Source organism: Equus przewalskii, chromosome 24 (assembly GCF_037783145.1).
Source record: "Equus przewalskii isolate Varuska chromosome 24, EquPr2, whole genome shotgun sequence".
NCBI lineage: Eukaryota > Metazoa > Chordata > Mammalia > Perissodactyla > Equidae > Equus > Equus przewalskii.
Genome location: NC_091854.1, coordinates 1,955,914 through 2,077,809, shown reverse-complemented (window position 1 = coordinate 2,077,809; position 121,896 = coordinate 1,955,914). Strand labels below are relative to the sequence as shown.

The 121,896-nt window shown below is 38.9% G+C and overlaps 1 protein-coding gene across 2 annotated transcripts; it reads right to left on the bottom strand.

Moving 5' to 3' along the window:
* Window positions 1-1,577: 1,577 nt before the first annotated feature.
* On the bottom strand, window positions 1,578-110,552 carry PLPPR5 (phospholipid phosphatase related 5). 2 transcript variants are annotated; one of them, XM_008507213.2, is made up of 6 exons: window positions 109,663-110,552; window positions 71,626-71,758; window positions 68,210-68,460; window positions 33,001-33,177; window positions 24,651-24,770; window positions 1,578-4,454 (listed from the first exon to the last, which is right to left on the bottom strand). In XM_008507213.2, exons 1-6 carry the CDS (start codon window positions 109,897-109,899, stop codon window positions 4,422-4,424), a joined length of 951 nt encoding a protein of 316 aa, XP_008505435.1. In that variant the 5' UTR covers window positions 109,900-110,552; the 3' UTR covers window positions 1,578-4,421. The 2 variants fall into 2 exon arrangements, with proteins under 2 accessions (XP_008505435.1, XP_008505371.1); XM_008507149.2 differs by having other exon boundaries at window positions 24,636-24,770; window positions 109,663-110,551.
* Between the last annotated feature and the right edge of the window lie 11,344 nt (window positions 110,553-121,896).

Sequence of the window (121,896 nt, the reverse complement as noted above, 5' to 3'; positions counted from 1 at the left end):
GCATATGTGAGACTGTCCAGCCAAGATCAGCAAATCATCTCACCTGATCATGGATGCATGGATGAGCCTAGCTCAGAATAGAAAAATGGCTCAGCTGATCCACAGACTTGTAAGAGATAGTAAATGCTTATCATTATTGAATTTAGGGCATTTTAAGTTCAGTAATAGTCAAATTATATGATACTGTTTATGGAGGCAATGCTTTTTTATTAACCTTAGCTGTTGCTGTAATCTATAAAAATGTCCTTTGCTTAGTCCTGAGAGTAGGTAGCTGGTAAACTCCAAGCCAATTCTCCCACTTTAAACAGACCTCTTGGGGCACCGTCAGTGTCAGCGCTGCTGAACTATCCAATCTGGAAGGGTAGGGACCATGTCTGTCTCTCTCATCGCTGCTAATCAGCACATTGCAAAGTATCTGCTGTACAGAATCATGCAATAAATGTTTGCTGAATGAATGAAAGCTGAAAGGCCTTCTTGAGCAGGAGCAATACCTTTTGGGAAACCTGACTAATACTCAAAATGTCTTAATATTTTGGAAAAGTTTTCCTTTTTGTTTTTTAATATCAACCTAAAAATACACCCTTTTTCCCTCCTGAAAAGAAAAAAAAATTTCCTTTTCTACAAGTGATAGTGTTTCAGTGCAAAATGAAAATGGAAATGCTTTAATAAATGCAATAATATGAAGATAGGCTAGATGATGGTGTCCATCAGGATCACCCCTGTTAAGAATGGCATCTTTGAGACATGAACTTTGAGTTTCATCTGCTTGCTGGAGGTGGTTGTGTGTCCACTCATCTATATTTTCTCATCTGGAGGTCCTTTTGAGCAAGGCCACAGATTTGAGCATGGGAGTCTGAATTTAGAATTCAGATCTTATAACCCATCCATGGCTTACAAAGCCTGGGGTGGGTGAGGAAAACAGATTTATTTTTTTATTAAATCTTGACAATGTCCTGAGGTCTATCAGACTAAGAACCAGCTATCATCTGAAGTGAAGGGGACAAGAAAGAATAATTTGAATATTTTCTTCTTCTTAGAAGAGAATCATTCACTTGAAATCTGGAAAAATTTCCTTAATTGATATTTTTAAAGAATCATAGCTCACAAATTTCATTAGAAAGCCCATGCCTGGCAAATTGAGAGAACATCAACATTTGCAAGGAGTAAATCGAACCATTTGGTATATGTCCAGGACAGTTTTGTAAAGTATGCAATTAAAATTTGATAACCCGTGCCCTAGAGGTGGGAATGAGATCGTTTACATCTATTTTTCAGTACCTTGCTTGTACATCAGACATAGATTATGTAGTAGATTGTACACCCGCTCAGTATCCCAGATAGTTTCTAGGGGTTGTGATTTGCAAGTAAGGAGGTTGATAAAATCCCAGGATGGCCCATGTAATGCAGAGCATCACTTAACTGCCCAAAGAACTGGTCTAATCTGAGCCATCATGATTCATTTCTAAACAGTCTCCAGTCACTCTGACAATCTGACTTCCATCACCTTAACAGCATTCTTATTCCTTTACCCCCAAGAAAGGACTAATACTGGGAAAAAAATAAAAAATGAAACCTAATTTTTTAAATTAAAGTTTTAAAATTTTATTTGAAAAATACAATACACAGCAGAGAATTATCTCCTCCCCTACTGCTCTTTCACAAAGGAAACTGTATGGTCGATGTAACTGAGATATTTGGCTAGGATACATCCTGAGAAAAGAGAGGCCCAGCTAAAAGCGGAATCGACAAAGTCTGTCAAAGAAGGTTCACCTCTCTTTTAACATAAAAGAGCCTTTTAAATAATCTTAGGAATCAGATAAAACATGTGCAGAATTTCTGCCATGCAAACAGAGACGACTGAAATTTTCAGGCTGACCAATTTATACTGATCTGGACCCCAAGTAAGTAGAATAAAAAGATGTCTTTATCAGAAAGATGTGTTTGCTTGCTTTTACTAGACTATATATGTAAATATTTACAAATTAACATTTTCTTAAATGTATGTTTTGTTATTCTCAGTAACAGCATCATGGTTAAGGGCTTTTTGCTGGCTTTTTGCCTTATACATGTGTATCTTTTTATTCTTTTGAAATTCCTTCATGGCATGATCATTCATTGCACAATCTCAGGCCCATGATGTTTAAATATTAGAGATGACCTTACTCTGATCCTGGGTTAAATGTGGATTTTTGAGGAATTGATAACTCCTGCATTCAGACCAGGTTTAGCAAGGTACAAAGAAACATTTACATGACCATATATAGCTAAGGCTTCCAACAGGAAGAATATTCCAACTGGCTCCTTGGAAAATTGATACTAGAACCGATAGAACTGATCTAACTCTGGAAGTTTTACTGGTAATCTTTCCTCTTAAGACATTAGGATCATCCTTTTCACTTCCATTCCCAGTAAGTGATTGCCCATTACTCTTATTGCCTAAAAAGTCTTTAAGGAGGATCAAAGCATTCCAAGCTTTTTCATGTTCTAAATTTCCACCAGCATTGAATTTGCAATAGTAGTCTGACATTTGTAGAAATATGGATTTTCTGGTTTTGGCCCTCCTGGACGTGTTTTTACTAACCTGTTGGAAAAGAGCAAATGACATCTATTTGGGATTAATGGCCAATTCTTGGTTATATTTATTTGTTGATTTCCATTGAAACTACAGAGAAAATTAAAAGTTCATTTTTTAGTACTGTCAAGGTTAGGAAGATTCATTTCAGTCAAGTAACTTCTACTCATATAAGACAAAGCTACTCAGGGTAGCCTTAAAGATTGCAAAGTTACGGTTGAGGAGTACAAATAATGGTTTTCTTATGGTCCAGTTCATCTTCCTTATATTATTATGAATCTCATTCTTAATTCCACTCGCTCAGTGCAAGGTATGTCCCTTGCGGGCTCTCCTGAGGCGGGATGGTGTAGGGGGCTAGGGCATGGGGGTAAGAGTGGGAGGAGAGTCATCAGATTTAGGTTTTGATTTCACAAAAGACCACACATCTAGACTCTTGACACTATTTTAAAATATGATTATAAATAGGTTACTATACAGTCGTATATTTGAAAAGTGTTCATTCTTAAAAGATAAACATTTAAAATACAGCATAGCTTTTGTAATTCTATTTTGGCATCTCTTTATTTTTTTAAAAGATAGGTAGTTGCCCAGGACTCCACTGACCTCGGAAAGGCCTTGATGCATCCAACATGGTATGGCAGCTGTGGCATATTTCAAAGGAAGTTTGGGGTCAGAAAACCTGAATTTAAGTTTAACTGCCTCTTACTAGTTGTGTGGAATTGGGCACGTTACTGACCCTGACTTGGCTTCATTTTTCTCATCTATAAAACTAAAGTCATACTCTTCATGTTTACTCTGGGTTATTGTGAGGATTAAATGAAACAATAAATCAAAATATACTTTGTAAACTATAAAGTGCTACACAAATGCAAAGTGAAATATGTTAACCATATTTCTAGCATTTATATAATTTAAATTATCTGCCAGGTGTTCTTTCCTATTTAAATTATGTGGAATCCTGACTAGTAAAAAGCCTAAGAATGGAGCCTTTGACTACTCTTAAGACACTGTTATCAATGGAAAATTGCACAATAAATAGGTGTCACTGCTGGATTTAGTCACTTAAACTATCCTAAACACGGCCTGCACCCAAAAATTACAAGTCAACAATTAAACCACAATTGTCAGGAAGAAAAGTCCAAATAAATAATTTTTAATTATGATACATTACTTATTACAGTAAAAATTGGCATTTTCCCCTTCAAAAGCAGAAGCACCAGTCTTAGAATGTATAGTATGAATGATATTTTAAGTGAAATATAGCATAATATTATGTGCAAACATTATTTTAGTATAGAACATACTTTCTAAAAGTAAAGTAATTTCACACACTGAAATCTGTTAGAATGGAAATAATGTCATGCTGAATAATAAAATAAAAACCCCCATGACTTTCAAAGTCCACTTCAAATGAAATATGGTATACTGCTGATTAGATATATGAAAAGTTAAAAAGCTTAACTGGCCCCAAATGGAGGGATATCTTGTACAAATAGGACTCGTGTAGAGGTTTCTTTTCACACGGTCTCAGTGATTCTCTGAGAAACTAAAGCGAATGTTTTATTTAAGAATTAATTTGCTCATTCGGTCATCACATTTTTATTGAACACCTACTTTGTGCGAAGCTTTGTTGTAGGTGCTGGGGATACAGAGAAGAAAGACACAGTCCTGCCCTTGAGGAGCTCACAGTCTAGTGGGGGAAACAGAGAAGTTGACACTGATTTTAAAATTATAAAAATTATTAGACAACTTTATAAACTTCTTCTGTAATCAAACAAACTTTGGGTGTTATGAATGGATGGTGAAAAGGGATGATGTCCAATGCAGAGAAAAACCATCTGCTTCAATATCATGTGACTTCTGCGAAGGCGGTGATGTGGTTCTGCAAGAAGAAAAAGGAATTATAAAGTCAGAGTCTTGGGAAAATTGGCTTCGCAAAATATTTAGTGCTTTTACGAATAATCATCAGCCTAATATACAACTGTAGTCTGTATATGTTTAAGTTGCAAAAACATTGAGTGTTATTAAAATAAGTTCTATGTATTATTAATAAATTCAGCTGCTAATCATATATTTTATTCAATATTCTTAATTAACCAAATAGATGAAAATGTTATACGTACGTGCCTTATTCAAAATTAACACTGAGATTTGGAGAGATAAAAATCGCAATGTCCGACATGTTAATATTCTGTTCAGTGTTAATGGAATTTTAATGCTGCATGTTAGAGTTTCAGATTAATTGCTCCCCGTGAGACAGATGGCATAGAATGAGGTGGTGAAATACTCAGACTGAAATGGCATTTGCTAGTTGACAAAGATCTACTTAAACACTTCATTTTTGATGCATGAATCCAGACTACAGACTACAATCTTTGTATTTCCCTCGACCACAGAATTCTTTACAGAGCCTTTTTACTTTATTCTTTGTTAAGTGACAGAATCGTATATAAAGAAACCCTGTGGAATGGCCAATATTTAAATGGATTCAGACATGCAACAGGCATGGCCGTTGAAATATTGCAGTGGAAAATCGATGTGACATAATTAATCATGCCACATATAGGGTTACGTCAAGATCTAACATAAATGACAGCCTCCCAACAATAACAGCAGCATTACAAAGGGTTTTACCATCATATGACCTGTTTTGAATGTTTTTCATGGTAGTTTTTGTATGACTTTTTATAAGTTAAAGAGATAATAAATAGAATTTCATGTAATGAATGCATGCCGTGAGATTTCTTCTACGTACATATAGCTTTTTTCAAATTAAAGTGTTTTAACTAGTTAAAACATTTTTAAAAATGTGTGTGAAGAAATTAAAATTCACTTTCACTGAATTTAGGCATATTAACTACAACTAGTAGGATATCATTGACTACTGCTCAGGGCATTATTTTCTAGATTTGACCCACTTAAACCTACAGAAAAACAATATCCATAAGAATCAGTAGTGAGCAGAGCATACTGACTTTTTCACTAACTCCTGATAAGGCCTTAGAAACTTTAATTTTCCATTAAGAAAATGCTGGAGAGTTTAGCAGCCTGTCTCTGTCTTCTTGAGTTTTCCTTACAAAAGCACAAGCATGACTTTAGGACAAAAAAGACTTGTCAGAGTTATATAATGCACTAGGACTGAATAAAAGCCATAAGTGCTGTGGAAACAGTACATCATAGTTTTATTTCTAGTGGCCCCATGGGGACTTGAAATCTGTGAACTGAGAAAATACAATTTGATATACAGTGTTGCAGTACAAAATTGACAGGAGTGTCACACCTCTGGACAGGACCTAGCACATAGTAATTGCTGGAGAGATGTTGAGATATAAATTGAAGACTAATCGGTGGCAACTGGTGGGTAGGAAAAGTGTGAAGTGACAGTAGAAAGAAAGGAAAGGAAATAAAAAAGAAGAGAAAATGGATGGTGTTCTGAAGGCCATCGGCCTAGGTGTCAGTGTTCCCTTGACCTAGATAATGAAGTGTCCACAAGGCTCATTAAATTTGCTGAAGATGATCCTAGGAGACATCCATTGAAGGGGACAACTATCACCATGGAAGGTAGAATGGAAATATTAAAAGATCTTAATAAAGCAGAGAAAGTATCAGAAACAAATCACTGATAATCAATGCAAGGCAGAACAGAAACAAAGGAAAAACCATGTGACAAGTGCAAGCTGGAGAGAGTGACAAAGAATATGCAATGACCTTAGGGCGACCACATAAATTATCATCTAAACCTGGACATATTGAGGGGGAAAAAGGAAAGCTAGTAATACAGGGGCAACAGGCTGAAATTAGGCCTGTCACAAACAGAGATGTAAGGTCACCTTAGAAATAAGGCATTGAATGTGTAACTGTAAGTGTCCTGTTGAGGTCTGGGAAATCCTGGATTCAGTCTTGGCATTTAAAAATCACATTTTGGTGGCTCCTAGATCTTTCTTTCACTGCCCACAAATTCCAGATGATATTACCATTTTCCTTACGTGAAGTCATTACCAAGTTAAACTACAAGGGTAACAGTTTGTTTCCAGACTGATGACAGTTTTAGATCCCATGATTCTGGGGAAACTCCTGCTTTTTTTCTGATTAGCACCCTTTCAGTGTCACATCACACTTCAGTTTTAACCTCTGAGATGACTTTTCCTATTTGACTGGAATTAGAAGGATCCTGCTCGGGGCTTATCATTGAAAGGTGGTGGTTAGCAGAGAGATAAACTGATGAAAATAAAACATTGAAGTGACTGTGTATGGGGAAGAGAAAATTAAGGGGAAATTTAATAATGGGTTCTAAGTACATGAAAGGAGTATATAGACAGGGGAGACGTTCATTAATTTCACTGTCTAAGAGCAAATGAGCCCACACCAGAGAATGAAGGAGACAGATTATTTATCTCAGTAGGATTTAAAAAATAAGATTAGTTCTCTTCTAGCATAGGGACAGTTTTCCCTGAAGGAATCTAGAGAAAGGACAAGCTAATTACTTAAAGTCCTTACCATCTATAAGCCTCTATGATTCTATATTATAAAAATTACATTAGCATTGAAATATACAAATGACGTAATTCCTATGCAGGAAGTTACAATAGTGTTCACTTCCCCATCAGCATTTTTCTCAGTAATATAAAAAACCAGAATTACATTTAATATTTTCAGATCACCTGTCTGGAGGAACGGACTCCCTATGAAAAACTAGGTGACAAGGGGTTTCTCCTTTTAATCTGGCTGAATTCTTAAGCTGCAATACTAAATCATATTAATAGATGACAGTACAAACACACAGGAGGCAAACCAAAAACTCATGCACAAAAGTTTAATTCAGAGTCAGGAGAAGAGAGTGGTCATGTAATTTATCAGTGCAATTACTGGTGCCTTCCACAATTAGACATACAGAGGCTGATAGTGGAGATGACAGAGCTTAAGGCCAAATAGTTGAAGATGAGAATCTGCTCCATCTGTTGGAAAGTGTCCATCAAGTCCACAGCAAATCAGTGAGCAAAATACTGAATCTAGTCCTTGAGTGCAGAGGTCCCATGGAAAAAGAAACGCTTGTTTCTCAAAAATAGTTTTGGATTCTTAAATCGGGTAAATTCTAAAGTCTATCTAACATGTCAATTTTTGAAACTCTAAGTTCTACATGAAAATCTCTGTTTTATTATTTATTCTAGACATCCGTTTATAGAAATTATATTCTGTAATTTAGAAAAAGTTATTTACAACAAAACTGTCATTTATTTATGACATGAAAATTTGGTGATGACTTACCACCTGACAAGATATGCCACTCACCATTTCCCTTCGCAAAAATAGGGGAAAAGGCAGAAAGAGTACTTCAGATGGGAAAACCAAAAAAGCCATTATCATTAAGGGCTATTTGGCTAAGGAATGCTAAATTCCTATGAATGAACAAAAAATTAGTGAAAAAAGTAATATATTTTAAAGATTAAAAAATAACAATAACAACAATCTAGTACCCAGATTTTTGAATGCAATAGAAACCCGCACAGAAGGACACATTTTCTGTATTTGCCTTAGCTTTGCAGCCCAACTCCAAAACCAGTGCGCTCTAGCGCACATACGTTTATTGCCTTAATTGAAGGTGTTCACAGTGGCTTATTCCCACCATCCAGCTGAAGAGCCTTGCAAGACAGTCTTTAAAGGACCCACCCTGTGAATTTTCTTCTTGACCATTCTCAATAGGTTGGATTCGAGACACCTACAAAATATGTTTTATATATTATTTAAATGTTTATTTAAATAATTGACATTTCCTTGGACAAAGTACTAGTTTACTTAAAGTTCTATGTTGTTTTATTGTTAGAGTAAATTTAGAGGTTAAATATTGTTCCAGTTTCTATCTTTCAAGATGATTATAAACAGTTTTTGTGTTTTAAAAGGAGGTTGTCAGCTATCAGCTTAGGTTTTAAACCTAAACACAAAATGAAATCCATGCATACAATATTTTTAATTCAATGATTTATGTCTTTGATGTGACGTGATTGACGTGAACTCATTTGGTGGCAAAAACCAAGCCCGAATTGCTGTGAGACAATTTATAGTCTATGTTGTGCTGCAGAAATATCCATCTTTGATTACAAAGTGCTGCCCAAGGTCTTGCTTGTGTAACAGAAGGCACAGTATTTTTCCCTAAAATGTAAAATATTTTGAATCCTGAAAAATACCTAGCACTAAGGATTTAGGATAAGGAATCACGACCCTATAATAATCAACAATTCTCATGCTGTATAGAAGCATATTATATCATATGATATAATATTCCCCATATTATATCAGGGGAAGGTAGATGGATGTCATACTCCCAAATATTGGTCGCCTTTACTTTTCTATTTCCTTCCTTCCTTCCTTCACTGTCCTTTGAGGAGGGCAAAGTGGGCAGGAGAAGGGAGGAGGGGGCAAAGCCGTAACCCACGGAGTGTGTGCTCTCAGATGCTGCTTTGTCACGTTAAGTTCTCCTTCTGGTAGGTTGTGAAGTTAGTATTTTCATAACGAGAAATAGCGTTAGGTCTGTCTAAGAAGAAATTATTAGAGAACTTCAAACTCGAGGCTGTGAAACTGACTGTAAATTCATGTTGAGCAATTTCTTGTTTTAAGAAGTTGGGTATATGAAGACATAAAAGCTAAAAGGTAATAGAATCAGAGTTCTCTTGAGAATGAGACTGTTTTGGAACCATTTCTTTCTTTACAGTGGTTCTCTTTCAGTTCAGAGTTTTATATTAGCTCAGAGTTTTGTTTCTATTCAGGAATTTCTTTTTTGTACTATTTGGAGAAAGGGGCTAAAAGCTACTTTCTGAAAGAATGTCTCTCCGTAGAGAAAGGAGAAATCTCTAGGCAGCTTTCCCTGATAAGCTAATTAAGCCAGAGGCAGTCCCAGCTTTTACTGGAGCATTAGCTATAGATCTTATGAGGTATTTCCAAGTCCTCAGGAGCCAAAGAAGCTTAAGGCTTTCCACACTGAATCTTTAGGAGCATGGGTTCTCAGCCTTGGGTGCATGTTGGAATCACCTGAGAGCTTTAAAAAAATACTGACACAACCCTAGAGACTTAGATTTAATTGGTCTGAGGCTTGACCTGCTCAGTGGGATTTTTAAAGGCTCTCCAGATGAGTCTAATGTGCAGCCAATATTGAAAATGACTGTTTCAGAAGCTCTGCAGGCCCAGCTGGATCTAGGTCAACTGGCTCCTTATCCAAGCACCTGAGGGGCCTGAGACAATACAGATCCCCAGGCCGAAGCCCAGGGGTACTGGATCAGAATCTCTGGGCATGCATCCCCAAAATGTGCCCTTTTTGCAAGTGCTACAAGCAATAAATTCACTTTTACACCAGTCCGAGAACCACTGTCTAAAGGTGTAGAAAAGTAATTGGCTAGCAATGTAACCCTTGCCAGGTATATAAAATCAATTCCGTCTTTAAAATGCTATCATTTCTCTGACATTTCTTTCAAAAAGCCACTGCCTTAAAAAAAGCAGTAATCTTAATTCTCAAAATAAATCTTTGTGTTCGAAAACGTCTGGAAACAACTGCACATTGTATTTCTAGCTTAGAGCTTCAAAGTGCATAAAAGTGTTGAGAAGATCTGTAGCAAAGACTTGTGTCTCACTTTAACTCAGTGTTTCCAAGCATTTGACACGAAACTGCATGTAAGTCTATTAATACTAGTGTGTACATGGTGCTCGGTGGATGTGCATAACCACGTACTCTATCCGAAGTGTCTTCACCTCCCTAACTCTAATGACCTGTCCACCACACTTTTAGCTCATATTCACAACAATATTCTCAACCGTCAACCGTGGTAGAAGTATAAAATCCCAATTAACCTCCTCCCCTACCTCCTTCATGCAACAAAGTTTCTTTGGCCACTTTGGAAATTTCCCGACCGCTCATTTGTCCATCTGTTCCAGTCCATCTTGCTCCTTCCCACTTCTATTTCTTTTACACTTGTTCTGGACCCCACCTGAACACCCTTTAATGGCCTTTTCAAGTCTCTTGCCCCTGTGCTCCTACCTCAACCTCACCTGCCAATCAAAATCTTTGTGCAAACTGGTTCCTCTATCTGGAACATCCTTCTGTCTCCTCCTCACTTGGCTAACAGTCCTTCAGATCTCCCCTCAGAGGATGTTGAAAGCATTGCTAAGTTTGAATAGATCCCCCTTTACATGGGGAGACCTCATCATCGCCCTGCTCTGTATTTGCTTATAAAATTACCTCCCCACCAGACTGTACGCTCATGAGTCCCGGGAAACGTACCATAGTGTTTCTTATTTCATATTGCTACAGGTTTCATATATTACAAATCTACTTACAAACAAAATTTTACTATACATAACAAATGACGATAAAAAAGGTAACTCATCCATAAATTGTACCCATGCCTTGTTTTATACTACTATTTTAATCTATCTTGGCTTCTTACTTATTTCATTTCTCTTTAACTTTTTAAAATGTGTTAAATTTGCTAACTCAGCAACCCAATGCTACTTGACAGAGAAGAATCAGAGGATGTGGGTAATAGATCAAGTGCATGATAAATTCTTGTATAACCAGGAACGGACAAAGCTCCTCATTTAAAAACTTGCCTATTTTCACAAAGAGGTACCAGTCAGTAAAAATCTGGAAAAGCCACATCAAGATTAATTTCAGAGCTATTGAAAAGCATAAGGGCAGTTAGCCATGACCCAGATACTTTGGAAAATTTTTGTAAAGGTAAATATACATTTATCATAGAACCCAGAAATCCCATTCCTAGGTATTTATCCAAGAGATAAAAAATATCTATTCACACAAAAACCTGTACATGAATTTTTATATCAGCTCTAGTCATAATTGTGAAAAATTGGAAACAACCCAAATGTCCTTCAATTGGTGAATGGATTTAAAAAAATAGTATACCCATACAACAGAATACTACTCAGCAATAAAAAAACCCCTACTGATGTGTATAATAACATGATTGAAACTCAAATGCATTATTCTAAGTGAACGAAGTCAGACTCAAAGGCTACATGCTATATGAGTTCATTTATACAGCATCCTGGGAAAGATAAAACTATAGGAATGTAAAACAGATTAGTGATTGCCAGGGGTTGGGGGTTGAAGGAGGGGTTGACCACAAAGGAGAAGGAGGAAACTTTTTAGGGCCACAGAAATGTTTTATAATTAGATTATGTGATGATTACATGATGGTATGCACTTGTCAAAACTCATAGAACAGTTAAAAAAAGAATTTTAAAGAATGTAAATTGTGCCTTTAATAAACCCCAATTAAAAAGAAAATTAGGACCATTAACTGTGACATAAAACTGCTAAAAAAAATGGAATTTTAAAGGATGTAAATTACACCTTTAATAAACCCCAATTAAAAAACATTAGGACCATTAACCACAAGATAAATTAAGTCTAAAGGCCATATAGTGTATAGATACTGGTTTGTCAATTGTTGAATTATTGTTTCAATATTTGATTCTTTCAGTCACAAAAGAAGACTATAAATAAATGTATAGGAAGATATTCAAAAGATGCAAATTAAAATAAGGTACTTCATTTATTTTTGACCTACAGGATTGGTAAAGATTGTTAGGGACAATATTCTCCATTGTTGGAAAGGACATAAAGATACGAATGAAACCAAAAGCCTCAAGAGTACTCATCCTCTTTTTTCAGAATTTCCACTTCTATGAATATACCTTAAATCACTTATTCATGGAACTTACAAAGATATCTCTTTTAGAGATGTTTACCCTAGTATTGTTTATAATTGCGGGAAACTGAAAGTGGAAGCAATCCTCTATGCCTAACAAAAGTAATGGTTAATTTATATAGATTAGAACTTTCTCAATATCATTGTATAATTTGTATAGCACAGTGATTATGAGTTTGAGCTGTGAGGTGATAAGTACGGAACAGATCTGGAAAATGGAAAATATGGTTCTGTATTCTTGTTTCAGAACACAGGCCAGTTGTGGGACTTTGGGCAAGTCACTTAACCACTCTCTGTCTCTTTCTCTGTAAAGTAGAAATAGTCAGACACACTCAAATGATTTCCATAAGAACTAAAGTGATATTTTATGTTTGAAATTCTTGCATAATTCGAGACACACATTAAGCTCTCATTGAAGATTAGCTTTTACTGTTATGCTTGATTTATTGATCTGTAACTCTATCCATAATACACTGGTAAGTGAGCAAAAGCAGGCACAAAAATGACCATCCAGGAAGATCCTGTACTGTACACAAACCCCTACCTACACTCATGGGGCCTTCAACGCTATTTTAAGAAAAGATTTCCAGTGATTATTGTGGGGGAATATGGATCTTCTATTTGTTTTTGCTTTGCTTACTTGAATTTTCAAATTTTAAAAAATATACATGAATTACTTGTTACTTCTTTAATGAACAATAAACAAAAAAAATCTGTCATTGTTTCATAAGATTGTGAATGGGTTCATGTTTATTTTACTAGTTTTAATCAAATAAAATTTTACATTTTCTATACAAAAAACATTCATTGTGTGGTGGTACTCCTGATTGATTTTAAATAGATTTTTTTTTTTTATTTTTTCCTTTTTCTCCCCAAAGCCCCCTGGTACATAGTTGTGTATTCTTCGTTGTGGGTTCTTCTAGTTGTGGCATGTGGGACGCCGCCTCAGCGTGGTCTGACGAGCAGTGCCATGTCCACGCCCAGGATTCGAACTAACGAAACACTGGGCTGCCTGCAGCGGAGCGCACGAACTTAACCACTCGGCCACGGGGCCAGCCCCACTCCTGATTGATTTTGAAGGCCTCAATAGTGTCTCTAGGATGGTCTACCATGCGAGAACAAATCTGAGAGAAGAGGCGGATGAATGGGTGTGAGCACTTTCTCGTGTATAACTAATTATGTGTGCACTTGGAATGATTTTCTAATCCATCATTGTTTTAGTCTTTCCTAAACTAATGACTGTAGGAATCATATAATTTAAAGATGCAGTCATCAACTCTATATTTATTCACACAAATGAGATGAAAAAGCTTGTTTATATTCAAAAGTAATTTACTGAAAAGATGCTTTTATACAAGCCCTGTTAGATAACTGAAAAAAAAATCTGGCTTTTATTCTTTGTGTAGTATATTATGATTTACAAATAGTGTGGCAAATAAATACTGAATATATGGGAGCACAAATAGGAAAAATGACATATGGCAAAGTAATAACAGAATGTGCTGGTTTTTCTAACCTAAAATGCTGATGCCTGTTGGAATTTTTAAGCTTCCATTTTCAATTGACTTTTTTAAAGTGAAATTAAATTTAACAAATGAGAACAGAGTATAGCATGTAATCAATGACTTCCTTCAAATATTTTTCATAAGTGTTCAAAGCTTAGCTTGAGGACAAATGCCTAAGATATGAATATATTTAGTTCCACTAATTACTCCAATATCTGATCACTAATAAAGTTGTTTTGACAAGGCCCTATATAACATTTATATTACAGTTCAGCAGCTCTGTAAAACAAAGATTTGCATTATAGAAAAGCAACTGAATCTTAAATAGATTGCCATAATTATTCACACACATCATTCTGAAACCTCAAAGGAATTTATCACAGAGAGCACAGTAACGTATAATCAAATTTGTCTTGGCAAGAAACCACAGGATTGTTTTGCTGTTGCTATGACACTAATGTATGCAACATTTTAGACTATAATATTTTCTGCCACATGTGCTATGTATGACATAGACTATCTGAATAAACTTTCAAATCCGTGAAATACATCTGTAGGGATATGCTAGTTTGAGAAAAAAGGAAAATCCTATTAAGGGAATCATTGTTGCAGGAGAGAACTAACTTGTGTTAACCACCTACTGTGTGCCAAGAAGCTTATTTGTGATCTGTTAATTTCAACAATTAACCTACAAGGGAACCATATTGTATCAATTTTTCAGGTATTATATCAATTTTGCCTCAGTAAGGAGGAGTCATTTGTCTAATCCCACTTAGCTATTCTGTAGCCAAACCGGGCTTCAAATCCCGGATTTCCAGCTGCAAAAGCCTGGCTCTCCATCCATCTCCCACCCTAACGCTGCCTCAATTTCAGCTCAGGTTCCTCCTTGACCCCTGTGATTCTATAATCTTCAAAACAGTCCATGTAAGGGTCAATGCATATGCTTCTCTGGGTCATTGTGAGTTCCCTTATAATTTTCCTATCCATATAATTTTCCTTTGCAGTTGCCATGGGAATTAAACATAGTAATTCCACCTGTAATAGTACACACTCATTATGACATTTCTAGGTTTTTGGAACTGTCCTCATTGCTTACCACTTTCATTCAAGTGACATTTCTGTCAACCACGGTGTGCTGTTACACCTTGAGCTTCTTGGGTAGTACAGGTTGGTGAAAAGCCCCTTACTGCAAGTACAAAACTGTAATCCTGTAAATTATTCCTATCATCACCTTCCCTTTTTGTTGGCAAGGGAGAATTCCCTTTGCTTCAATTGATTAGATCACATAAAGTTAAGGAAAAATAATGCCTAGGTTTATAAGGAAAAAAATTTTCTCCAAAAGCATTTTTTATACCTGGCTGTATCACACTAAGTTTTAACACTCAAAGTTATCCCAAATTAGCCATAAGTGGCCATAGTGGCCTGTTCTAACTGCCTTAATAAAACTGTGTAGATATTAATTCCTTTTAGATCTACTGGAAACATCCCATTTTCTATTAAATCCCATCCATCTTTGTATTTATTTTTAAATATTTTTGTTTCCTTGCCAGATAAAGTGACCCTTTCCTTTGATTTTCTGTACGATGTCAGTTAAAATTGACAATGCATATGCATGAAATATTTGCATGTATTTACTTATGCAAATCTGAATGTCAGCTTTCTGCCTTAGAGTGAGAATAAGCAGGGGGCAAGAGAGAAGGAAAGGACAAAAGTACTCAGTGCTTTGCTGTTGTGATGAATGCAGCTTGACCCAAGAGGATCCTTGGAAGGAATGTCAACGTACTCCTTATCCATTATTATGCACAAGAGAAATCTCTAAAGAGAGGATAGGAAAATGCCAGACATGAAAGGTCAGCACGTTTCTTGGGCTGGGGGTGATAGTTTTCTTAGCGACACTCTGGCTAGCAGTTAGCCCTTTTCTACTGTAAATCATTGAGACAGTTAGATAACACAAGCTATAGACTGAATGCTTGTCCCCCTAAAATTAGCGTTGAAATCTAATCCCCAATGGGACGGTATTTGGAGGTGAGGCCTCTGGGAGATGATTAGGTCATTAGGATGAAACTCTTATGAATGGAATTAGTGCCCATATAAAAGAGACCACAGAGAGCTCCCTCACCACTTCCACCATCTGAAGACACAGAAAGTGGGCCCTCACCAGACACTCACTGAGCCAGTGCCTCGATCTTGGACTTCATAGCCTCCGGAATTGTGAAAAACAAATTTCTGTTATTTGTGAGACACCCAGTCTGTAGTACTTTGTTATAGCAGGCCGAACAGACTAAGACTCCTCTGATCAGAATCAGCACCTGACTAAACACGGACTTTGCCAAATGATGCCTAGTCAGTCAAAATGGCATGAAGTGGCTGTACTGAGATCTTGTCCACATCATCTTTATCATTTATCTGGATTTTTAGAATAGCCTCCCAGATTGGTTTTGTTTTGTTTTGTTCTGCTTCAGTGTTGCTCTCCTTCAATTTATTCTCCATTCTAAACATGCTATTTCCTTCATTAAACTCCTTAATGGCTCCCCATGGCTTATAGGGTAAGAACCAACTTCCTACGTATTTCATGAAAGACCCTTCATGAATTTTCATCAAAAGACTTTGAAAAGATAAACAAAATTGAAAAAACCAAGAAAAAAAGGGAAAGGGCTCAAATACATAAAATCAGAGGTGAAAGAGAAGTTACAACGAGTTATACAAAATACAATGGATCATAAGAGACTACTATGAGAAATTATATGCCAACAGCAACTTTATGTCGTAAAGAAATAGAAAATATGAACAGATCGATTACCAGCAAGGAGATTGAATCAGAAATCCAAAACCTCCCAACAAACAAAAGTCCAGAACTAGGCGGCTTCCACGGTGAATTCTACCAAACATTCAAAGAAGAATAAATACCAATTCTCCTCAAACTCCTCCAAAAAACAGAAGAGGAGGGAACATTTCCAAACTCATTTTACTAGGCCAGCATTACCCTGATACCAAAACAAGACAAGAACATCACAAGAAAAGAAAATTACAGGCCAATATCTCTCATGAACATAGATGCAAAATCCACAACAAAATATTAGCAAACCGAATTAAACAATACATTAAAAAAATCATACACCATGATCAAGTGGGATTTGATTTAAGGGATGCAAGCATGGTTCAACATATGCAAATTAATCAATGTGATACACCACATTAACACAATGAACACAAGTCATATTATTATCTCAATAGATGCAGAGAAAGCATTTGACAAAATACAACAAAAATTTATGACAAAAACTCTCCAGAAAGTAGAACATACCTCAACATAATAAAGGCCATATATGACAAGCCCACAGCTAACATTATACACAATGATGAAAGATGAAAGCTTTTCCTCTAAGATCAGGAGCAAAACAAGGATGCCCACTCTCCCCACTTTTATTCAACGTAGTATTAGAAGTCCTAGCCAGAGCCATTAAGCAAGAAAACGAAATGAAAGGCTTCCAAATTGGAAAGGAAGAAGTAAAACTGTCACCATTTGCAGATGACATGATATTATATATAAAAAAACCCAAAGACCTCACCAAAAACTGTTAGAACAAATAAGTTCAATAGAGTTGCAGGATACAAAATCAATATACAAAAATCTGTTGCATTTCTACACAGTAATAATGAACTATCAGAAAGAAAAATTAAGAAAACAATCCCATTTACACTTGTATCAAAAGAATAAAATATTTGGGATGAAATTCAATCAAGGAGGCGAAAGACCTGTACACTGAAAACTATGAGACATTGATGAAAGAAACTGAAAAAGACAGAAATAAATGGAATAATATTCTGTGCTCATGGATTGGAACAATTAATATTGCTAAAATGTCCACAATACTCAAAGCAGTCCAATGCAAATCTTACCAAAATTCCAATGGTATTTTTCACAGAAATAGAACAATCTTAAAATTTGTATGGAACCACAAAAGACCACTATATGTACTATATTATAACCTCAAAAGCTTAGTGTCTTCCAACAACAAATATGTTTGTCTCCCTCATACTACATGTTGGTGTTGGGTTCTATGGATCTGCTCCAGGGTTCAGGCTGGGTGCTTGACTGCTTCCCACGTCTTCCCATTCTGGGGCCCAGGCTGAGGGAGCAGCCCCTATCTGGAACATGGCCTTCTCCTGGAAAAAGGCCAGGAGCAATAAGATTGTCAACAACTCTAAGATTTTCTGATTTATGGGGTATAAATAGTGTTCATTCACACGTTATTGACCAAGTCCAAAATAACTGAATCAGGAAAGCTACTCTGCCTAAGAAAGGGGGTAGTTAATAATTGGGAACAGTAATACCATCTACTGCAGTATTTATAGGACTCTTTTTCAGTACTGAAGTTCAAAAATTTCATTGAGAATTATCTAGGTTCAGTATATATTTTAATTTTACTTTGTATCTGCTTAACCCTTCTAGCTTAAAGATACTTATGTGAAGGAGAAGCCTCCTTGAAGTATAACTCTCAGTATTCCTATAGTTCCATTTGTCCCCTCCTCACGATCTACAGTGCTTCGTACATTAGATTTCTGGCTATGTCCTCCGTATCTATTATCTTTTCTCAGATCAATTTTATTCTCTTGTTCTTTTGCTACATATGCTGAAACGTGTCCATAATATAACTGATTTGACTTTCTCCAGTGTAGGTTTTGTTCTTTACAGTTTCTAGCATTGGTTTTAATCCTACCATGACATTACTTGTTTTCTTACATTAGTTTCCAATTTGTGCCATTGTGCCAGCTATCTTTCATCGCTCATTTCACATATTTTCTTTAATTTCCCTGACAGTGTAAAGGAGATTCTATCTACACTAAATTAATTAAATTTCTTGAAGTTAATCTTTTTCTTTCAAAAACATATTCTAACTCTTGAAACATGCTTATCTCTCTCATCTGTGTCATAACATCAATTTAAAAGATTTACGTAATTGTCCTGATCATTTACACTTGAGTCAGAATATATTTAGCTCAGTTTACTCTCCTAAAATGAGTGGGAAAAGATCATCAAAGATTCCTTAATTGTTTCCATGAATCAGGGAATCCTCCACTTAGATCTTGAGATGAAAAGCTGGAGGATGTAGTTGTATAACATCACTCTGATGATTTACCAGCCTGAGTAGAGTAGGAGAAGAAGCTGAGGCCATGGGGACTTCTAGGCAGATCACTTTGCTTCTATACAGTTGCATTCTTCTGGTTGTTGAAAGGCCAGAAGGACTGCTATTCTGTTCAGCCTTATGTCTGCTCCAGGTATATGGTGCAGTCCTTGGAGGGAGCTTTTTCTTTTGAATGAAGGTAACTCTCCATCCCACTTTATGGTACCCATTTAGCTGAGGGAAGGGTTCTTTCATCTGGCATGAACTCATACTAATAAGAAACCTGATCAGAATAAAGCTTCTTGCCTAAAGGTTTTCTTTTGGTGTGTACTTGCCTATTTGCTAATCCTGTTTCAAAATGGTGTTGGTCCATGGTGCTGAACTTTATTCTAAATAGAATAGACTCCTCATTCTCTTAGAGCTTACTCCTATCTCTTATCCCCACTCTTTGAAATTTCGGAGTATTACTGGGATCCTATAGGATTTTAGTCACTTCTACAACACTGAACTTCTTTATTGGCAAAGAAAAAATTTAACTTTCCTTTGGTGACATCCTTCATACTGGATCTGTTTATACTATATGCAATAGAAATGCCTATAATTTTACCTATCTAGTTTTTACTCTTGGTGACACAGCTATTAAGATATTAATTCCTACTTTTGCTAATAGAGGAAACTAAAGGTAATTAACATGTAAACATTTCATCTCCACTTCCTAGGAGGAGAGTCAGACTTTTGTATCTTGGACTCCCAAGAGTAATAAATAATGTCTTCATGTTTTTGGAGACATCTGGAAGCACCACTGAAGCTTTTGTTTGGGATGCATGGGCCCTTGAAGCCAGGAGCCAGAAAAAGATTAGTTTGAAAGAAAAGGGTGGTATGACTTATGAAGATACTTGACTCCCTGGGGTTTTGGGGGGGTGGGAACTTTGTGGATCCTCTAAGTGAGAGGCATCTGCACACAGCTCTTGTGCAGGGTTCCAGGGCTGATAGGACCTGAAACAGGGATGGCTGCAGGTGTGCCAAGGGAAGTAGACCCTGGGCATGAAGGCATGAAGGCGTGGGAACTACAACCAAGGTCTCCATTGCCAGTTTGGCAGAGAAAAATAAACCACTTTCAAAAAGATCATGTGCATCACAGGGAAGGAGCACAGGGATTTAAATTACTCTGGAGGAATTTTTCTAAGGGACTTTGGTCAGTCTGAACATATTGATAGTTAACATGAGGAAGCATAACCAGGACCTACTTAGAAAGAAGTTGTAGAAAATTGAAAAAGTTTTAAAAATTATAATTATTTTAATTACACAATTATGCATGAATATAGCTTCATTATAGGAAGAGAAAGAGAAAGACAAACAGAAAGGAAGAAAAAAATGGGAGGAAGAGAGGGAAGAAAGAAAGAAAGAAAGGAAGGAAAGAAGGAAGGAAGGGAGGAAGAAAGAAAGAAAGAAAGAGAAAGAGAAAAAAAGAAAATCAGGTCCACGATCTTAGTTTAAGTATTACTCTCAGATTGGTGTCTGTAGTTTCTCTCTCTCTCTCTCTCTCTTTCTTTCATCTATGTACTCTTTTCTGTCCTACTAGAGAGAAATATCTTGTGTGGTATTTTGCATAACAGGCTTTATTATAAACAAACACATTTTATATATATCAACTTAAAAAAAACTTTATGTATTGGAAAACTTTCCACATCTTGATTTACCTTGCCCATTTTAACTGTTAAAAAGTAATAATAATTATAATTGGTAATGATTAAAGGCTTCATAGGTCCCAGACACTGTTCTAAGTGCTTTACCAGTAACTTATTGAATTCTCATAATGACCATTTTATGAATGAGAGAACTGAGTCACAGAACATTTAAGTAAGTTGCCCAAGGTCAAAATTGTGCAAAATTCCCAGCAGGTCTACCTCCAGAACCTGTGAGCAGAAACAACACACTATAATGTACTGGATTCCACTGGAGGGAAGTACCACAATTGATCTAATAATTCAGTACTGACATACATTTAGACTTTTCATGATCTGATATTACATACAGCTGTAATGAAGCTATTGGTAACTTAAATATTTAGTGGACATTGGGATATGATGGGCCAGTTTTCACACAGATGATTAATTCATTTCATAAAACCAAATGTAATGAATGTTCCGATTTACTTAGCTTTCAGAAAAATCATGGCTTTCCCTCATAAACTATGGTGATTAACTGTATGACAAACTCCCTATAATTAAGGGATAAATTGCTGACATAAAAATAAAGAATGCTTACATGCTATAATTACTCTGTAGCTGACAGTTTATCAAACATGTACTTTGAACATAAGAGGTTATATAAGTACATAACTTCTAAAAGAAACTTTGCTTTCTCCACACAAAACTGACAAACAGAAAATGATAGGTTGGCAAAATTATGCTAAAACTACTGGTCATGCCTGCAGACCAAGCTTTAACACTGGGCACCCTCTCTCTCCTCAGAGGACCGGCTTCAAGCATCCAATGTCACTTTCCAACTATCAATTAATTGAAATCAAACTACCACAAAGAATTTTTCATTCACTTATTTCCCATTGTGAACTATGATGGAAAGCGATATATTTACTCCAAATACTCCTTATCACAAAAGGAAGAGAAAGCTCTTGTGGGCTTCCCTTAACTGGTGGCCTTCCTCCCTTCCTGGCTGATGAGCACATGTACACGTCCTCTCAGCAGCATAGCTCCAAAAGGAAGCCTCAGATGGATTCCCAGCCCCTGGACTCGTGATCTTCCTGTGGTCTGTGTGAGTGCAGGGAACAGACCACGCACCGTGCAGACAGTGTTCTGCCTGGAAACAGGAATGAAAAGGTGGGAGAAGAAGGTCGGAGCTCAGGAGAGTGTGTGCCCATGCACTCCAGTTGGTAAAGGAGAGAGTCGAATCATATTCAAATCATCTTTATTCTCAAACTACCAGGGAGGAAACAAAGCCCATGAATTTGTCATAAACAAAAAAAATGAATGAAAGAAAGAAGTTTAATAAACACCAATCTTTTGCAATCTATGGATTCTAATAGAATATTTTTTGCTTTCATCTAATATTTTAAAACTCACTGTAAATAAAAATGAATTAGCATAAATCAAGAAGAATTTTTTAAATCACTTAATATAGAGAATGATGTAATGGTATATAAGAATATTTGTCAATGCTAGGAGGCTACTAAAGAACTCTTATGTAAATAAATATGTTAAAAAGCAGAAGACTGATTACTGTTCAAGTTAATTTCAGAGATATATAGAATAAAGACGCTGATTGTGACCCTGACCATTTTCTTCAAAATACATTTACTATCGCTTTCTAAATTCTATTGCTTTTTATCTTTATTTTTTGTTAATATCTAATTTTGTACAAACTATTCATTTAAAAAAATATATTTTATCACATAGACATGTATCTTGAAATATTACATTGTATATTTTTTCTTTGCTGTTTACCAATGATGTGGACTTTCAAAAATTGCTTAACCACTTGGAAGTTCAGTTTTCTTAACTACAATGAGGAAATTTTAATAGGGCATCAGCTAAGCCACTGTGAAAAACAGATTAAAATAATCCAATGGCTCAGAGAGGAAAGGAATTTATTTCTTTCTCAGAACCATCTGCAATGTGTATATCGACTGTTCCATGAGCTCATCCAGGAACCCAGGCTGTCAAGGTGTATCAGTCATCTTAAAAAATTAAAGATTACTCCAGTCATTACCTTTTCCATTTGGCGAGAAGGGGTAGAGAATGTCCAGGACAAAAGTGTTCAAAGAGATGAACCAGAGGTTGCACTTCCCTCTCCTGCTTACACTGCATTGGTCTAAACTTAGTCGTATGGTCACATCTAACTGCAATGGAAGCTGGGAAATATAGACTATCACTGGGCAGTCATGAATGTAGCTAAAATTGGACTGGGGAATTCAGTTACTAAAAGGAAAAAGGGGAGAAGGGACACTGGTGGACTATTAGTAGTCTGTGCCACTATCATGATACCTAGAATGAAATAACACTTGTGGAGCATAGAAGTGTTTTCTTGGAATTCACATAAGCAATCAGCATAGTACTTGACACATACTGAATGATCATTAAACCATAGTTGTTGCTGCTATTATTATTATTATTATCATCATCTTCCAGAACCTCTATCCTCACCTGAATGCTTGAATTCCCTCTACAGAATTAGGGATAAGTGATTATTTAGCTATTCTTGAATCTCGTTAGTAAAAGGAAATTTCATTGCTCTTAAGGCAGCCATTCCATTTTCAGAAAGTTTTTACCTCTTTCCAGATGTTATTTATCTTCTTACACTTTCTTTTCTTTCATCCTAATTGTGATCTCTGAGGCCCTACAGAAAAAACTGCATCCCTCTGCCATCCAATAGTCCTTCCAATATTTATGGAAAGCTATTGCTTCTCCCATGAGTTTTCTTTTTCTCTAGACTAATCATTTTTGTTCCTTCCACAGTCTCTCATAATCCTTGACTTTGAGTCCACTCACCATCTGAGACACATTCATTCGCTCATTTAACAAATATTTATTGAGTGCTGACTATTCTATTTTATCAACATCTACCTTAATATGTCGCCAAGGGCAGTACACAGTATTCAAGTTTGATAGATATACACTGTATATCAATCCCCTCATTCAGGATATCATTTTCCCTGAGTGGGATCAAATTAACTCTTGGCAGCCGTGTCATGCTGTTGATACATCCTGAATGGTAGCCTAATACACTCTGAGCGTTTTTCATTTGTGCGGTTATTCTAGATATACTCAACCCTACATGAACTTTTTTTATCCAAATACGAAACATTTCCTTTATTTATATGTTGTTAATTGTATTGTATTGTAATCTCTCAAGAACTTTGATCCTTTCATCTAATATATTAATTATCCCTCACAAATTCACACCATCTAAACCCCTGATTAGCATGTAACTGAACTCTTCATCTGAGATATTGACCAAAATGTGGATGTGGACAGGGCTGGGGAGGAACCATTAGTAACCCTCTGAGCAACCATTTAACCAGTTACAAATATCCATAACTGCATCATCATTTAAGAAATACTACTCTCCCTAGTTCAGAAAAGTCTCAAGAAAAGTTTTTGTTAAATATCTGGCTTCTGTGTTCACTGCCACGCCCAATGAGGCCTTTTCCTGCCACTCAAAAGTGCTACCTGGTCTGGCTCCATTCAGCCCAACCTGACCCTGAGTGCCTCCCTGACTGGGAGAGCATGACTGGTGTTTTCATGCCACACCTTTATATAGTTCAGATTCAGCAAATATTTATTGAGGCCTGAATAGGTGCCAGGCGTTTTACTGAGCAGTTTCTCAAATAAATGGAGCATGGAAGAAATGGAATATATTTTATGGAAAAAATGCACACATTCTCAAGTAAAACTATCTTATTATTTTGCCTACATCGGAGATCATTACACAATGTTCCTTATCTAGAAGGCATGACAAAGTACAGAATGTATTCCATGTACAGGTATGCATCTTTTAGCATGAAGGATTCAAGGAAATATTTTAAATGTGATATACATTTTTCTAAGATGACGTGTTCGGTGACTAAATTCTTGCTAAATATCACATTAGACTATAAGCTTGTTTCAGCAAATCAAAAATGACTGTGTGCTCTCAGGAATAATTATTCACTTGTTCCAGACAACAATCACATTTTAGAATTTAAATTATGAATCACCTGTACAGATGTTACCTTTTCCAAAGGACTTTCTACTCGAGGAATGCTGATCATTGGCATCTGTGCCAGATTATCCACGTGTATATGCTCATTTTCTGGTTGTCTTCCTTTGAAATTATTTACCACACACACAACCTAAAATATCAGAAAAAAATTACAGTTTAAAGCAAAGCCATTCTCCCCATGACTATGACCCTTTGAGTAGCTTAATAAATCTAATCATAGTAATAAAGTATTAAAATTACTTAAATATTACATGCATATAACTTTATATCTAGATTTATCTTACATAAATTTGAATAGTTACTCCAGGGCAAATGTGTTCAAGAAAATTCATCAATTAATATATAGCTCAGTTAATAATGACAATTTTATTATTCTAAAATTTTCATTAATTTAGGTTATAGTCAATGTTCAAATCAATCCAAAAATAGCATCATAACCTTATAAGAATTCAAAGCAAGTTAACCTTTCCTTAATGTCGTGAACCTACGACTTAATTTAAATGCTAATTATTTCCCATTGCTTCAAGATTGTTACATTCATAATAAACCTTCCACAATTGGCACTCCCTAATTTAGTAGCATACCTTTAATTAACCTAGTTTATTGTCTATTATTGTATCCCATATATACTGGCCATTTGTTCAACAATAGCTTACTGGGCTACTACTGAAAGAGAAGACCTTTTACAAAAAGGGAATTGACCCTTGTTTCAACTGATTATATCTCATAGGTGATAGAATTTGAACTAAAGCAGAGGTTCTCACACTCTAGTGTGAATAAAAATTAAGTTCTGGCACTGTTAAAAATGTACATTCCTAAGTCCTTCCCTAAAGATTCTGATTTTGTAGATGAAGGATGGGGCCTAGGAACTGACACTTTTAAAATGCATTCCAGAAACTTCTGATGCAGGTGGCTCATCTCTAAGAAACAGCGAATTAAATAACACAGGAAAATTACTTGCTATTATTTGCTTATACTAACTAGTGGGTAATATATCCTTGAGCCTTCCTTTTCTGGGTTTTATACTCTATTATCAAATCAAAAAACAGAACTCACTTGCAGTTAAAACCTAATATTCACTTTTTAAATAAATGCTTAATATATAATTACACATTTACATTGTATATTTTCACAAACGCTCCATTGGAAAGCCTTTTCTTTAGTAGGGCTCATTACTGAATATTTTCAAAGGACAATTAGATCTTGGTTACTCTCCAGTTTTTAAATAAAATTTACAAATCTACAAAATAATAACACGTACAATAAGACTATCTCAGAAAAGAATATTTCCTTGCTAACTGTTATATGCTTACTATTCTTCCACTTCCTTGAAGAATTACAGATCAGAAGCATAGATCAAAGCCTGATAATGTGATACCTCAACTTTATCACTGCCATCAAGATCTTTAAAGTAAGGGATTGTAATGGCTTGGAGACGGGTACTTGATAAACCAATTATCAAATGATGACCCTACAGAGGACTAATAGTGATTGCCCCAGGGCAAGGAACAGTAACTTTTGTCTGTAAAGGGCAGATAATAAATATTTTTGGCTTTGTAGGCATACAATCTCTGCAGCAACTACTCAACTCTGCCATCTTGGTGTGAAAGCAGCCACAGACAATTCATAAAGGAATGGCACGTCAGTGTCCCAATATAGCTTTTTTCACATGGGCCGTAGTTTTCCACCTGACCACTAACTAGGGTACTAAGGATAAAATCAAGAACTTTAGCTAACATCCACAAAACCAACAAGGAGTTTCACATCATTTCATGAAATAGACACACACATCCCTTTTTATTAATATTATAAATTAATGGAAAATTGGGCAGATGAAAAAAATTACCACCGATTCTTCTGAAGAAAGATTTGTTGAAATGAAATAACTATGCTATTTATATAGGTAAGTTATAGACATGTGTAACTCATGAGATTAAATTAAGTTCATTTAGAGTTAATATGTCCTTCTGAAATTAGTATAATTGTTTTTTATATTATTTAAGTGTGAAGAACTCTTTGAAAGGTTATATCAGTTATCTCTTTGCCCACATTGAGGGTCAGAACAATACCATCGAAACAGCTGAGAATTCATATGTGAAATATTTAAATGCCTGAGACATAGTAGATATTCATTAAATGGTATCTATTAGCATAATGATTATTCATCATTACTGTTATTATTTAAATTATAAGGAAGGAAATTACCAAATCTTCCTTAGAATCATATTCAAATATTTAATGTCTTGTCTGCTAACATTCACAAGTATGGAATTGATTTCCTATTAGTAAAAATGCTCATAGGAAAAAGCAAGAGACCTGGTTTTGGATCCTGAGTCTATAAGCTCTTGGAAAGTGTTCTGGGTCTCAGTTTTCTCAATTCAAAAGTGAGGAGATCACCAAATTAGCTCCATTTCTTTGGTAGGCAAACGTATGACAAATACAACAAATGTCCAAAATGAAGCCTAAGATCTGCCTATCTCCTAACCCCACTGCAAACCTGATCTTGTTCTGGGCCTCTCAAGGAAAGGAAACATCTCCACACCCCCATTCCCCTAACGTGTTACACAAGGCTGAAAACTTGTATTCTTCCTTCACACATCCTATACTCAAACTTCACTCAATTTGCTCAATTTTCCTTCCTAAATATTTTGATTTCTTATATCTTTGTTCTGTCTCCACCATGAGCTCAAAAGATTAAGCAATCGCCACCACTTGCTAGATTCTGCATAGCTTTCTAAAGTCTCCCCAAATCCAGTCTTGGCCCTCTCCAATCCGTATTCTGCAATGATGTGAGAATCATCTTTCCAAAATGCAAACTGGATCATGTCATCCTTCTCAAAACCATTCTGTGGCTTGGCTTCCCATTTCTCATAAAGGGTAAACTCTGGCCCACCTCCACAGCCTTCTTTCTCTCAGTTTTCCAAACAGCTTCTGCTCTCCTTCACATCCTTCTGTTTGGAATACTCATCTCCACTGTCTCTGGACACTGCATCTTACTCATCTATGGAATCTCAGCTCAGTCTCATCTCCTCATTAGCCTTCCCTGACCCCAGGCTGTTTTGTTTGTTTGCTTACATGGAACTGTGATTTTTTTCATCAAAGTGCCTATCTCTGTATGAAACTATACATTTGTTAAAGTAACACTTTGGTTAATGTAAGTCTCTTCCAAGGTTGTGAGCTCCAGGAAAACAAAGATGCCTCTTTTTGCTCACGATTGTATTGTCAGTGCCACAGTGAATGAATAGATTAGTGAATGAGCAGGCATCCAGCCCAAAACTTCTCAACTTTTCTGATGTTCCTGTATAATTCAAAGTGACTTTCCTTTGAAATATTCTATCTTTACATTAGTCGCTTTCATGTGTATAATTCCACCCTCTCCTACAAAAACGACATCAAGAAGTCATCACTACACATATGTTTTTGTTTTCTTTTTCCAGTAGTGACAATAAATTAATCTGATCCATTTGTGATCATTTTTCCCTTTTTCCTTGTGGAAAGTAAAACATCTTTGTTGCATAGGGTTAAGTGCGTGGGCTTTGGGGTCACACAGGCCTCGGCCTTAATCCTGGGCTGTCTTATTTAGTAACTTTGTGAGCCTGGGTAAGCTACTTAATGTAACTAGACCTGTTTATTTTATCTGCAAAATGAGGACAATAATAAATACATGTCAATGTGTTGTTGTGAGAATTACTTGAGTTAATGTAGTAAAGAGTACTCAAATAATTCATTATTATGAGATATGTTGTTATGTTGATATATGTTCTTACATATAATAATATGACAAGCTAACGTTGTGGCTCAGAGCTCAGGAAACTTGAATATTTTGCCTGACATGGTAAAATACATCTTTTTTGGAAGTGTTCTGAGGCATACATTTGTATAAAGGAAGATTAATCAATCTACAAGTCATGGTCAACCAGTATTCATGTTTTCCTAAGCATGGGGATTCTGTTCTCTAACTTCAAAGAAAATGCACATAGGTAAGAGCAATAAACTTAGTACAGAATGTGATTCCTTATTAGATTGTAATAGGGCAAACTGCAAGTGTAGTGGAAATTCAGGAAAAATGAGGGAACCAGGTGATCAGGGGACCCTTCCGAGGAAGCTGGGACACGTCTGAGAAAAATCTCAAGCGCCTAAAAAAGGAATTGAATATAGTCATTAAGATGAGGACCATGATATCCAGAGCCCACTCTGTACCACACACTTGACTGCCCTTATTACATATGGGATTTCACTTAACCCACAAAAGAGCTCTGGGAAGTAAAGAAAACAGTCCATTCATTCATTCATCAGCATTTCCTGAGACCTTCCTATGTACCAGACCCTGAACTGCATACTGGGAATATGCAGTGAAGAAAACAAACAAACTTTTTCTATCAGGAGTTTATATTCTAATGGTCTGATAGCAAAAAAAAAACACCAAAAATATTACATGTGGTGTATTAAAAGTTGAAATGTGCTACAAAGAAAAGTAAATAGGAAATGAGGAAGAAGTCCTTGGAGTGGGACAGCCATTTTAAATATGGTTCAGGGAAGGCCTCACTATTTTAGGAATAATGAGGGGCTGAGTGACTTGTTCTAGGTCACACATGGAGCAAGTGCCAAAAGCAGGATTCAACCTAGGTTTGTCTGACTCCCACACCCCTGTTTTGGTCTGTAAAATATACAGAGAAAAGGGCATCCCCACTGAGGCAAATGCATCGGCTGAGCAAAGCCTGTCCGTGAGAAAGGAAGAAAACTGACTGGATTCAAAGTACGAGATTTCTGCTGTAAAGACGGAAGCATAAACTTGGCTAGGAAGAGTGCAACCAGAGTACTGAGGACCCCGAAGTCCAATGGAAGTGTCTGGAGTTAATGCAGCAGGAAAGAGGTCTTTGCTTTTGTTTTTCGTGTTTTTATTAGCAATGAATTACGTCATCACGTGTACAGAAGCAGAATGGGAGGTATTTGGAGGAGAGTCTGAAGTGAGGAGCTAGCTAGGAACCTAAAGATATAATAGGAGTAAGAAACATTGATTTTTTAATTGAGAGGTTATCGTCAGAATGGCAAAGAAATAAGGCATGGAAGAAATACTGTCGTAGTGGAAATGAGCTGGGGCTAGCTGAATCACTGGATGAGGGGGATGAACGAGGCGAATGAGTCAGAGGCAAATGCCAGACACTGGGTGACTGGGGAATGTGGGTGCCTTTACTCGAGACACAGAGGCCTGGAGGAGGTTAGTATTCATTTTATTTCGGAATCATCTGAGAGCTTCGCACACACTGCAAGATAATTGGAAATACCCCAGGATATTGCCAGCTAGAGCTGCAGTGACTGCTCAAAATAAATGTTCTACTTAGTTGCCCAGATGAGAAACCCAGGAATCATCATAGATTGCTCCCTTTCCTTCGCCTCCATCATCTCCAGTGTCCCATCAAGCTCCAAACCACTCCACCTCCTAAATCCCTCCCTGATATGGATACCCTCCTTTCTCTCTGCCCACTGAGGCCCACTTTGCGCCATTTTCTTTCCCTGGTTCTGCATAACTTGTCCCCTCTGTCCTCACCTGGAGTTTTATTTTCAAAGCACAAATTGCGTCAGAGTAAAAGGGACTGAAAGGAAACAAACTATCATTTATTGAACTTATTTCAGTCATTTATGTGGCTACTCATTGAACACATACTATTTCGTTTAACCTTTATAAATCCTTACAATCTTTAAGGAGGCTGTTATTAGCCTCATTTAAAGAGGAAGAACCCGAGGCTCAGAAAGGTTAGGTAAATTGCCTAATCGCATGAACTGAGTACATAGAGAAGCTGAGATTCACCCAGCTTTAACTCACTTGAACCCTGACAGTGGCTCCCAAATCACCTAAATTTTTTAAAAAGCCCAGATGATTCTAACACAGAAGGCCATTTGGGATATTCCTCCTGTGTGCGTTTCCATCCTCCCCTCTTGTCACTCATGCTGGATGACTGGTACCATTCCAGGGTGCCATGCTCTCTCATGCACATGCTGGGCCCTGGGCCTAGCATACACTAAGGGCTCCATATGATTTGTTTCATGAAGCATTTCATAGCCTCTGTGTCCTATGCTCTTGGTCTCTTCTTCCTTACACCCAGCCTAGACCTACCTGCTTTCCAAATTTTTCAAGTTTATGTATCATCTCCCCTTTCTGATTGCCCCTAAATCCCAACATAGCTGTTCTCTTAAGTATATGAACCTCTATCATTACATTTAACCTCTATAAAACACTTTGCATCTATCTGGCCCCACCCAATTGTGATCTGTTTAAGAATATGGACTGTATCTTTTTCAGGTATTCATTCCCAGCACCAAGCACAGTGCCTGGATTATAATAGGAGCTAATGTTCATTTTATGAAGAGAAGGAGGGAATGTTCGAGGGAACAACCTATTACTGTCTGACCCTGAACCAGACTGTGACTCCATAGGAGCATGTTCATCTGAGCCCCCCTATATCCCCAGTTCTTGGTACAGAGCCTGGCTCCCATAGGCACTCACACTCAGAAATAGTTGTGCATGAATGTATAAATACTTGTTTAGTTATTACATAGTTAAAGCATTATTTCTATATTTATTTTTTTGAGGAAGATTAGCCCTGAGCTAACTGCTGACAGTCCTCCTCTTTTTGCTGAGGAAGCCTAGCCGTGAGCTAACATCCATGCCCATCTTCCTCTACTTTATATGTGGGATGCCTACCACAGCATGGTGTGCCAAGCGGTGCCACGTCTGCACCTGGGATCCAAACCGCGAACCCCGGGCCGCCGAGAAGGGGAACGTGAGCACTTAACCACTGCGCCACTGGGCCAGATCCTAAACATTATTTACATGACCTTTTCATAAGGTCATTTTCCTGGGTGTATGGAAACGTTTGAAGGGCCATTATGGAATGTTCTGAATATGTTCAATAGGAGGGTCTTGAGCCCAAGGGGGATCACGGTCCAAGTCATCATTAACCACATGGTTCTCAGGTGAGGGCGTGAATGGGAAGACACTAGGGTTCTAGATTTGGCCTTGAAAGGTGTCAAGATGTTCACTGGAGTAAAGAGAAGATGGCAACAGGCATAGGAAGAGAAGCAGGAAGCCTGATGAGATGCCAGTGAAGATATTTTGGACCTGTGGAAACTGAAATGCAGTTACATCTGACACTAGTGCTTTGAAGTTTTGACTTTTGGTATACTCTTTGACTTGCCTATGATTATTGTCTTCAGATTTGCGTAAGGTAGGTTTTTTTGTTTTGTTTTAAATGTTTTAACCTGTTTCACCTGTGGTGAGTGAAAGCAAGGAAAAGGTTCTGATTCAAGCCTGGGCCCCATTTTCCTGAGGCTATAGAACATCTTCGGGAGGGAGAGACAGAGTGATATCAGGAAGAAAAGCAGCATAGGGTGCAGAGCAGGGATGAGGGCATAGTCACTACTTCATCACACGAGGTTCTGGAGGAAATAACCAATTTAAAATGCCTGGTTCACAAATTGTGCTCCAATCTTTGGTAGCTGGAAATGTTCATATAAGTTTTTGCTTACTGGTTGTGAACTAGTGAAAGGAGGCTGAAGAAGCAAAGCTAAGTGTGAGAAGCAACTTAAATGTAATCAAAATGGAAATAAAGTGTTTCTTATATTAACGTGTCAATGCAAAGCTATGTTTTGAATTATAGTCTACACTTATTCCATCTGGGTAAAATGTTATATATCCACACTTATAATGGACTGATTAACTCCAAATCCAGACTAAAATGTATTTTCCAATAACCAAAACCCACAGAAATATTCCATAGAGATTTTATAATGGGAGTAGAGATGACACCTTACTTCTCAGAAGTCACTATATATGCTCTGCGCTACCTGGCAAGGTCTAATTTGAGATGGTCTTGTCTTGGAAACTACCCACGAATGGTAAGTGACGGAAATGAACTGGTTCACCGCACAGTGAGATTTACCCGTCAGCAAGTGCTGTGACACAGTGGCTCATGGAGAGCTCTGTGCTGAGTCACTAAGGCACTTTGGGGTGCTCCAGATACTTCAGGATGCAAAGCGCCCTGAGGAAATTTTAAAAATATCCAAGCAACCCCGTCTTAAAAAACTATCTGGGGAGGACTAAGTGTTTTTAGTCTTGCTCCATTTTATCTGAAAATATTTAGTTCACCTTGAAATGTAGAATTTACATTTTTTCCATCCCTAACCCTGACTTGAGGCAGAACAGATGAGGGATGAGGAAAAAAATGAATGACTTAAAGTATATATATTATCATTTGATATATCCCATTTAGATAGACTCAGTGATTCACACTTGTGTTTTCTTACAGCGGTTATACAAGCTAACTTAAAACCCAATGATAGCCAAATAAATTTGTACTTACCAGAAATACTGCTATAGATATTCCAACCAGAAAGCCTGCTATCACGTCTGACCAGTGATTTCGATACTCGGCTACTCTGTTGAGACCAGTAAGGAAGGCCAAACACATCAGGCCCAAGCATAGAACGGGCTTAGCAAGTCTTGTTCCTTTGGCTTTGATTGTGTTGGTAATGTACATCTGAAATAGAAAGTGAAAAACAGGACTTTTCAGGAAGGTATTTCCTTGATATATATCTCATATATGTATATGTACACATATATATTTATAGACATATATATATGCCTATATAGTTCCATAATTAACTGCAATTTATAAATTTTTTGAAGGAAGTTCCTTAAAAGTAGAATTTAAGTGTGGTGATTATTTAATTTTACTTAGCTGATATTTACTAATGGCTAATTCTTATGTAATATTAATCATTTAGGAACACTGAGCACAGATACTCCAAGTGACTGTTTTTAACTTTTAATGTACCTACTCTTATTTTATATGAATTTACATTTTAGATTAATACTGTTAGAAGGAGAAAACTGATAAAGGAGTGTTTTCATGTTTACATCTTTGTATGCCATATTGAGAGGATGCATACTAGATAGAATCAGAACTCGTGAATAGAGCTATAAAAAATAAAACGGAGTAGATTTTCACTAAAAAGATACTATTTTGAAGAAGGAATTTAAGGTTCAATGCGGTGCCAAGGTTTGCTTTTATGTTGTTGTCTGAAATTGTGAAATTAACTAAATTTTATCAGCCAAAATTAGGACAACAAAAAAAATCACTTAATTACAAACGGAGAACTGTCAGCTAAACACAAAATAAAACACTGACTAGATACCTACATTTCTGGTATCTTCACATGTGCTAATGAAGAACATACAGTCTTCAAATCTGATTTTTTCTATAGCTCAGCTGCTTATAACTTAAACCATGTGTTACTATATACGGAAATCTGTTGACTGGAAGGGGAACATGTCAGTTATTATTTCAAGTCATTACTAAAGTAACTATAGAAGAGATGGCTTTGACAGTACAATAAGTTTTTATAGTATTCATATTAGTAAATATCTGATACTAATAATATTACTCAGCAAAGTACTTAGAAATGCATGCAACCACTTGCCTATTGTCCTGAGCTGCATATAAAAGACATTTGCCTAAGAATTAAACCAGAGTCAGCACTTAAGTTTTTAATTCATAGCAGCCATTTTAGAATGCTATGAAATTGAAAGATTATCTTCTCTGGTTGGTTTGTTTGTTTCTGGGCTAAGTTTGCAGTCCTCTTAGCTGCCAGAAGAAGCTGTATGAATATTTAAACAGCCCATGTGATACAAGGCTTCTATCTAGCCATGTTCTAGCCCTTTGCAACCTATCCCAGATACCAAAACCCAAGGGCGGGGAAAAAAATAAAAGCTGGATTGTCTCCATTTTCAGCCTGTTACCTTCAGAGCTAGGTCTGTGTATTCTAAACCTGTGCTGGGAAGAGCTGAATAATTTCAGTTATGGAGGGTATGTGTACATGAGAGGGAAATAGGAAGAGATGAGAAAGAGAAAATGATGCTTTTGCCATTCTGAGAGAATATGTTAAAGAGCTCTGCCCATATGAGTAACAAAGAAAGGATATCACACCACTCCAGGTTTCCAGAGATGCATCTAATAGAGTAATTCCTTATTTGACTAGTGCATATGAATAGGGAGTGAAATTTGGGCTGTTTGTGAGATTTTCTTTGACACACTTAGAGGCTGATTAATGATTCCTTACCTTTGCATTTCTTCCCATCTGTCAGAACTCTAAAGATATCCTATCCTTATTAAGATAAAAAAATGTGGAACGATAACTGAGTAACATTAGTACTGTTAATATTCATTATAGCTGGGATTTAATGAGTGATTGCTGTTCAAAGCAACATTCTAAGCAAATTACCTTATCTTATTAAATCCTCATAATAACCACATAAGTCAGATATCATCATTACCTTCATTTTATACATTTTATAAGTTTTATTGGATCAAGATACAGTTCCTTATGAAGAATACACAACTTGAGTATTGGGGGTGGCTGTTGAGAAGGGAGAGATGTAAATGGGAAGTAGGGGGAAAGCACATAAGTACCTCAATCTTCTTTTCTTCTTTTTTCATTAATTTCTCGCATGGAGGAAATGGCCAATGGACCTGAGTTGAGTATCAGTGAATGCAAGAGAGTTGAAATTAAAGATGGAGAAAGATGGCAGTATCATAGAGGTGAGGCCACATCTATACTCTGCTATTAGGCAGGAGTAGGAAGCAGTGCAAGTGTGGTCTGTGCGGCAAATGTCATACCGAATCTACATGGCTTTGGAAAGCATTTGCCTTACCCCTTCATCCCCAGAGGCCATCTCAGATACAGCCCTGCCCCTACCTGTACAAGTTGTGTAGACCTGTAGTAACCAGTGAGCTTGGGCTACGACCCTCTGAAGTTTCTCTTGAATGTCGAGTTCATTCTTAAGTTGCTCTAATGACTAAAGCCTTGTTTATAAGGTCTCCAAAGACACAGTCTGGCCCCTATGTAAACTCATGAAAAAACTTCTATATTATCATGGGATTTCCCTTTTCCTCCACCAGATCCCCACTTAATGTCCAGACTCTGAATGGAAGAAGATTGAATTTTAAGGGTTATGGGAGAAGGGTGACATTTGTTCAAATACATGCAAGTTTAGGGTGGATCATAGCAGTGCTTTATAATGCACAGATTTTTCTGGAGCATAATCAGTTGGCATGAATGTCACAAAAGAAAAATTAGAGAGTTTTCATTTACACTCGGCAACTCTTTGGTATGTTATGAAAATAAGTGTGTATTACCCAGTCTAATTGTGTTATCCTTACAGAAAGTCTATTATTCCTAATTTGCAGAAGAGGAAATTACAGCATAAGAATCTATTAAGCAAGTTGGATACAGAACAGTAATTGATTATTTATGCTTTCTTGGTTTTTAATTCACTTATGAAACCATCTAGGTTAACCAGATGTCAAAATGTAACTAAAATAAAACAAACAGAAGGTGTATAATTTGAGCAGGATGGTATCCACTCATCCTCAAGGGTCAGTGGATGCTCATTACCTTACAATGCAGAAAGCCAAAGATGATTATTTCCTCTTTGTTAACAGCCTTGTATATATTCTTCTATAATTTTCTCCTTGCTTACACAAATATATACAGTAATTGACACACATATAAACAGGTTTTGCTTACTTGTTTACTTTTACTAAAATGTAATCACAATGCCCATATTATTGAGTAATGTGACTTGACTCAATTGTGAATATAAACATCCATCTGTTGGGTAAGTTGAGAAAGAACTGTACAATTTTAAAACAATAATAATAAGAAAAATCCACAAATATTTGTGGTTTTTAAGCATTTACTAAACACCAGAAACTGTTTCTTCAAAGAGCAGACATCTGACGTTAGCTCCAGAAGGATGAGTACGAGAGTTCCCAGCAAGGGGGAAGTGATGGGGAAACGGTGTCCTAGACCCAGGGGACGGCATCAGTAATCCTGCTGTGTGCTCTCCAAGCACCTGGCTCATTCTCTCTCAGAACACTTCCCACAATGTATGGTTTTTGTTAGTTGGTTTCTTCACTACAGTGAGGACAAAGAAGCCAAATCTAAGTTCCTTACTGTAAGCCCTGTGCTTAGTTAGCACTTTGCCTGACACCCACTAAGCACTTAATGAAGACTTACAAGACATACTAGATTAAAAAAATGGATAAGTGAAAAGTGAAAAGGTACAGGAGAGAGAGTATGGAGTATTTTCTTTGTAGCATTTGTCCCTATCTATGTATATATGTTTATCCGTTTCCTCCAATGGAATACTCCATTAGAATGGAAACTCTGTACACTCAATGTTCTACCTGAAACGGATAGAACACCTTTTACATAGTAGGCATTCAAAAATCATCGAATGGATGAATGCATGAATGGCATGCTTGGGAAAAAGTGAATTTTTGAATTCTTTTATTGTCTGAAAGTACGTATCGTCATCTAAAATTGTCTTGCATATGTATTTACTTTCCATTGTCCTCCTCCTTCTTGGTCATCTCATACTCATGGAGCAATACCAAGTACAGGGTAGGCACCTGTGACAAGAATATTAGCCCCCTAAAGATGCCCATGCACTAATCCCAGGAACTTGGGAATATGTCACCTAATCATAAGTCTTTAAAAGTGGAGAAGCTTTCCTGGCTGTAGTCATATAGAGATTTGAGAATGCTATGCTGCTGTTTTTGAAGATGGAGGAAGGCAGCCACAAGCCAAGGAATTCAGATAGCTTCTAGAATTCTCCCCTGGAGCCTCCTGAAGGCACGCAGCTGGGCTGAAACCTTGATTTTAGCCCAGTGAAACCCATGTTGGACTGCAGACCTGTGGACTCTATGGTAATAAATTTGAGTTGTTTTAGTTTACAAAGTTTGTGGTAATTTGTCATGGTGTCAAAAGAAAACTACTACATTCAAATAATATGTGCTTAATGTGTGAATGAATGAATGCACTGGGATCATAAAAATGATCCATCAGAGGAGATAACTGAGGCACCATGATAAGAGCATCTAATTTGGAACCAATAAGATCTGGGTTTGTGTCCTAGCTCTGCCACTTACTTAGACAAGTTATTCAACCTGTCGAAGCCTTGGTCTCCCTCTATGTAAAATGCAAATGATAATGAAAACATTACCACACAGTGTTGAAAAGATTAAATGACAAAATACAGGTAAAGTACTTAGCATGGAGTTTGGCCTCCAGTGAGCCGTCAGTAACTGCAGGGGTTAAATCAGAGCCAACCTGGTAAACACAACAGGACCAGACCCTGATGCTGAGGGCTGTGCTTGGTGAGTGGAGACCATGAGGATTATGGAGGCATCGTGGCCTCGCATATGGAGAACTTGGTTCCTTCTCTTGCTTTCAGGCTTCTTTTACTTTTTCCTTATGCTATTTTGCCAATTTTCCCTCCTTTTTAAGTCCTCTGCCTAAAGACGTCCACTCATTGTTTATTTGCAGGTGATTATCACGTACTCTTTTATCCTTTGCATCTTCTTTCCTACAGACTAAATGGCCTCCATTCCACCCATCAGTATGGAAATACTTCAGTGGCCAGATTCCTCAGCAATCGGGACACCAGGGCTTTTGACATTCCAGTCCTTCTCTCAAACATAGAGCCCACAATTCATCCTACCAGTGCTTGGATCCTCTGACCAGTCCAAAGTGCAGTTATAACTTTTCTGGATCGTACCCTATAGTCTTACTCATTGATCCATATTTCCTTAGGTTAGGATTGGATAATCTCTGAACTGATTTTCAAGTTTTGACTATTTTGATTACCATAAACTTAAAAAGCAATAGGTATTTTTTTTAAATAACTACATAGCACTATTGGTCACATTGTTTGTGATCTACTAAATCCTGCATGACTTCCTCACAGGGCCTGATGCCCTAATAAGTTCCCCTTATCCTAAATTTCTGGAATGGTTTAAAAAATCAAATTTCTTAATTGTTTTCAAAATAACATTCCACCTGTCAAGACCATTTTGAACTCTGATGTTGACATCTATCATATTAGTCCTCTTTCTCCCAGTTTCTAGTTAGCTCCATACAGATCACCAATAACAATAAGACAGTATCAAGAATAGGACCTCATGGCACTCCATTAGAGATCTATTTGCAAATTGGTATAGAGACATTGAACAAATTTGGGGGGGTGGATTTAATAAGCCAGGTGTGCAGTGTCCTGGAAGTCATATTATTGTATCCATACTTATCCACATTCATAAATTTGCCAAATAGCAATATAAAGGTGTCTGATAAGGTATGGAACAGAATTGTAGTGGGAGGTAACGCAGTGGTGGAAAGACTATGGACTTTGTACCAGACAGATTTGTGTTCACATAATTCAGACCTTTCAGGGCTGTGATGCGGAGGTACAATAAATGGCGGTATAGTGAAGTCATAAATTTTATATACTACAATCTGGGCTGGAGAAAGCATGCAGCTACTTTATTTTCCATATCTGATCTACACTTCATCATGAACATCCATCCTGCTCTGAATAGGAATGGAATGAGGGAGAGAGGAATGTTCAATAAATGCTCAGTTGTTCTCAATTTCCCACTCTCCCCTGTCTGGAAAAATGACACTGGGGTCCAGTTTGAGGCCCACAGGACTGCATAGCTGAGGTGGGGAGGCAACTTCAGAGCAGCCACAGGCCTATCCTACAGAGTGGCCTCTCAGTCTTCGCTGGCCTCCACTGCCATGTGCTTCTCCCTATGAGTCACTGGTGCCCTATTGACAATCACTGTTAATGTCCTTGTAGCCCTATGCTGACCTGGTCCATCTAGGCTCAGATGCTACAAAGATCCTCTGAAACTCCAGGACATCTTCCTTCTAGCCCTAGGTGGGCTGTCTGCCTTCTCTGACTCTGTTGCTGGGTCCTCTGGCCCCCATCACACCTATTTTCTCTGCTGCCTGACCTACCCACCATAGGGATGCACTGAGGTTGAGTTCTCCCAGTTTCAAGCCAGAAATGAAGTACAACTCCATCTACTTTCTGTTTTCTCTTCTACCTCTCTAGAGTTTCTATTATCTGGTGACTAAGTTCCCTCTCAGGGTTTCTAACCTAAAGGTGCTCACCAAATACTCACATCTGCCATTCTGCCCTTTGCCCTCCTCCAGTCTTCCCACTTCCTAGACCCAGAAATGCTGCCTTCCCCTCCCCTCCCCTAGGTTGACGGTACCATCCCTTAAATTATATCCTGTATTCTCTATTACTGGCTTATAATAAAATGCTTAGATCTTCAAATTTTGCTTTTGGTATGTAAAGGCAGCTTTGGAATTTAGAAATTCTTGTTCTCTCTTGACAAAGAGAGATTTGACTATGGAAGCTAAACACTGTCTTCTTTTTTGATTGGTATCAGCCCATCTCTCTTTTTTTCCAGCTTTACTGAGGTATAATTGACAAATAAAAATTATATATACTTAATGTCTTCAACTCGATATTTTGATATATGTGTACATTGTAAGGTAATCACCATAATCAAGCTAATTAACATATCCATTACTTCATATGGTTACCATTTTGTGTGTGTGTGGTGAGAACATTTAAGGTCTGTCTATTCTTTTAGCAAATTTCAATTATACAATACAGTATTCTAAACTATAGTCACACTGCTATAGATTAGATGTGTGTGGTATATATCTCGCTATATAGATATACAATGGAATATTATTCATCCTTAAAAAAGAAGGACATCCTGCCATTTACAGCAACACTGATGAATGTGAAGAACATTATGCTAAGTGAAGTCAGCCAGGCACAGAAAGACAACTACTGCACGACCTCACTTCTATGTGGAACCTAAAATAGCCAAACTCAGAGAAGCAGAGAGTAGAGTGGCGATTGCCAGGAGCTGAGGGAGAGGGATCTGGGGAGATGTTGGCCCTTGTCTTATGGCCCACCCTTCTCTGCGGCACTGAACAGGAGATGAGACATCCTAGAGCTATGTTGTCCAATGTCCAACATGGTAGCCACTAGCAAGTGCAGCTATTGAGCACTTGAAATGTGGCTAGTGGGGTTGAGGGACTGAATTTTTAATTTTAGTTAATTTTAGTTCATTTAAATTTCAAAATTCGTACTTGATTTGATTAGAAAACTTTCAAACATGGGTAGACAAATTGGGTATGCATCTACTTTTTACACTGTAAATTTTATGAAATCTAAATACAAATCAAATATTTCAGATGAAAATTTAGTATCTGAATTGAGATGTATTGCAAGTGTCAAATATACACGGGATTTTGGAAACTTTTTAAAAAAAGAAATGCAAAATGTCTCATTAATACTTTTTACATTGATATATGCTAAAACAGTAATATTTTGGATATACTCAGTTAATAAATTTTTAAAATTAAATTTCCTCCATTTTTTTTTTTTTGACAAAAAATTAGCCCTGAGCCAGTATTTGCCACCAATCCTCTTTTTGCTGAGGAAGATTGGCCCTAAGCTTACATCCGGGCCCATCTTCATCTATTTTATCTGTGAGATGCCTGCCACGGCATGGCTTGATAAACCATGCATAAGTCTGCTCCCAGGATCTGAAGTGGCAAACCCCAGGCCCCCAAAGAGGAACATGCAAACTTAACCGCTGAGCCACCGGGCTGGCCCCTTTTTTTACTTTCTAAAAAAAATGTGACTAATAGAAAATTAAAAATCACATATGTGGTTCATTTTATTGTTCTACTGGACAATGCTGACCTAGACAAGAGCGTCATGATTTAAGGAGAATGGAAAATATACTAATTAATATTCAAAAAAGATTGTATCCATTTCAGCATTTTTTGCTATTTCATTATTTATTTATTACATCAGTTGAAGTTGAGTACTGAGCCTAAAATCATATCTGTATACTTTTATCTATATCTTTTGTATCTATTAATATATTACTGTTTGAAGTAGCAGATGAAATGATATGGAATTATTTTGAATTTTCATTGATTACAAATTTAGTCTATTTTTTTCAGGTTCTGGTTATCATAATAGTTACCTTTTTATATTTCACTTCATCAAAGTTAATCCATTGTTTTTTATTTTATTGATACTCTTTAGATACTTGTGAAATTCCATATTTTGTCAGTGTAAACCAGGAGGAAAGTTCACTTTTAGGAGTTTAGTATCTGGGTTAAAATGTCAATCTACCACTGGTTAGTTCTGTGGCCTTAGATAAATTACTTAACTTCTCAGTCTTAGTTATATCATTTGTAAAATGAAAATGACAATATTAGTTTCTAGAATTTAGCACAGTAATCACACAAGGAATGTAAGTTTTATTATTGTCACATTGCCCCATGAAGATTTTTGTTTGCTTTGTGACTGGAATAAACCTAAGGGATTAAAACAACATATTTAGATTAAAGCTATGCGTTTACTGGGGAAAAATAATAAATTTAATTGCCTAACTTATGGGCATGCGGATAAGGGTCCTTAAACATATTGTATTTGAAAAATCAAGAGCAACCATCCATTTTCTTTACAATATACTTAATGGGTATCTAACAAAAGATGACATAATCACGAACACGGAATTTATCATGTAGTTGCTGTCCTTGAATGAGCAACACTAGGAAGTCACAAATGTGATGCCAATAACAACAACCTCAGTGTTCAGGACCAGCTGGTACATGCAGTTAAGATCAGAATACGCTCAGTGACTCAGCTGCCCCCAGCACAATGGCCGATTGATGGTCTGGTTGTGAATAACAGCCCCTTTATCACTGACACATTTACCTTACCCCTCAAGTGCAGCCGTGGCCGATTTTACATGGAGATCATTTCTCTCCAGTATGAGACAGAGAAACATATCGGGCACATGGCACCCCCTGATAAATACATTATGCACATGGCACTTCCTCCATCAGCTAGAAGATCAAAAGCAGTTTTATTTGACATTTTTTCTGTCATCTATAAAATTGAGCCACACATATTTATGACTTAAAATTTGTTTTCCCTAAACCAGATAAAAAGACAGATAATATTTAGATAAAGATAGGCTGCTGTCTTTTTTCTGATTGTGATACAAGGCAAAGAAAGCTACGTGACATATGAGGAGTTACATTCAAGTAAAAGATATTTGACTCCTATGATTTTAAGAACTCCATCATCTCTAAGATTTAAAGTTCACAGACTAGAAATTCAGGAACTAAAATTAATACTATGTAAAGACCAATCTGGAGATCTTTAAAATATGCGCTACACTGTTAGATGAACTTAGGAATTAGTATCAGCTTAACTTATAGGCAAATGAAGAAGGTAGAACATGCAAAACTATTAAAATACACAAGTAAAATACTTAAGTTTAGGGGGCCGGCCCAGTGGCACAGCAGTTAGGTTGGCATGTCCTGCTTCGGCGGCCTGAGGTTCGCAGGTTGGGATCCCGGGTGTGGACATGGCACCGCTTGGCAAGACATGCTGTGATAGGTGCCCCAAATATAGTGGGAGAAGATGGGCACAAATGTTAGCTCAGGGCCAGTCTTCCTCAGCAAAATGAGGCGGATTGGTGGCAGATATTAGCTCAGGGCTAATCTTCCTCAAAAAAAAAAAATTAAGTTTAATATCAGGGACAAGAAATAAGTGGTAAAAGGGTAAAAGCACATCTCAAATATTTCTGACTAATCCTCAAAACTATTTGAATTTGCAGTTAAATCTTAGGACTCAGAATGTTTCTTAGACTTTCTTCAGTTAAAGAAAAAGTTATAATTAATAAATATGTGATTATCCATATACATAATCTCTGTATGATATACTCTATATACAATATACTCATATATCATACAGCATCATACAAAATTTAAATATGAAGAACTGAGTTCCAGATCTTGAGATATTGTCTTAAATTATATAAGAACAGGAAAAGGTTCATATTATACCTTAAAAAGATAAGTGCAATATTGCAACAAGGAAAAGAAATGTGTACCACAAGGCACGTATACACACAGAGAGAGTTTCATAGTTACCATGCATATATATGAATAGATAGTATATGTAGGTTTGCAATTAGCAACCAAGTACTTTATCGATTTCACATTAATTTTAATAAGTATGATAAATATTAACTGCAGTGTGTGATCTCAAGGGATATCTCAAAATTTGAGAGTGTGCTTATACCACATGATATTGCTGACCTCCACCCTGACTTTTACCTGTGGCTAAGTCACAGGGGGCGGGGAGTCGCAGGAGGTGCCTGCTTTTCCCCACTTATGGCTTGAGAAACCAGAGTTTCTTAGAGAAATGGCTAAGTACAGGTCAGGAGCAGTAATGTTCAAAATGAGACAGAAACAACTTGTCATACTGATATCAGAAAAGGTATCAGAGATTTTTATCATCTTATCAAAAGGCTTAAGGAGCAACTTGAACTCACGTTCCTTGCTGAAAGGGAGGATAATTGGAGCATCAGTAAGGACCATATTGCAATGGATTGAACTACGTCCATGTGTCTGAATCCTGGAGTTCACATCAACACAGGAAAAGAAAGAGAAAAGAAGCTAAGTGGTGACCACAGAGGATGCTAGGGGACCAGCTCATTTAGCTGCAGTTCTCTTTGCAGACTGTTTTGTTCCATAACTAAATAGTTATTTAGGGGAAGTTGTACTCTTCCATCAGGGGACACATCACGTACTGTGTGTCTCTTCTAATGGTGTAGCAGCCCTTTATGCCACTCCCTTAATTTTGATTCAACTAAAAACTGCCTAGATTCATCCCCAGTGTGCCCCTACCCAATTTCCAACTCTCACCTCACACCTCCTCAAGAAGGAGGAAAGTGGAGAAGACGAACCCCTCTGGCATCTCTCCTCCCACAGCCACCAGCTTCTACCCCTCATTCCCAGATGCTTTGGGCATGGGGCACACAAGTTGTCAGATGTCCAGACACCCCTCTCCATGGTGCCTGCCCTGCACCTTAAACCACATTCTCAGCCTCAGTCCCGGCTGTTGGGGGAGTGATCTCATTCTCATTTTGCTACCCAGCATTTTGTTCATAGCTATTATGAAAAGACACTATTATGTGTTGACACAATGTGTATATTTTTCTCCTTTGCTAGTTGATGAGGGATAGAAATTTCCTTCCCTCTTTGTCACCTCAGTGGCTAGCATGGTGCTTGGTTCATACTCATTAACCAATTAATCATAATAACAGTTAAGATCTACCGAATGCTTACTGTTTGTCAAGGACAGTGCTAAGTGCTGTACAGGTATCAGTCATGTAATCCAAACAATCCCCTGACATTGGACTTAACAGTGGAGGTAACTAGGACACGGAAAGTTTAAGTTACTGCCCATGGACTTCAGGCTAATAGTGATGAAGCAGGGATCCAAACTCAATCAGTTCAACTGCAAAGTCTGCGCTCTGAGGATGATGCTGTATGCAGTAGAGAAGTCTTAACCTGAGCCTCGGAGAGGGGGCAGGGCTCGAGGGGTTCCTCAAGCAGAGGGGAGAGCATGCACGAAGGAGCCACTGCAGGAACTAAAAATGACTCAGCCTGTCAGACTGAGGCTCTGTGGGTGGGGTGTGGGTGAGCGCTGGGAGGTACATGCAGAGCGGGGAGTGGCAGGAAATGACACCAGAGAGGTTAACTGGGGCCAGATTACCAAAGGCTTTGTGTGCCAAGTGAAGGAGTTTGGATTTTTACTAAAAGGAAAATGGAAAGCTTTTAAAGGGACGTGAGGAAATGACAGGAGCCGATTTGAGTTTTAAAATATGGCTGAAGTGGTTCCAGGTGTTGGATTGTCATGTCCTGAACTGGAGTGATGGCAGCAGTTATGAATAAACTGGATGAATATTTAAGAAGTTGAATTGGTAAGGCTTGTTGATCAATTGGATGTGTGTGTGTGCATGTGTGTGCGCGTACTTCTATGGATGAGCTTGAACTGCGTGGAGACAAGTGGGAGTAGAAAGTAAGGTGAGTAGGAGTAAGTCAGGCCTCAGCAGCCAACAGAAGCTTCTAGTGAGGAAAGCTATATTCCCAACTGGAGGGATAATCATGTTCACACATACACCAAGAATCAAAATGTTAACCTGTTTGCTCATGGCAACACTGTACTCCGAGCCAGTTCTATAGCACTATTAGTAATATATTTTAAGTACATAATGGGTTAAGCAGGGTTTTGAAGGCTGAGGCGGGTACCAAAATCCATGTATGATGATATGACAGCCATCAGGTAACAGTTTCAGACAACTGAGTTAAAACACTAGACTGGCATTCCATGAAGACAGGGGCGATTTTTTCTTGTGCCCTACTCTACCCGCAGCCCCTAGCACAAGGTTAGGAATATAGAAAGCACTCAATGAATGAACGAATGAATAAACATACTATTTTTGAGAACTTAACTTGTGTCTATATTACACCAGGAATATCTAACTAGAACAAAAATATATACCAAATTTACAGTAAATGCCACAATGAATAATCTAGGTCTGTGAACTTTTGACCTATGTATTACTTTAGCTATTTTTTAAGTGTTGTAGTGGTTTTTATATTTCAGAAATGATCTCCAAGAAGCTGTATATTTTCCTGGTATCTACTGATTTGTTGAAAAATTAATGCATTTGAGAGGAGGTGGTCAGGAGAAAACGAATCTCTACCTTCTCCCCGCTCTGAAGAGGAGGTGTGCCCTGTGGGAAGCATCCACATTCGGTGGCTGTGGTGAGTGGGTCATGCCCCAGGTGGATTCAAAGGATGTGAGTTCCAGTCCTAACCCTCCAGTACATTGGGGATATGACATCAGTGAGTGATTTATCTTCTCTGAGCCTCAGTTTCTTCATTGGCCAAGTGTGGAAAGCAGCGATGCCTGCCTTGTTATAGCTCCACAATGGCTTATCTGAATGCTTGAGTCGAGAGGTATTTCAGAATTCAGGACCGTTTTAGATTTTAGAAAAGTAATATGATGCATGTGCTGCTCATTACATGATACACCCAGCGGGATCAGATGCCACATCCCACAATGAAGCACATTCACATTTCTACATCGAAATATATGGATATTCACAGTGAGGAAAATAAATAAGACTATAGGTTGCTTCGCATTAACTCAACAAATTAATTCAGGTCAGATCCAGTTTGGCTACCCAAAAAACAAACAAAATAAAAAATAATCTTGTTTTGAGAGTTTTTTGTTTTTGTTTTGGAAATTTCAGAATCAATGATAAAGGATTGTGGAACTGTGAGCTGTTTTCAAGACCAGAACCAGATGCAATAATGATACTAAAGGACCAAATGTAGAGATGAGGAGGTGAGCTTCACACAGCCAAAGCCAGTGCTGTGACATCTCGGTAATTCCAACTATGGTAATTCCAATACCAGTTCCAACACAACTGGTATTCCACTTGAAGGGCTGTGACTCTAACCAAATAGGGAAAGATTCCATCCATCTTTGAAAACTGAGAAAGCACTAAAGACACACAGACCATTGAAATAGCAGAAATATGTTGGTTGATTCGGGAAGGCCTTTCCTTGTAAAGGGGCCGCCAGGGTTGGGGGTGCATTTTGCTACATGTAGCAAAGTGAGCAAAGGTGCCAAGGGGTATGGAGCAAGGCACGCTCTCAGAAGAGTGAGTGAACATATCTGGCTAAAGCTGGAGAACTGTGTTGGAAAAATTAGCCTGGCTCTGGAAGCTTTGTGAAGGAATTTGTTATTTAACCTGAGGGAGAGGGAGTAGGTATCAGAGGTGTTTGAGGTGCTTGAGGTACCTGAAGTCCAAGACGCACCTGGAAGGTAGTGCGGAGAAGAAGACAAGAGGCAGGGCCCCTTGGCTCTCACTACTTCACTGAAATAGGAGGCATGGAAGTTGGAATCTGGAGGCATGAAAGTTTGACCATACTCAGGGGATAAACCCCAATGGGAACATGAGGGAGTGGAGAGATTATTTCACAGGCATGTTTCCTGAACTATTTGGCCTCACTGGGACTTGGAACTCAGGTGGCCACATGACATAGTGGAGGAAGCAGAGGCAGGAGCAGGCAGGAGTGTGCTTGTAGATAGATAGGAGCTGGTGTCTGGCAAGCATGCTATCCCCCAGGGCAAAATATGGCTGAGAAGGGAAGGAAGGCTGTGTGTTCCTCAGCAGACAAGGAAAGATTTCCTATACTACCATTAAAAATATACTAAACGGCAGAAAAAGGTATTGATTAAAAGTTTAAAAATGAGGTGAAGGGGTCGGCCCCGTGGCCAAGTGGTAAGTGCGTGGGCTCCGCTTCAGCAGCCCAGGGTTTTGTGGGTTCGAATCCTGGGTGCAGACATGGCACTGCTCATCAAGCCATGCTGAGGTGGCATCCCATATGCCACAACTAGAAGAACTCACAGCTAAAAATACACAACTATGTACTGGAGGGCTTTGGGTAGAAAAAGGAAAAAATAAAATCTTAAAAAAAACAAAAAACGATGAGGTCAAGTTCATGAGAAGAAAAGAGATGTGGATGGAATTCTTTCATTCATTCATTCATTCCCTAGCTCATTTTCAATTAACATTTATTGTGCCTTTACTGTGTCCCGGACAATGTGCTTGGGCTAGGCATATAGAGATAGGGATCTCAAGGAACTTTAGTCTAAAAGGAAAAAGAAGTGTAAAAAGATCATTATAATTCAAGTCAATAACAAGAATAATTGAAGTGTGGGTATAGGAACACAAAACACAAAAAGAGTTCACAAAAAATTGAAGTCATATTGATCAAGTTTTTTCTAGGCCCTGAGAATAAAGTGACATGTAAGACCCTTTCTTTGCCTCAAGGAATATTGAAGCAACAACCCAGACATGGGAGGAGGGTCAGGCAAAATTTCCTGTGGGTTTTTTTTAAATAAGATCAAAAGATAAGGAGACAGGAGAAGAAAGAAGGAGGGGAAGAGAATTTAAGGCAGAGGGAAAGAGGGGACACCTGGTGTAAAGAGAGGGTTACAAATTCACTCACCTGAAGAGCGAGTCAGGTAACGTAACTGAGCCAATTTGAGTAAGTAGAGAAAAAGCCAACAGCAACAGTGACTGAGGTCAATGGCTTCAGCCCTGTGTTGAGAAGACAGTGAAGGGGAGGGACTGAGGCCAACATGTGCCTTTTACAGGGGAGTGAGCTCTGCTGCCAGCAGTTATTGTCATTGGTGAATACAAGTCTGGGGCCACCATATAGCCAATCTTTCAAGAATAAGTAGACATATTATGATATGAAATTCTCCAATTTTCAAATCTTGGCAAGTAACTAAAAATTTTAAAATGTGCTAGACAAATACAGACATATCTGCCAGCAGGATGAGGCATGTGCCATTAGTTCATGTCACTAAAGGGGCAAACGAGATCATGGAGAGCTCACAGGAGGCAAGCAGTTAAATAGCTCCCTACTGCATTCAGAATAAAGTTCCAACTTTTATTGATGTATAAGGCCCGTCGCAAAGTGGCCTTTCCTTGTTTCTCCAGCTTCATCTTCTCATTCCCTTCCCAGAGTCTAGGCTCTAGCCATGTTAAACTGCTTATAATTCCCCCCAGAGAACCATGTTTTCTGTCATCCCATGTCTCTGACTCCTTGTAGTGGGTGAAAAAATTATCCCAAAAAAGATATGTCCAAGTCCCAACCCCTGGAACCTCTGAATGTTAACTTATTTGGGAAAAGGGTGTTTGCAGATTTTATTAAGCTAAGAATCTTGAGATGAGACAAGTGTCTGTGTAAGAAGAGGAGACTTAGATAAGAAAGGAAGACATACAGTAAAGGCCACGTGAAGATGGAGACAGAGATTGCAAGTATGCTGCCACAAGCCAAGGAACGCCTAGAGCCACCAGAAGCTGGGAGATGTAAGGAAGGGTTCTCCTCTAGATCTTCAGAGGGAGCACAGCCCTGCCGACACCTTGATTTCAGATGTCTGACCTCAAGAACTGTGAGAGAATATATTTCTGTTGTTTTAAGCCATCAAGTTTGCAGTAATTTACTATGGCAGCCATGGCAAACTAAAGTCTCCTCAACCACCCGTCATCCTTGTCTGGTTGTCTCTCCTGGAAATATCACTTCTGTTTCCTGGACATCTTCTGGCCACCCCACCACGGTGTTCATCTCTGTGAAAGCACTTAGGACATGTTTTATGGGTATTGTGGGGTACTTCTTCACCAGTTATGGACTGAATTTTACCTTTTCAAAATTCATATGTTGAAGCCATAACCCCCAGTGTGGCTATATTTAGAGATAAGGCCTTCAGGGAGATAAGTAAGGTTAAATGAAGTCATAGAGTGGGGCCCTAATCCAATAGGCTTGGTGTCCTTATAAGAAGAGGAAGAGACACCAGAGAGCTCTCTCTCCATGGGAGCACAGAGGAAAGGCCATATGAGGATACAGTGAGAAAGCCACCAACCTGCGACCCAAGAAAAGAGGCCTCACTAGACACCAACCCTGGTGGCACCTTGGTCTTTTACTTCTAGCCTCCAAAACTGAGAAAATAAGTTTCTGTTGTTTAAGCCACTCAGTGTGTGATATTTTGTTATGGCAGCCCTGGCAGATTAACATATCCCACCACCTCACAGCCACATCTAAGTGTTAAGCATCCTGAGATCAGGGGCTGAGTGCCTTTATCTTTGAATCCTCAGAATATCCTAGGTGCTCAATAACTGTTTTGTTATTGATGAAAAAAAAAATTGAATCAATTTATATTTTCAGTGTTTTGAAATTAAACTAACTTTGCTTGATCTTTTTAATCTAAATTTCTTCTTTAAAGCCTGGTACAAGTGCTGTAAATTAATATAAAATATAGCGAATCAAGATTCTTTAATTTTGAGCCCTTTTAGACATTTCTTATCAGACACTAAGATAATTGATGACACTGAAAATTACTGAAAAACCCACTCTGAATCTGTGAATTTGAAGGAAAAGATAAAGGTAACTGCTAAAGAAAAATCTTGGAAATTGTGTGACCACCAGGTCAATACAAATCAAGAGTGTGATGTGTCTGATAAAACAACCCAGCAGACAAACCAAAAAAACCAACCAACCAAACAAAAACTAGTGCCATTTTAGGATTATTAGCACTGGATTAGTTTTTGAAGTGCTTGTGTAAGTACTGGATCTTTGCCATCCCTTAATCATTATATTTGTAAAGGACTTTATAGTCTCAGAATGACAGAACTGTAAAAGAAGGAAAATCCAGATGCTTCTAAACCACATTTGATGAATTCTTAGGAAATTCACAGAGGGGCTTCTAGAGCATTTATGGGGAGGGAGGTGACGGGCGAGGGTGGATTACATGATTATATGTTACCAGGACTGGTTACCTAATTTGCAAAGTCGAGTACAAAATGAAAATGAGAGGTCCTTTGTTCACAAATCATTAAGAATGTAAAGATGGTGATGGGAGAGCATAAAACTAAGCATGAGATCCTCTTGATCACAGGTTATACACTCCTGAAAGCCGACCCTGCATGTTATGATTTCCATTTTATAAAGTCACTTGGGAAATTACATGAAGGATGAATGGACTACAGTGGGCAAGAGCAGAGGCTAGCAGGAAAATTTTATTGGTAATCCAGGCAAGCGATGATAAGGGCCTGAACCAAGTTTGTAGAAGTGGCAGTGGAGAGAAGTTTTATCACCTTAAAGTGATACCTCCTATGACTGTTCAACTTTACTATTTAATTTTCTCTATTTTAATTATATTTGTAAATAACTGCAAAGCTATAAACTTAGCACCATAGAGCTTCATGAATTAAAAGTACCCAATAAGAAAACTTTATGGAATAAGGAAAATCAATTACAGAATGAGTTAAAAGACCCTGTGATTCTACGTTAAAAATGGCCCAGCTGAATTAGTGGGTGTCATCGTGAGTAAGTTCAACTTAATAGCAAAAAATATATGAGCATACTGGGGCCATTAAGAACACTTAAATATAAGAAATATGCCTGATTTATGTGTGGTGGCTTCGTTTAGTGTTCCTTCTCTGGTGAGTGCACTGTGATTTCTGGCTCACTCTAAGAAGCCAATAGTGCTAGAACACTGCATTATGCCATTGCCACATGAGCAGCAAAGGAGCATGCTGTGAGTCAAAACTCCACCCCTGGGAAATGACAGAGATGTTAGCCACCCAACACGAAGGGCCTGGGCTACTAGACTTGGGATTCTGCACTGTCAGCAGCCCTCTGGGTGTGCACTTAGTTTACTGGGTGCATTGGGGAGGCAGTGGACAGGAGGGGGCGGTTCAGAGAGTACACTTAGGGGGCATTGTGGATACAGATCCTGGCTCCAGCAAATACCCACTGTGGGGCTCTGCGAAAGTTATTACATTTTGCTGAGCCTCAATTTTCTCATCTTTAATTTGGGAATTATAATAGTACCTATGGCATACACATGTGAGGACTGAACAGGATAATCTATGTAAAGCACGTAGCACAGTACTGGCTCACAGAGTACACGGATGTTACTTATTATTTAGCTGTTCACACAAATACAGTGTGCCCTTTTCAGGGAAAATAAGAGTCAAAAGGGCCTTAAGTTTTAGTGGTTTTTAGAGTATATAAGGAGTGTTCCGAAGTTGGCTGCTGGAGGGTCCAGAGAGGTGCTGGACAGGATGCTAAGGACATGCTCGTGAATAGCTGTGGACTCAGCTCGGGGCAGGGACCCTCCCAGCCAGCATATTTGTGAATCCAACTCAGCTGCCTCCATGTCCACAGGCAGTGAGGGTACTAGGATCATTTATGGGTGTGCACCAGGATCTCCCCACCTTCAAGACGTGCATGGATCCCCTTCAGGCATCATCTCCCGTTATGAGATTGATTAAGGGTTTTCCCAGTTGAGGTCAAACTGGTGAGGAGTCACAGTGGGAGGGCCTGTGGGGCCTTATATAAATGCCAACCTGTATCCCCTTACCTCTCTTGACTTTAATAAAATTGCCATAGAAAATGCAAGTGATTAATTTATTTAAGAAAGTAGACCTATTTATTCAGAAGAATTGATCCAGTGCTTTGTGTAGGCACAGGCTCTAAGTCTGAGCATCATTTTCTGCATCACTATACTTTGAGATTATAGATTTATTGGGGGCAATGCATCTATTTAAACCTCCTAGTTAACAAATAATGAGCATTTAAGATATGGTTGTAGTTGTCTGAATCAATCAACATACTTTTCTAAATCTGTATTACATTCAGGCTACTGCTGGCATTGTGGTGGCTATAAAGAAATGATCTCTAAGCTTTGTGAATTTATAATCTGCTGGAGGCAGAAATACATAAATAATAAAAGAACAAGGCTAATCTTTGCCCTTTAAGTGCTACATTACCAAGGCCTTCCCAGACCAGAACAAGGGGAGTGGCACACTAAGGCTGGGGCAGTAGCAGCAATCGGCCCCAGATGCAGGCAATTAGGGGATGCAATAATAAAATAATAAATACAAGCTGTCTACCTGCTCGTCATGATTGCCAGGCAATTCTAAACAATGTTAGTGATAACATACTCCTGAGCCCCAGAATCTTTTGTTGGTGTGGTCGATTGTATTCCTCAGAGATGGTTGCCACAGTCCCCTAACCCCTTGCTCCTGTGCCACTCCTCCATTAGAAGGTAAAGTCAAATTCTCCTCCCTTTGAATCTGGGCAGGCTTGTGACTCGCTTGTAATCCACAAAATGCAGCAGATGTGAAACTATGAACTCACAAAAACTGATGAACTTCTGCTAGTTCACTGGAACACTCATGCTAGGAGTCTTCTAAGAAACCTGACCACCTGGGGCCACCATCCTATGAGGAAGTCAAGACATATGGAAAGGTCACATGCAGGCAGCCCTGGTCTTCAAGTCCTCCCAGCCCAGATGCAGACATCTGAATGAACAACCTTTCAGATGACTCCACGTCCCAGATATCAAGACACTCTTTGAATCTTCCCAATTAAGGCCAGAAATATCATGGAGCAGAGGTAAGACAGCCATGCTGTGTCTTTTTCAAGTACCTGATCTACAGAATCTACCAGTATAGTAAGTTGTTTTATGCCATCAAGTTTGGGGGGTTTACTATGGAGCAGTAGTAAGTAGAACATTGGTCTAAGTTGAAATAATTGCTGTAGTTACTGTTGAGTGTTAATAATATATAAGTAAGTTTCAAATCAGTACACTTTTATTACATAATCTCTAATAAATATTGTATTGTACATGGAAGCTAATGCAAAGAACTCCCAGCCATACAGTTGACTTCCATCAAGTGGCCTCAGCTACACATATTCATCAAGAGTGTGAGTTTGTAAATGTTGGGAGCCACTCAAGCAAGCTTTGGCCACAGAGGCTCTTCAACTCCCACGGTACTACGTTTAAACAGCAGATTTGAGAGGGAAAAAAATGCAATAGCATAGTAATTTTAAAGATGAAGAAAGAGAACTTGAGTTATTTCAACTCGGCCAATCTCTGTGAATACTTGGAGTTTTTATGTTTAACATGAAGTAATGTAATGAAACAATGAAATATTTCGTTACAATGAAATAACGTAAATGCAAAGTATAGTATTTTTGTTGGCTAAGTGCAAATTTTAGTTCATATATGAAATATTGTACCAAAATTTTATGTCTTTAAAATTAAAATATATTCTTATTTAGTTGTTTATTTTAAAACTGAAAAATGAATCAATAAAATAATGATTATTACTGTTATCACATAACTACTACTGAAAATAATTTTTCCATATGGAGGAAGAGATGATAAAAAATTATTTGCTTGGTGTCAGATATGCTAGGTAGGTGTGCCACCGAAGATGGGTAGATTAATTTCAATTAAAAAGATGAAACAAAACTTCAAAAAGGAAATCTATCTTGGTCTCGGTTACAAAGGTAAAGAGCATTTTTTTTCATTACAGAGCATCTGAATCCCTTTCTTGTAACTGGGAAATTCCCCACAGTATGCCTCCTATCCGGGAAGCATATCCTCTATTTCACCACCGAAGCCAAAAAAAGCTGGACATTGCCTTCCTCAAAGCCCTGGCAAGCAGGCTGCTGGCACATGATCCACGCTCAGTCAACCAGATGCACCTGCAAGTGAGGTAAAGAAGCAGGTAAAGTGAAACATCCATTTCACTGGCAGCCGAGGTGGCAGCCGCACTGGTGGAGGCATCAAGAGATGGCAGCCACACTGGTGTCCAGGGTCCTGTGGTCACAGCACTATAGCCTCACCACTCCCTTGCTGTGGTGTGATTCTGGCTGTAGTTCTGGCTGCTCAGCTTCCATCAGTTCCTGCTCATTCCTTGAAGCTGGTTTTTCAGCCTGTCCTGTCACCTCATTTTATCTAAGTCAGCCAAACTCACTTTCTATTATTTATAGTAGAGAACTCTGACAAAACATAAAAGGCGAATAGAATTTTGACCAGGCAAATATGCAGGTAGGAGGTACTGGAGATATTGTAGCTGGAAAGAATAGCAAAAGCATAAATAGTGAAGTAGAACAAATATTATGGTTAATAACTGGTAGTGGTCTAGTGTGAACTGAGTTCACATGAACTGAGAACTGAGCTCATGAAAGAGAGCATTAGGAAGGAAGAGAAGTGTCTTAGCGGAAGTGGCCATAACAAAGTATCATAGACTAGGCGGCTTAAACAATAGACATTTGTTTTCTCACAGTTCTGGATGTGGGAAATCAGAGATCAGGGGCCAGCATGGGCAGGTTCCAGTGAGAGCGCTCTTCCTGGTTTGTAGATGGCTGCCTTCTTGCTACATCCTCACATGGCTGAGAGAGAGGACAAGCTCTCTGGTGTCTCTCCTCATAAGGCCACTAATCCCATAATGAGGACCCCACCCCTCATGACCTCATCTAACCCTAATTACATCCCAAAGGCCCCCTCTCTAAATACCATCAACTGGAGATTAGGGCTTCAACACATGATTTTGGGGAGATACGAGTGAGTCCATAACAGAAGGGAAGACAAGTTTTAGCCAGGACCAAGAGAGCCTTGTATGCTACATATAGGATTGTGATCCTTGAAGGGTTTGTGAGAGTAGGCTATGGAAAGCTTTTGCGCAAAAAGAGACTTACTTAAAACTCATGCTTTAGGAGTGTTACTCCAGTGGCAGAGTGGAGAATGGATGGGGTGAGGAAAGAATTTTCTTAGGAACTTACTTGGGAGGCTCCTGCAATAGTCAAGGCAAGCGATATGAAGAAGCCAAATTCAAGCAGTGGAAGTATAGGGGGCAGGGTGGAGAAGAAGAGTCTGGATTTGAGAGATATTTCAAATGTGGAGCCAACAGAATTAATCAGACATCTGGCTGCAGGGGTGTGGAAGTGGGAGGAGTTGGGGCTGACTCAGATTTCAGGCTTCGGGAACTGGGGTGGGGGTAGGAATGTCAATAATCAAGTCAGAAGATACAAAAGCAGGAGCTAGTTTGGAGCAATGGCAAGATCATGATTTTGGTTTTGGAATCACTGAGTTTAAGGAATTAATGGAGCACTACAGAGATATGTTCAAGTTAGGAATGTAGTCTAGAGTCAGGAGAGAAGTTAAGTTGAGTGAAGGTGTTTCAGGGTTCACTTGAAAAGATACGGAAGTGGTAATGAATGAGATCACCCTCGGGAGGGATAACAGAGGGAAGAAAATAAGGTCAAGACCAGAAGCTTGGTAAACACTGGTAGATGGTTTTCTGACAGCGTGATAAAGCACTTAATGAGGGGGGAAGCAAATCTGGAGAATGTAATGTTCTCAAAGTCTTAAAAAGAGAAAAGTTCAGCTAGAAGGGGGTGATCAAGAGTCTCAATGTTGAAATGACCGACAAGATAAGGGTCAGAAGAGGCCTTTGATAAGATCGCTGGTGGATGAAGTCTGAGGAGTAGTTTCGGTAGTAGAGTATGTGTCAGGAGAGGGGCAGAACACATTGTAACTAGTTTATAAGTGAGGAAGTATAAACTAGTCTTCCTTGAAGTTTCTTTCAGAGATGGGATGGTAGCTCAAATTAATGTAAGGTTTTTGTGTGATCGTTGGTTTTGTTTAATAGTGGAAATTTTAGCATGTCTAAAGAAACCGTATTTCCCTATATTATGTGTAAGCTAATCGCACACATCCCTATATATATAGAAAGATGCCTGTTTAATATGTTTGACAAAGGAAAGAAAGCAGTAAATATATTGTATGTAAAGTGCTTAGCACAGTAAGCATGCAATAATAATAGTTATTATTTTTATACTCTAAATTTCTGTATTATTATAGAGGGATTTCTACTTGATATTTGAAGTCCTTTGTTCCTATTCCAAGATTTTCTTTAAGTGGCATAAACAAAGGGCTCAAAACAGACTGTGTTCATAGGAGAAGGTAACTTCTTTTGCAATACAGTGGAAGAGATGCTAAGAAATCTCCTTGATTTGAACTATATCCTCAATTAAGGAGGAGTTTGATGACTGAAATTACAGTGCTATAATTTCTTCCTATGTTAAGTCACTTAAAATGCGAATATATTTGACACAGGGAGGATCACAGAAGATAATAAATCGCACTGGCAGCCCCTTGCTGTGCATTAACTTATTACACCCTCTCAGTGTTAGAACAAGATGAAAGCAGCGTGGCAGCCTCAGAGGTAAGTTGCTGTGATCTCCCTTCGGGAAAGACGGAGCCAGTCTGCTGCAAGGACAGCTGCAAGCAGAGAGTCGTCACCTGTAGTGCATTCAAGTTCTTTGTAGTGTTTGAGCAGAGGCCACAATCTTCCTGGCCAGCCCCAACCAGTGACTGAGTGTAGCAGGAGCACTAAGGCTTGGACATTTACGCCCAATGTGGGGCTCTTCTAATGGGCAATCTCTGTGTAAGATTAGCTGAGACTGAAAGATCGGCATAGCAGTCCGAGACTCCTTAACCAATTTTGCTTCTTTCCTGTATCTTTTGCAAGTATTAGCCCCCTCCAAACCTCCCACAAATCTCTTACTCTCCTAAACTCTATCTCAGCTTCCACCTCTCAGAGGATCCTAACAGAGGTGATACTAGGAGCGGTCTAAGAGAACAGGTGGTAAGATGGAGTTGGGGACATGTTCTGGCCAGAAATGAGGATCCCACCCTATGTTGTTTGTGAGGCACAATCCACCAGGTAGCAATCCAATTGCTAAAACACACCAATAGTGACTTGGGAGAATGTTCTGGTGGCAATAGGGTAACCAACTCATCCTTGTTTATACAAAACTTTCCTGATTTTAGCACTGAAAGTCTGAAGTCTGATGGTTGGTCGCCCTAGGTAGGAGGAAAACCCTGACCAGGTCAATGATACAGGTAGTTGAGAAGTCCCAGGAAACAATGCCTAGAAGGATAATAAAATTGGCTGACTCTTATTAAGTTGTGTTGGTGCCCTACAGAAGGAAAATAAAAAGCTGAGAGTAGCTAACAAACAAATGAATACTGAGCATGAAGGCCAGAGGGCCTCTCTGATAAGTTACAAAAAGGTCCATTATTCTGCAGTGTGAGAGCAGAAAAACCCAAAGACCAAACTGACGACTTACTAGCTAACAGTCAGGGGACCTTCAAAGATGACTGAAGGCTCAGCTAAAGCAGGTCTATTATGCCAAGTTCAGGACCCAGGCTAGGAAAATCTAAGACCTGACACAAGGGATGAGGAAATCTGGGTGGATGTGCCTGAAGATTTTGGTCCACGAGACTCCTCTAAACCCTCAGAGCCTTCAGACGTGGCCCACCACTACCTATTAAGTGCTAGCCCCCCACCCCACCCCAGCCATGCCAGGAGACATTCTTGTGGGGGAATGAGAAGCCTCTTTTCCCCAATGCAACAGGGGCCCCCTCATGATCTGCCCCCACCTCTTCTCCTGGCTGCCGGGCCAATAACTAGGACTAAGTTGCCCAAGATCTGATGAACCTGATAAGAGAGGAAGGAGACTCTACCCCAAAAGAGCTGCGAGAATTAGCACATACCAGCCGGAGCCAGAGGAGCCCTATGCAGCTGGATTTTGAGGGTGCTTTATCAAGTAGGCTGAACCATAAGAAGGATAAGGGGGTGTTTGTTGACTTGAGGATACTGTTCCTGGGGATGTAGGATTTCACACTCTTGCAAGGCCCCCGGGACAGTAAAAACTTCCTCCTGGGCTGGCTCCTAAAAGCCTAGAAAAAGTGATTGCTTTCTCTTAATGAAGCTGACATGTGTGAAATGCCTTGGCAGATGGTGGAGGAAAGAATTAAAAGACTCAGAGAAGTGGGCATTGCTGGAATGAACATATAATATGAGCCTCAAAAACCCCCAGAGGATTATGTACCCTGGGAGGACCTAGTGGACGTGTGTTCATTGAGGCATAGGAATGTGCTAGTGAAAGGAACACCAGGATGATGCAGAAGTTCAGTGGTGTTTCTCCTCTACGGGGCAAGATTGATGGTGGCAGAGGCCATTACAGAGCTAAGTTCCTTAATATCCATGTGGGTTACGGGGGTCTGAAGAAAAGGAAGCCGGATTCCAGTGCTTAACCATCGGATGTAGGGGTCAGGTGGGGGGAGGGGGTGTCTCAAATATAATAATAATGCAGAAAGCCTGAGTGACAGCCAAGGGGGCTTGACCAGCAGAAAGTTTTGGAGATGATTTACAGAAGAGGAGCCAACAGATGGGGCAACAAGATGGGGAGCCAATGAGACTACTTAACTTATAATCACAAGCAAACAAGAAGGCAGAGCTGAGAGTGAATGCCCCAATAAAACGTTTTAATCCTTTGTGCAGTTATCAAGCCTGAATGAAACTCACTGACTGAAGAGCCAGCAGGTCCCTAGAGGGAAGAACCTTGTAACACCACAGAAAACATATATTGTAAAGATTTTCCAGTCCTTCCCCAAAAGGACCTATGACCATTTATTCAGGTAACTTTACATTGGAGAAAAGAGAATATCCTACAGTTTGAGGACTATTGGACATAGGATCTAAGTGGACACTGAGACCTGGAGATCTGAACTGACCTCATTCTGGTCCCCTGTTAGAGAAGGGTCATATAGGACTAGGCAATAAATGAGTCCAGGCCAAAGGCTGGCTCACAGTGGCTCTACTAGGTCTGTGAACACATCCAGTGGTCATTTTCCCCTTGATAGATGGAATATTGGGACAATTCAGTTGCAAGCTAATGAAACTATACACTTCCACTCCTGCCAAGATAGTAAATCAAAAACAAAATTGCATCAGGGGAAGGAGGATGTTGAAGATTTAATGCCGCCCCTTAGTATCTCAAACGCAGCAATGGTGGTTCTTATATCTCCATTTAATTCACCAAACTGGACAGATCCTGGAGAGTGAGTGTAGACTACTGAATCTCCAACCAAGTAGTGGCCATTGATTTGTCAAATGCATTCTTTTCTATCTCATTGAAGAAAGATGAGAAACAGTTCCCATTCACAGGGAACAGACCACTCCTTCCATCACAGTTTGTCAGTGCTATATTAACTCTCCTGCTCTTTGCCATATCATAGTTTGAAGGGATGTGGACATTTGGACATCTCACAGACCATCATACTGATCCTTTACATCAAAGACACCACGCTGATCAGGCAAGATAAACAAGAGGTGGTTAGCACATTGGAGGCCTTGGTAAGACACATGCATTCCATCTTGGAAGATAAACCCTACAAGATTCAGGGGTCTGGGACATCAGCACAGTTTTTAGGGATCCATTGGTCAGGGGCATGCTAGACATCCCCTCCCAAAGCAAAAGACAGAATCACTGCGTCCTGCACCCCTACCACAAAGAAGGAAGCACGGCACCTTTAGATCACTTCGTGTTCTTGGGGAAACACATTCCACACCTGAGAATACTGCTCTGGCCCATATACCAGGTGACATGAAAAGCTGTCAGCTTTGCATGGAGCCTGGAGCAGGAGAAGGCTCTCCAACAAGTATACGCTGTGGGACAAGCAGCCTTGCTACCTCGGCCACATGATCCAGCAGACCATCTAGTGCCTGAGGTGTCAGCGGTGGAAGACACATGGTCTGGAGCCTATGGTAAGTCCTAGTATGAGAATCACAATGTTGGCTCCTAGAATTGAGGAGCAAGATCCTGCCACCTGCAGCAGAGAATAACGTGTCTTTGAAAAATGGAATTGAGTGTGTTATTGGGCCTGGCAGAGATGGACTGTTTGACCCCAAGATAGCAAATGAACACACATTGAGAGCTGCCCATTATAACCTGGGGTCTGTCAGACCCCGTCAAGTGATTTTGCCTACCATGGGGTCTCATTGGCATTAAGCACTGCCAATACTAGTTAGGTAATTATGTAGCCAATTATCATACATGGTAAACCAATTAAAGATAACTGAGAAGTTGCCATTTTAAAAGTAATTCAAATTCTTTAACATCCCAAAGATGAGCAGAACATAAGCTATTAAAAATTAAGGGTCATAAGAATAAAAGATGCATTAACTTAAAATCAAAGTACAGTTAAAACCCAATAATCACAATTATTTATATTACTTTTCGTGTTTGAGCTACTTGGCCACGTGGAAAAGAGGACACGAGACAAGAACTTATGTAGTGCACACTTTTTCCACAGCCTTCTTAATTCATATTGTGCAACATTCAAATAAAATCAACTGACAAGTTTTCTTCACCTACTGTGTGTCCACTGCACTCCGAAGATAACTCAAAATGCGGCAGCCTTGTCTTCACTGGACGTATCTCAGGAGGTAATGTATGTAAGAGACCAAATACTGGCATTGGAGTCACACTGAGCTCGGTCACATTCCTGGCTCTACCAAATACTAGCTGAATAACCTTGGTCTAGTTAATTAGCCTCTTGTATCTTCAGCTTTGTTAGCTGTAAAGTGAAGACAGCCATACTTTCATTCCAGCCACTGTGAAGTTTGAGGCATATAAAGTACTTAGTACGATGCTAGACAAGTAGTGATTATTAAATGAATGGAAGGTGGGGGCCAGGGGCTGAAATACAGCAGCAGAATGGAATACTAAAACTGGGTCCAGGGATGTGGCTATGTTTGGCCACGGCATCTAAGTAAGCTGGGGATGGTGTGAAAACCCTGAGGTGTACACCCAGAGCACTGGCTCTGACTTTCCTATTTCTGTGCTCTAAGAGAAAATGCTTAGGGGTTCCTCCACTGCTCAAATCTATACTCACCTTGCCATGGCTCAGGTACTTGGCAGCTCGTTCCACCCTTCAGAAACTATGAATTTCATTTCGCTTCATTTCATCTAACTCTGGTCTCATCAGCATAGGGCTCCCAATCTTACGGAAACCAGCTGAATTCAAATCCTTATCATTTCAAGTCTGAGATTCTTTGACAATCTCCTCAAAATGTTCTCTTTACTTTTAATTCCTTTCCTTTTTAATTCCCTCTTTATTCTCTATCAGACCATTTTTAAACTTGACAAGGAGTTTATATCAGTATGTACAGGCCTGGTGCATTCAAGGTATTCAATATGTATTTATGGAATTGAATTAAATAAAACCATTCTGTAGCACTGCTTCTCTAATGTCATTTTTCAGCCCCATATTGCTTATTAACTCAAGCATGAAGCCTCAGGTTGGTTTACAAGGTCTTCCTGATTTATTTATTCTTGCTAATCCTTAAGTCCCTAAATTCTCCTCCTACACTCCCCATCTGAGGTCCCTGCTTCACTTGTTTCTAATTGTATCTGCTGTTTGTTGCTCCCTGCCTTTGCTCTAGCTGTCCCCCTACCTGGAATGCCTCTTCTTCACCTATTCAATTCATACTCATCTCCAAGGCCCACCCCAAGTACCGCTTACTTCTGAAGCCCTCACCCCTGGTGCTTGCAGCAATGATCTCTTCCTTCTTGGACAGAGTGGATCTCACCGGATAGACTAACAATCATATTCCACCTAGAACTTTATTACAGACAATCCCCAGGGTAAATTTCAGTAGGCATTGTACCCAGGGCCCATGATACTTCTAGGGACCCATGAAACTGTCTTCATTTCTTTTAAAATCAGAAGGAAAAAGTAAACATTTAGGTTGAAGAAAATATTTACTATATAATATTTATAAATTTGTTTTTATAGCAATGAAATTGTAAAATATTCATTTTTTTAATGGCAGAAAGAGCCCATGAAGGCACAAGTAGGAGCCTAGGGACTGCAAGTCATAATGCAGCCCTGACTATCTTATATTGCCCAATAATAGTAAATTCTGTTTTCCTAATTAGAATGTGCAAATGCTGCCAGCAATCCCCAAGCTGAAGTTTGCTAATACGTAAGAAGCCCCAGACTTATTAATGGAATTCTGTGACATATTTTGCAATATTTCAAAGAGCCTAATAGAATAGTAGATTTACCCATAATAAGCTGCCATGCACTAACTAAAACATCAGTGCGCTTCACTTTTGGCTAGAACTATGTTAAGTCAGTTGGTCACACTGGTGATCTCATGCTGCTCAGCGGTTCTGATAAACTGTGGGAGACACAGGAATTTCCGTGACATGACTGGAGAACTAGATACCATTACAGAGCCACATGTCAAATACAGAATATCCAAATAGAAGTGTCACTGACAGAAGCCAGATAAAATTGAGGTAAAGATGCAGAGGGTCCCTGTGTCTTTAATCATTTACTTGACTGCTTCTCATCATCCCAACCATTGTAATAATTGTATGCGTGCAATTTCAAAACAGCATTATTATATTTTTATTATTACAGATCATTGTTTAAAATCTGGGCCTAAGTTGGGATGGGAAAGTATTAATATGTTAAATAGAAGATTTAAAAGCATAGAGTTCAGGGAGGAGTGTGGGAGAAGAGGAGGTGAGTAAATTATAAGAGGTCGACGGTGGTGAAAATATTGGAACCCAATGGGTACTTCACAGATGTCTTTTGTACCTTCCCCAACCTCCTACCAACAACACGTAGCTGAAGGCTGACAGGGCACATGTCCATCGACTAGTAACAGTGGTTGCAGCACCAGTAGTCACAGAATAGGAGTCACATTACAAGTGGGTACTCAATAAATACTTTTTGATACATTACCTAGTAGACGCAAATTTGCTCACTTGAAATCTTGAGCGCAGGGACCTTATATCTTTCAGCATTAAATTACTCCTGGGAGGGAAGATTTAAGGAATGGCTTTCTGATGGCAGCTAGATCTCATCAGCCAGTGAAGACAAATACGCAGAGGCAGTCCAGAGCTCTTCTCTTTACCACCCAATCCTTCTCCTCCAAACACAGCCCTCACCAGGCTCATGAAATCAACGGCTGCAAGTAAGCTGGCATGCATTCCCCAAATTCCTGTACGCCAGAAGGAGGGCCTGTTCACATCCCTATGTAGAATTAGGTAAACAGTCACTAAAGGAGGGGTGCACAGACCTCAGTGGGCTGTTTATTTAACCCTTGCCTTGCCAGCCAGTAGCAGTAACTGCTGCACATGGGACCTTGTGAGCTTATTATAAAAGATGGCTGCATGGGAAGGGAAACTAGAATGATATGAATGACTGGCTACCAATGAGGAGGGAGAGGGAGGGAAATGATATTTTAGAGCTTTTCACTAATATTCTGGGAAAAGACTGTAATACTTTGTTTCGTGTCCACAAATTCCTCCTATGCCAGTACACGCACCTCTCTACAATCTGACTTCAATGGATCTTCCCCAACTACAGGTGGAGTCTATTTCTCCACCCTGGATGTTGAACAAGTTTTGGAGCCTAAGCCTCAAGATGCCTTGCAGCACGGGCCTCTGCCCTCTGGAAGGCTGCTCTAAGACACTGACAGGGGAGGACAACCTGCAAGAAAGGCCACTTGAGGATGAGAGGTCCAGCCCCCACCGACTGGTCAGCTGAACGTGACAGAGGGGAGAAGCAAGGGCTGACTGACCACCAAGAAAACCACAGGTCAACTCACAGAATCCTACGGATACTAAATTCTTGTTATTTTGGGGTTAGGGTGGTTTGCTATGCAGCAACAGATAATGGAAACAAGCCAACCAATGTGGCTTACCTTTCCTTTTTTTTTTTTTTTTTAACATTTTCAGAACATCTAAGGTCAGAATTGAAAGTGACTTAAAGAGATCATTTTATGTCTTTCTGTTTCAATGGTTTATGAGGTTACCCAAAAAGTCACCAAACATTATTTCTCATTCTCAATTTTGAAGTTCATTTGACTTTAATTGGAAAAACCTTTACCCATTTTATATGAAAAGAAATACCACAAAGCTAAATTTAAATATTATTCCAATGCAACTTAACAGTGAATTATAAATTTAATGATGGAGGGTTAAGCAAACTTCAGAATGCTTTCCTGGGGAACCAACAGCACTTGCAAAAACAGGCATAGGAATTTTTCTCTCTGAAAGTTCTCAGTAAAGCCAAGAGAATAACTCTGTGATCCAATTATCCCCAAAGCCTCAATTAAAGTCAGATGCTAAGGGAGAGTTCAAGTTCCTTAATTTTATTTACTAATCCACAAAGAGAAGAATCAGAAAAATATTCCTCAGTTCTTCTTTGCATACTTCATAATAGGGCTCATTTATTTTTATTTATGTGTTTACATTTATTTATAACACCTACACCACATTAAACAAATATATCTCTACCTAAACACAGCAATAAGCCTATTTCCACAGCCAATGTTGAATATATGGCTGGTTTTCCCTATTTACCTACTCATCAAAATTCTGCAAGCATTTCACGAGACAGTATTAGTTTGAAATACCCCAACATTTCCATTATAAAGTCCTTCCAAGGTGTCTCCAGTGAAGCTGGGAAGAAATACATTTGTATGTAAGTTCAAATATAACAGCAAAACCTGACTGTAATGCCTACATTTGCAGCAGGAGTTATATTCAGAGTTGCCATAGCAGCCACCCACACGCACAGGCACACACAAAGGGGTGGTAGAGAAAAGAGAAAAGCAGTTAGCAGAGAACAGAATCTATTGTTTAAAAGACAGAGGTACCCTTCAATGTAATTACAAGCAGGAATCCTGTCTTTGAGTCTGAACCACTGTTTAACGATAGAAGATTTCCAAATGCTGAAGTGTTACTAAACGTTTTTTTTTCTCTAAATGTATCTACCTACCATCTGAACCCTTGGCTTTAACCTTGACAGGTGCTGAGGTCATGTGGGAATAGGAGGAAATTCAGCTGACCATGCACACATTAGGGCTAATATGATTCAATGATTCCCTCTCTGGAATATTCGGAATCATTGTAGCCAGGAAAATTTGTGGTTCTATGGGTCTGGGCGAGTTACTTCACTTTCTGATTGTCCTCATCCATGAAATGGGCATGATAATACTACTTACTTAAGGAGTTCTTATGAGGATTCAATAAATTAGTACAAATAATCAATTATTACATAAATAATGATAAATAAAAATAAATTTTAATAATACATAACTATTAGTAATATATTAAATAAATTAGTAAAAGTGAAGCACTTAGTTCCTGACACAGAGTAAATGATCAATAAACATTTGCTATAATAGTATTATTATTACAAACATTTCCAAGTCTTTATTATAGACCAGAACGGTCTGGTTTATAATTCAGAAGTCCCTTAAATAAATGTGTGAAAGTAAGTTGCTAAAACAAATCAAGTAAGAAGTTGCTAAAAGAAATGTCAGCAGCCCAGGGGCAAGACAAGAAAATTAAGATTTTTCCAGTACATAAAAGGATAATGCCTTCTCCCACAGCAATGCCTTTGAAACACCATTTTGGCGGAATAAAAAGACCAAGTATTTTAATATACTAGCACATTCACCACCATTGGCAAACCCTGGTTACACAGTAAAATCTAACATCTGTTAGTGCTAAGATAACCATGTAAAACAGTATTTGGGGTCAGAGAGTACTCTGGAATTTGTCCCAAGTCATTGGCTTGATCGTATATGTATGTGAAGATTTATTTGCAATTCATACCCAGATATAAATATAAACATCAGATTCAGATATGATGACAGTGAATGAAAAATATTTTATGATTTCTGATTCACTCAAGTTTTAAATCTTCATTTTAAGGCTGAATACTACATCTTCTGGGAGAGGTGGAACATGTAGTCAAGTAATTTAGTGAGTAGAAAAGAATATGCAGGGATTAGCAGACTTCACCTCAAGTCTAGAAGTAACTTAGAATGTGAAGCAGAAAGCAAAGCTGGTGGGCTAGAGAAATCAGGGGGAATTAGAGGAACAGAGTTGTAGCACAGTAAGAGGGCAAGAAGGGAGCTGTAACTGACAAACTGCAAAATCAGAAGACAGCGGAAGAGAAAATGGATATGACGGGATTTGATTCTTAACTCTACAAATTTTCTTTTCTTTTTTTTTTTTGAGGAAGATTAGCCCTGAGCTAACTGCTGCCAGTCCTCCTCTTTTTTTCACTCAGGAAGACTGGCCCTGAGCTAACATCCGTGCCCATCTTCCTCTACTTTATACATGGGACGCCTACCACAGCATGGCTTGCCAAGTGGTGCCATGTCCGTACCCGGGATCCAAACCAGCGAACCCCGTGCCCCGGAGAAGTGGAATGTGCGAACCTAACCGCAGCGCCACTGGGCTGGTCCCCAAATTTTCTTGATGGGATTTTTTTTCAAGTCCAGGCTGTGAGGGACAGAATTAGCTTGGCTCAAAAACTTTAAAAATGTTAAAATGCATAGACTTGGGACCTCCAAAATTATCCTGCTGTTGTGAATGTTATGTACAATGCTATATTGCCCTTCCTAAATTGTTCTTTATTTAGTATCCTTTATTTCCAATCTCAAGTAGAGGTGTCATAGGGTATTACTGGCTATTCTCTCGGCTCTTAGAGTTAATCTGACATGAGTGCATTAGGAACATTAGAAACATTTCCACAGTTGAATAGCTCTTTGAGGGTAAAAATAACTCCAAGTTTTTTTAAGTCGTTAGAAACGATTCAATTTGGTTTCATATCGGTCCTGAGATCTTTTGTCAATGAGCTGAAATCAGAAAGAAGTCGCTATTGGTACCAGTGGAAAGGAGAATCCAAAAAGATATTTAAATTCTCAGCTTCTTCTTGGAGCTATGGAAAAGCCTACAGAGCACACTTTTGGAGTCCAACGCCACAGCAGCACAGTAGATCCTGGTGAGACACGGAGAGGCCCACGACGCGAACGCGGGGATGGAGAGCTGCCTGCCGAGGCTGCCCTTCTTTCTACTCCTGCACATCAGTAATGCACTCAGCTGTGACCACTTACTTCCATCTAAGGGTCCCATCCCGAGGCCTTGGCTTACACTTGAGGCCTGACTCTTAGCCCTAAAATAATGGCAAATACTCAAGAATAAAGGAAAAAAACATAATTTATAAGGACATTTTGGTCATTTCTACGAGAAAATATAAAACGCTGGTTGAGATATTATGATGATATAGTTACCAAAAACAAAAGAACTTTCTAGAAAAAGAGTGCCCCTTTGCTCCCACCAGAGCATATTAGAGCTTGAGCAGGCAGCTGAGAGGCTTGGGTAGTTCTCTTAATTGCGCTATTACAAGTTTATGGGCCTGTTACAGGACAAATTTGTTTCCATTAAGCCCTATTTAATATAAAGACAAACATATTCTCAAATAGAAATGCTAATGGTGTATTTTTTAATGCAACCAACTACCCACACATAGTCTCATGAGAGTCGACTGACTTAATTTTATTCACAGTACAAACAGCTATTATTAAAAGCAAATTAAATGGCCTACAGAAAGCTGTTAATGCGAGTTCCATTATGGCAGGGAGAAATAATTTCTGCATTGGAAGAATTCACAGGAAGACAGACGAAGACTGGTTTATAAGCCTTACTTACTGTCAGATACATAGCTGCATAGACACTGAGGGCCGCCTCTTTGGATGGAAATGTTTTCCTTGCCCTCATGATGAGATCTGGGTTGCCCGTGCAGGCCTCTTCCCCACTGATGAACTGTGTGTACTGCTGACATCCAAGCGCCGTATAGTTGGGCTTACACAGGGCAAGAAAATGTGGAGCCAGGTTCCCCGTGACTACTTGTCCAGCATTGACAAAGATATCTGTAGCAAATAGTCCAAACGTATAAATCCCTGGGGAAGAGAACAAATCATTTTAACTCTTCAGGTTTTTGTGTTTTAGTTTACAATAAACCAACATGGAAATATTTTAGAAATTATAAAATAGTTCCTACATACATACATATGGTTCCTTCCACTTCACTCCTCTCCAGTTCCTCCCTTCGCTTTCTGGAGTGGTGGGAGTGTTAAATTATTTAACATATTGAGCTGTCTACCACTGGCTACATTTTTATGCATGGCAGGTTTATAAGACATAAGATAGAAGAAAATATATTCTAAGGCTGTGGTTGAGTAATGAGATTTTTTAAATGGAGACACATTCATTTCCCTTGAGAGAGTTCAGTCTATCACTTTCTACTAATGCTAGCCATCTTTATTTTTTCTCCTTATTTGAAAATATTTTTTCTCTGACTACATAAAACAAAGCCATTTTCTCCCTTTGATTATGCTTCTTAAGCTCATTCAGAATGATATTAACTCTGTGGGAGGTGCCAATTAGCAGTAAAATCCAACGCCATCAGTTTTCATTTAAATATCATGGAGAATCTTAAGTAAAGCAGAATGTTTTCAGATTCATCTCTACATTGCCTTCAGAAACACATTTTTAAAAGTCACATAACAGCTAGTAACTTAGTTTCACCTTATCTTTTATGGATCGAGTTTTAGTTTATCAAATTTGGGGCAAGTTCATAAACAATAAAACCATCAAAATTATTATTTTTCAATTATCTTCACAGTATTAAAATTTATTTGCTTGGGTTACCTGAAGGTATAAAATTAAGTACATAGATTTTCCCCCCCTTCGTAAGAAACATACCAATTAACTCAAATACACATTTTCTAATTTCAATGTTATTGATCATTATTGCCAAAAATTATCTTTGTACTTAAGTAGGGTAGGCAAAATAAATTCTTTGGCATCATTTTCAATTAAACTTACAAATACAACTTTCAAGGATGTGGCACTGAAAAGAACCCCATTCTTTCATAATTTGGGGAAATTAAATCCATCAGGACATTTTAAAACTACACCAAAAAAATACTTCCCCAGTACTTGGTTCATTAAAAAGTCATATAATTCTATTATAATAATTAGCTGCTTTTTTTCTCAGTGTATTTCTGGATCGTTTGTTTCCTAAGAGTTACATAATTATTGGCTATTGTGCAGGAAAGCACCAGGAAAGCTGTGCAGTATCAAATAATTTTCCAGCATTAGATGCATGGCCGTCCTTTTCATTTTCAAAATATTACATAAGATTATAAAAGGTTTATGCACACAAGTCTGCACACAGCAAAACTCTGTGTATAGACAAATGAAGCAAAGACCTTAGCTCTCTCTTTATCCAAAATTTTAAAAGGAAACAACACAAAGCTCTTTTTTACATCTTACCCCTTTTCCATGAGTCAAGTAAATGTTATCAAAAGTAGAAATTTGGAGAGGTAGAGAAATAAAAGCGAGTGGAACTCAATAAAATGTTACGGTACTCAACTTCTCCTTCCAAATCTCATGGCCTAGCCTGGGAACCTAAATGACAAGCCTTCATCTCCACCCTCTTGAAATCTAGGCTAAGATGGACTCATTTTATTTAACCAAACCATTCCTTTTATCTGGTGTAATAATTTTTCCTGTTTAAAATAGAGAGAACTATTTGATAAGGATATGGAAATATCTCTTGATACTTGTAAAGTTCCCAAATGTGCTTAGGAATTAAAATGTCAGTGCATCAGGCCCAAGGTCAATGCTGTAGTTAACTACAAAGATACTTATTAAAGTGAGATCCCATGAGTGCATCCCTCTGCTGACTTGAAGAATAAAATTACCATACATAATGATGTCCTATTATGCAGTAATGCTTTGCTTAGAGGCTTCCCATTTTATTATAACAAATCAGAAACATCCAAATCATGATAAACAAGGGAACAAGAAACAAATCAAGCACGCCTAAATATTTTATAAAATGATATAAGAAGAATCATTTGAAGACTTAAAAGCACACTTTGTGCCATATATTCTTTAGAAATATGTGTGCAAATGCATAAAAATATTTTACTTAAGTATAATATAATTTGCTTAACAGTGTTGAGATAGTGTCAATTTCAACAAATATTTGCAGTTCTGAGTATATTATTGATTGTTTTGTTATTAAATGACATATAAAGAGAAATGAGTCAAGAACACAATATTGATGGATGTGAAAAAATAATTTTTTAATGTTTTATATAAAAGCTATTCCTGCTACAGTATAAATGAGGGCTTTGGACATGTATAACTTGATGGCAATAGAAAGAACAGTCTTAGATACGAAGACCTTTCATCCTCAGAGAGATTTAAAGGCATGATGACATTTGGTTAGTCTTTAAATGGGTTTATATATAGATTAGGTGATCTAGACATAATATGTCCAAAGTCTTCATCTTGATCCCATGGATATGAGAAATATATAGAAGAGTTGTGGTATCCTTAATCTTAATACGGATCAGAACTTATCTTAAATGTTATTCAGTATAAACAGACATACTTTTTTTTAATCTGATAAATCCAGGAAATAATCATTTATATTAAATTTTATTGTGTCAGTTAAAAAATTTGTCTTGACCAAGTTTCCACTGAATCGGGATGATTTTCAGTAATTCATCAATATTCATATGTATTAATGCTAGAATTTGAGATTGAAAGTTAAATTATCAGTAAAGCTTGTCCTCTAGTAAAATCACCAGTACATTCTTGCTGACATTAAAAAACAGCTCAGAAATAGCGTGTGGAGCGCTACAAGTGGTAATTAACAAATGCAACATTTCTTTTATATGCCGAGCTATTTTTCTTGCCCTTCATGATTTTCAACAACCTACCTACTATCATTTCTCCCTAAGCACTGTTTCTGAAATTTCATAAACACAGTAAATAATTCTTTTAATTATGTAATTTTTAGTTTCTTAAAGAATTTTAAATATCCAAAGGTGGTGTTCTTTGTTAAAATAATATGGAAATGACACCTGGAGTCTTGCAATATAAAAGAGAAAGTAGTATGCAATGTTTATTTTTAAAACCAAATTAAAACATTTCAAAGAAGATATAATCTAATATTTGCATACAGTTAAAATGCTGGCCATTTTAAAGGTGAGCCTATACATAAACATTGTTTCAGCAACAATAAAAACAATTCCATGAACACGTACCAAGAAATCGTACAGTTCGCCGCACCAGTGGGTTTATATAGCAACAGTCTCCAGTTAAAATAGTTTTCTCCTGGTTTTCAAAATCTCTTGTGGCTAGTTGTAGGCAAAACACAGCAGTTTCTCCAACTATTATCTTGCAAGGAAATAAAAGGTTAAAGAACATTAGATTTTAACCAGTATAAATGTAGAATATTTCTGTTTTTAAAAAACATAAGAAGGAGCTCCTTTGAATGGTAACAATTTCAGTATAAAACTGAACCATAATTGTTTAACCAAATCCTTTTCTTATTAATTTATCCCTACGCATATAACCCATATTTCTCTCAATTCAAGAGAATATTAAACTGATAAATGACAAATAAAAATAGACCATAACATTTTTGTTCTCTAAAAAATTTCATTAAAAAAATAAAATATAGAAAGGACTTTTGCTTTAAGGAAGCACTCATTCATTTTTGGTGTGTAATTGAATTCTATATTTTATTTTCAAGTGATTGCGTCTTGCTTAAATTTGACTCTCATGAAAAGCAGAATAACTCTCTACGCAAATATTTTTGAAAAGATCTGATATAGACATACTAATTTAAAATTATGCTAATACTTTGATAACAAGAAAAAAATAATCAATTCACATGTTTGGCCTTCAGGTTATCCTTTGCCAAAATGTCATTATTCTATTCTGAAGCATTATTAAGAATTATAATCATTAATATATTCTTAATACTTTATACATACATCATTTTCATCTTCATAAAAACCCATATGACACAGAGAATATTATCATATCTCTTTTATAAGTGAAAAAAACCAAGACTTGAATTCAAATGAATTACCCAAGGCCACAGAGCTAGTGAGGAGAAAAATTAGGTTCTGGTACAGATTCTTTACTCAGCTATGCTGATTTACTAAAGGACCCAGCTATCTTCATTGGTATTTGTACCATCTGCGGTGTTTTCATACATGGTCCTTAAAATCACCCAGCAAGGAATTAGAGCAAGTGCTATTATTCCATTTTACAGATGAGGAAATGGAGGCTTGGGGAAGCTAAATAATTTGCTCCTGGTCAGGCTGGGCAGAAGCCACAAAGAAGTTTCTGATTCAGCCCCAGACCTTTTGACTCTATTTAATGCCATGAACAACAGTACTAGAAACAAGATTAAGAGAAAAGAAAGTGGAGCCAAGAGTATTTTCCTAATCTGTCATTATTAATGTTTGTTTTTAGCACATCTTGTCAAGGTTAAATAACGTACTCTATAGGGAGTCCCTGACATCCCCGGGGGAAATGCTTTTGGAATCTTTATGAAAAGCAATATCTATGATTATAAGATATTCAAAGTTATAAGCAGGATTAGAAAGGAGGTCACAGGAGGTTAGGCGTTTGACCTAATTTCACCTCAAGATGAGCAACAGATTATGAGGCATCTCTTAATTTTTATCCTTCTTTCTATTTCTTTTTCCTCTTTTCTCACTATATCTCTTCTTTCAAGTAGGGCAGAGTTCAAGGTTAAACCAGAAGATGTTGAGCTGAATTATGATAAAGGAGTCTACTCTTGCCTATCTGGTAAGACTGGGTTGAATTAGGAAAGACTAGAGTTTATAGTCTTCCAAATCCTCCTGAAATTTTAACTTTGGTAAAGTAGACCAAGTATGTGATGACACAGTTCATTCAGCCTAAAGAGACACAAGAGGTGTTTTTTATAGGTTTGTCAGCTGCCACCAGGCCCTAGGAGAAACTGACAAACAGACAAGCTGTGTGTTGACACCTTCTTGTCTCCCTCTCTGAGTCACTCTTTCATGCCCTACCACTTCTCTGTCACTCCTTAAAAGAAATTACTTCCCGAGTTTTCAGTTTCAACTTTCAGTTTTCAGTCTCAGGGATGTTTTGTCCCAGAATTTTCCAAATTCTAACAATCTGTCATCTACTCCACATCATGAGCTGACTGGCTCCCTGCCTGATTCTGCCCTCTCAGATTTCTCTTCTCCACAGGAGGTACCATGGAGTCTCCACTCTCAGGTTGGCTCCACCCCAGGGTACACTGAACCCCCAACTCAGTCTGTTAATACACTAAATTCCCTAGAATGTAGTAACCACCCAAAAACTCTTACTGAATGCATGAATGAATTGCATCTCAATAGATCTCATCTTCAACAGATCAGAAGGTCTTAGTCTGCCTCTGACCTTTGCCTGACTCCTAACAACCAACTTCTTCTGCCTTGTTCATGTGATGAAGGCTCCACCCTCCACCCTACTCCCTACAACCAGATCCTGTATGCTTAGGCCCTGACTTGATAACTCATTTAGTTATCAGGTTCCTACCAGACTAAGAGCTGTCTTGTCTGGGCCACTCTTTCCAGGGCTACTCTTTGCAGTTTTCCTAATGCTAATCTCTTGCTTACCTACATCTCAGCATATTACACATTCCTGAATTTCCTGTTTGTGTCTTGTTATTTTTGTGTGTGTCAAAAAAACACTATCTCAGTCAATTTTGTTTGGATGTACTAAAAGAAACTCACTAAAACTAGAGTAAGCAAAATAGGAAATTAATTCTAGAGTTGATGAGTTATCGCAGAGTCTAAGGGGACGGGGCTCAGGATTAAGGCCAAGAATGGAAATTCCTCAAGAGTCCAGACAACTACTTTCTCAGTCTCATTCCCTGGAGTCACACTATCTCTCATCTCGGCTCTCCTCTGAATGCCTGACTTACTCTTGTCTTTCTGCAAGCCAGCTCTCCTGTTTCCTAGCATACCTGGTTATCCCAACAGTCTCCAAGACCCTTGGCTTGAACATGTTAGCTCAGTTCAAGGAAAGCTCAATTAATTAGGTTCATCGGACCCCAATTCAAAATTCCTGGGCAGGTCAGCTTGGGATATGTGTCTCCCTGATCCAATTCTCCGAGGTTAAGAGGGAGAGTCATGGTGTATGAAAACTGCTTCTGTGGGTAGAGAGAGTAATTCTCAAAAAAAGGGAGCTTCAGAGTGACCATCAGATATCATGTGCCTCTCGATGGAAACACAAACTACCACCTATAAAGTATTCTTGCCAAAAGACTCTAACGTGAATCTGATCGAGCCTGTAGAGACAGTTACCAATTTACAAAAACATAGAGGTCAGAAGCACATGTTAGCCTGCACCCTGGGACGCTACTAACAGAATCCAGACTGTGGTAAATTCTACAGTACAAACAAATAAAGTGCAAGAAAAGAAAAAAGGAAAAGAAAAGAGATGGAGGAGGGAAGGAGAGATTAAAAGAGACTTAAAAGATGCATCAACCATTGCAATGCTAAAAAAGAAGACAAAAACAACTGGAATTTGTATACTCAATGTCTATAACTAACGACATTAAGAAATTATGATTAATTTTTGAGGTATTATAATGTAAAAAAAAAAAAACAGAGAGAGAGAGAGCTGCAGTGACGTGACGTCTACTTGAAACTCTTCTCCACTCTACCTTACTGGACCTCCCCCATGCTAGTTCTTGCCCTAAACTAGCCCTTTCCACCGTGTTCTCTGGATATGGTGTTCTGCGTGCCTACTTGGACTTCCTCTCATCCAATGTACGGGCCAAGGCCCTAGTGTCTGCTTTCCTCCAGTGAGCATATCTACTTCATGCTCTACTTCTCCCTCCCTCATGGCAATATCTATGGAACGCCTTACCCGAATCATATTCTCTCTTAACTTTCCTTACCCGAACTTCCTGAGTCAAAATCCCCATTGTTAACTTCCCTCAGATAAGTTCAAGTAATGAAAATAAAACAACTCTCATTATGATGAACATTTAGATGCCTTCTGAGTTAAGGATGCAACTCCAGGCACTGATGTTTAAAGAAGAGTTTATAACTAGCTGGGTGGACACAAAGAGAAATAATTAATAATGGTACAAGACTACACATGCTGAGTTTTATTTGACTGATTTGGACAATAAATGCTATTAGAACATTTAGGAAGAAGTGTCGCTGAGTCACTGAGGGCGTCTGTGTTGGCCATGAAGGTACCATGAGGATCTCCTACTGCAGGAAGGCTTTAGGACTGATGGCCCCAGCTGCTCCTGCTCCTCTGGATCCAGCACGGAGTCCCTGTTCATGCCATACTTGCTGCAGGCTCCTGCTAGCCAAGGATTAAGCATGGTGGGCATACTCACGTGAAACCACTCCTCTGAGATGTGGGGTACCTCTAACTGGTAATTTTGGTTTGAAGACTCCCCATGAGCCTGGCCAAATCGTTCTTGGAACTGTGCTGTATTCTGAGGTGCTTCCTACCCAAACCTCCTTCCTTCCCCTTCTCCTTCAGAGGGGTCAGACCTCCATCATATCTGAAGGCCCTCCCTGCCTTCTCTGGCTTACCACCCCCAACCTTTATCTTTTACAAGTGTTTCCCCTGATAAATCCCTTGTATATCTAATCACTTTTGGTACCTGGTTCTAGAAGAACTCAATTTAACACAGCATCAAAGAAAGACCGGCTATGATCCTGACTGCTTTTAAAGGTGGGATGGTTATGAGACAGATGTAGAGAATGTGGACACAGCCCTAGCAGGAAGACAGTGTTAGGAGAGGAAAGGAGGTAGGCTTTCTCCTGATAGCTCTCAACTTGACCTAAACATAGGCCAAAGTAGATTGAGTTTGCCTTGGAGGCGGAGGCTCTCATCAGTGAATTACAGACTTAAATTCTAAGTTCCCTGATTTTTATTTTGGTTCTTTTCTGCCTGTCCTGTCAGAAGCCCTTCCTGGAGCACTTCATTCCTCCTAAGGCTTTACCAACCCATGCTACTCTAAGGAATCCCAAATATTTCTCTTCTCCTGAACTCCAGATGCGGGTCTCCAACCACCCATTAAACAGCAGCATCTCAACATGCTCAGATCTGCAGACTGAAGTCCTCCAAGCCTTCCCACCCGAAATGCAATTCCCGTCCCCGAGCCTAAACCTCCTGCTTCTCCACGTCACCACCTCAGTTAACCCACTATCCTCACTTGGACACACAGGCTACCTCACACCCTTACACACCACGCTGACACCCCTGTTTCCCTCATTTGCCTCTCTCCATCAATTGCTAAATCAAGTTGCTTTTATACCTTAATTATATGTCAGATATGTTCCTTTTTATCACTATTGCCATTTTAAAATTCAGTCTCTCATCACTTCTTTCCGCATAGCAGCATCTTCCGAACTCGCCTCTGTGCTTCCACTTTCTCTGCTCTTCAAACTGTCTACTACCAGATTGATCTATCGAAAACAGACTTTGTGCAACCCAAATTTCCTGTTTACAGTTTTCAGTCTGTCCTCATAGCCAATGGAGTAACAGGAATTGTCACAAGAGATTGTTTACAGCTGAGCCTAAATCTATCTTTTTCAGCTTCTGCAACTGTTACACAGCCTCCAGACAGGCTGTGTTCTAGTCACAGCTAAACATTTTCATTCCCCAACATACCAGGCTTTTCCACACAGCCAGGCTTTTATACTTGGTCCATGGCTTGGTATAGGTTGGTAGGCAGGGCACAGATCTGTGCTTGAGACATGATTTAAATATTGCTTACTCTATTGCCACTGTATGTCTATTCCCGGTACATCCCATTGCTCCCTCTGGGTGTTTCAATAGCACTTTGTACATTTAGTATGGTTCTTTTCACATGGTTTTATAAGTGTCAGTAACATCTGTCTCCTCCACTCCGTTGAGAGCTTCTCTGAGGCAGGGACTGTGTGTTTCTCTTTATGCTTCCATGTTAAAGCACAGTGACTGCAATAAACATGAATGGCTGTATGAATGAATGAAATACGGTTCCATCTGCCCACTTCATAGATACGAACACCCATCCGGAGAGAAATAAAAGAGTAAAACATGCTTGAGTCACACAGTTGCTGGCACAGCCAGAATTTGAATCCAAGTTCGGAGGTATTTTGACCACAGCCTCTGCCTGGGAACTTGCAAGTCTTTCTTCCAAGTTTTCCAGGCTAAGCCAAGTCAGCCCCCTGCTCCCACTCCCACTCCTAAAGGCTCAGGTCACACCCTGGAGTTCAGGCACGTTCCTAGCACTTCTACAGTTTGAAGGGGAAGGTATTGGGATAGAGAGCACCTCATAAGGACCCTTCCAACTTCTGGGGTCTCCAGGAATAAGAGGACTGAGCACAGAAAAAAATTTTCCTGATCTTTTCAACACACATGCCAGTCTTCCAACAACGACCAAAAGAGCTTCACAGGACCCTTCCAACTCTGCCATTGTTTTTTGAGATTCTGTTTTCAGTGACATTTCTTCCTGTTTCCTCTGCATATCCTTGGTTCTTATATGGAATTGACGACCTGGTGGTTTGGTCATCTTCTCACTACTATCAAGAAGGGAGACTTAATCTGGTGTCACTGGCTGCCATTTTCATTTGATTCCCAAAGCGGCCCTTGGGTAAAGAGCATAATTGGTTTGCTTTCTCTCCTGAGAGTGGGAGAGGGGAAAACATGACAGTACAAGGGCAGAGAAGCCAGAGATGGGGATGCTAAGAGCTCTGTCACTTCTTAGTGTTCCTTGATAAAATTTCCTTTCTTCTGTGAACTAATAAATGAAAGCTGTTTCCAGAGAGAACTGAGGTGATGAACAGTGTTAGCTGAGATTGACCAGGATGATTACAGCCCCTCCTCCTGCCTGCCACAGGCTCCAGCTGTCTCTGGAGGGTGAGAAAGGAGCGGAACTTCGAGAAGGACACCTGTGGCACCAGTGGGGAGAACCAATGGGCTTCCCATGGTCAGGTGTTCACAGCAGGGCCTCTGTCCCCCCTCAGCAAAACTCATTCATTGGGACATAAAAGAAAAAGGGAGAAAAAAGTGCACTGTTAGCAGAGAGTGTAGGTTGGCACAGTAAATACATAGCTGTCAACCCTCACTTTCTTTCTTTCCTCTGCCTTCTAGCTCCCCTCACCTGGTCTCACTAACCTCATTCCACCCCCACTCCTCCTCTGCCAGGAAAGGCAAAGCTTCTGCCAGTTCTCCAGTTCAATAGGAAGCCCTAACGCAACCCCTGTGGCAGGTTGGTTTCAATCTGATCTGGAATATAAGAGGCCCACCAAAGGCTCAGGAGCTGACAGTGAAGGGCCCTCACCACTGCACCTACCCAACCAGGGCTGTGTCTGAGCAACCTTGTTTTTTAGTCACAGTCTCCTCTCCACTGCAAACTGACAGTCTGCCTCCTTGGAGGCAAGAGTTGTGTTCCTGAACTTCACCCAACTTGATAAACAAGCTCTACATTCCATAGATCTTCCAAAACTGGAGTACTACGTACTCTATTATATGCCACCCTCTCACTGAGTCACTCCATTATCTCCACTGAACTCAGGGTTGACATTATGAAGCCCCTTGAAGCCTGCCTTGCTTATCAAGCCAGAGCTACACATTTCCATTCCTAAATGACCCATCCATGTCTCCATCCTGTCTTTGAGGGCAGATTTGGTATCTGGCCCTGTTTCTTATCCGTTACATTGTTCGGCAGTGAGTAAAAAGGCCCATCTTGCTGATGAATAGCAACCTAGAAAAATGCAGGTGTAAATCATAAATCCCCAGGTATAAATGTATAATTGTCTCTGTTATGAGCACATAACATCACTCTCATACCTCAACTCCCAGAGGCTGACCCTGTTATCTATATTCTCTAATGAAAAAATACCAAAGCAAGTTTTTCCAGGAAGATTAAATCATTGTAGATTTCCATCAAATGTCAAACTCCAAATAGCTTTATGGATTCATTTACATCAACCCAATTAGAAATTCCTCTCCCCTTCAACTAGTGATGACTCAAAGATATCCATGCATCACTGATTTGAAATTGGTACAAGAAAATCATTTCAGACGTAATGCAGCAGCACAGTTCATGCAATCAGGGTGACAGTGCTTCACCCTGTCTCACAATCTTCAGACATACGTCAACGAATAGCTACAAAGATACTTTAATCTGTCAAAGTATAGTCATGGGATACACAGATTTTAAAATGTAGGGAGGTATTGGGTTTATATTTAGGTTCCTATCAAACATATTGTGCATTCTTGGTTATTACACAGACACATATATGGAGAGAGCTTATTTTCCATCATCGATTTCAGGCGAGCCAAGGAAAGCTCTGAGGTATACTACAAGGTGAATAGTTGCACTGGGTACTATCTCACGAACTTTGTGTCATGTGGGGAGAAACTAAGATTTCTTCTGTGTACGTATGGATTTCAGCACCCTTGCTAAGTAAAGAAGATGCTAACTTCTCAGAACACAGTTTCTGAGTGGAATCAAGGTTAGGAGACAGGAGAACTAATTGGAGTGAAGAAGTAATATAGTTGGTAATGCAACGTTTGCAGTTGAACTATGGTTATGTCTTACTGTAACTGCATATATTTCAAAATTTGACCACCAAAAACTTGTGTTCTCACTTTCATACTATAAAGCTGCTGTGGGAAGTGGCCACCCAGCCTGAACCCACACTCCCTGCACACCTGCCTCTGGGAGATTTACACCAAAGGAAGGTCAGGATGAATGATGTGTCAGTTTCAGACCAAAGAGATAAAGCGCCTTCTCCATGTTATCCGTCTCCATCTGCTGGCTGGAAGCAGGGAGATCTCTGGGCCCAGAAGTTTTTGGTGCCACAAGATGGAAAGAGTCCAGGTCGCTCAGTCAGCGGCCCTGCATCAGACTGTTACATAGCGAAAGATAAACTATAATGTGTGAAGCCAGTGAAATGTGAAAGTTTATTTGTTATAGTAGCTAAAACTTATTAATTTCCCTGTTTTTAATAAAAAGAGGGCAAGTCTCAGGCTCAAAGCCTTCAGCAGAAAACAACAATAACTGGCTAGAATCCAAAAACTCCAGTTTTCATTGTATTTGTTTTATGGTAACCTTCTAATTATCAAGTGTTGTTGGTATGCCTTTGATGATAATGATATAAGTTTTCTTTTACAATAATTTGTTAGTAAAATGGATTAATTTAAAGAAAAAAATGATAGTTGAGGTAGTATGCAGCCATGATAGAAATAATGAATGTGATACCCTGAGAGGCAAATTCGGGAAACATTTAACACACAATTAAAGCTATCTTAAAGCTTCTGCAAAGCAAAAAAACCTCCAAAAAACAAACAAAATCAACAAAAGGAAAAGGCAACATATGGAATGGGAGAAAATATTTGCAAATCATATATCTGGATAAAGGGGTAATATCCAAAATAGATAAAGAACTCATACAACTCAATAGCAAAAAAACAAACAACCCGATTTAAAAAATGGGCAGAAGAACTGAATAAACAATTTTCCAAAGAAGACATACAAATAGCCAAGAGGTACATGAAAAGATGCTCAGCATCACTTATCAGCAGGTAAATGCAAATTAAAACCACAATGAGATATCATCTCATACTTGTTGGAATAGCTCTTATCAAAAAGACAAGGGATAAGTGTTGCTGAGGATGTGGAGAGATGGGAATCTTTGTACACTGTTGGTGGGAATGCAAATTGGTGCAGCCACTGTGGAAAATGGTATGGAGTTTCCTCAAAAAGCTGAAAGCAGAACTACTGTATGATTCACAATTCCACTTCTGGAATATATATCTAAAAGAATTGAAATCAGAATCTTGTAAAGACATCTACACCCCCATGTTCATTACAGTATTATTCACAATCGCCAAGATATGGAAACAACCTAAGCGCCCGTCTATGGATGAATAGATAAAGAAGATCCATATGACAGAATACTATTCAGCCACGAGAAAGAAAGAAATCCTGCTGTTTACAACAACTTGGATGAACTTGAGGTAAATAAGTCAGACAGAAAAAGAAAAATACTGTATGATCTCACTAACATGTGGCATCTAAAAGAGTCAAACTCATAGAAACAATTTAATCTTCAAAACAACCATATGAGAGGGATGGCCCAGTGGCCTAGTGGTTAAGTTCAGCACATTCCGCTGTGGTGGCCTGGGTTTAGTTTCTGAGCATGGACCTACACCACTCATTGGTGGGCATGCTGTATCAGTGACCCACATACAAAACAGAGGAAGATTTGCACAGATGTTAGCTCAGAGTGAATCTTCCTCAGCAAAAAAAACCCCCAAAAAACAAAATAAAACCCCACAAACTTATGAGGTAAGTATTGCTATTAAAATTCAATTACAGATAAAGAAAATAAAGCATAAACGAAACCACCATGGCCGGATATAGAGTGGGGAACCAGCATCTGAACCCAAGGTTGGTCTATCACCCGAGCCCACGCTCTTCACCTTCACATGTTACTAGCTGCGGTTAATACTGTGGGCATGTGGCGACCAGGAGGCCCTAGTACGCAAGCGAGAGGACAATTTCAGTGAAGCAGTGGGTCAAAAGGCAGCTTAGACAGAGGGACACGAAGCCAAGAACTGGATTTGTTCCTTCAAGTTGAGGTTTGCAGTCTTTCAGAGCCCCCTGTTAAAATACAGACAGCACAGGATAAGAAACACGTGAAGCTGTCATCCCACCCACTGGGTGGGATAAGCTCTTTAATTGTTTTTTAACTGGGAAACCAGTGGAAAGGTGTTTGTCTGTTTTGAAAGTGCTCTATGGGTAGTGGTTCTAAAATGTGGTCCCCAGACCAGAAGCACCTGGGAAGTTGATAGAAAAGCAAATTCTCAGGCCTTACCCCAGACCTAGTGACTCAGAAAGTCTGGGCGTGGGGTCCAGCCATCTGTGTTTTAACAAGCCCTTCAAGCTCTATAAAGGATATTTCAAGGGGTCTAAAACTCCTGACCACCACAGGTTTTAAATTTGTCAGGGATATTTTAAAAGGGATTTCTAGAGCGCTGGCCCCGTGGCCGAGTAGTTTAGTCCGCGCCCTCCGCTGCCGGCGGCCCAGTGTTTCGTTGGTTCGAATCCTGGGCATGGACATGGCACTGCTCATCAAACCACGCTGAGGCAGCGTCCCACATGCCACAACTAGAAGGACCCACAACGAAGACTATACAACTATGTACCCGGGGGTTTTGGGGAGAAAAAGGAAAAAATGAAATTTTTTAAAAAAAAGGGATTTCTAGATATTTATTTGAACCAATAATTACTAGGTACTTGTACTGTGTAAAGAGCTATTCTAGGCATTGTAGTGAAGGGGGGCATTATAGAAGGAAAGGTTAAATGAAACCTAAAATAAAAAGACACTCGATGCTCTCACTTTCGAGATATTTTAAGTGAGACCTGGAAAGACGAAGTGTCCTGATAAGCGACTTGATGCTGAGCACCCTACAGGTCACCCTTGTCCTCTGGCTCATAGTCCACTGCACTTCTCACTACGGCTGAAACGCAGGAGTTCATTCGAGACACTTAAAACTTACCTGCAATACAGATGCATACACAAATAACACTAGTGAATGAATAAAGGAGAGATGAGATAGGATTAAGCGCTGACTGAGGCCTGAGTTTGCAAGTGACCAAATGTGGCGTTATGTCTTGGAACACTCTCGCAGAAAGAGTGCTTGCAGAAGACCCTTTGCAGAAAGGGATCCAGTCTTCTTCAACACCATCCATGCAGTGTGGTCAGTACTAACCCTCCGGGGCTTGAGGACCAGAGAGCATGGGATAGAGAAGTGCTGCCTGCAATGTTTGCTCCTCCAAGCACTGGAAGGATATATTTGCCTCTCCAAGGCAGTAGCACAGTGAGTAAGAACTCTAGAACCTGATGGTGTGGGGCTGAGTCTCGGCTTTACCTCTTATCAGCTGAATGGCCTTCAGTAAGTCCTATAACTCCTCTCTGCCTCAGTGTCCTCAACTGTAAAATGGAGATGATAGGAAGAATGCCATCATAGGCTGTTGGAAGGATTCAATGACTTCATTGTTGTAAAATTCTTAGAAGAGAAGCTAGCTAGCACAGAGTAAGCACAATGCAAATTTTAGCCATTATTAGATGACCTTGGTTTTGTCCAGCTCAGATCTGTGATGGGTTATGCTTGTAGTAAGGGGATCTGGCATGTCTGGAATATGATCATAGAGTAAGTGTGATAAGCCGGGATGGTGTGAAAATTCTGACACTAATCGTTGAAAACATGTGTGTGTGTGGAGGGGGTGGAGAGGGGACAGCATGAGGATACAGAAAAAGGGAGCGTGGTCTGCCTAACAATGAGACATAGATTTACAAGCTATGCATATTCTTTTCCTTAATGACGAGAAGCTTGTGAAAACCATTAAAAAAATTCTTTCCTAGTTAAAATAAACACTGCTAATTAAACTTTACATGATCTTCATACATTGCCCAACCATTCATATAAGTGTAGTGAACATAAGCTATTAAAAAAATGAATTATAAGAACATTGCAAAACAAACTCATTTTGCATACTTGTCGTTTTTTTCAAATTTTAATATCTAAGGTCAAATTTTCCATGTTCCCAAATCTACTCTAGGCCAGTAATGTTATAATGCACCTGTTATTCCTCAAAAGAGCTAACTGATAAGTAAGAAAAACTAGTATACAGGTCATTAGCATGCTTTCTAGCTCTTCTAAAATACACGTTTGAATTAATTCCCCCTGTTCTTTATCAACAATAAAAAAGCAACATGATAAAATTTAAATACTCTTTGGGACTTTGAGATGATGGAGTTTTTAGAAATGAGCCTTTGAAGCACAAGCAATAATTAAAGATTCCTATGTTAGTGCTACCAAAGGTATGCTCAGCACGATGTGAAGTGGTTGTTTTTTTGGGGTGGGGGTAGATTCTTGGTCAGAATATCAGCTAAAAGCTACAAACTCTTGCCCCTCCTGGAGATATTAGCACATCAAAATTTATAATTTCTGGCTGTCCCATGGTAGCATTATTTTATTGTCTCCGTTTTATAGATGAGGACACTGAGGCATAGAGAGATTACGTGATTTCCCTAAGTTCATTCAGCTAATAAGTTGTAAAGCCAGGACTCAACTCCATGCAGTATAATTCTGGAGTTCAACTTGATATTATGCTTTATTATTTTGCTTTATTTTAGGAAGGAAAGTCTGACAGTTAAAGCTTTCTTGTCTCAACTTCAACATTTGTGAGTGTAATTTCCTCCCAGTTAGCTTTCCTGCATGAACCCAAAGTCTGATAATCTGTTAAAGAAAACTGTTAACTTCACTGCCCCGTGTTTCTCACACTTATTTGATCCTAGAAATGCATGTTCTAGAGACAATCCTAAATATCCGGGTGAGCTTGTGTCCCAGAAACACTGGGGAAAGTAAGTAAAAGCAAAAGTTTTCTTCCTTTTCAGAGGAGAGAAATTCACATTTAGTTAGGAAGGAGTAGCTAGTATAGCTACTATACGATAACTGGATAAAAAGAATTAGAGCTTTCCAGAAAGACAAAGTCAAGCTGAGAAAGGCTAACTTTACAAAGTGAAGATGAACTCATTCACTACTTCGCTGGTTATTAGGAAGAAGAGAGAAGAAAGTTTAACACAAAGGGAACAAATATTAACTCACACAATGAGCGAGAAACGTATTACTCTAAAAGGCGACACAGGTGAGAATAAAAAGGCATGTAAGTAGCGTTTTGAGATGTATGTGCAGCAGAAAGTGGCCAGCGAAGCACACTGGGATTTACTTGACCATTCAGATCTATGGCTCAGAAAGAATAACATTTCTGTCCTGTAGTACAGAAGAGCCATACTTTCCCCTTGGGACTTCCTTGGGGTGTCTGCTGGTCGCTGAATCTGGGGAGAACTAGCAAGGTACATGAGTCAGTGTGATGGCTTCATTACTGTATTAAAGCAGACAGTAATTCTCTCTCTTTTTTTCCTTTTTTTTTTTTTTGCTAGCTCAGAAAATTTACATTGCTGTATGGTTGAAATTCCTTCTGTACTAAAATATAGGCATCTGCTGGACAACAGGACTGAATTATCAGTGGTCACCTTCAGGTGCCCGGCCCACATTAAGGGACAATGTATTCAACAGACTGAACTGTGACACTCTGGGTAACGATCTCCTTTTCAGGAAAAAAGGCTTTGGAGGTGACAGCCCTGCCTGGGAAAACAGAAATAGTATCCCTTAGAATTTCAAATCCATCATACGGATCTTTCCCTGGAGGCCATCTTCTTCCAGTTTCCTGGGCCTTCATTTCTCTCATCTTTAAACAGACTGTCAGAACAAATGTTTTTTAAGGCCATTCATTTTTACTGAAAAAAATGACTAGACATCTGAAGGACTTTATTTTTAAAACACTTTCACAAGAGGAGTAAATGTTGATTACATAGGAAATCCTTGTACTTGACCAAGCCATTAAAAATGTTTGATGAGAACGCACAAAGAAAAGCATGATTGAAACCCCAAAATAAATGAATGAGATGAATCTTGGAACATAAACTCATTTTGCAGTCTGGTCTCATTTGTATTTGGTATAAGTGCAACTTTCCAGCTGACTGCTCACAGTGTATTAGGAAAAGGTATAATTATAATTTAAATGTGAAACCCTAACAGCTCTGATTCAGATGAATTTATTAAGAAGGCCAATTTAAGGGTTTCCAAGATAAAATGGGAAATACATTTTAAAAAACTGATTATTTATGCCTTTAAGCTTATGATGCATACATATTTATTATATAAATTCATATATATATTTTTCCCTGTGTTGTCATTTTAAAAAGTGGCATATACCACTTACTGTGGACCAGGTATTGTTCTAAACACTTTACATATATTAATATGATGTGATCCTCACCACCACTCTATGAGGTAGGTATTATTATCCCTTTTTACAGATAAGGAACCTGAGGCATGAAGAGGTTAAGCAATCTTCCCAAGGTCTCATAGCTGGCAAATGACAGACCTGGGATTCAAACCTAGGCAGGCTGACTCCAACGTTAATATTATTTTCATCATTAAAGATTTTTGCAGGAATGGAGGCAAAGCACTTTAGAAAATATATAGTAACCTACTTTATCACACAATGTCAAACTTGACATTATAATATTTTATCATTTTGCTTTATTTTAGGAAGAAAAGTCTAACAGTTAAAGCTTTTTCATCTGAACTTCTGTACTTATGAGTATAATTTCCCCCCAATTAGCTTTTATGCATAAAGCACAAATATGGGAATCTGTTCTTTTTAAAAATAAAAGATCTAGATAAGTTAGGCTTATAGATAAGATGCCCTTACAAACAGTTACATTTATTCCAATAAAGAGTCAAGGACAGAGCCCGTATGGGTGGGCAGCATGCAGTGGGGCTGGGAGTATTAATTTCTGCAGTGTACCCCCAGCCTACCGCATCTTAGTTTTAGAGTCAGTCTGCTACTCTGAAATGTGATTTTGAAGTATTGGTGATGGGGTAGTTTGGTGGGAGATTCAGATACTATTAACAGGAAGCTCATTTCTCAAAAAATAAATAAATAAAACTTTGAAGAAAACATAGATTTATATTATTTCTCAAGAGAATAATGATTATATATTTGCAGAAGCTGGATAGCATAGTAGAAACCTACAGAACTGATGTGAAAGCCTTTCTATTGATTTGAATTAAGTGAAAAAAAAAGTGCAACTTTGAAGTCCATTATTTCTTCCGTATATAACTTAGTTTCTATGCTATTTCCCCACCAACTCTCCCTACAAGATTCAGAGTGGCTTTCGAATGTATTTGAACATGCACATAAAAATTGCCCTCAGATAAGAATCCTTGACTTTTATACTTGGACGGAATTCAATCTTATCTGGCCCCTTCATCCTTCAGAAAACTTGTTCAAATGTCCAAACCACACATAATCTAAGATTCAGCTTCTCTATTGGGTCCTATTGTAGGCTGTCAAAATATTTAGAGTCATCACATCTCAGCAGTTAGCAAGAGAGTTGCTGAGAACATAAAATGCCAGCTCCAAGCCCCTTAGCACCAAGGCCCATAACTCTGAGCAGCAATACCCACTGCAGGTTTTAGAAGCAGTTTTCCTCTGTTCTGTCCTTTCTATTTCATTCAGAAATAAAATGAGTCTTTCTGATTCTTTTATTGCATGAAATATTTTCATGTTAATAGTGCTGGCTCCTTCTCGTGCTGCCCCAGGGGGTGCTGGGCCCCCTGTGGTCTCCCCACTGGGATCATTCATGTTGCAGACTGGTGAGAACACTTCAGAAGGTTCAACAAGCCTCCATTTGCAGAGGACAGTACTAACTCTGCAAAGAACACAGCACTGCTCCGAATTCTCGGGCTTCTGCCACTGACTTACCCACCGAGGAACTTGGGATGTGCTGGCCCTGAACAGACACTGGGTGGGAAGAGCGAGAGGCCTCTCATGGGTATGAGAGAAAAGGATCCTCATTTGGTAGTCTCTCTTTCCAAGCTCCCCTTGGTGCACTAGGACATCTCAAAAATCACAATTTTGGGACGTATTGTTTATTACATTTCACAGTTGGCAGATATTCTGAGAATTCTGCAATTCAGTACCAAAAGGTAAATTTGTAACAGATCATTGAAATTCTATGAACATTTGAGTCCTATGGATATATGACTCAATGAATATAGGACTCAAATACTCCAAAAAACATTCCCTCAAAAAGCAACAGGAAACAATTCTCCTTAATGAGCAATTCTGAGCACAGTTTGCTGGCCAGCAGTTTTAGATGGCTATTAAAATCTCAATCAAGTTTTCTTTCAAAACCTTAATTACAGTCTCTCCATATGAACTTAAGCAAAATAGTTTGGGAATGAACCTGTTATGTGCAGTACTGATAATTTCAAAGGTTTATTTGATATCAGTATTTACAATTCACGACAGCACGAGAATATTCAAGTGAATTATAACTCTTCGTATCCTGAAATAAAACTAAAACCCAATTTAATAAACATTGACTAAACCCAAACTTACACGTAGCAGACACTGTTGTTTGCCTAATCAATGTTAACTATCTCTCTTCCTCACAAAGCCTTGATTTTCTTCATTTATCCACCTTCTCTTATGGCCACGATCCTCAGGGGAGCCAGGGTCATCCTCGGCCTCAAAGGATGAATGATTTGTCAAGTTTTGATGACCCCATCTGGGATGAATTTAGCCCTGGGCATATGATGAAATTCTGCCCTAGGAAGGGTGAGAAGACTTCTGCTAGGGATGGGTGCTTCGACATAGGGGTCTTGCTTTTAAAAGCGACTCACAGAAGAAATGTTCTTCTGTTAGACTTCACGATTGCATGCAATTTCTAGAATAAGAGTGGCCATTGTGCAGTTCTGAGAGGAGCCAGCCAAGAGCAGAGCAGACACATATTACGGCAAAGTGGAAAAAGAAGAGAAACCTGGATCTTTAATCTGTTGTTCAGATAGTGAAGTAGTCATTTTTGAGCTATCCTAATTTGGCACTCCCTGTTATGTGACATAATAAATTCTCTTTATTGTTTAAATGCTTAAGTCAGAGCTTTCTGTTATTTAGAGATGAATGCAATCCAATTGGTACAAAGAATACAGCCTTGAATTTGTGAAGTACTATGGAGGATAAAATAAAAAATACATAAATACCTACATGTAAATACAAATAACTACAATACCATGTTGGTAAATGTAGGGATTGAAAGTAGGAAGGGAATACATGATATTGGTGATGGCAAGGTGAGAAGAGAGAAAGAAAATCTCATAAAAGTTGATGTTTTTTATATGGTACATGGCTTGAAAGGAAAGGACTCTGTTTACCACAAGCAAATTTAAATAGAGTGCAGACTGGGGAATAAGACTGACAGAAGGAACAGGAAAAAGAGCTTTATAGGTAGGGTGACCATATAATTTATCATCCAAACTACTACATTTTTTAGTGTGAAATAGGAGCTTAGTAATATTGATATCAAGACAACAGGATTAAACTAGGACTGATGCAGGCAAACCAGGACATATGGTTACCACAATTATAGGGCAAACAGAGAATATAAATAAAGTGTCAGAGGAGGGAAAGCATAGGATGTCCTTGAGAAACAGTAAGTGGCCCAAATTGGCTGGAACGTAGACTGGATGTGGGGGCCTTATGGGAGATTATCTTGGGACCATGATGTAAATGCCTTGAGATCCAGGTGAGAAGTTGGTACTCAATTTTGTTCACAGTGGGAGGCTATGAAGTTTCTGGGCAGGGTGGTGGTGTGGTCAGATCCATGCTTTAGGAAAATCAATCCGGAAGCAGGGGAGACTAGCCAGAGGGGTGAAAGGCCTGGTAAGCAGCTGTTGCAGGCATCCTTCCAGGTAACAAGCCAGGCTTACAGCAGTAGGAAAGCAGAGGGGCCCAGGCAAATCATGAGGAGAGGTGAGCAAAGGGAAAGAAAGGCTTACAGGTCAATTTTGAGGTCACCTACAGTTGGGGAGTGGGAAGCAAAAAGAGGGACAAACAGAAGACACACAGCAGGAGGGTCAGCGAGATGGAAGAAAATGATCAGGTCATTTCGCTCTAGGAGAGGAGCAAATTTCAAGGCAAGGGTGGTCCTTGATCAGCCACATTCAGAGCTGCAAAGAAGTGGAGGAAGTTAACATCCAACCAAGAAGGTAGTTGGTGGTGACCTCCAAGAAATGGTTTGACAGTGACGAAAGCAGAACTTTTCATGATGTCTTTGCCTTTCAGAGAACCTTGTTAGTTGAATCGATGGAGCAATTCTCCCCACAGTCTAACTTAAATGACCTGATAGTGAGTTCAAGTTAAATAATGAAATCAATTTGTTGAGCAGGAGAAGGGGGGACTGCAATGGATTACAGGTGTTTCACCCTACTTCATTCTTAGCTCAGCACCACCCATCTCCCACCGTCTTCACAAAGCCAGGGTCACTTGAATATGCTTCTTTCCCCTTTGTCCTCAAACTTGAAGCTCAGCTCTCCCTGATCTGAAAATGATGACCTCAGGAAGGAGAGGTTTACACAGCTCTGGCCCCAGCTCTGCAATTCAGTATCAAGTCTCTGCTGCTGATTCAGGGTGAACATTCTGGCCTAGATTCGATAATGAGATTTATGCATGGTTCCTGAAGTGCAGTTTCTACTTCGTGCCTGATTTCTGCTAGCTGCTCCCTGTTCCTGAGTCTCTGCTTTGGTCACTTATTTGGCATCCCAGTCCCTCTATGGATGAGACTGTCAGCTCCAGTCTGTATTCCAAGCTCTGGTGTTCTCCTGCTTAACCCCATATAGTGGCTAAGGCCCTATTCTCTTACTCAGCAACAGGCTTTCCTAACACCCACCGCCTCCTAGATTCCCGGGAGCTGTGTTCTGCCCAATCCCAGAACATGCCACTACTGCCCTCTGGGCCTCCTTGATGGAGACTTTCCTAGAATACCTGTCTTCTGTAACTTTTCCTTTCAGAGCCCATGTTCTCTTGCAGGACCAGATGCCCAAGAGCATCTTTGGGGGCTTCTACCTTTCTGTGCCTTTATTGTGTCTATTCCTCAATTGTTTCCATGTCCCAGTTCTTCCTGACGTGATCCATTCCATTGGGTTATAGAGTGGGTCTCTGCCTTCCCTGCCCTGATGCATGGTAATAGGTTGGGTATTCAGTATCATCTTTGCAAAGAGAGTCCAGGCAAGTGGAACACTTGTAAATTGGAACCAGAGGAAAACAGATTCTGCATTGTCCCCCTCCATTAACAAAAATCATGGCATGTGATTCACATGCTTGGAAATGTACAGGAAGCAGTGAGAAGCACACAGATGTATACATGTGAACTGAAGGCTGCAGCAGCGCATTCGTTGGTGATAATACTCATTTTAAAAGTATGAATATAGCCCCCATGTAATTCAACATAGCAATGTAATAACTTCTATCCAATATCTATCCAACCCGACCCGATGCCTCTGATAATTGAGCACAAAAAGGACATAAGCTTCTTCTGAAAGGGGTATTCACTTGGAAAAAGGATTGGCTGGAACCCAGGGACATTCACATAATTAGCACCTTTAGTAAAAGTGAAGAAAGAGAGGAACACTTCCACATTTTCAAGACATCTGGGCCCAAGCTCTACACATCAACAAAGAATAAATGATATGTCCTCTTGAGGGTGGTGATGGATATCATACATTAATATTTGTAATTTTCTTACACAATTTCCCCACTACATTGTGAGATCTTTGAGGGCTCCTTTTCATCATTTAATCTCTATGCTTAGTAAGTTGCCTGACATGTAATAGATATTCACTAGGAGCCGTATGAATAAATGAATATATATATATCATATAGTATATACTATAAACATACATAGTAGCTGGACCTTTTGGAAAGTACCTGTAAATCAGTCTTATAAATCAGTAACAAAAGATAACAAATGATAATGAGATGGTGGTACAGTAAGAATGCTAACTCTTTCAAAATGCCCCTGCATAATTCAGTCAAAACTTTTGTCTGTTGAAAGCAAAAGGAGAAAAGCAGAAATGAGTTTTAATTCCTCTAAGGTCTACAATGGCTATGTCTCAACTATAAATTCCTGATTCTTTTATTTATCTTTGTATTACCAGAACTTCGCCCAGTTCATGGCACAGAGAAGACAATCAAGAATGTTTGCTAAAGAGGGGCCAGGCTGGTGGCGTAGCAGTTAAGTTCGCGTGCCTCGCTGACGTAGCCCAGCATTCGCAGGTTGGGATCCTGGGTGTGGACCTAGCACCGCTTGTCAGGCCATGCTGTGTAGGTGTCCCACATAAAGTGGTGGAAGATTGGCACAGATGTTAGCTCAGCAACAGTCTTCCTCAAGCAAAAAAGAGGAAGATTGGCAACAGATGTTAGCTCAGGGCCAATCTTCCTCACCAAAAAAAAAAACGACAAACAAAAGAATGTTTGTTAAAGAAAGAAAGGAAGGAAGAGAGGATACGAGGAAAGAAGGAAGGGAGAAAAGGAGAGAGAGGGGGAAGAAAGGAACAAAAGAATGAAGGAACAAAAGAAGGAAGGAAGAAAGGAAAGGAAAGAGATACAGTAAAAGTCAAAAGAGACTTGGCTTGGTTGATTCACAAACTGAATAGCTGCCATGTGAACGAACGGTGCCAGCAATGACAAATGTAGGATCTGACTGGGACACTTGTGTACCTGACACCATAGCTATGCCTTGGTGGCAGTGTTTCATCACCTTTCCATACACTCATCTACAGACGTAATTCATGCCTTTGCCAACACTTCAATATATTAAAAGTATTTATTCATATCACATATTCAGTTGCAGGACAGCTTCCTCTTCTATGATACCAAGAATCCACAAACCCTCACATTTACATTTTTATCACATCTACTTATCTGGGATCCCACATCAATTGAAAATAATTTAGGAAAAGGAGAAATGACCAAAGGAGATATGAAAAGATAGTTAAACACAAATAGATCCCAGATAATGCTCTGGAAGGACTAACACTCGAGTTTTCTTTCATCTCCATCTCCATTTAATGTTCTTTTTGGTTTAGCTGTTTTCTCCTAATTCAAAACATTTGTAAGACATAAATTCTTCTGGTTGCTAATTTCAACTCAATATTGTCTTGATTCTCTAGTTGAATGAGTTTATGTCTTTGTACCTACTTCACCTGAATTAATAAGTACTACGTTTTCCATCAGCACCTCCGCTATTTGATGTTCACATGGAATTTTTATCCCACCTTCTAAACTTCCCTTTCTCCATCAATGATGGTTCATTGTTGTATTTGGACTTGTTTCAATTACACGTAAATTATTGCTCTCTTCACTTGTTCCTAACTCTCTTTCTCTTTCTACAAACTCCCTATTACAATCAAATGGACCAAATGAAAGAAGTGTGCTCCTTCTTTTCAAAAATACCCCTGGATTATCTCAATACATCCCTTGCATGTCATTGGAAGGCACTGGAAAAAGTATGGGTTTTGGAGCCAGGAAGACCTTCTGGATTCAAATTACTTAACTTTAAGCAAGTTATTTAACATTTTTTGAGTCTTAGTTTTCTTCTCCTGCAAAAGAGTAATGATAACACAAAATGACAGAACTCTTGTGAAATTTAACTCCCCTCCTCCCCCCCAAAATTAACATTTTCAAAAGCACTAGCTTCTGTACAATGAGCACCTACTATAAGAAAACTGAGAATCAATGAGGTCAAGTAACTGGCCCCATATTACACTAATTAGTAGTGGAACCAGGATCCAAACCCAGGTATGTCTGATTCTAAATCAACCTCAATAAATATTAGTGCTCTTTCTGCTCCGACCAAATCCAAACACACCTATCCATCATGGAAGCACTTTGTCATTGAGTGGCAGAAATGCCATGTTCTCAGAGAAGCCTTTTCTCTAGCCTGAGTTCAGACTGGTTATTTTCTTCGCTGGGCTACCACAGCATTTCACTTGACATTCACTAATACATCCAACAGTGACTGAGTCCCTCCCAAGTCCCAGGCCCTCTTCCAGGACTGGGAGGAGTTTTCAAAATGATAAGGTTATTTCTGCATGAGCCTGGATCCTTGACTGCACTGTAAACTTCCTGAGGTCAGGAGGACCCTTCTCACTGATCTTCACGCCAACTGCCCTTTTCTTTACTCACTGCAAAGTACCTCACAAACAGAGGTTTAAAACACGAGGAACAGGTTCTAATCTAAGCTCTGCCACTGTTCTGACTGCAAGACTAAGAGCAAATCAAATTTTTCTGAGCCTGGGTTTTATCCTCTCTAAATGATTATAATACCCAGGTCATGCGATTATTGTGAGCCATTCTAGGAGTGACAGAGCTCTATACAAATGTAGGGAGTCATGTTGCTACTGCTGATGTCACATTATCATTATTTAATACATGAGTGCCAGAAGGAATGTTCCGCAGATCACTTCTGCACTAGAAGCTGTAAGGTCAGAAGTTTGGTTCCATATCTAGGCTTTCTTAATTCTATTACCTCACATCTGTTGTTTAGACTTTGCTCAGAATCAATTTCTCAGCCCCTGATTGTTGCCTGCTGGAAAGGGTTTCTGGTTTCGGCTGCTGGTTATCCTGATGTGGGTGCCAAGCCCCAGGGCCCCAGACTGTGTGCCTGGGGCCTCATCTCACCTTCTTGTTCTGTCGCTTGGCCCCTCTAGACTTGCCTATTCTGATCAGCCGGCCTTGTCTGACTCATGTGTGCCTTCCTCCACTTCACCACCTTTGCTTCCTCCATACTGCCCTGGCTCTGCCCTACTTTCTCAGCGTCCTAGTTCCAGGCTGCTATCTTTTGAGTATCCCTGGATCAGCTCTGGTCTCTGATGACCAAGTGACCCTCTATTAGAGCTGCTTGCCAAAAGCCTGCATGCCCACAATCCAAGCTGCCATCCTTGCCTTGGCCTTCTCCATCCTTAATGTAGCACCAGCTCTTCCAGGCCCTGTAATCAAATCCTCCTCAGGCACCAAAGCTGCTCTAGATCCCTTTTCTTTTGAAAAAACAAACACACACTAAGATCTGTGCTCTATCTGAAGCACCCATCTCTTTTTTCCTATGCCCAGCTTTTCCAGGCTTCGTCAGCTCACACATTGCCAAAGCTTTGACTGCTTTAGCTTCTTACCATGTCATTAACCTGACTGCTTTTGCACGCTTCCTTTGCAACCATTAACGTGTTTCTCTTTCAAATTTCTTTAACTTCTCCATTCTAAGTGAACGAAACCAAGACCCTAGCACATTCACATCATAAAATTTACAAAAATCCAATTAATCCAATCAAAGCTTGTTTGTGTAAAAGCCTGTTTTATGTACCCTTTAAAGTCATTTCCCATGAATGGAAATCTTAATTAGATGACTAAATTTAGAAGGATAGAGCATCTTGCAAGAAAAACAAGCACATTTAATCCTTAATACCATAAAGTGGAAAATCTTGGCTTCACCTGCCAAGAATAGTACTATTCAATTTCACATAAATTTCAACCCGTGCTTTCTGAAAAAACTGCAATATTATGTCCTCCAATTTCTAGAAAAACATATAGATGCATATATTTCACTTCAATTTCCAATTTATAATAAGGATATTAAGGACATTTATTACACAGGTGAGCACACTTGTTATGCAATTTAGGAAATGCAAGTCAAGATGACCTAATTATAGAAGCAAAACATAGCAATAGTAACAAAAATATCCTTGCCAATTTAAATTTTCATTGTGCATACCAACATGAACTTTTAAAATTGTACAAATACTGATCTTTTAGCATTGTTCATCTTGCAAATAATAATCTAAAGTCATGTAGTATGTATGTCACGGGACCTAACTTAGTAACTATCTAATTAAAAGTTTATTTCACAATGGTGTCTTTATTTTAAAGTAGGAAAACATAAGTACTCTGGAACACACTTGGCAGCCGAGATCCAAGTGATGAATACTACTCTAGATTCCTTCAAACTCTTATCAATATTCTAATGTTTTTCCTTTGGTTTACTAAATTAAAGTCAGTCACTAAAATAGAATTACTTTTGTAAGACAGTTAGATTTAGATGTCCCATTTTGTAGATAGAGAAAGTGAGGCTCAGAGGTTAGAATGTGTATCACAGGTTTAACTCGTCAGGTTGGTAAGGGAATTTTGACTTCAATCTCTGAGTATTATTGTAATGTATTTTATACTAAACAGCCTTAAATTCTGAACCTAATGACTTCTGTGACATATACCTTCCCATTCCAGATATCCTCGGCACTCTTTCAACCTACGAAACTTTCTCCAGCCTAAATGACTTCGCATGCTCTTTGCTGACATTGGACTTGGAGGTCCTTGAGAACAGGGATATTTTCTTCCATCTTTGAATATGCAGAATCTATTACACACACAAAGCCTTGTCCTTGTCCAAAGAGGAGTCGGTAAACGCTTTTCAGTGAATACGTGAAGGAGTGAATTACTGAATACCAGATCATTGTGCTTTAATGTGATTGCTAGTAGGCTATTTCATTTCCACCCATTTGATAAGGTGAGGAGCTAATTTTCACTTGTTTGATATTTCACTCTAATTGGGAAATCCTGAGTTTCAATGAAAAGTATCCATAAACAATAAAATCCTAATTTCATTTTCCCAGTTCCTCCTGAAGTTAATTGAAGTTGTAAGTGACTTGCCTACCCAAGCAGCACTGAATCTTTCTTTACTCATTAATGTCATTCTCTAAAGTACCACTAATTTTCATCACTCTCTGAGGAAAGAAAGTCTTCTTAAAAATAGTTCCATGTATTGAGTCAAATGTTTCAACTCTTAATTTATGATTACTAATGAAAATGTAGAGTATGATTCAGAGACCCTGAGTGACAATAAAATCATGACTCATCTCATTTAGAAACACTGCCAGCTATCTGAATCCTACATTAGAACATCGAAAGAAGTTTTCTAATTTACCAGATATACAAATTTCAGATGTAAAATGTATTAGTGGTCTCATTTACAAAATAGAAAGGAAGACGATGCGTTCTTTAAATCAACCAATTAGTTTGAGGAAAAAATTGGAAAAAAGTACTGAAATATAGAAAATGTCACACTTGATGAAGAAAAAGCCCATGCTACAAAAATGCTTAAGTGGTGACCATTTAAATTTATAAAAGTATGTGCTACAGACAAAGACATGGGGAAATGAAATAAGGGTTACAGAGGTAAACTATGAGTGATATTAAAGATTTTTAAGACAAAATGATAGGTTTGAAATATTCTTGATGTGAAGTAAATAAGATTTATTTTTAATACAGTCTATATAACTTTGAATAAATGAAAAAATTAAGTGAGTGTAACTGGAATAAATATTTGAAATCAAGGATGACTGTGAAAAAAGCAAAACATTAAAGACTCTGGTTTTTGAAAAATAATTTGGACTTTACAACCTAAGTATCTAAGAAAGGGTAGTACACGTAACTATATTTTATCATAAAAAATAACATTGATTTAAATACCTAGGAAATTAATAATAGTCTTAAAGAAATAAGAGTGCCCAAGTAATTTTAATTCCTGCTTCTCTAATTCTGTTAAAATACATAAATAATTATTTATGTCTACCAGTTGAAAGGCATTATATTAGACACTATGTGGTGAGCAAGAGTTAGAGACATACGAGACATATTTGCTGGTCTATGGGACTTTATAATCTTTTGACAGCCAAAATATTGGTATGTCATTAACTACAAAGCATAACTGTGTAATATACTACACTATATATGCTACATACAATTGGAAGCATTTTAATAACCTGATTCCAAGATGGCAAATCCAATTAGAAGTTGCCTGGAGTTTTGCCTTAAAAGCCCACATCAGTCTCATTTGGAAAGAAAATGCCACAATCTCTTATCAATGTGGGCTATGGTCATAGGAGGGGGACAGTGTATATCACTGTGCAGTGCTTTTTTGCCTACTTGAAAAAGAGTTTAAGCTACTCCCTTTACAAATGAGATAACTGACCGCAACATGGCTTCATACCAAGCCCAAGGCTAAAGCACCAAGGAAAAGGAAAAACCAGTATATGGAATTCCTGCTCTATTTGCCATGGGTGGAAATACACCTGAAATACATCATTCAGTGCCGGTGCCACATCTTAAAAACATAGGCCACGTCAAGCGAAGTCAGATGTGAGCAGCCAGAATAGAATGGACTCAAATCCATACCATGTGAAGATGAAGGACTCTAAGTCTCAAGAGAGAAAGAGTCAGAGAAGTAAAAAATAGCTTCATATCCTGGGAAACCATCTAGGTTGTTCCACATGGCTTCCAAAGGTGAGAGAGGACAGTGAGAAGAAGATTCAGAGAGAGAGATTTTATTTTATCCTAAGGTAGAGTGTCCTAAGAAACTTGTTTTATATGCAGAAAGGGCTGCCTGGGGAGCCATGAGTCAGTCTGCCCCAGATGGAGTTCAAATCCCTTCCAAACCAGATATCTAATGATACAGAGGTCGGAAAGCTACTTGACTTTCTCAAGGTGTCAAAGGCAGTAGGCAGCAGAGCAAGGAGGAAAGGCCACCTGCTTGTCAGGCCAGTGAGTCACTGTCCCTTTTATTTATTTATTTATTTTAATTTCAGATCATCACGAAACTTGCATATGCAAAACTTATTACCAATCTTCTGCATTCAGCATGTACATGTAATAGTACATGTTATTGCTACCGTTTCCTTTAATTTGTCTTGCTTTCTCTCCAGCTCCCTATCCCACACTTGCAACTACCCGTCTCTTTTATGGAGAGTATATAAGATAAGGGGAAAAACTATTATTCAGAAAGGAGTTTGTAGGAAAGATAGATCGCTGTTGACTAGAAGCTTCAAGGAAAGAATTACGAAAGATGTAGGATGGGAGTTGCCTAAATGAAAGGATGGGAAGTATTTGAACAGCTGGAAAGGAAGACCAGGGAGCATAACATAAAGCGCAGCATAGCAGACAACTGCTTTCTCAAGCCACTGCTGTTTCACAGGAAATGGATCGAGAGTTTCTGCCATCACTTTGAGAGTTTCCCTAAGTCCCTTCAAAACAAAAAGACTTGAAAATATATAAATATATAAATGTCTATTCTTTTCCCTTAAATATATTTATATCACTGAATAGTTTTTCCATATCTTTAACTAGTTACCAAACTTAACATAATGACTATGCCTTGGGTGCAGCAGATATGCTGTATGCTAATTATATATAGTGTTATCATTATATTATATTATGTTAAAATCATCCTATAAGAATTTAAAATCTGTGCATCAAAAATGGGTAAGGTTTTGTTATATCCATTTGTACAGAGTTTCAAATGGAGTTTTACTTTTTGTCTGAAAAGATTTGATGTTAGAAACATACAAGAAGGCATCCTGGAACCAAATGATGAGAGAATTAAATGCTCTTTTCCCTTATCTGCTACTCCTTCTTCACTAGCACAGATAAAGAGTTAACTGTAAATACAATATTTGGTAAAATGTTTTCGGTCAACAATATAAAGTCACAAGAAAAAAGCTATCATAATACTCACATACTCCTCATCTCTCTCTCCCAACTAATACTTCCAGGCAGAGTGATTCATTGTAGGTGGCCTTAACCTCTCCAGGCAATGACAAAAAATTCACTACTGGGGACAAGGACCATCCTCGTGTTAAAATCACATATGGAGCCATTCTGCTATTAAGTCACTTCCTTGCCGCTGGGTCATGGGTCTAGCTGCCTAATCCTTCTGTGCCCCAGTGTCCTCATTTATGAACTGAGATAACCGTAGAGCCTATCTCCAATGTTGTGAGGATTAAATTAGTTAATACGTGTAAAGTACTTACAACAAAGCCTAATATATACCAAGTGCCCATTTATGTTAGCTATTTGTGTAATTTCTCATTAGTTGCATGGCCTTGGGCAAGTCGCTTAATCTCTCTGGTCATTCATTTGAAAATTAAGAGATGAAACTAAATGATCTCTAAGGGCTCTTTCAGGACTAAAAAGTTCCAGCGACAAAGAAGCATGTTCTCTCTCCAATGGATTCACAAATCTTTTCCAAAAATGGAATGGCAGAAAGAGCCTGATAGTGTGGCTTGAATAAAGTGTCTACTGGATTCCTATATCTGTATTCTAGACTTAGCCCCAGAAAAAATGAAAAGGGGACCCCAAGTAATCATGTGATGAGGAGCCAGAGAGAAGAGGGAACAGAGGTCTCTTTGTGAAAGATCGAAAGGGTTGTCACGTAGTTTTGACTAAGTCTCTTCATTCACTTTAGTAACTGAGCAAACCCAACACTGCAAAGGCACATGTGAAGGAAGGGGTCATTGTCATCAACCCAAAGATATTGGCTTTTTTTTACTGGAAATGTCAGGAGTTCATTTTAAATTACAAGTGCACCCCAGGTGCACTATCTCTATCCAAGACTGCTCAATTTTGGTGTCTGTGAGAACCTGGCATTCTGCTTTGATGAGATCTCTGGAAATACAAGATGCTTCTCAGCGTGAAAAGTGCTTCTGTGCACCCCAGTGTGAGAAAAGGCTAAATCTGAAATCTCGATAAAAAATAGAAAAGTACGGTTTCTGCTGGCATTACTGAAAGCACTCTTAAAAAAGGGGATCATCGACCTAGAAACACAATACACAATTTACTCAGCATAGAGGTTCTGGTTATATCAACACAAATCCTGCTTCCCACAGAGAGGAAATGCCACAAGTTATTTCGGTAATATGTAGATATGTCAGGACTACATTTGTACTTAACTACCTTGTGATTTCATGTCTTTTATTTCCTGATACTGCTTTGAAAGATTTAGAGAAAGGGGAGATCGGCTTTAATCCTGATTTTTGGATTTGGAGCAAGTCAAGTAACCTCTTTAAGCCTTACTTTCAAGGTATGCTACACATGGAAGGCGCTCAACAAATATTTGTGCAGGAAAAGAAGGAATGAGGAAGGGAGGGCGGGAGTCCATTTCACCAGAAAGGCCCCACTGCTGTTACAAGTCTTTTTGCTATTTGTACGTTAATTAACAACTGATTTAATTAACATTGTGGATATAAAAAAATGATTTTTTTATTGATGAAAGTAGTGACTTTTGGTTAGTATGATGAATGCTAAAAATGGACTCTTTATTGGTGAAATGAAAGATTTGCAAGCAACATGGATTGACTAAAATAGTTTGGAAGTACTTCTCGCCCTTGAAATAAGACAGTCACTAAGACTCCAGTGAGGCCTGTAACCTATATGCCACTGGCTTGTTCTCAATGGATCTGGAGTCTAGTTATTGGTTTGGGAGGATTTTTGCTTGAAACATGTCAATCTGAGAAAGCAGAATCCCACGTTGGCTATGCTGAACCTTTCATACAGGGTTTCAAACACTTAAAACACCTCAAGGACAGAGAGCTGCAAATTCATTGAACTTATAGAACAGGGCATATGGATAATTTTACCTGTTTTAATGAACGGTTATAAGTAGCTGTGTGCTCAGCAGACTTTGGTCATTATAGCCTAATCATTGCAAACGTCAGTCAGTGCCTGGATAACTTATATACCACAAATAACAAAATTGATTTGAGTCAGAGTACAACACCCTGACTTTGAGATGCTCAAGTTTAGTGATGGAACTATGGATAAAGATAAATACAACATACAGCACAATATAAAGCTATTTTAATGGCACGATTTGTTAAAGATGTGAAAGGATCATAAAGGAGAATGCAACTATTTCAGCTGGGGGAGTCCAAGAGATCTGCTCAGAGGAGCTGGTGCTAGGGCTGGAAGGATACAGCAGAATATTCCAGAAAGTTGGGCTTTGGGGGGGGGGAGAGCTTCATAAAGGTTAGAAGCAAGGGAGGTAAAAACAAATTCATATAAGAAATCACAAATTTATTACACGCCAAAATAATACACACACACAAATACATTTGCTTTCATTCACACAGGTTCTCTCAGTGAGAAATGTCCACCAAAAGACTGTCTTTAGAGTTTTAAATGCACCTGATCTGAAAAAAAACTCTAGGATTCTGTTTTTGCAAAAAAAAGAGATGATTTTACTGACAGTGATTCTCAAACTATATCTGTCATAATAAGACTAAAAAAGTGACCAGCCTGCTGAGTGAAAGCTGGGATCCTGAAAAATAGTTTAAATAGTACTGAATATAGAACTCCATTCCACATATTTTAAAATATTTTCCATCAAAATGATATTCCTTATGATTTTCCAAAGTCTGTTAAAAGGATCCTCCTAAACACAGGTTAAGATCATAACTCTGACATCAGAACTGGCCTTCCCCATCCATAACGATGGGAATGTTGAGCTGGGAAAATCGAGTTCTACTGGCTATTCCACTGGTCTTAGGAAACAGTGAAGTTTTGCCTTTGAACTCAGATTTTAAATTTCCGTTTTCGTGTCTGGTTGTAACTAAGCCTACACATTAACAAGCATATGGATACTGTAAAGAGCGCATTGATATACCATCAATGTGATTTAACCCTCCTCTGTCGTCTAGGACAGAGGCTGCCACCATTTATGCTGTGAACCAAATTAGTGGGCGACTGTGCTGGACTGGAAGTAACAGGTTCAGATCCTAGATGTGTCATTTACCAAATGCAGTGAATTGCTTAAGCTCCCTAGATGTGTTAGCACATACGCCTTCCGAAAAGGTTAATGTAAAGAGAGAATGGTTTGCCTCATTCATTCAACAGAAGTGATTAAGTACACCTGATGTCATTTTGCTATGTACTATCAATACACATTACTGGTATTTATTTTAAAAGAGTAGTTATGACTTACTGAGTACTTAATGCATGATTATATTTAATTCTTATAAGGTATCATGTTTCGTGTCATTATCTCAATCTCACAGACAAGAGAACCGAAGCTTGGGAGTATCATTTCCTGCAGATAGTCAGAACTCTTAAAGGGCACGGGACACACCTTCCTCATTTTACAGGTCCAAGCAACAGCACTGTATCTAGTACATTCAAGATGCCTTATCATGAGTTAAAACTTTTACAAATAATGTCTTTTTGGCACAGTGCAAATTTAAAAATTAATATGATACAATGCATACCTAACAGATGGTATCAACAGTGCTCTCTGGAACATTATTTCTTCCAAATTACACAAATGAATGGAATGATTCTTTATAATAATCTTGACAATGCTCAGAGATCATTGAAATATTTTGGAGAACAGCATTGGGTATTAGAGTAGTACAGTCTGTCATAATTAGTCAGGAGCCATTTCATACTGTTGGTTTTTTATTTTATTTATTTTTGCTATCCTTTCTATAGGGAAATTAGAAAAGAAGCATAAAAATCTTACCCATTTTTCCATGCCAGAGAGTAAGTGCATTAGACCTCCAGCAAAGCCATGCTGCCAACAGTCATAACCACTGCTAATGACCAGGTGCTACCTAACCCAGGTAACCCGCTCACATTATGTTTTCCTCATATGAATGAAGCGACTTATTGCCTCCAAAGTGCATTCGCATCCATTTCATTCTCACATAGCTCTGAAAGGTAGGAAGGATTAAGGCAACATTTTTCAGATAAGGTAACTAACTGGCTCAGAGAAGCCACATGGATGATGAGTGATGGAGGATGGAAGGGGAGAATCGAGGGGGAGGGGAGAGACAAGGAGAGAAAAGGGAGAAAGGGAAGAGGAGGAGAAGAGGCAGAGAGAGAGTGGGAGAGGGAGGAAGGGGAGAGAGAGGAAAAGCAAGCTGTGTTTTAGATTCCTGGGCCTTTACTTTCCCCTCAGCATCACCACCTCTTCATCAGTAGGCAAAGGAAAGGGGATAAATGGGAAAAGAGAGACAAAGAGGAATGCAGGGAAGAAGGGAGGGAGGAAAAGATCAAGGCAGAATATGAATGAACGAATATGAATGAGAATATGTAAGTAAAGCCAGGTCCTAAGAGGCAGAAGGAGGAGTTTAAACAGATCCATAAGTCCTCAAAGAGTAATTCTTAACTTTTAGGGAATCTTGGATATCTCTGACAATCTGATAAAGCTATGGAGGCTCTTACTAGAAAAATGCATACACACATACATACAGTATTTTATATACAATTTTGGTGTGTTCTTTCTGTCCCCAAACCTAGTGCTAGGTCCCATTTTAACAAACAGCCCTTAGAAATAGAGGCCCCCTCAGCTGTCCATGCACCGTATTTGCAGATCCAGAACCAGAGGGTGATTCCACAGAAATGCAGGTGCCTGCAGCACTGTATCAGTGTGTGCTACGGAGAGAAGAAACAGGCTTCAAATCAGAACAACAGAAATATCTTTGAATCCCTTCTGCTGCCACCCACCTTTCCACAACCTCCAAGCTTAATAGGAAACAAGACAATTTCCTACACCGCACACTGAAATCATTATCTACACTGGAACACAAAGCTTTCCATCAAACCAGAAAAACGGAAACTGAGGATAAAAGATTTGAGAAAATTTTGACGCTTCTACTATTGAATCACTATGACTAAAAATCTTTAAAGGTTCATTTAATGTGTTAGGATAAAGGTATATAACAAAAGAATTAAATGCACAGGCTTTGACAACTCTAGCACTGTCATTGTTGGACTCTGAATTGGTTACCTAATCTATTCACATCCAAGTTTCTTTCATAAGTTTATTGTGAAAATTAATTATATAAATGGATTTAAATAATTTAATAAAGGTCTGACATATAATCTCACTAAACATCATGTTTCTGATTTATAAAGTGGTTTTAATGATAGTATCTATGTTTAAAGAAAGTACTACCATGGTGAGCATTAAATGAAGTAATGCATTAAATGTACCTAACACAGAGTCTGGTACATAGAGATACTAGCTGGCGTTAGCCTACTTGAAGAAATGGAGGTGTTGTCAAAGGTAGGAATCATTGACTTAATTCCAAGAACAGAGTTCTGATTGAGTTTTACCATTCTTGCTATTCAGACTCCCCAATTTTTGTGGGTGAGCGGATTGAACTAGGTGGCCTATGGCCTTCTCTAATATTTTATCAGCCCTGAAATCTACTAACAAACAAACATATTTTGCTAGGTGATTTAAATAGGTTATTTTAATTAACCATCACAACCTTGAGAGGAGTAATGGTAGCTAACGCATATATAGCTGGGCACTACTCTGCTACTTACATACGTTCAGCCATTTCATACTCATTATAATCCTATGAGGCTAATACTCATATGATCTCCATTTTACAGTCAAAGAAACTGAGACACAAAGAGACTGGGTCAAGTTCACACAGCTGGAAAGTGGCAGATCTGAGTTTCAAACCCAAGTAGTCTGACTCTCGGGAATCTGTGATCTTGACCTCCGCATGCACTACCTCTCAAGTGGTAGGCATTTTTATCTCCAGTTTATGAATAAGGAAATTTTGCCTAAGGTCACAAGGCTAGTAAGTGAGAGACACCAGGATAAGAATCCAGACTTGCCTGACATCCATGTCTGGGCTTTCTCTCTTGCACCACAGGCACAGGAGTGTGTTTCAGGAATGGGGGATAGAAGGGAGCCGCCAAAGCAAGGTTGGAGGGAGAAGAGGTCTGTAGGAAAGCTGTAGGCACTTTGATTCCATATGATGAGGCTCAGGATACGAAATGCCCTTCTGTCATCACGTACCTCTGCCACATTTAGTGATGCAACACCCTTGGGATAGCAGCAGTAGCTACACCCCTCAGAGTCTCAGAGTCCAGAGGGAGTTTCCTGGGGATGCAGACATTAAGAATCAGAGATGTTCCCTAACCCTCAAACTGCCCTGCTTGGTGCCGGTTTTCTGTCTTGGCTCTGGCTCTCTGATGATGCATGGTCTAGCTTCATCTCCCTCTAATCATCTGTGTTGCACAGAGATCTAAGGAACAATAGCTTCTAGTGGCCCCTGTATCCCAATGTGGGGAGCAGAAACCATTGTCAGCACCAGTTCTTTTAATCAATGAAAACCAAAGATCACTAATTAAATTTATATCTGTAAAAGCTGCACACGGTACTTTGGCAAATGCTATACATACAGGTCAAACCAAACAATACTTCTTTTCAAAGAGTCTATAAATCATGTCATCTTTGTAAATGAGCCCAAATTACAGGTGTATTTCGAAAAAACATTTAGAATAATAGTTCACAAAACAAAACAGACTTGGGAATGAAGACTTTAAAATTATGTTATATAGATATTTTAATAATAGAAGAGACCTACACTGCTGTCCCCAAAATGTCCTAAAATACCACCCATCAGACATTGTCCCTACTCAATTCCCAAGAAAGTGAGAAAAACTCAGCCTGGCATTCCAAGTCACATTAATGAGACCTTTGTCTTCCTCTTCAGCCATATACCCACCGTGTTCCCCACACACCACTCTTCGGAACAAGCTGAACCAATGGCTATTTCAAGAGTACAGCCTGCATTTCCTGCTACCAACGGGTTGTTCACCTAGCTGCTTCTGTGATGCCCTGAGTCAAACTCCATTTCAGCCTCTCCTTCAAGTCACATCTCAAATGCCACCTTTTCTTCATGAAGCCTTTCCCGACCCCTCCCAATAATCTTCTCCTCTTCTGGACCACCACAGGTCTTTGTGGTACACACATACATATGTATGTATATATGCTACTTTTATTATGACAATTTATATTATAACCTTTTGTGTGTTTACCTCATTTCCCAAATTCGACAGTAGACTCCTTAGGATCAGTGAATATGGTTTACTTCTGAAGTTGCCCTTATAACCTCTACTCAGCCTGATCTGCTGCTTGCAACACAGGAACTCACTAAACATTTACTGAATTATTATTTTATTAATAATGCTAATGATAATGGAGTATCAACCATGGGCCAAGGATGACATTTACATATTATATCTCATTTACCATTCAAAATCTTATGACTTAGGAAATTGAGACTTAACAAGCTTAAATAAGTTGTTCAAGGTTACACAGCAAGCAGAATTCCCAACTGGTAACAGAGCAGCAGGATGTACTTTGGCTCTGAATCCAAATTTGTTAGACTCCAAACCTGGGCCCAAGTCAACACTAGATAAAAGGGGTAAAAATGAAAAGATGTATTGCTTTTAATTTTCAGATAAATAAATTTAGGAAGTATGAAACAAAACCACAGATTGTGAAGTGAAGAGAGCTGCTTTTCAAAATTAATTTCAAGGATTAAAAATGAGTTTTGAATGTTAAAAATACATATTCTGAAGAATTTTTATCACTACCGTCCAAGAAATGTAAAAGATGGGGAAAGAAACTGTTTGAGGTATTTATTCAGAAGAATGATTTACGAGTAGACTGAATTTGCATATTTAATAGAAAAGACACAGGCGTGGGAGTTTGACACGGTGGGGTTAAAATTCTAGGTGTAACATTTTTAGCCATTGTCCTTGGGCAAGTTACCTAATCTTTCCAAGCCTCAATTTTCCCAAATGTTAGGTGACAATAATAACTGTTTTCATAGATAATGCAAATATGAGATGGGTATAAAGAATATAACTATACAGATGAGGAGTACTACTAACATTATTATTAATAGTATTATTTTCATGCAAAGTGACTGTGCTAAGCCAGGGTCCTGGAGAGGGATGGAAAGGAAGAGCAGCCCTCACTGCCTCCAAATTTTCACACGGTGAGAGCGTACTATTTGGAAGAGCAGAAGGGGGAACAAAGGCCAGCAGCACGCCTATCCTCTAAAACCCAGCACTTCCTTCTCTTAACACTGACTCCCAAATTCTTTCTCTTGTAACTAAAGAACTGAAAGTCAAAACATGGAAATCGAGTTGGATCCTCCTTTTAAAATTTATCAATTTATATTGTAGATACCTGCCCATCAGTCACCTCTCATCTCCTTTCAGAGAACATGCTCTTTGCAAGTAGTAGAAGTAACATGCCATTTGGCATCAGTCCCATGGGCATGCGAACACCACACCCACCATTTTTGTTTTTAGGTGTTTCTAGTTTATTACCGGATCCCCAAATGTTAATTGGAGAGAATATCTGCTGGAAGGGATGCTGTGAGAAGTATATGCAGCTATGACCAGTCAGTGCCCAGCACAGAGCAGGCACTCAGTAATGACTAATTAATTCCCCTTGTCCTCCTAGGTTCCCCCTGAGTGGAGAATAATCAAAATCTTTGGGCGAATAAGTTCTTATCTCTAACCGGCACCTGCCACCATGGATGGATGGTTAGGATCTGAAAAGTGCTATCTCATCTAAATAAGACAGAACAGAACAGTAATTACCAAGGGATGAGTTACAGACAGTATTGATTATGGTTGTAATCAACCAGTGACCTGAAAGCGACAGGCTTTTTTTCTCTCAAAAACAAAAAAACAGTCTTTGAAAAATCCTTGAGCTATTCAGTCTCCTTGAAAATGTGTGCCTGGGAACCCAACATCTGCAGAAGGCAAAAAGAGCCCCAAGAAAGACCAATTTTTTTTCTCTTCCTGCTTTTCAAACAGAAGAGAGAGAACACAAACCTGAAACTGGATTTGGAGTTTCTGACACATTTTAGCAAATTGCTGTAAAAAAACAAAACAAAACGTTTTCCGGTGCAAAGTCTAACACTTTTCAAACCAGTATTTTGGAGCTGAATTTGAGTCAACTACCACGGGACCCGCGATAAACAGAGTTACTTTGAAGTTAGCAAGAAGTTCCTCAGTTTGTTCCCGGAATTCCACTATGTTTGTTAGGAACTCTTCATTATTTTGTAAATTGTTAAATCATTTCCCCCAAAATCGAAGAAAACAAGAATACCCAAACCTAACAGATACAACAGATGTTCTTAACATTCACTATTGCAATTTACACATTCGACCACTGAAAATGAAACTTCCTCTTCCCTTCCCTCTTCATTTTTTAATTGAATTTAATTAATTGAGAGAGAGGAGCCGTACCACAGAGAGGGAACCTCCAATACTCTGACAATATTAAAGGCACCATAATGTTTTCTGAGGAAACACCACCCATTCTCCTACCAATAACTTTGCGCCATATTCACATATGTAAATCACTATGTGATTATTATCCTAATAATTACATATGTATATGTGTATATATATGTGTGTGCGTGTGTCCGCATAGACACACACACACAACCAGTCCGTAAATCCAAAATGTATTCTCAGCGATACTGTAAAAGGACTTAAGCTGCCCAGAGAGCGGAGCGACCTTTAAATAAATCTTGTAATTCAGGCACAGCTCCTGCTTTTCAGCAAGCAGTGGTGCTGGAGCCTCTTCATTTAGGAATTGCCACATATTTTTTTTAGCTATTTGTTCCCTGGTCAGCTTAGTTCCATCGGCACATTCATCTGAAAGGGAAGGAGGTGGGAAAACAGGAAAACGCGCCCGGACTCGGGAAGCAGGAGTCCCTTCCACACCCCAAGAACGGACCCCCCTCTCCCTGTCGCTGGCCCCGCTGCTGCTCATCTTCCAGTCTCAATCTGAGAGGAGGTGGCCAACGGAGGAAGGCCACGGAGTGGAGGAAGTAAAAATTCATCCCAATGGCTTACCTCCTCCCCAGTCCAGACCCCCACCCATCACCTCCTACAGCCCCTTTCTTCCTACCCTCTCCCCGTCACCCTACACTGCAGCCACCGCAGGGAGTGCGGGGGTGGCACGTGGGGAGAGACGGGGGCTTCCTTTGCAGCCACCCCTGACGCCCCCTAGAAGAATGTCCTCCGGGGAAGGGGCTGCCCACAACTTGCAGGAACTTAGAAGGCAAAGGCTGCCGCGCCCCGACCCTCCGCGGGGCTCAACCCCGAAGGCGAGGGGCGAAAGAAGGGAGTCAGCGGTGAAGGCGAGCACCCCCGGGCTTACCACGAGCACGGGGACCCCGGCGGCCAGCGAGTAGAGGAGCACCGGGGGCACGGCGCTGCTGTCCTCCGGGCCGGGGTAGGGCTTGCGGTAGGCGCTGTCGTGGCAGAAGAAGCCCTGCACGTTCACGGTGAACGTGTCCGTGTACTCGAAGTAGTACGCCAGCATCACCGTCCCTGCCATGATCACCATCTGGAAATAGAGCATGCTGCTGGTGAGCGCCGCGGGCAGCAGCGGCATGCACGCCTCCCCGGCCGGGCCCAGCCGAGCCAAGCGGGCGGCGGGCCCCCTCCCGGGTCCGCCGAGGCAGCCACCGGGGGCGCGGCGGCGGGGGCGGCGGGAGGACGAGGCGCGGGAGGCGGGATGGAGCCGCTGGAGGAAGACGCGGAGGCAGGTCCGGGTTTCGAAGCGCCGGCAGGCTGCGGAGGAGGCGGCTACCCCCGGACGAGCCCCCGCTCCCCTCCCCGCCCCCTGCCCGCCGCAAGCGCCGCCCGCCCGGGCGCGGGGTCGCGCGGGAGGGCGGGGAGTCCCGGGCGACGGGCAACGGCCGCAGCGCCCAGGCAGAAGACCATTCGAAATGCAGCAGCCCCGGGTCAAGCCCCCAGGTCCGCCCGGAGGAGGCGGCGTCGGCGGACGGGGCGGCGGCAGCCGGGACAGCGGCACCTGTACCCCTCGGATGGCGGACGCAGTGGAGCTGAAGAAGCTCCTCGCGGGGGTAAAAACCAAAAAAAAAAAAAGGGGAGGGGAGGCAGTAGAATAGGCGCTTCTAGAAAGTCCCTCTGAGGCAGCAGCTTGGCGGTTTAAGAAACCCGCACAATGCCTGGAAAAATGATGCGTGGACGCGTCTTCGGAGCGCAAACCCCACCAAAGTGCAAAGTGCCGGATGCCGCGCCGCGAGTTTCAGCCGGCGCTCCCTTGGATTCCTGGACCCGCGCAGGACACACGCCAGGCGGTGGTTTCCAGGCGCAATTAGAAAAATGATCTCAGAGCATTTTAGGTTCGGAGTTTCCTTGCCTCCCCTCCAGTTTCCTAGGGCTTTGTATGTAAAAGCACAATCATAGCTCGGTAGCTCCCGAAGCGTCATCTCTTGTACCACGGCCCCTTCCTCGTCCCTGTATTCTCTCGCTCATCTTCTCAGTCTCCCTTTATTAGCTGCTTGTGAGACGAAGCACTGCAGATTCATGGGACCCAGCGGTGCCAGCCGCCAGGGAAGGGAAAAGGGCTATTTGCCTCATCTCGAGATTCCCTGAGTTCCCGGGAACTGCCGGGATTCCCCCGGGGTCAAGCGAAAGGAGAGGGAAACCAACGCGGGCTCACGCCATATGCATACAAAACGCACGCATACATGGGCATGCACGCGTGTGCGTGGGCATGTAAGTAGCTATGGAACTGCATATATATAAAGAGCCCGTTTAGTGATGCCATGTGAGCCCCTGCGTGCAAGACTAGGCAGCAGACTGGGCGGGGGGGGGGGGGGGGGGGGGGAGTGGGGTGCGGGGGTAGTGGAAGCTGACACTGCTCACCCTCCTCCAAAGAGTAGGTAAGAAATCGCCTATAGGAGGCAATGAAAATATTCTTAGAGCCCTGCCTTCCTCATTAAGACGTAGAATTACCTTATCAGGTTTCTAGAATGTTCATTCATTTTAATGGGTTGTAGCTTGATGATTTTTAGAGGTGGGCCTTTATTATCAGGAAAAGAAAACATTGTTAGAAGAAAAAGACGGTTTAAATTTGGGAAGGGGTTGGAGGCTTGGGGATGGAGTAGTAATGGCAGTGTGAATTTCTTTAATGTAGAATGCCTTACCCTCCACGTTACTGCAAACATCATTTAATAACTAATTACTTAGTGCTTACCAGATAGAGGGCACTGAACAAGGAAGAATGTCTATAATAAGCAGTTTTGTGCAGTGGGAGTTAACTGTTTCTAAATAGACAAGAGTACCTTACCATATTATGAAAATGTAACCACCACAAAGGTACATGGTTTCATGCTCCATTCAAAAAATCATTCTAAGACTATAAGGGTGTTTAAACTGCAACTCTGGTTCTAACTGGCAATCCCCCAAACCTTCCTACTTGGAATTTTTGGAAGAATGGTATTAATTCTTAAGGGTGATTTTTAAGGGTAACAGATTGTGGGGAGTCTAATGTAGGTAATTTATTCAAGCGGATAAAAACGTGCATTATATTCAAAATTAAAATAGATTGTAATGCATTGTCAAAGTGTAATGAGTGCCTAGTACTGTGCGTGTAACAAAGCAGGGTCCTTATCTGTCCTGTTCGCTGCTCTAGCCCTAGCGTGAGCAGTGTATGGTACATTGTAGGTATTCAGTCAATAAATATCTGTTGAATAAATTGATGAGCTTACTCCTCTAAGAACAACAGAGAAGTGTTTTCACAAATAAAATTTATGTCAAGGGTTAGGGAATCACAATCTTTACGTCCCCAGGTAAACGTAGCCCACATACTGGCACACTGACATTGAAGGTCAACATAAGAGCCTTGACTCTGGTATTGCCTCAGTTCAATCCCAGCTCTGCCACTTACCAGCCATGGAAACCCGGGCAAGATGCTTGACCTCCTTCTGCCGTAGTTCTATCACGAGTAAAATTGGGGTTTTACTAGTACCTACTTTACAAGGTTGAGATGAGGATTATTTATGCTCCGATCATTATATCCGGCACATAATGAACACCTGCATCGTGTTTAAATTCTATTTAATTGCCTGTGAGTCTTAAAAGTATCTAGCCTACTTAACCCAGGTCATTGTAACATTGTAACCTCCATCACTTCCTTCTCATTTTATTGCTTACAAAATGATTGTAACCTCCATCACTTTCTTCTCATTTTATTGCTTACAAAATGATTCTGGGTGTGTCCATATTTCTGTAGGTATATGTCTTTTTCTGTAGATTTGTGCACATTCTATCTTTTCTTTCAGATGCTACCCATCTCAGTAATGAGATATTATTTTCTTTCAGAATTCCCAATATCCCCATCATTTGTCCATATTAGATGCTCGAATAATGTTGTTGCCTGATTCGTGGTTGACTAACGATCCAATGCTGAAATTCAAAGTTAATACTGAATCTTAACTCACATTATAAAGATACCAACATTAAACTCAACTTGCATGAATATTTGAGCAGATCGGTTATTCATAGAAATGTTGCCAGTTGGATGAAAGAGCATCAGCAATGTGCCCTTGGGCTGGTTATTTTACCTTCCTGAGTCTGAGTTTCTTTGGGTACAAAATGAGCTAATTTTTCTTACCTCTGGGCTTATTTTGACAATTAAATGAGAATATGTGAAGTATCTGGCCCAAAGAAGGTACTTATTTAGGATTTTTCTTCATTTTATTTTTTAAATCATTTAAGCTAATTCTTTTCCAAAACACATATTTTCAACTTCAAAGAATTCTTTGGAATCCTGCCTAAATTCTTAATTTAATTTCATTCTTAGGCATATCATTGTGCTTTCAAATGTATTATAGCAGTCAGTCTTTCTTAACAAAACACTTTCCTGCCCTTCAAACTCTCCCCATCTCCTACCAATGTGGATAATCTAGGTCAAAAATGTGCCATTTATAACTCTTATTTTCCAACTTCCAGTGATTCATATTATAGTTATATGTGTGTGATTTAACAACCACTCCATCCCGCCATGTTTCTCCATCCATTAAACATGACCCATGATAAATACAGAGACAAATCTCGGGGGAATCATTTCTCAATTCTAATACCTTCCATCTCCCCAGCACAGTACTCATGTTCTAGTGAGAACTAGTAGGGTGCTAGGCCAACATGGGAAGATAGCTCTTGTCTATATGGTTTATACCTTTTCTTCCACAGATGGAAGACAAACATACAAAAGGTCAGGGTGGAGGGGACCTTTATTTTGGTAGTAAGTATAAAGACCAATGAATAGTCCTTTGGAAGCCAAGCATTGAATATGTGTAGATAGCTAGATAAGTGAATATATTCTTCTCCTTTAACTTTGACTACCTAAGATGCCTGCTAGAAGGGAAGAGGCTCCTCAAGATGATTATCAGTTGGGTTCTATACAACAAATCAGTGAATATCGAGAGAGCCAGATTGAGATTTTCTGCTAAGGCCCAAGGATTTGGTCCTCATTAGTTTATAGACTGAGTGTTTTTACAAAGATGCCTGAGCTTTTCCAAGGACCAAAGGATACAAAATTGTAAACATTGGTTTCCATGTGTTTCATGTAACTCAGAGGTAAACCCAGGCATTTTCCTGAAATATTCTCATTCCATGTGCAAAAACGGAGAAAAATAACATTACTTTCAATGCATAGCTGAGACGGTGAGATATGAAAAATTCAGAAGGCTTTACATAAGAAAAACTAGGGAAGCCTCTCCAAAAGAAGAATAGAGTCCTCCTTTAAAAAAAAAAAGCAACAAAAATCTGTATTTGTGATGCTAAACCTCAGCTAGAGATGTTTAAGGGATTTGTGAGTGTGAAAACTTGGCTAACTTTATACTAATGAGGAACTTTAAATATTATCAAATAGACTGGTAGAAGATCTCATGGAAGTAGATTTGGAAAGAGATTTTTTTTAGGCCGGGAACTGCTTTCAGGATACATAAAGGCAGCTGGTAATTTATTCTAATAATTATTGGACTACAAAAGGCAGTATCTTAACAGATCTTTATTGAGCTGGATCTAGAGAATCAATAAATACACTAGTTTACTATCTCCCAGACAATTTGATATAAAGAACACCCCTGAAGCTTGAATAAGAAATAAGATGTAGGACTAGTTAACTCAAGAAATGTTGTGCTTAAATGTGTTCAGATAAATTCAAAGATACAACTTCTTCAAAGGCAAACTAGGGGGCTCACAACATTTGGAATTACACTTTTGACCTCTTATTATTGACATCAGAGTGTACTGCATCCTCACAGAATGATCTTTATTGCTTGATTTAGGAGGTATCTACTTCCTCAAGAAAACCAGTTAGTATAGTAATCTGTATGTCTGTCTCTGAGATTCCAGCTGTAATGGGATATTTATCTCAAAGGCCAGATGCTTCTGACCTGGCAAGTGGTGCTTATCTTCAGCTGGAACCACTAACGTATCTTTAAAGGGCCTTTCTCTGGGACTGTATTTCAGCTTATTCTGTTTTTCTACATTTCCAATATTTTAAGTTTTTACTTTCAAAATCATTATCACAAAGGACAGATTTTATTAGAGAATCTAGTTATATTTCACTGAAGGTACATTTATGAAATTGATGGACCAAGTGAAAGAGCCAAATAATTTATAAAATATTAAGGCTAGGAAAGAATAGAAAAATTTAACTAATGTGCTATCAATGGAACAACCCCCTATTAAAGTAAAATTTTTTAATTATTAAGTTAGCAAAAGTTAATTGGGACATACCAATAAAACTTACTACGTGGCCATGGCAGTACCTTAGCCTCTCTGACTCTCAGTTTTCTCATCTGCAAAATTGGGTTAGTGAATCTTTACAAAGACATTGATAGGCTTATATTTATAAAATGCTTCATAAATATTAAATCATTGGGCAAATCTGCATTAGAAAATATATCATACTTAGGAGGAGAGAATACCGAATTTAAATGGTTTCTGGATTTTCTCCCCAATGCTGAGTTCCGACTCATAAAAACTCAGATTAATCATCACCTGGTCTGTTTCTGCATCTGTGAATACTGGATTGTTTATCATATGTTTCAATCATTGAAAAATAAACCACGTTGTTTTGTTAAATATAAATCTATGGATCCATAACATCAGGGATGTTTCAAAATATGCAAATTCCCTGATAATAACTTTTAACAGTTATTAAGGAAAGGGACATAGAAGTGTGTCAGTGAAGTACGATGGTTGAGCCCAAGAACTGCGGACTCAAGAGAACTGAGTTCGTATTTTTGTTCTGTACCTTCATAATTATGAGATCTTGGCCAAGTCATTTTAATTTCTCAGCACCAAATGTAGTACAGAGCCTAGGCCATTCACAAGAATAAATGATCATTACAGTTATTGTTAGTCTTCTGTATAATTAATCCTGTCACTGCTGGATCAGCAAAACTTTCAACTTTCATTGATCCATTTGGAAATGTGCCTGCATAGAATTCTGCTGAACTGTCTTTGTAACTTCATGTTACTTGAAGACACCTGAAAGTCATTATTTGTGCTATGATAATGAGGAGCATCCTAAACAAAAACACAAATCCTGAGAAACAAAGTTTCTTTAGCAGTGGTGTGGAATACATGGGACAAACTATGCTGATGACAGCTGCAGGCTCTTTGTCAAAGATACAGATTGTGAATGCTAATCAGCATTTGTTTGGTTGTCCTTCAGTGCACTAGGAAATGATTGAAACAAAGACACAGCAGAAACTAGACACTCAAAATCGTTCCTTATGTTCATCTATGGGCCATAATCAACTATTAGTTTAGAATCAGATGATTTTCAGAATGCTATTTTAGTGAGGGCACAAAGGTTTCTGACTTGATGAGTTTCTGCCCTAAATTTCATGTTACTTGAATGAATTATTAAATTACTGGCCTATTTTTCCCACGAGGGTTTACAACTATAAGCAAGGAAAATGATTTTTTGGTCAAGGAAAGAAAATAATGTCTTAATTGCTGAAATGGAAGATAGCGAGTAGTAGAAAACAATAATCTTAAAATGTAAGTATTTATACAGCGTTCCACTGTGAAAGAAAGCTGAGGGAAGTATTTGGAAGAGAAACATATCACTGCGCATATTATTTTGTTTACTCGTCTGATTATCACTCTGTTATTAAATCAGGTCTGATTAATCATTTTTCATTATACCAATCATGTTATTATAATCAATGCTTCAGCATGCAATGATGTCTTCAATTTAAAGTCATGGATAAGAATAAAATATTTTAGTCTGTTTTCCACTCACTGATGACTTCTTTAATACTTTTTTTTTTTGGCTAATATATATTGCCAACAAAAATAGAAGAACATAATCTTAATTAACTTCATAAAATTCTCATAAAATAGGATATCCTGGGGAGTTATTGCCTTTATTATAAATAGAAACCCTCCACATTTTTTGTCAGAACTCTTAAATTAGTAATCAAAGTGTGCTGAATATACTGCATTTTTCTTTGCTGGTCTGATGTAGGGGTCATTATTTTGAAGCTCAGTTCTTACTGTTCATTACTGTAGTGGTACTAGATGAAGGAGATTGAATTTGTAAGTACTGATGGTAGGATAAACTCTGGATATTTTGTGAAAAAAAAGTCTGAAAAATGGTTTTGTTTTCTTGAAAATAGTACTATTTATTGAGTGACTACTATATGGTAGAAACAGGGGGAGATGTTTTACTCACATATCTCTGATCCTTGCAACTCCCCCCAGTTTACTGGAAAGATGTGACAGCATCAGTCGTAATTTGCCTGTCTTCCAAAAAAACGTAGTGTACAGAATACTGCCACTAAAACTACTCCACTTAATTGAGGATTCCAGTGTGTGTGGAGTCCAGTTTGAATAAATTAGGTTTTTGCTAATCAAGATACCTATTTATATTGCTACAGCAGCATGAAACTGAAGCTGCTCTGGAGCGACACAGAATTTTCATTTTGGTGTTTAAGTGGACCTGGAAATGAGACCACCGGCTTGAGAAGTAGATGCCTCTATGTCTCTTTAACACTTAGCTACTGAAGCAGAAGTGGAGGATTCTGGGAGGATTGGGGACTGGCTCCTGTGTTGGTCTGCTTGGGCTGCCATAACAAAATACCACAGACAGGGTGGCTTAATAGAAATTTGTGTTTTTACAGTTCTGGAGCCTGGAAATCCAACATCAAGGTGCCGTCAAGGTTGGTTTCTGGTGAGGTCTCTCTTTCTGGCTTGTAGACAGCACCTTCTCACTGTATCCTCACATAGTCTTTCCTCTGTGCTCACATGGAGAGACAGAACTCTGGTGTCTGTTCCTCTTCTTACAAGAACTGCAATCCTATCAGGTGAGGGCCCTACCCTTATGACCTCATTTAACCTTAGTTATCTTCCTAAAGGTCCTGTCTCCAAAGACAGTCACCTCAGAGGTTAGAGTTTGAACATATGAATTCTTGGGGGAACATAATTCAGTCTATAAGAGCATCCCATTGCACTCCCAATTCAAATTATTAGGATGCTTTATTAGGTTCCATCATATGAAATTGCCAGTTCTACAGGTGAAAAATGGTTGATTATTGGTCAAGTGAATCAACTTATACAAGGTCAATACAAATATGCTTGATTGCTAAGATATTCACATAATTGTCTCATAAATTGTATTTAGGAATTAATTAGGAAAATTAGGAATAAATTAGGAAATAATGTTATATTTAGTCATTTTTTAAATGATATCTATGTCCCCAATCCCATAGGTTTCCAGTCGAACTCTTTAAAGTTAAGTTTGAGACCAAGTGAATTTTTATTACCTCATTGTAAAAGTCAGAAAGCATAAGTTAAAACTGAATCAATGGCACTTAAACTTAATGATTTGCTTGGCAGTACAAGTGCACTAAAATCCTCCCCAACTTGATTTTCAGACTATAAATGTTGGTATCGGAAGGACAGTCTTACTCAGTTGTGCAGCCAGAAAGTATAAAATGAATAAAATATAGGGAGTTTGGGCTAAGCACACACTTTTTTTAATCTTTGGGTCAGAAATGTAATTGCTTCTTCTTGCTCATACTGATAAGAAAGCCAGATGCTACGCTCCAGGAATTGCAACAAATCAATTACTGACGAGTAACAGAGTCCAGTATCAAGTAAGATAAGGATGCTTAGAAATCACCTTCATCAGAGCACTTTCCAATGCTGTCTGAATCCCCCAAGCGCCCTTTGTATTTAAGCATTACCTCCTTCTCTCCAGCTGGCTGTGACTGCATGATGAGGAGCAGACAAAATATGCATCTATCATATGTCATCATCAGATTACACGGACCCCGGGTTCTGCTGGTGCTGCTCAAAACAAGTCCAAATCCCTGGTCTCTAGAAAATCACTCCATAAGATAATCTGGTACTAGAAAAGCATGCAAACTACTACTTTGCACTTGTTTAGAAACACATTTATTGAGAATCACACTCTGCAAAGATCTGTATTAGGCATAGTACAATAGCTTATCTCCCATGTGCTCACAACACAGATTATAATAAAGTCAATATTATGAGTTTACACATCTGAAAATCAGGAGGATAAAAATTTCTAAAAATAAATACTATGCTACCTTAACTTGGTGGCAGAGGGGAGGGAAGACAGACGTGTTTGACTATTTACTATGCACCAGACACTTTACATGCTTTAATCTTATTTAATTATTTCTAGAACCCAATGAAATAAGTACCATTACTCCCCACTTTGCCAAATCTGAATGTCAGGGAGACTTCCCACTTGCCCGTGATAAGTAAGTAGCAGAACTGATGTTTGAATCTGGATCTGACTGGTTCCCAAGAAATTTCTATTGCATCATATATATTGACAATTTTTAATATGTTGTACCAATTCTATAAATACCATTTATATTTAATATAAATATATTAAAAGATATATTTGAATCAATAAACAAGCTGTGGTATATCCATATTAGAGAATACTATTCAACAATAAAAAGGAATAAAACTCCATAACTTGGATGAATCTCAAAGGCATTATGCTAATTGAAAGAAGCTGGTCTCAAAAGGCTACATACTGTATGATTTACCATGAGCAAGTGGTTTTTATACCAGGGATGCAGCGATGGTTCAACATGCACAAATCGATCAATATGACACACCACATTACCAAAATGAGGAATAAAAGTCACATGAGCATCTCAATAGATGCAGAGAAATCATTTGACAAGGTCCAACATCCATTTATGATACAAACTCTCAATAAAATGGTTATAGAAGGAAACTATCTCAACATAACAAAGGCCATATATGACAAACCCACAGCGAACATCATACTTAACAGTGAAAAACTAAAAGCTATCCCTATGAGAACAGGAACAAGATAAGGATGCCCACTCTCACCACTCCTATTCAACATCGTACTGGAAGTTTTGGCCAGAGCAATTAGGCAAGAAAAAGAACTAAGAGGAATCCAAATTAGAAAGGAAGAAATGAAACTCTCACTATTTTGCAGAGGACATGATTCTACGTATAGAAAACCCAAAGAATCTATCAGAAAACTATTAGAAATAATCAACAACTACAACAAAGTTGCAGGGTACAAAATCAACTTACAAAAATCAGTTGCATTTCTATACACTAATAACGAACTGGCAAAGAGAGAACTCGAGAATACAATTCCATTTACAATCACAACAAAAAGAATAAAATATCTAGGAATAAATTTAACCAAGAGGTGAAAGACCTATACACTAAAAACTACAAGACGTTATTGAAAGAAATTGAAGAAGATATAAAGAAATGGAAAGATATTCTAGGCTCATGGATTGGAAGACTAAACATAGTTAAAATGTCACATTACCTAAAGCAGTCTACAGATTCAATGCAATCCCGATCAGAATCCCAATAACATTCTTCATGGAAATAGAACAAAGAATCCTAAAATTTATATGGAACGACAAAAGACTTCAAATAGCCAAAGCAATCCTGATAAAAAAGAACAAAGCTAGAGGCATCACAACTTCAAAATATACTACAAAGCTATAGTAATCAAAACAGCATGATATTGCCACAAACACACAGATCAATGGAACAGAATTGAAAGCCCAGAAATAAAACCACACATCTATGGACAGTTAATTTTTGACAAAGGAGCCAAGAACATACAATGGAGAAAGGAAAGTTCTCGTCAGTAAAAGATGTCAGGAAAACTGAACAGCCACATGCAAAAGAGCAAAAGTAGGACATTATCTTACACCATACTCAAAAATGAACTCAAAATGGGCTAAAGACTTGAATGTAAGACCTGAAACTGTAAAACTCCTGGAAGAAAATATAGGCAGCACGCTCTTTGACATGGGTCTTAGCAGCATCATTTCAAATACCATGTCTACTCAGGTAAGGGAAACAAGAGAAAAAATTAACAAATGGGACTTCATCAGACTAAAAAACTTCCGTAAGGCAAACAAAACCATGAAGGAAACAAAAAGACGACCCACCAACTGGGAGAAAATATTTGCAAATCATACATCCGACAAGGGTTTAATTCCCAAAATATATAAAGAAATACAACTCAACAACAAAAAACAAACAACCTGATCAAAAAATGAGCAAAGGATATGAACAGACATTTTTCCAGAGAAGTTATACAGATGAACAACAGACACATGAAAAGATGTTCAACATCACTAATCATTAGGGAAAAGCAAATCAGAACTGCAATGAGATATCACCTTACATCCATCACAATGGCTGTAATTACCAAGACAAAAAATAACAAATGTTGGAGAGGATGTGGAGAAAAGGGAACCCTCATACACTGCTGGTGGGAATGCAAACTGGTGCAGCTGCTATGGAAAACAGTATGGAGGTTTCTCAAAATTAAACATAGAAATACCATATGATCCAGCTGTCCCACTATTGGGTATTTATTCCAAAGATCTTAAAATCAACAATCCAAAGAGATTTATACACCCCTATGTTCACTGCAGCATTATTCACAGCAACCAAGATGTGGAAGCAACCCAAGTCCTTCTACAGATGAATGGATAAAGCAGATGTGGTATATATATGCAGTGGAATACTATTCAGCCATAAAAAACATGAAATCATCCTGTTTGCAACAACATGGATGGACCTAGAGAGTCCATGTTAAGCTAAATAAGCCAGACAGAGAAACACAAATGCTGCCTGATTTCACTCATATATGGAAGATAAACAAACACATGGATAAAGAGAGCAGATTAGTCGTTACCAGAGTGGCAGGGGGTTGGAGGGTGGGCAAAAGGAGTAAAGGGGGCACATATGTATGATGATGGATAAAAGTTAGACTACTAGTGGTGAGTATGATGCAATCTATACAGAAATTGGTAAATAATATACACTTGAAATTACACAGTATTATAAACCATTATGATCTTGATAAGATAACTGAAAGAAAGTTACATACTGTATGATTCCGTTTATATGTCATCTTTGAAAAGAAACATCTACAGTGATGAGAACAGATCACTCGTTGTCAGGGGCTAGGAGTGGGTGTGGTGGTATGACTATAAAGGAAAAGCACAAGGGCATTCTTTGGGTGATGAAGCTGTTCTGCCTCCCAATTGTTGTG

What these genes read in the sequence shown, in the direction of transcription:
- PLPPR5 (XM_008507149.2), bottom strand. Translation starts at nt 109,899, where the DNA reads ATGCCGCTGCTGCCCGCGGCGCTCACCAGCAGCATGCTCTATTTCCAG. An exon ending in GCGAACTGTACGATTTCTTG is followed by an intron (nt 68,461 to 71,625) that starts GTACGTGTTCAT and finishes TCTCTTCCCCAG; the next exon opens with GGATTTATACGTTTGGACTA. An exon ending in ATGCAGCTATGTATCTGACA is followed by an intron (nt 33,178 to 68,209) that starts GTAAGTAAGGCT and finishes TTTCTATTTCAG; the next exon opens with ATGTACATTACCAACACAAT.